This window comes from Adiantum capillus-veneris, chromosome 4 (genome assembly GCF_014529385.1).
Source record: "Adiantum capillus-veneris isolate H3 chromosome 4, ASM1452938v2, whole genome shotgun sequence".
Classification (NCBI taxonomy): Eukaryota; Viridiplantae; Streptophyta; class Polypodiopsida; order Polypodiales; family Pteridaceae; genus Adiantum; species Adiantum capillus-veneris.
In genome coordinates, this window is record NC_140934.1 from 37,009,456 (window position 1) to 37,153,634 (window position 144,179).

The following is a 144,179-nucleotide window of genomic DNA, read 5'->3' on the forward strand; positions in this document are numbered from 1 at the left end:
CCCAACATCAATAGCATCAAGTACCCATTAGCATCACAGCATTTAGCATCATTGTATCATCATTTTTGTGCAAGAAAATGAATTAAGTACTTGCTCTGGCAACAGAGGAAGGGGGTGGTTGGGACCAGACATGTTGTATCCTCCCTCCCCCCCCCCCCCCTCTCTCTCTCTCTCTCTCTCTCTCTCTCTCTCTCTCTCATTCAATTCAGTCTTTCTTTCAAGTGAAGTATAGTAACCTTGTGTCGACAAGCAACCCTTGGAAATAACTCCGAGCACCCTTACCTTTCAGCTTCACCCACAATGTTTTTACGAAAATACTATTCAAGTGGTCAGTACTTGCTTGCAAGGTAGAGTCAGCATCAACGCCGGTATTCTGCGACAGTAGTAAGGCTAACTAGTAGCTCGTATGGTCGGTGTTTACATCGCAACAGTACCTACATCTGCAGTATCCACAAGTTTTGAGGAGTTTTCATCGGCTTATGCATCTACAAGCATCAAAAGCAGTCAGCATCATAAGTCCATAAAGCATCCACAGGTAGAAGTTCGGTAGTTGTGTCTCACCTTTAACAGGGGGGATGTCACGTGCACACTTCACTTGCGGCACGTGAACAAGCTATCGATACAGTCTAGCGTCAGTCTTAGTTAGCTTAGGATCTAGCCTAGAATTTTGTGATCCTCTAGAAGGATGCGCATGATCAGGCAGATCAGAGTTGCATACCCTCACTTGCACATTTAACTCACTTAAGCATGTAGGCATATGAACAGTCACTTCAGTCATTTATTAATAAGTGACTTTGACATGACATTTATTAAAAGTAGGTAGGGCAAACGGCTACAAGACCTATAAAAGAAGCCCTTTGGGCGCTAGTCTCTAGAGAAGGTAGAAGAGACAAAAAGAAGAAGCAAGACACGCAGCAACGCCTCCTCTAAGCAGTCCCAATGTTCTTTATCTCAACCCATCAGCCTTTTGGCATCCAGAGCCTCAACGTTTTGAGCATACAGCCCTAGCCTCATCGAAGTCGCGGTCTTCGCCGCAACTCCATCAGCATTTTCAGTTTTCCGCCATTAGCATCACCAACGATTCCAGGTTTCAGCCCATTGTCGTCCCCAACGGTAGCAAATCAGCCCACAGCCTCCTCCTCGTCGCAATACCAAGTCTCTACAGCAATACCCATTAGCACCTCAGCATCACCGCAGTACAAATACTGTCACGGGGACGTGGCAACTGTTAACTATGTCACGAGGACGTGGCAACTGCTAACTTTAGTTGTTGGTTTCTTTCCAAGGGGTTTTGTTTTATTTTTGAGACCCTCTTCTTGAAGTAGCAAACGGTCGGACATTGCATGGCCAATGTGAACGGTAATTTCACCCGCAAATGGGTAGTGGTCGGCACTGGAATTCGTATGGTAAGAGGATGTCTAGGCTCAGAGCAAGATCATATAGGTCCCCCCGTCGCACTTAGCAAGTTGGTGGATACTAGGAAGTGAACTCAATAAAGGCCTAAAGTCAAGGTGTGACTACCAACTGAAAGTATCCGATAGTTGGGCCACATTGCATTTTTGCATGCGGTCCCAATGAGGATAGATGGTCAGAAGACCAGTGGGAGCCCAACGGAAGCATCTCCTAAAATTTAGGGAACTGCTATTTTGGGCCGAGAAATGTGTTCGCGTCATTACCTCTAGTATGACTAGGGGAACATTTTACAACTCTGCCGCGAAGTCAACTGGGCAACCGGTCAGGATATTTTTAAGCGGCGAACCCGAAACGAGAAAATGCTTGTAAATGCGCCAAGTGGCACATTTCTGTGCACTTGCCTCACAAGGAAAAGGTGGCACTGAAATTTAAGTTGGGAGGAGGCTCTTTTTGCAAACTGTCACACAGGTTAAGAGCTATGGAGTGCTTCTTTTCCCTCTTATGTACAATGCGGTGCCAGGAGTGAACGCACTGGTCTCTCTCTCCCCTACGAGCAGTATGTAATGCCCCACTAGTGGGCTTTTCATTTGACCAATGTACAGTTATGTGGGTTCATGCGCGATTGCCGAGGCAAGAGCCTCTTGCACAAGTACTGTATTAGCTAGCGGCTAATCCCCCGCAGGTACAGGTGAATTCGGAGAGGTTTCACGCCAGAAATCTCATCCGATTCAAAGGGCAAGTAGCCCTACACGTGCGGGAGCTCGAGGTCTTGCTACAAATGCGACCGGCATGCAAAATGGAGCCCAAAACAGGGAATTACAGCCTGCTGTGTATTTTTGCAGGTTAGGGTTTCGGCCCTAAACGGACCCTAATACCCCAGGACGTTCGGGGACGCAAGGGGACTGCTGTACAGGTGAACTGGCGCATTTTCGGGGCAGAAAACAGAGAATTCAGCGTGGTGCAGATTCTCGCCAGGTTTTGCAAAGTGTCCATATGCGTCGGGAAAGTCACCTATTGCGTGGGGATACTGACTGTGAAGCGTCCTAGTACAGGTATGCTGCCGAAATCGGGCCAGAACAGGTGTTTCTTAGCCTAGATCTTGCGGGGCAGCTTGTAGGAGATCACAGGTTTTATTCCCTCTGTTAATGAATAAAGAAATAGGGGCGTCAATTTTGGGGCCTACAGGTTGTCAGTGTCTGCTCGGAGCATTCTAGCTTCCGAGCCGTGTGTGTACTTAGGTGTTAATCCTCGTTACAGGTTACCTTTGCAAAGTGCTCTATGTGTGTGTCTAAAGTAAAGAATTTCGGGTGAAAGCCAACGTCTACCGCCCTATGGGCCGGTTTCAAATACCCCTCGTCGTCGACGCAGTACCCCAGCATCTAGCACCCCTTGCGTTTTGGCTTGGTTCCTACCTAGTTCACCGTAGGGATCATCAAGGTTTCCGTGTCCTTAGCAACCAAGTACCTTCAATACCCAACAGTACCCGCAATACCAAGCACCAAGTACCCACAGTATCCAATCCTTAGCCTCACAGTACCCATTGGAACCAAAGTATCCGCAATACCCAACATCAGTAGCATCAAGTACCCATTAGCATCTCAACATTTAGCATCATTGTACCAACATTTCTATGCAAGAAATGAAGCAAGTACTTGCTCTGGCAACAAAGCAAGGGGGCCCTTGAGGGTGGTTGGGATCCGACATGCCGTGTCGTCTCTCTCTCTCTCTCTCTCTCTCTCACACACACACAATTCGGTTTTTCTTTCAAGTGAAGTAAAGTAACCTTGTGTTTGTGCGGAGTACTAGATCCGAGCTAAATCCTTAAACACTTCCGTTGCACCTGACACCTAAAACTTGAAAAACACACCCAGCAACCATGTGACCGGCACTAGCATCAACCTCCACACACAAGAAACCATGCGCAAATCACAAAAAGGAAGACTAACCATAGATTGTCACCATCAACTTGCTTGTACGCCCCTTGCTCCCTTGTCTTGCTAGTAGTGATCCCATACCACCCAATGCAAGAGGGTAGAGAGCTTGTCAGGCTAGGCCATCATGGCATCATGAGCTCTAATGGTTTTTTACACCTTGACATGATGTATGTGTGAGCACGAAGAAGCTTTGTTACCAATGTTAGCCCCTTGCCGGATCCATCCTGCACACGACCTTACACAAGCCATACGCACGCATAAGTGCGCACAGAAAGCGGAAATCAGACTCCCCTCCCAACCATAGAGCCGATACGGGCTCACCCCCAAGCTTGGGAACCTGCAGCCAACAAGCTAGCCTCTACCACAAGGGCTGGTGTCCCATACCACGAAGCTCACACCAAGCGGGTGTGGGTAGAGCTACCAAGGGCCTAGAGTCCAAGTGTGGTGATCACACAAGATGTCTCACAAATGAGACCTCAGTCCTATTTATAGGACTTCTTAACCTCCCTTCAACTAAGGGTGCGTTCAAATGCATGGTCGGTTCGCACTGGTCGGACATATTGCAAGCGTCCATCCTGATGTCTGGGGGATGTAACACTTCCTCCTCCCTCGCGCTACCTTTTCTAGTCCCCTCTTGCCCTCCACTCTCTCCCGCTGCCTCTCTCAACCCGACTAGCCCCCCAACTCGCGTTGCCTCAGCTCACAGGCAATTGTTTTCTCAGCTTTTTGAGAGTTTTGCGTCACCTCCGCTCCTCTCGATTCAGCAGCAGACACAGAATGGCGGCTTCTGCTCCACCTCAGAGGGACTCTACAGAAGTCCCCTCGCCTGACACCGCGGAGCCGACCCTTCAACTTGCTCTTGCGCCAGAAGAGCAAGCGAGCCTGATGGCTGAAGTGGAATGTTTGCAAGCCACTTCGGTTATCTACAAGATCATAGACACACAACCCAGTCGGGGCGAGGTTCGGGATCTGCTTCAGGCCCGCCTTCTCTCCGACGTGGACAAGATCACCGATGTCCAGATCCTTGGGAGAGGGTACTACCAGATAGAGTTCGAGTCTTCAGAGTTGACCGCCAAGGTGATTTTGATGAGCCCGATCGGCACCCGAGTAGCTCGAGCCTACTTCAGACGATGACATCATGGTTTTGACCCCTCTATAGATGTGCTTGAGGAGGAGGCACACTTGCCGAACTCAGTCTGTTTCCCAGGCTTGAGGCGAGAGTACCTCCCTCTTCTCCCAAGGATTGGTTCCATGTTCGGGACAATTCTGGAGTCTCCGCGCACTGGAGCTTCAATTGTGGCCAGGGCCACAGGTTTACCTACTGTGCGGGATCTTGTTCGGGACACATATTCCCTCTTCAAGGTGGTATTGCTGCCTTGGGTGAGTGGGGGATGGATCAGACAGTGTGGAGTATTTGGGTCTCCTGAATCAGTGTTTCATTTGCGGACAAATGGGCCATTTGGCAAAGGCTTGTCCTCGTAGGAGATCTCGACCCACAACGCATGCGCAGCCTCCCAAGGCTGAGTCTACCCAACAACCAGATACACAGAACGCACAGGCTGGTACCTCAACTAAGACCAGCGGATCAGACAGCTGACGGTTGGCAGCAGTTGACTAGCCGCCACCGACAGGGGCGGGTCGCCCCACTGCTCCCCTGGTGGCCGACCTTCTGCAACTCGGTAGCACTGGGTTCCGACTAGAAACCGTTTTGACCCCCTTTGCAGGACCCACCTACGGAGGCCCCTCCTTCATCCGACGCTGCCGCTCCGCCTCCGCCGCCTCCTCCCCCTTCCCCACCTCCACCCCCGCCTCCCGTCTCTCCTCTCTTCCCGGTGGGGCCCACAACCTCATCTCCCAACCCCTCCTCCACTCCTCCTCAGAAGCAGGGGACTCGACACGCGTATGCCGCGAGGCTATCTCTTGGTAGTGCTTTCACTACGAGCCGTGTGGCTCGAGAGGGACAGTCCCACTTGAGGGCCGCCTTTTTTGGTCCAAACTTCTCCTTTTGCAAAAATCCCTAGAGGTTTGACTAGCTTTGACATCGTAGACGTTGGGACTTCTTCAACTACAGCTTCACACGGTTCCTGGGTGACTCTTCTCCTGACCTGGAGGAGGCTTGCTTTCGAGTCCACGTCCTCTTTCTTGCAGCTAGAGGCATTGAGGCTTTCGACACAGCAATGGGTTTCTCCTTTCCACTGTGCGGTAGGGATCCCACAGAGTGGACCCCGCACACAGTTCTTGACTGGCTCCAGATTCAGGCTACTGAGTTCTCACACCACACAGGGGACTTAGGGGTGACAGATTTGATGCAGACACTTTGGCCTCTTGCCAAGTTCAGCGTGACACCTCCGGATGCAGCTGGTTGCAGGCACATTGTGATGCATTTCTTTGCTGACACTCAGAGCCCTCCTTGTTATGTATTTGTACATGAAGATTCTTGGACAGAGGGTGTAGCCCTTCGGGCTGCACGCTCGGCTTGGGCCTGGGCAGGACAGTCACTCCTTTCACGCTTGTCTACAGGTCGTTCGGATGCGGATTATTCCCCATCCAAACCGGCCTCAAAGATAGCGAGATTGGTTGCTGCTGCAGCATTTGTTTTCTCTCACTGACTCCATGAGGATCATGTCATGGAATGTGCACGGATTAGGAGGGCCCCAGTTTCAGTGTTAGAGGGGTCGACTGCTTTAGGAGCTTCAGAGATGCCTTGTGAGTGGTGAGATTGACATTCTTACGCTTCAAGAGCATCATCTTTGTGAGAGCCGCATTAGACGATGTGGTCACATTTTGTGTGGTCGCTATGAGACGTTTTGGTTAGCAGCATTTAGACTTGGAGGCATGCAGGGAGGGGTATGTATGACTATTGCGGATTCTTTGCAGCAGGGCTCAGTGGATTACTATGCAGGTTCAGATCGCCTCATGGGCTTCCTGAACATCTATGCGCCCAATGTGGCAAGTGCACGTGCAAAGTTTTGGTCTCATATTGTAGAGTCTCTACCGCAAGCAGAGCAATGGTGCGTTGGGGGTGACTTCAACATGTTGGAGGACCCCTCTGACAGGATTGGAGGTAGCCATACTACTGTGCATGGAGTTGAGTTGGCAGCTTGGGAGAGGTTATGTAAGACTGTGGGTTTCAGATGTGTGGTAGCATTCTAGCTTTGTGAGGCCCCCAGACTGCCTGGCCTTCTTCGTTCGAGGACCGCACAATGGGAGGAGTTAATCTATCTCAGATAGATCGCTTCTACACTAGTGACCACTTCTGTGACTTGGGTGGGATAGATTGCATTCTGGCTGGGACTTCTTTTTCGGACCATGCACCAGTGATCCTCACAGGACTGATAGACAGCGGAGGGGGAGCACGATGCTACGCATCCTTGAGAGGGTTTTGCTGGACTCTACGTTCAGAGAGCGAGTGGTGGCTCTTTGGACAAAGGGCTTAGACATGCAGGACTCTCCTGCTGATAGAGTGGCCTCTAGACTTGCTCAGCTTAGTTTGCTATTTTTTCAGGAGTCCATGGCCCGCCTGGCTGCAGCAAGAGAGGAGGAGCAGCGTCTCCGACAGATTGCTTCCTTGAAGAGGATGCAGGTGCAGCATCCAGACAGTCCTTGGTTGGAGAAGCAGTTGCAGCAAGCTTGCCAGGAGCTTGCCAGCATAGAGGAGAGGCACCATGAGTTTACTTCCATCGACAAGCATCTCAATGGACCCAGGTGGGCGACAGAGTGATAGGGGCTTTCTTTGAGACAGTAAGACCCCGACATACGCATGCCAGGGGCAGCCAGTTGAGGAGGCCTGACGGCTCAGTTGCTTCAGAGCCAGAGGACATGCATGCAGTTGCTACTGACTTTAACCGTGACCTGCTGTCAGCAGAGCCTCAGTCAGAGCGTCAGGATGCATGTAGAGAGCAGGTTTGGGCACAAATGCCTTGTCTTGTGGCTGAGGAGATGCGCCAGAGGCTTGAGCTACCTCTTCAGCTAGAGAAGCTCCACGCGGCCCTCAGAGCACTTCCCCATGGTAGCTGTCCAGGTGAGGATGGTTTGACTTCCAATTTTTTCTTAGAGTACTGGGACTTGCTTGGCTCAGATCTCTGCAGCGTTTTTCAGTAAATCCTACACACAAGAGAGATGCCTGACAACATGAGTGAGGGTCTGATCTACCTTATTCCCAAGGAGAGTGGCTCCTTGGATGAGATTCGACAGTAGCGGCCCATCATCATTTTCAACTCAACCTACAAAATTCTTGCCAAGGCTCTGAGTTTGAGAATTCAGCCACTTCTAAAGAGTACTATACATGGGACACAAACAGGTTTTGTCAAGGAGCATAGTATCCTTGACAACATCTTTACGTTTTGGGAGGCTTCTCCCCTCGCGCGCCTCCATGGTGAGGATTTGGTGATACTTCTTCTCGATTTTGAGAAGGCCTACGATAAAGTTGACTGGGAATTTTTGGAGGGCACTCTACGCAGGATGGGCTTCTCAGATGACTGGATCAGAGAGGTGTCAGCTCTTTACAGACGGGCACACAGTCAGGTACTTTTGGGAGGTGGTAGAGGAGATTGCTTCATGCTCACACGTTCGGTCAGACAGGGCTGCCCTCTTGCCCCCTTCCTCTTTCTGTTCTATATTGAGGCGATGAGCAGATTTTTGGTTTCACAACAGGTTGGTCTACTAGCTTAGCGCTCCCTATTCGGGGCGACGAGCTACTGGATGCTGAGTTTGCAAGACGACTCAGCTTTGTACTTGGAGGGTTAGGAGGCCAACCTTCACAGAGGTGAGCAGGCTCTTGAGACCTTTTGTTGTGCATCAGGTGCAGTGATCAACTGGAGAAAGACAGTGGCTTTCTCGGTTGGTAGTGCTCCTACGCCTGATTGGCTGCCAAGTGAGGGTTTTAGATGAATTCCCCCAGGGACTGTAGTTCGTTACTTGGGCTGTCAGGTTTGTTTGGACTTGTCTCCTGAGTAGCAGATTGCTCCCCTCCTCCTGTCCATCGAGAGGAGGCTGTTACTTTGCAGCTCCGCACGACTTTCTCTAGCATGCAGAGTTGTAGTGGCCAACCAGGTGTTGTTGGCTACTATATGGTATATCACATCTTGTTGGATCTTTTCGAGTTCCTGCATCAGCCAAGTAGAGAGGCTGATCAAGAATTTCCTTTGGTCAGGGCGCGACACTCAGATAGCCCGGGCCAAAGTGGCCTGGCAAGTCATCACTCTTCCTTGTTCTCAGGGGGGTTTGGAGATCATAGACCCAGCACAGCAGAGCAGAGCCCTTCTTGAGAAGTTTGTTGTCAAAGGATTACTTCCAGGAGAGGAGCCTTGGAAGGAATTTTTGCTTCAGCGGCTTAGTGCTAGAGTGCCTCAGGCTGGAAGCCCTTGGAGACCTTCGACCAAATGGATTTTCACAGAGATGCGTAGAGTTGGCCCTAGCAAGAGACTGGAGGACCGTTTTGTTGTGAGTCTGCTCCGCTCCTTGGAGCAGTTGAGGAGAGGCTTGGAGTAGCACCACCCTACTTGCACGGAAGAGCGTCTGCGAAAGCCCCTTGTTTGAAACCCCATGGTTAGCACTCAGAGAGGCCACTTGGTTGGTAGTAGGCCTCATGTTTCTTGGGGTCCCATGGTAAAGGGTCCAGCACGCACCTTAGGTGACTGGCTACAGTTCTCAGGCTTGTCAGAGGAGCTTCAGAGCATCCAGCTACAGGGCATGAGAGGGGTGCACAGCATGTGTCAAGACATCACAGAGGCAGTACCAGCTGAGTGGCTCACACCTCTCGAGTCAGCAGCACCCAGATGGATGGGGCCTTCACGCAACTGGAGGTCCTCATCGCAGTTCGGGCTTGCTCAGAGACTGTACCCTCCCTATTTTTCGAGCAACAGGGTGAGGGTCTTTTACACCGAGTTTCAGTTAAGGCCCCACAGGTTGCAAAGTGTTGTTTTCAAAGGATCCGAGTTGTGGGCATCTATGGGAAAACTTGTCATAGATCTTGACCCAACATTTCTTGAGACTAGCCATTGGAGGCTGTGGGCTTGGGAGAGCTGTCCACTGGCACGAGTGCAGTGGGATCCTGGAAGCGGTTTTGGCGAGACCCTTTCGCCTCAGCCGACCATCCAGGCGTCCCTTTCTTTCAGTACACTGTTCGACTAGGACGTCACATACTAGTAGCACGGAGAGAGGCTCGTCCCGTTGCAGCACCTCATTGGCAGGAGGAGGGTCTCACAACTGAGTTCTTGTCAGCTTTTTGTGCGAGGTTGTGGGACGCCAGACAGCCACGGCGAGTCATTTTGTTCCAGTGGTTGGTTGTACATAGAGCTACAGCAGTGGGGGAGCTGGCTTGTACATAGTGGTCTCTCGGTAGCATGCGCAGCTTGTGGCCATCCTGTGGAGAGTTAGCGTCATTGTCTTTGGAACTGTCCTATGGCACAGCAGGTTTGGCTTCGTGTTCTTCGGCTGATAGCTTTTTCCACAGCACGACGGTACACTTGGGGGGCAACTGCTTGGTCCACTCTCACGGGCCCGGCACTACATTTTGAGCTATACTCCACCAGCAAGATGATAGTGATCCAGGGAGTCGACCTACACTCCAGCCTGCTACATAGCTTACTCCACAGGAGTGGTGCAGTGAGAGAGAGGAGTGTTGGGAGCTCATCTGCGGCCTGACACTCTGGATCATTTGGCGGGCCAGCTGCTTTCGCATCTTTGAGACTTGCCTTGTACCACCAGCGGAGACAATTTGAGATCTTTGGCTAGAGTTGATCCATACTCTCAGGGGACACTTTGAGAGACTCTAGGGCAGCTCTGACCGCATGCAAGAGCGTAGAGAGGCTTTCCTTGGACTCTCGCGCCCTAGGCCTTTCTTCACCATGGTCCAGGGTAGGGTGGGCTCAGATGGCACTACCGTCCACTTGTGTGGCTTTTCCCTCCTCCCATCTCCCGATTTAGCCTCATTATACATATGTTGTTTTTCATTGGGAGAGTCTCCCCTTATGATTGTTGTAGCCCTCTCTAGTAGAGGTGGTTGTAGCCCTATGGGCAGTTTCATTAACTAATAGAAAGATCTTTTTCTCAAAAAAAAAAAAAAAAAACATGCAAGAGGAAAATGCTCTCTTGCATGGAGGAACATTGCACCCAGTGCCTATGTCTATTCTTCTCTCCTCTCCTCTCCTTTCTCTCACCGTGCCGGTGTAGCACTCCGCTCTAGGAGGTGCATCTGCACGTGCTCTCTTACTCTCTCCCTCGCTCTATCTCTCTCTTTCTCTGTTCACGTACAACTTCGATTATATGCTCACAAGATTTTCCAGGTATGCAGATATGTTAGTTTATGGCTTGCAGTATGTTGTTTTTGCTATTTTGCAGTGCCTTCCCACTTCCGGCTGTAGCAATGGTATCAGAGAGAATTTAAAGGTTCTGTAGATTGTCACAATCCTGGTTATGGAGATAACCACAATCATAGATAAGTTGCACCTTTAACAGCAAATTCGGTAAGATTTCCTGTAAGGTGCAGCGGAAGTGAATGTTGAAATTTGCTCAAGATGAGTGCTCCAAATTGTGCTCAAGGGTTCCTTTTACTTACAGAAGGGAGAGCCTTCCGTTCCTATAGTGAGAGAGTGCAAATGATCACAAACAAAGCGGATAAACACTGTGAATGAAGGTGCTGAGACTGAGAGAAAGAGAGAGAAGAATACGACACCAAAATGTTGTCAAACCCTCCTCCGAAGGCCCTACTCTCTATGGCGAGAGTGGTCTACTATTGATTGCACAAATCTCTACAATGCAATGGACTTGCCGACGATGTCGATGATGATGAGGACGACGACGAGATGGGCTGAAATCTGAAAACGCTAATGACTGAAATCTGCAAATCTTGTATCTACTGAATTCTGACTCTATGTCGGTGATGACGGCGATGACGACGATGCGACGATGGAGCGCTGAAAACGCAGATGCTGAAATCTGCGTTTTCCGGGCTGAATCTGCAAACTTTGACTGAACTGATCGTGCAGCGAGGATCTGCTGCGGGAAGGTGAGATCTGCGAGGTTTGGGAGCTATTCAACAGTGTCTCTATGCTGAAAACTGAAAACGCTGGTCTATCTGCTGGTCCTGTCGCGGAGAAACTGCAAAACGCTAGGTTGCTTGCTGCTCCAAAAACGCTAGGGCTGAATCTGTGCTTGATGCAAAAATGCTAGTGATCTGATGTGGAAATCTGCTATCGCCAAGGCTGATCTGCAATTGCAAAAAGACAGGGCTGACTCTTGAAGCAAAAACGCTATGGTATCTGCTTTGGGGGGGGGGGGGGGGGGGGGTCTTGTTGAGAAGGTGCATTGTTGGATGTCAGGTCCCTACTGCCTCTTCTGCCAAAAAGTGCTAGCGCTAGGTGTCTTATATACTTGCTGAGTCAAACTGCCCTCCCAGTTTCCCAACAAAAGTCACTTAATAATAATAAGTGAAAAATGGCTAAAATAGGGAAAATACGTTTTCTGCACTGTAAAATGCTCCTGATGGAAATCTAATGATCATGCTGTGTGCAACCAAAGGATACGCATCTACTCTAAGTGCTTGAACATGTACGGTCTACGAACAGACTCACCAAAGTACCAGAATGCTTCCTAAGCTAACTGAACTGAACTGAACCCTAGTCATGAAGTAGCTTGTCCACGTACACATAGGGTTAGATGAGCACGTTGGTGCAACCAAAGTTGGTCCGTGCCAGGCAGGTGCGCGGCGGCGAGCTAAAGCAGGTGGGAAAGTCCTCGGCAGACCAGTGGAAGCGGAAATGTATGTCCAATGCGGTTTTTTGGGCCAAGAAGGCTCCAGACGGTGGCTAACAGGGCTGGCAGTCAAAAGGTATCCAGAAGGCGGCCATCATGTGCCAAAGTGTGGTCCTCAGTGTGCTCTCTAGGCCGGTCCAGACGGCTTGTCAAACGTAGCCCCCGTGCTCTAGATATTGCAATTTAAAGAAAGGGTATGTAGCAGATCCCCGACGGACAGGGCAGCAAGGGACAGGTGGCCCAGGCCGCTGTCAGTGCATACACGTGTAGAGCTTGAGTTATGGAGCATGCCTGTCTTCTCGGATTGCGAATCGGAGCTCTGGATAGCAAGTTATGGCCATTAGAAGATTTTCCGGGGGCCAGGTCTAAGCCCACTTGACCGCATTGGAAGACGTGCCATCTAGCGTCTTTTAAACCTCGCCAAAGTTTTCGGTGGAAGTATGCACCATGTGGGGTTAGCACAAATTGACGGCACGTGAATCGGGTACCTCGTCAGCAAGTTATAGCAAGTTGAAAGTGGCAGGAGGTACTAAGGAGGATGATGCACGTACTTTTTTTTTGTTTTTTGGCAGCCTCGAACGGCGGGCTCAATGAAGTCAAAAGCCGGTGGAAATGGTGTAGGACGGAGCCGAGCATACAGTCTCGGAACACGGCTTTACAGTTCTGGAGTGAGACTTGTCAACAAGGAATGGAAGGGAGGGGCAATTTGGCACCCAAGAGGGAATCCCTCACAAGTGAAATTCTTTTTTAAAGGGGCCTTGGAAGACTGGGGGCCGCCACGTGGCGCCCCATTGCTCCATATGCGCAGGATGGAGGCAAGGGCACATGCTATAAGGGCTGGATCGTGGGCACTCCATTGGCATGAGAAGGAGAGAGTGGAGCTCCTTGAGCTCGTGGGCTATGCCGGAAGGCGCCACCGGCGCTGCACAGGCGGCGGGTGGCAGTTTGCGGCGGTTTTGGGCGGCAACCGGCGAGGCGGGGCGGCTCTACCTGCGCGGGAGAGATGATGACGTGGAGCCCATGAGGGTTGGGTCCGTCCCCCCTACCCAGGGATTTTTGAAGGCAAGCTCGCCTTTAGGAGCAACGACGGCGCCGTCGTTGCTTCCTAAAGGGCTCCTACATGTGGGTGTGCAAGTGAGGCCTCGGGATGTGTTCAAATTGGTCAAAGCAAGGTCAATCCTCCCAAGGGGAGTGCCACATGTCGGCCTACCATGAAAAATGCCTAAAAACTCAAAAAACGAGCCCAATAAAGGGGCAAAACTTTTTGTAACGAGGGGCTTTTTTAGTTTTTCCTTGCATTGTACATGAAAGGAGAAGAGAGAGAAGCTCGGAGAAGGATTGTAATGGAGCTTGAAAGCCATTAATGCACAACCCTTTTGGTCTATGGTGCCGTGTCGCATCCCCCTTCCCCCTTTCTCTTTGTCGTCTCGTCTGTTGCCAGCCGCGGTGCCGGTGAAGCGTGTGTACGCCCGGATCGTTGGTGCTTTGCAAAAAGAGAGAGACAGAGGGTGAGTGTATGCGTGGAGGGAGGCAGAGAAGGTGCAGTGAGGTGTCGGCTCCTGTTGCGGTCCTAGATAGCGCGTGTGCGCTTGGGAACTGGGCAGGTGAAGCGGATTAGGTGTAGATTGTCATTTCGAAGGTGTTTTCGAGTGGATTGGGGTGCTGTGTTGACCGTGAGCTATAGATAGGCGTTTCTGGTTGTGCCGGGTGTCGTCCCCCATTTCCCCTCTCCATCTTCTAGTGCCCCCACGGAGGAGCGTTCTGATGCTCCTAGTTGATGTCGAAGCGGTGATTTTGGTAATGCCAAAGGTGCGACCTTTGAAGAGCAGGTGCTGCTAGAGAAGAGATGGCGTGGTCCGGATTTCCCATTTTCACTGGGGTCGAAGATGCGGAAACTTGGCTTCAAGACTATGGACTGTTCGTGTTGGAAAGCAGTTTGTGGATGGAAGATGGTGCAGTACAGGTATTCCCGCTCCTAGTTGGTGGTAAAGCGAGGCTATGGTTCAATGGCCTCCGTGATGAAGAAAAGGCAGATTGTGAAGCCCTAGAGGCGGCTTTTCGAAGCAGATATGTAGTGGATGCGCAGCTGAATGAATTAAAGAGAAGACTGGACAATTTGAAGCGAAGCTTGGAAGCAGATTTTCAAGCGTTCCTATGGGAGTTTGAAGTCCTTTTGGGAAAGCTAATCAAGGTAACGGCTGCTGAGAATGTTGGGTTTTTAAAATTGAACAAGTTTCTGGGTTGCCTGCATGAAGAAGTAAGAGACAAGGTGGAGATTGATGACCCGGTGTCATATGAAGAGGCGGGGGCTCTGGCAAGAGGGCGGACCAAGAAGATTCTCAAGAAGCACGAAGCCAGGCAAGATTTGCCAAGTGTTGTGATGCCAAAGCGGGTTGATGCAGTAGTAGCCGATCCAATAATGGTGCAAAGGGAAGTGCAAGTGCGAGAAGAACCAAGGGTTCTTTGGCTACAGAGAGACAAGGTGGTTCCTATGCCGAGGATGTCGGCTACAGAGGCTCCAATTGTGGAGGATGTGCAGGTGGGTCCAGAGTGGACAAAGGAGGTGCTGCCGAGTCAAGGTGTGGTCGTAGAAGCTCCGTTGAAATGTGGTAAAGGCCAAAGAGTGCGGTTTGTAGACGAAGTCGAAGCGGTGAAGCTAGAGGAGATTCCTGAGCTAGAAATAGAGGAGGAGATTGAGTCGAGTGACAGTAGCTCTATGGATGCAGACACGAGTTGGGAGACCGAGTCGTCTCAATCCACGTATGATGAGTTCAATCTCTTGCATGTGAGTAGGGAAGCAGCAAGTGTGTGCGAGGAGCAACATGAAGTGCAAGCTACGGTGCCGGTGAAGCGTGTGTACGCCCGGATCGTTGGTGCTTTGCAAAAAGAGAGAGACAGAGGGTGAGTGTATGCGCGGAGGGAGGCAGAGCAGGTGCAGTGAGGTGTCGGCTCCTTTTGCGGTCCTAGATAGCGTGTGTGCGCTTGGGAACTGGGCAGGTGAAGCGGATTAGGTGTAGATTGTCATTTCGAAGGTGTTTTCGAGTGGATTGGGGTGTTGTGTTGACCGTGAGCTGTAGATAGGCGTTTTTGGTTGTGTCGGGTGTCGTCCCCCATTCCCCCTGTCCATCTTCTGGTGCCCCCACTGAGGATCAAACTCAAGACCATGTGGAGCGGCCCAGGCCTACAAATGATGATGTGCAAGTGAAACTGACGTGTGGTGCCATGCTAATGGCCATGTTGGTGAAAGTGGTTGTGGAGTGTGCCATGGATGTGCAACAGGTGCAAAGTCTTGCCAAAAGAGATAGGGAAGTCTTGCCTATGGTGGCGGAGCGTGATGCAGCGATAGGAGAGCAAGTGATGGAAGCTGACAAGCAAGTGGTGCTTATTGACCTTGAAGGGCCAGTTGACAAAGAGGAGCTCGACGATGCTGGAATTGAGTGCATGGCAGGTGGGAAGGGCAATGCAGAGTCAAAGATAGAGGTGCTTCCTATGCAATCAGTGCACTCTATGACAGGTGATGCGGATTCGAAGGTGGTGTCTATGCTTTCCAAGGGGATTTGTGAATGCTGGTTGAAAGGGATGCTGATAAAAGTGGCTGTGCAATGGGCTGTTGAGCAGGTACAGGATCTGCTAGATGAGGATCTAGCTTTACATGCTTGGGAGGGTGCGTCAAGTATGTCAGGATTGTTGGTTGAGCAGGATGGTGAGCACGATGGTGCTCTATTTGGTGTTCGTGGAGGTGCTTTGTTGCAAATGGGAAGTATGCCATTGGCTGCATGGAGTAGTAGAAGTATGTTGTTGGCGGTTTCGGTATGCACTTGGTTATGTGCTTTGGTGTGGCACTATGCAAGGGTGCTACAAGTGGCTGCAGATGATCAATGGCAGGTGTTTCACCCAGGTGGTGTCAATGCGGTATAACAGGGGGCTGGGCAACCCGCTTGAGAAGGTGTGCCAGGTGACAAAAGATAGCTTTTGTACATATGGTTGTGGTTTTGCAGTGCTTTTGGTTGCCAGTTTGGTGTTGCAGTTTTTTTTAATGGAATAAACGTGTGTGTGGTTGAGCATAAATGCTCAACTAGGGGGTGGGCAATGATGGTGCAACCAAAGTTGGTCCGTGCCAGGAAGGGTGACAAGCAGTGCTATGGATGGTAGCAGGTGCGTGGCGGCGAGCTAAAGCAAGTGGAAAAGTCCTCGGTAGACCAGTGGAAGCGGAAATGTATGTCCAATGCAGTTTTTTGGGCCAAGAAGGCTCCAGACGGTGGCTAACAGGGCTGGCAGTCAAAAGGTATCCAGAAGGCGGGCATCATGTGTCAAAGTGTGGTCCTCAGTGTGCTCTCTAGGCCGGTCCACACGGCTCGTCAAACGGAGCCCCGGTGCTCTAGATATTGCAATTTAAAGAAAGGGTATGTAGCAAATCCCCGACGGACAGGGCAGATGGGGAAAGGTGGCCCGGGCCAGTGTCAGTGCATACACGTGTAGAGCTTGAGTTATGGAGCATGCCTGTCATCTCGGATTGCGAATCGGAGCTCTGGATAGCAAGTTATGGCCATTAGAAGATTTTTCGGGGGTCGGGTCTAAGCCCACTTGACCGCATTGGAAGACGTGCCATCTGGCGTCTTTTGAACCTCGCCAAAGTTTTCGATGGAAGTATGCACCATGTGGGGTTAGCACAAATTGACGGCACGTCAATCGGGTACCTGGTCAACAAGTTATAGCAAGTTGAAAGTGGCAGCAGGTACTAAGGAGAATGATGCACATACTTTTTTTTGGTTTTTTGGCGGCCTCGAACGGCGGGCTCAATGAAGTCAAAAGCCGGTGGAAATGGTGTAGGACGGAGCCGAGCATACAGTCTCGGAACACGGCTTTACAGTTCTGGAGTGAGACTTGTCAACAAGGAATGGAAGGGAGGGGCAATTTGGCACCCAAGAGGGAATCCCTCACAAGTGATTCTTTTTTAAAGGGGCCTTGGAAGACTAGGGGCCGCCACGTGGCGCCCCATTGCTCCATATGCGCAGGATGGAGGCAAGGGCACATTCTATAAGGGCTGGATCGTGGGCACTCCATTGGCATGAGAAGAAGAGAGTGGAGCTCCTTGAGCTCGTGGGCTATGCCGGAAGGCGCCACCGGCGCTGCGCAGGCGGCGGGTGGCAGTTTGCAGCGGTTTTGGGCGGCAACTGGCGAGGCGGGGCGGCTCTACCCGCGCGGGAGAGATGATGACGTGGAGCCCGTGAGGGTTGGATCCGTCCCCCCTGCCCAAGGATTTTTGAAGGCAAGCTCGCCTTTAGGAGCAACAACGGCGCCGTCGTTGCTTCCTAAAGGGCTCCTACATATGGGTGTGCAAGTGAGGCCTAGGGATGTATTCAAATTGGTCAAAGCAAGGTCAATCCTCCCAAGGGGAGTGCCACATGTCGGCCTACCATGAAAAATGTCTAAAAATTCAAAAAACGAGCCCAATAAAGGGGCAAAACTTTTTGTAACGAGGGGCTTTTTTAGCTTTTCCTTGCACTGTACATGAAAGGAGAAGAGAGAGAAGCTTGGAGAAGGATTGTAATGGAGCTTGGAAGCCATTAATGCACAACCCTTTTGGTCTATGGTGCCGTGTCGCATCCCCCTTCCCCCTTTCTCTTTATCGTCTCGTCTGTTGCCAGCCGCGGTGCCGGTGAAGCGTGTGTACACCCGGATCGTTGGTGCTTTGCAAAAAGAGAGAGACAAAGGGTGAGTGTATGCGCGGAGGGAGGCAAAGCAAGTGCAGTGAGGTGTCGGCTCCTTTTGCGGTCCTAGATAGCGTGTGTGCGCTTGGGAACTGGGCAGGTGAAGCGGATTAGGTGTAGATTGTCATTTCGAAGGTGTTTTCGAGTGGATTGGGGTGTTGTGTTGACCGTGAGCTATAGATAGGCGTTTCTGGTTGTGGCGGGTGTCGTCCCCCATTCCCCCTCTCCAACGTGACATTTCCGGCAATAGGATAACGGGCAAGGTGGTATGGATGGGAGCTGCTTTCCGGCCGGTTATTGGCACCCCATCACCCTCAGTCCCAAAGAACCCCATTGCCTTGGTGATTCAGCCAATTGCTGTCGCATCCTCAACGCATCAGCCGCATCATTTTCAACCTGCGAACATTGTTGGAGCTGCTACATTTTTGCATCTCAGGTCTGCATTTTTGCAGCCAGCGTTCAGCCCTTGAATCCTGTCACGTTGGGCGTGCAAATCAGCCCCAGATCTGCCTCGCCGTTGCCATCCGCAACCCACATCAATCCTGATCTCATTGATGCATCAAATCAGGCCCCGAGGTGCTTCATCTTAGAGAGTGGCCATAGCGGTAATCATCTTAGAGTCGAGTTGAGTCGTGCATTCAGGTATTGCATCTTTGTACATTCAATTAATTGCAATCTAGAGCAAATTCCACATTGGTAATGGTGTGAGGGACCCTTCAAAGGGTTGCTTGGGACCACTTGATCATACCAAATGCTTCCAACAATTCTATGAATGGCCTTCTAGATGATGTCCTCCACATCAACTTTTGAGAGAGGATCCCTAGGGTGATGTTGTCACAAACGGGAGCGCATAACAATATAAAATACATTCGGATAAATAGGATTTATCACTTATTACTGAAGCCAGAGGATATAGAGAGAAATAAATAGAGAGAGAGAGATAGAGTGATAAGATCGACACAGTATTGAGGACCAGAAGATGGGCTGCCCCCCCCCACCCCCCCCCCCCGTAATAGTATCTTTATTACTGAGGAGAAGTATATACAAGCACTTGAACCGAACGTATTACCACGTTCATTCTAGAATAAGACTTGATGATTCCCGGAAGCCTTAGCTTCCGATTCCTAGGGCAAAACCCTATTCCAAGGAACTTCCGTTCCTTATTCCAATTCCTCGAGAATCAAGGTTCTCGCGTCTAGATCTCACCTTCCAGACTCAGGGCATGGCATCCCTGCAACTCTCTTTCCAGAGTCCTCTTCCCGCAGAACAACTCTGCTTTCCCGGACACGAAGTCCTTACTTGGGAATCCCAACTGCCGGATCACAACTTGAGAGACTACCTCTCTCCAATCCGTGGATCTACTTCCCAAACTCGGGTACAAAACCCTTGGGCTGATCTAGCTCTAGTTCCTCAGAGCGCTTTTCTCCTGCAAAGGCTCATACCTTCCTCTGCTCCTACTCCCTCACTAAGAGGAAGTACACCTGCAAACAAATACTCAGAGTTCATAACATGAAAATCGTTACCTTCAAAGTCTCGACGCTCGAAACGCAACTCTGTTCTCAAAAAACAATTCCCCAGAAGAGATCTCTACATAGAAAATCCTCTCTTCCAATCCTACACACAAAAGGGGTGTGTTCTCGGGTTCCTTCTCGTAAAACAGCCCCGTCTACGACGTTTATGGGCTGAAAACAGAGAAAAACAGCAACTTGTCGCGATGGAAACACGCTTCGTAGGCACTTCTTCGTGAGGGAACTCGCACACTGGGTCTTGGCGACATCTGGTACACTTGGGGCAGCCATGGGCATCACCGGCAACGTTTCTTTACGGTTGAAATCTGCAGCAGCATCTCCTCCTTGCAAAGATTGGTCCTCCCTCTGAGTGAGGGCATGTGATGCTTTTATAGTTCCTAGCCACGGGCACGAATAGCTGCTCGCGTAGAGATCGCAGCCGTTTTTTTTTTTTTTTTTTCAATCTCTCTTTTTCTGCTGCTCTGCCAGAAAAAGAGAGAGAGAAAACGTTGGCTGATCTGTGGCCTTATTTATCAGATGGCTGCCCACTTATTAAATGGGCGGCCGGCATATTTTAAAAATAGTCTGAATCTGTCCAAAAACTCAATAAAAGCTTATAAGTTAAAAACAATGCTTTCACAACACTTCCCAGGCGTCCCTGGATGCAATCACACGCACATTTGCAATGCAGACATTGACTTCCTCGCGGGAAAGCATCTGCTTTCTCGAAAAGCAATCCCGCTTTCTCAGAAAGCATCTTTTTTTCCTCAAAGTTCCCTCTGAACCCATCTTCATTCAAGTGCTTGCTTTTTCCTTGTGCACAATTCTAACACAGTTCGGAATTTCCTCCCGACTATGGATATTCCCTTTCCGATGCACCCGTCACCCACCTTGTGACGCATCAGGAAGACCCACCTAGTCCTTTCCTACCGAACTTAGGGTACAATCTCCTTCACGATGCTCTATGTCACCCATCCTATGACGCATCAGAGATGTCCGTTCCCGAATGGTCGGATACTTCTTTCTGATGCTCCCTGTCACCCATCCGATGTGACGCATCAGAAGTACCCGTTCCTGGTGGCCTTACAGATATTCCCGTTCTCAATGTTCCCATCATTACTTTAAATGACGCACTAGGAATACTCTGTACTCGGATGTCTCCAGTGAGAAAACCCCTCTCACTTAAAATTCCAATAATTCATTTAGAATTATTTTTCTGTTAGATAAAGCCAATTTAGCAACATCCCTCTCACTTATAAACAGTTGTCCTCAACTGTAGAGATCCAACTGAACTGCCAGAGAGAAACCGGAAAATTTCAAATCTTGCTCAATGGTGTGTTGAGCCAGTCCTTTCTCAAAAGAGAACTTAGAAATTAAATTAAACAAAAATTCAATAATTCAATACTTACCTTACCAGTTCATGTCCTTCCTCTAGTACCTCGAGGATATCCTTCACCATTCATTAAACTTACGAGCCATGTAAGAACTCGTCATTCGCGTCTTTCCGAGAATCTGTTAACTCAATTCCACCTTCTCAATCCGAGAAGAATAATCCTCCTAGAAATCAATCTAGGTATCTGTCCTTGCGCATAATCCTACGCTGTTAGTCTAGAGGGTATTAAACCTCTTGTGTCCTCCCACATAGGGAATGCTCAAGTCATAGAGCATTAAGCTCGATGTCTTTCTTTCACAAACAAAGTTTGCGATCACCTTAAAGAAGGTTCTTGTTTCGGGCCGTCGCTCAACGTAGGCGGATGGTTTCAATCCGAAGATTCCTTGTGCACGGTGGCACTTCCTTCCAATCTTATTCTCCTGCGAGTTATTACCACTAGCAGTGTTTTCCCGACGCCCATTAGCGTCTCTTTCTTGCAAAATCATAAAAAATGATTCACCTTGCAAGCATCAATGACAACTTGCAAATTCTCAGGCAGATAGGATTCTAGCCATAGCATTTTCTGAACGTACATTTAAACCCGGTTCACAATAGAGCGAACCCTCTTTGAATCTCAGGGATGTTCTCCCATATGTAATTCTTACCATTTTGAAACGGTTGGCGAACTATATTCTTACGAACATAATAGTTCGAATTTATTCCAGCAGCGTGTAAATGCTACTTGACCTTCTCATGGAGAAACATATACCGCAACCAAAAGTTGCTACTGTAATGGTAAAGGCACATAGCGTACTCAATGATCAACGACCATCGGAAAACCTCTTCTCCGTAGAGAAACTCAAATTCCTTCTACCAAACACATCTCAAATAGAGATTCTCGTGTCGGAATATTCTTGCGCGCAAAAAGGCGCTCAAGAGAGTATAACAAACTCTCGTCCAGTTCCTTGGCATAGGTCTGCATCTTCGTGTGTTATCCATGTACTCAAAAGTGTACATAATTCTTAAGCTGTGTTAAAGTTTCGGTGAACCTGGGAAATTACCTTCCCTTCGTAAGATCCTTAGAGCGAAGACGCTCAACTTGACGATCACTTGGCTTGATCTTAGAGCAAAACCCGCTCATCAAATAATCTAGGATTTTAATCCTTGGATTCCTCAAGCACAGGCCGTAGTCGTCGCTTGTTCCTTCCCTCGTAAAGAGAGTGTTCATTCACTTGTGCAAAAAGCACTACCATATCTTCCCTTACCGGGTAGGGAGTGTGGGCTTAAAGAGTACTCAAGCTTAATAAAAGCTTTTCTTTGCTTGAAAACTCAGAATGGTTCCTTCATAATTTCCTACCCGCAATAGCAGGTAATTTGTTGGAGAACTACCGGATACCAGATCAATCATGGACCTTCCGGATGGTTAAGCAAAGCTATTCATCGTATAAACAATGTTCTGACTCAACCTAACTCTCATAAACACTCGAGAGTGATTGTCCTGGTTAGACACAACCATACCTCGTGCAAAAGAGCAAACAAGCATAATGCACTTTATGATTTCCTCAAAGATGTAACTTTGATTAAAAACCTGCCCTCTCACTTAAAGTTCAAGGGTCTTCTATTCAAGAACTCTCTTTCCAGAGTCCTCTTCCCGCAGAACAACTCTGCTTTCCCGGACACGAAGTCCTTGCTTGGGAATCCCAACTTCCGGATCACAACTTGAGAGACTACCTCTCTCCAATCCGTGGATCTACTTCCCAAACTCGGGTACAAAACCCTTGGGCTGATCTGGCTCTAGTTCCTCAGAGCGCTTTTCTCCTGCAGAGGCTCATACCTTCCTCTGCTCCTACTCCCTCACTAAGAGGAAGTACACCTGCAAACAAATACTCAGAGTTCATAACAAGAAAATCGTTTCCTTCAAAGTCTCAACGCTCGAAACGCAACTCCGTTCTCGAAAAACAATTCCCCAGAAGAGATCTCTACATAGAAAATTCTCTCTTCCAATCCTACACACAGAAGAGGTGTGTTCTCGGGTTCCTTCTCGTAAATCAGCCCCGTCTACGACGTTTATGGGCTGAAAACAGAGAAAAACAGCAACTTGTTGCGATGGAAACACGCTTCGTAGGCACTTCTTCGCGAGGGAACTCGCGCGCTGGGTCTTGGCGACATCTGGTACACTTGGGGCAGCCATGGGCATCACCGGCAACGTTTCTTTACGACTAAAATTTGCAGCAGCATCTCCTCCTTGCAAAGATTGGTCCTCCCTCTGAGTGAGGGCATGTGATGCTTTTATAGTTCCTAGCCACGGGCACGAATAGCTGCTCGCGTAGAGATCGCATCCGTTTTTTTTTTTTTTTTCAATCTCTGTTTTTCTGCTGCTCTGCCAGAAAAAGAGAGAGAGAAAACGTTGGCTGATCTGTGGCCTTATTTATCATATGGCTGCCCACTTATTAAATGGGCGGCTGGCATATTTTAAAAATAGTCTGAATCTGTCCAAAAACTCAATAAAAGCTTATAAGTTAAAAATAATGCTTTCACAACACTTCCCAGGCGTCCCTGGATGCAATCACACGCACATTTGCAATGCAGACATCGACTTCCTCGCGGGAAAGCGTCTGCTTTCTCGAAAAGCAATCCCGCTTTCTCAAAAAGCATCTGTTTTTCCTCAAAGTTTCCTCCGAACCCATCTTCATTCAAGTGCTTGCTTTTTCCTTGTGCACAATTCTAACACAATTCGGAATTTCCTCCCGACTATGGATATTCCCTTTCCGATGCACCCGTCACCCACCTTGTGATGCATCAGGAATACCCATCACCTAGTCCTTTACTACCGAACTTACGGTACAATCTCCTTCACGATGCTCTATGTCACCCATCCTATGACGCATCAGAGATGTCCGTTCCCGGATGGTCGGATACTTCTTTCCGATGCTCCCTTTCACCCATCCGATGTGACGCATCAGAAGTACCCGTTCCTAGTGGCCTTACAGATATTCCCGTTCTCAGTGTTCCCGTCATTACTTTAAATGACGCACTAGGAATACTCTGTACTCGGATGTCTCCAGTGAGAAAACCCCTCTCACTTAAAATTCCAATAATTCATTTAGAATTATTTTTCTGTTAGATAAAGCCAATTTAGCAACAGATGTGGAAATGTCCAAAAGACAAGGATGGTGATGATACATCTACTCGCAAACACTGGACTCCCTCGTGGATCAACGATTTCATTGTTGGTTACCGACCTGCCTTTGCTGCCCCAACTTACATGGTGTGAACCAAATTACAATTTGGATGGATGCTCGTAGAACGAATGACTGGATATGCAAACAATGATGCCCACAAAGGTTACCGGCCAACCTATGCTGCCTCTACGCAGGAAGATTGGCGAGAGCAACACCGAATGGGAGATGAAGATGGATATGTCCTTTGGAATGCCCACGGACCATGGCAAGTACTCTGTATGATGTCTCATGAAATCGCCAAGTAACTCCTCAAAGATAGAGGCTCTTCTTGGGGCCTTGACTAGATTGCCATATAATGGAAGCTCTGTCTCTGCAATGGATGTGGCTGCGAATGTAGGCTCATGATGTCTACGAACTCCCACGATGGTTGCCTCGGATTGGAACCCTTTATCTCCAGCTTGATGGCCACTGATTGCTAAGAAGATGCAACTAGTATGGACCAGATGTGCTACCAAAGACGTGTACACATTGATGGCGATGCAATGCCTTTTCTGAAATGATGGAATTCTCCAAGCAGATGGGAGAGATGGTTGTGCAAACAAAGTCAAGACTCCAAACCTAATAGGCTAATCTGAATAGCCTTCCTTTATCGTCATAAGCCACTAACTAATCCTAATACTCGCAATCAACATCTTCAAGTTTCCACTGCATGCAATCTGTCAGACTTGGTGGTCAAGCACGCACACCAATTCAACTACCCTCTCGCAGGCGCACCACATTTGAAACCCCCGGTATGGTGTTTGCATTTCCTACGCTCAAGGGGTACGGTCCTACGCACAATGACAGTACCTGCAATTCCCCAAGTGAGAGAAGTGTCCTTGGGTGAAATGCTACAACACACACGCAAACACTAGAGAGAAAAAAAAAATCAAAGATTCGCGGATTAGTGTAAAATCACAAAGCTCTCATACCAATGTCAAGTGCAACGGAATTGAAATGGTGACTTTTACACTTCTACAAATCTTTACTTCTTTCCTTGCTTAAATCTGCGCTACTAAGCACAAATGATGGTTCCTTTATTCCCTTGTAGAGAGAGAATGAGAGATTTGTAGAGAGAGAGAAGGAGAATGACACCCAATGGGGTCCCATCCAACCCTCTCAACGGCACCCACACCGTTGTTGGTGTGGTATTTGCTTTTGATTGCGTAAATCACATGCAATACCTCAATGCAAACTCTATTGACTCGAATGGGGAATGTCACCGTGATAACTCTTCTAAGTGAAGCACCTCCGGGGCTGATTTGATACACCTTTGGATCTGTCTCAATGAGGGGTTGTTGATGGCCACCAAGGGGTAGATCTTAGGCTTATTTGTGCTCCTGACGTGAGAGGAATGAAGGGCTGAAAACGCAGATGACGATGGAGCCGATGATGGGAGCACTCGATGCGGCGAGGGAATGGCCAAGAAGATGCTCAATGGCCAGCCGAAGTACCAAGCTACAGCACGAAAGATAGCGTTGACAGATCCAAGCACTCTCCGGTGAGGATAAGGGCTAAAAACAGAAAATACTGGGCTGATGTGCTGCTGAAGAAAACGTTGAGCCAAAAATGCAAGGGTGTGCACATGCAAAACGTTGGGCTGATCTCTGATAGCGCTCCAAATTGTGAGAGAAAACACTAGGTTGAGGGTATCCTTTATATCAACTTTTTAGGCCAAGTTGGGAAAATGTGAAAATGTGCGCACATGGGAATTTTCTGATGGTAACTCACAATTTCGTGACCCATTTTACGAATGGATTGGACCAACAAGTTCGTTTAACCTAGACCTACATGCACGTCATCTCAGATGCACACCAAAGTGTAATAACATCTGTCAAAATGCTTGTACAAACCATTTATGCAAGAGGGTTCCAAAACTAGAAACCTAATCTACTGGACTCGTATGGACATGCAGGTTTTGCGAACGGGCTCACAAAAGTGCCGATACTTTGAAGCATGTCCACGTGACACACAGAGCCATGTGCACGTGACGCATCAAGTTTGTACCTTACCACATACTCTATAGCAGATCTCTCTCTCTCCACATAGGTCTGCCTCTATACTTGAGAGAACTCTCTCTCCATACATCTCTCTCTCTCTCTCTCTCTCTCTCTCTCTCTCTCTCTCAATTCAATAAAAGGAACCCTCAATAACACAAGGTCAACACGAGGGATTGTGATTGCTCAATTCTACCTTCTCTCTCAATAACGCTGCACCTGACAGATTTGTACAAGGTGTAGTCTGATCATCTGATGTCCAAGCAGTTTTGTTGGCATCAGACAGCGTTGTTAGGTAGCCTAAGACTAGTATGATACGTGGTTATGGCCCCATACCGTCGATTTCTCGGAGCACAATGTGTGCGAGCACATGCATGCCTGACCTAAGTGTGTTTTGCAGGTATTTACTCTAGAGAACCAACTGATGGACACTTGGCATATTTCTAGAAAGGATTTTCATTAGAGCTGAAAACAGTCTTTTTATAGCTTTTGATAGACGTCCACTTAAACTTCTATGTAAGAGACCCTGGGGGGATCATCTCCCAGATCACGAAGTGGGTGCCCTGACAGCCCAGCCACCTGGCGTTTACATCAATCCACTCTCCCAACATCTTTGCATCAAAGTCAGCCAAGGTGACCCTTACTTGGCAACCTCTACAATAACGATGTCTTCTGTCCTTTTCAAATTACCGCCAACCCTTAAAGCAGTCACCTTTGAGGGTATTGCTGCTGTGTTCCGAAACCATAGCAACATGCATTTAACATGTCTTCTTCTCTCTTTCCCCAAGATCAGAAAAACCTGAACCTGATGTGGTAACAGGCAATTTAGTACCCAATCTGCACTGTTGGCTAATCCAAAACCGGCGTGGCGTTTCTAAACACCAGAACAACCATACATGCAACCGTGCCCCCGGTAAGGTGCGAATTTCACAAATCAACTATTCACCATTTGAGAACAAGAAATATAGCTTCAAATAATAAGTACATCTTCTATGGAAAACTTCAATAGTAAATTGTAGAGGAAACACAAAACTTCACAACTTGCATCATTCATGCCCCGCTAAGCATCATAGAGAGAGAGAGAGAGAGAGAGAGAGAGAGAGAGAGAGAGGGGGAGCATAAAATGCAAGAAAGGATAGAGATAGTTATGTAAACTCGATAGCTGTCATGAGTGATTTTCGATAAACGAATCAAAGAATGAGAGAATCTGTCTGCAAATTCTTTCAAAAGAAAACTGTACCATAAAAGCTTTTATATACTATTCCGTCCAACAGAACTGCCAGTTTCAACATTGCCCTTGAGCAACTCTTATCTTAACGGCAAGTGCCCTTTGAAAGAATTGTTCCCTGGAAAGCGTCCTTACAAGTCTCAAGTAAGAATCCACTGGTACAATACCCTTTTGGGCAGCTTGATCTAGACAATATAATTCATCTTCTATAGCCAGGTCTAAAGATGTACATTCAAGAAGTTGGTATGAGAGAACATCACAAGGTTTGAAACTATCATCTATATCTATTTCCACATTACTCTTGTCATTAGCCAAGAGCCATGTCTCCAAAAAGTCGGTATTTATAAGAATATTCTGTAGCTGCACTTCAAGATTCTCTTTTTGCAATTCGAGCTCTTCAACACCCTTTTTGCACAACCCTTGCCGGTGCTTCAACAGGCCCTCCATGTCCATTAAGTTGAGCATATCTTTCTCTTTGACCATTCTATACTCGCCTAGGTCCCGTTGCAGGCATCCAATAAGTGTATTCATCAGATCCTGCCTTTTGTCAGGAGTATGACCTGTTGTACCAAGTAGAGGATTTGTAAATGTTGACGGTGACTGGACACTTTGTTGTGCTGAGGTGGAGACCGGGTTCATGAAGCTTGACACAGAAAGGGGGTGGTTACCTCTTGCACGTTGAACATGACTCTCAAATGAGCCTGCTGTATTCAAAAACTCCCCTTCACTAACAACAAAATGTTGTTGTGACTGCACTCTAGAGACAGCTGACGATGAAGTTATGGGTCCTGGCACTGATGTTGGTAATGCTTGAGCCATAGGGACTCCCATATGCGCATGCGAAAGGTGAAACTGAGATAAGGGGCCATTACCAAGCAATGAGGGTGAAGATGATGATGCCGCTGTTGGCAAGTGCGACATTACATGGCCATATTGCGATGCTGGTAATGGTGAGGGTAGATAAATTTGCGAGTTTCTTGAATCATATGAAGGAAACAGCTTACAAGACTTTCCTGGGCCGAGCAGGGATGTTGCGCTTGACATGGAATGCAGCGATGACCCCTCATGTGCCAAAGAGCCTTTTGCAAGCCATTGGCCTTCTGCCAATTTGCTGGGGCGTTTTGATAATACTGACGATTGCGGGGCTGCTTGCGGATGAACTGTGTGTCTTCCCTCGTGGGCAGACCATTGAGATATTTTTCCAGGTCCAAGTAATGATGCTGTTGTTGATGTGGAAGGTAATGACTGGGCAACATGAGCTCCAGCATCATGATGATTCGCAGGATACTGATGTGCTGATGGAAGAATAGGAAGTGACCCAGCCAAAGCTGATGATGGACGTGCTAATGGTTGGTGGTAAGCCACAGAGTCACCATGAGCATCTGAAAGATTCTGCTGTAATAATGGCCTTGTTTCTGCCGATAGTGTCTGCATCATGGGAGGTACAGCATGTCCATGTGAAGACCCACGTTGTGATAGTGAGCCTGGGCCTAGTACTGATGTCGATGATAAAGGTGGTGATGCTGAATGAGCTCTGGGCACTCTCATGCTGTTAACCAAAGGTGGAGGTGGTTGCAACAAGGAACCCGGGCCAAGCACTGATGAAGCAGATGTAGACAATACTGGCGTCGAATTTGCTGACAAAGATGACGAAGGTGCTGGAGAAGCCATGGAGGTGTAATTTCCATCGGCAGCATGAGGAGGACGATTGAGAGAATAAAGAGGAGGGTCCTGCCCAAATGCAGAACAAAGGCTACGAACAAGGTCTACAAGGTTTGAAGTAGGGTAAACCCAAGAGCGAAGGTGGGTGGAAGAGACCAAACCGGATCCATCAACAAGAGGATGGGCAGTTTTGATGATCATGAAAGGCGAAGGAATGACAAAGACAAGGGGGGCACAAAATGGGTACTGCTCAGCAAGCCAGATAACAATAGGAATATTGTAAAATACCTGGAGGAAGAGAATGGGGATGGTGCCGCTGACTTGGAGGAGGAGGGAAGAGGGCCTGCCATCGCTGCGTTGAAAAGCCTCTAACTGGACACGCAGGCAAGGGAATTCCTGCACCAAGCTTGAGAGATGTGATCTGATGGTAGGCTTCGCGGGTTCTTGATAGGGGAGGCCCTTCTGTGAGATGACGTAGTCAATGTACTGCACAAGGGGCAATGCTTGCAAACCTCCGCGACTAGGAGCGCTCATCGCTCAACAAGCTCATTCTTAGTTTGCCCTTCACTTATACGTCGACACAGAAGAGAGAGAGCACAAGCAAGGTCGGAAGAAGCCTGGTTACCCAGCATCGGAGAGTGTTCCACGTGGTAAGATCCCAATTGCAAAGCATTTTAGCGGTTGGAGTCCGGAGAATCTATTATACACCTCTATGAGAATCTATTATACACCTCTATAAAGCAAAAACAAATACGCCTCAGAGTTTGAAGGTTCCCCGTAGCCCGCTAACGTGGCTTGAGCATGGAGGACCAGTGGTAATCTTTTTGCGGCATTGAGGCCTACTACCGAATTGGTGTTTTGTGATGACTATGCATCGAAAGCCTCCCACCTAGCCTTCGTACATAGCATGCACTACAATCACCTAGCTTCACAGTCTAGAGCTTTTGTTCAGCCACGTTGTCGCTTACCCAGCTTTATGTTTCAGTACCACAACCTCCCTTGTTGTTTGCTCGCGACACCCTATGCGCTTGCTCAGCCTAGAGATTGCATGCACCCTACCATAAGCCGCCTCTTCTCTGCACTGTTGATGGAATGCTCTCAGTTTTTATTGAAGGGGCTAATGCCTCGTCGCGTGCGTGCAAGAAAAAGGAAAGGAGAAGAAGAGGAGAAGCACGATTGGAGGAAACACACAACCACAGTGGACACCAGCTTGTGTCTCTTTATTTGTATGTAAATGAGATATAGAAAGGTTAGTGGAGTTAGTGTGTGTAGAGAGGGTTGACGCGGGTCACGGTCATGGCGGCTTTTACCCAACAATCTCCCACTTAAAGACCAATGCGGTCGTAAGTGACGGCTAAAGCTAATATGTACAGCTGTGAAGCTCAACATCTTCACCCTTGTACAAAACTTCTCAACCTACACCCATTAACTCAATGCAATGTGCAAACTACTCCGTATCTAAGCTATTTGCAAGAGCATCTGCTGGATTGTCATCAGTGTGGACCTTGACAAGCTCCAAGCACTTATCCGTCAATGCATCCCGAATGAGACAATACATCAACTCAATGTGTTTCAACTTGGGATGAAACACGGGATTCCTTGTCAAAGCAATGACACTCTGACTATCACAATGCAAAACTAGAACCTACTAAATGTTTAGATCTCCCACTAAATGTGCCAACCATATAACTTCCTTGCTGGCATTTGACGTTGCAACATACTCAGCTTCTGTAGTGGAAGAAGACGTACAATCTTGGAGAGATAATCTCCAAGAAATGGCTTCTCCTGCAAATATGAAAATGTAGCCAGACGTAGATCTCCTACTATCTCTGCAACCCGCATAATCTTCATCCGTGTAACCAACAATAGATGCATCACTATTGTCGAAGCGTAAACACTTGTTTATTGTACCCTTCAAGTATCTGAGGATATGTTTCAAGGCTATCCAATGCTGCTAGCTAGGATTAGCCATATACCTACAAACTACTCCCACCACAAATGCAATGTCTGGCCTCGTAGCCATCATAGCATACATAAGATTGCCTACAGCTGAAGAGTATGGCACATTCGCCATTTCTCCTCTCTCAGCATCTGACTTGGGAGAATCTTCCTTGCTAAGTTTCAAATATGACGGTAGTGGGGTACTCACTGCCTTTCCCCCTACATATTAAAATGTTGCAAGACTTTGTGGATATAGGATCCCTATGATAACTCAAGAATGCCTTTTTTCCTGTCTCTCTTGATACGCATACCAAGAAAATGATTTTCTTCACCCAAATCTTTCATAGCAAAGTTTTTGCTCAACATTTTCTTCAATTTAGCAATCTCCTCAATACTTTCTTGCAATGAACATATCATCTACATATAAAATGAGAATGATCAGAGAACCACTGAGTTTCTTTGTATACAAGCAGTGATCCTATTGACTCCTTCTAAAACCCTAGGACCGCATAAAAGCGTCAATTTTTTTTATACCACTACCTAGAACCCTACTTTAAGCCATAAAGTGTGTGCACTTTGCCGCACATGTCGGAGGTTGGGAACTTGCCAAAACACCGTGTGCGAGCCACGAATGGCTGCAAGCACACAACTAGAAGATCCTATCAAGCTCAAAGGGGCAGGGATATGTCACTCACCGCTCAATGCTTCCGTCGTGAAGGATCTTGTGCTGCAAAGAAGAAGGAGCCGCCGCCACGAATGCCACCGCAATGCTCTCTCGCTCTCTCTCTCTCTCTCTCTCTCTCAAACACACACGCACATACACACGTGAGAACACCAAGGAGGAGAAGACAAAGGTAGTGCAAGAGCACTTCTTAGCTTGCACCTCAAAGAATGAGGATTTTAGGTCAAAATAGACCTTTTATAAGAGTTTGACCCATTCACACATGGGCGTCCACAGTGGCCGGTCATTGCAAAAATAATGTAAAATAAAATAAGTGGTGTGCCTCTCATCTGCGATCACCTACACATCTATTGGACCGACAAGTTCGGTCCATGACTCAATCAAATAAATAATAAGGTGTTCGTCGAAGGTGATAGGGTGTCCGTGAGGGTTAGCATGTCCCCCTTCTTGATGTAGATTCCGTCCTCAGAAGCTATTGAGATGAAGCTCGTTCGTCAAGGCGAAAGAGTATCTGAGGTCGAACGTCTTTAGCTTTCGTCAAACCCTACAAAATCAACCAAAAATGGCACAATAATTGTATTCTTATATACAATTAAATAGGATATGCAGTGAATAGGCACACAGATTGATTGGTAACAGAATATTAAACAATTTGTCAGTAGTAAACATTAAATTGTAATATAATCCAACGCGTAAGCAGTTGTAAAGGTCAAAATATAAACAAGTTTGGGGTCGCTGATTTAACGGTCGAGAGGCACTAGAGGTCAACTATTAATACCATGGGCAAGCTTCTCAATTCTCTTTGGTCAATTAAGTTGTTTAATCGTGAGAGCAAAGTATTTCATGTGCGAGGGCTAACTAGGGCTAAACCTAAAAGACTTTCTAGTTAAGCTACGATAAAAGGAATTGCTTATGAAATCATCGCTTGAATTATTCCCTTTCTTTGACCCCCCAATGTTTTTCACACTGATTCAATTTTTGATGTGTGTGCTTATTTTGTATGCCTTGGGATTTTTGCTTTCAAAGAAAAGCGCCCACACTGGGAACCTCTAGGGCTTTAGTACCATAGGCAATACATGTGAGCGAAGTGCCAAATTAAGATTTTACATTGTTGGCACTTTTGTTTTTTGCTTGTTTGTTTTTCATTGCCTTTTAATTTTGTAACTTTGGGGGGTCATATTGCACTGTTACCCTCCCCAGGCTCATCACAATAGTAAACTCTCTTTATAATAGTTAAACTAAAGATCAATAGGGATTAAGCCCACTAGAAAGCACTAATACATTGCACACAATGCTGCCTAAATCGGATTAAGAACCTAAACTAGCTTAGTCAGACTGCTTGATTCTTAAACCTATACAAGGGATATGATAGAAAATTATATTGAATCTAATGTTTAATACTAAGCAAAGGTGCAATATTATGCTACTAGTCACAATTAAAGCAGACAAACATGGATGCTAAAAAAAAACAAGAGACAATGCTAATGGTCAAGAAACACATGTTCGTGTTGATGATCGCGCTCGATTTGAAGAGTGAACGAGACAAAGATTCCATGAAGTTCAAAATCCTAACGACGGCAACGCGTTCCTGTACACACTAGAAAACACAAGGAATACCTCTAGGAGGCACATCAGTGGGAAAAGGCACCAGCCTTTATTGAACACAATCAAAACACATCAAGAACCCTAACCGAATTATTTGCACCCCCCTAAAAAGTCAAGGGAACAGGATATTGAATAGATGGGCGGGTAACCCTAGGTCTAAACCCCTATCCTCATCATCTTCTAGAAAAACAAGTCATCATCCATGAGACCATACGTGCCATCCGTGTAATCATGTAACTCTTCTTCATCAGTAGAGGCACAAATGTTCACTAAGAACGTCACTAGGCGTCTATAGTCATCTTGGTCAAAAGGGTAAGCCTGTGAAATTGGAGAGACGTCCTCTACTAAGTCTGGATCAATTGTGGTCAAGAGACGTATCAGCCATTCTTATTCCTCGAAATTCTTCTCACACACTAGCTTATCTACCAAATTCCATTCACTGACAAGCACCGGGTAGACTATGTGAAACACTTGTGAAAAGTAAAGAGGGTACCTCTCACCTAAGGTAGGAGTGGATGACTCTAGCGCACTAGCCATATCTGTTCACATAGATAGATGAGGGTTAGTGCGCAAATATTATAATGGTCATATCAAAAGGTCATATCCTTGTGCATAACGTGTTTTTATGGTTTTGGGTCATGTATTAGAACTTGTAAGTTTCCAGATTTTTGTTTCGTGACTCTTGCTCTTTTACTTTTTTTTTTTTTTTTTTTGTGAGTATAAGGCTATATATATACATTCCCTAAGATTGGGAGATTGAGAGATCAGGGAGGAAGGCTAAGAGGGGAGCAAGTGAATGATGGATGTCAGCAAACACTCCCCCCTTCCTTGGGTAGATCATACCTTTTGGAACAATGTCGTCACCTTTTGAAACCAATTGTTCCAAGTTGTTATGGGTGAAGACTTTGACCAATAGTTTTCGACCGCCCTGGGCGTTTCATCTAGTTGCAAGGGTGGTAAGGTAATCTCCCATGATTTTACTTGCAACGTTGTTGTAGGTGGTGAACTTACAACGGGAGGTGCAAATTCTTTCTTGTTTGTATGGATATTTGCAATGGTAGGTGGAGGTTGTGTAGAAGCTTGTGTTTTTGTTGAACAACTACATGAAGAGCAAGAAGCTTCAATTGTTTTTTCTAGAGCCGAGCGAAACAAGTCGTCCCGCTTAGGTGTCCAAACTAGCTCCGGATGAGGTGTCTAGTATTCTATGATCTTTCCCTTCCCACGATCTTCATCTGCTTTATCATTACAGGATTTGACTCACATGGTCTATAAGTGATAGGTAAGAACACAATTTACGTTTTACCCAGATTTGATCATTCCCTTCATAGTAGCCTTGGGCTTCCAATAGTTGTTTAGGAATCCAACGCAACGTCTTCTTACATTTTTTGGAGCGAGTGGGGCATTTCTTACAAGGCTTTTTCTTTTTAGCATAAAAAATTGTCGCTAAAGAAGCTTTATGGACCCATTTGTATGTTTTCTTAGCTATATTGCGATTGGCTATAGGGATGTATGGTTCAACCTCCTGGACATGCAATGTTTTGGGTTTTATTTCCTCATGAGGTAATATCTCAGGGACTATGGCTTGAGTGGCAGGGCTAAGAGTTGGTTTCTGTGTTATGACACTCCCAGTCTCCCAAGCAATAGTGCATTTGGTCGCTATCATCCATGTGCATTTGGTCGCTATCATCCACGTGCGTCCTAGGTTTATATTGCCTTCCATAGTTCCAGCAGGCATGACCAAAAAGTTTTGAGCTACAACCCCGTTGTCATAATTGACTGAAGTGTGCCAGATCCCAAAAACCGTATTTTTTTGCTTGTTGACACCCTTGACTTGGATAGTACTCTCAGATAGAGATGGCTTTCCTAATTGACATCAACTCCATATGACAACATATTATATTTAGCACCCGTGTACAATAAGACATTATATAACACTTTTCCATATGTGCTATTTAACTCAATAGGATATCGTAGAGGTGTGTCAGAATCCAACCAATCATCCTTTGTTTCAACGTGAAATGCATGTGTAGCTCCTAGGTTGGCCTCTTGTTGGCGTCTTATACGTTGTTGTTGCTCCTTAGCCTCAGCTTGAGCTTGTACCTTCTTCAATTCTGCTTGTGCCTTGGCTACCTTTTCTTATGAATGGCACCTAGCTCTTCTTGGCTTAAAGAATCATAATATCTTTTAAATTTTCTCCCATTGAGGAATCCAATGGTTTCAACTCCATCAAGAGTTTCCACACGAATGGTACCTTGTGGGGTGATTTCGCATAATCTATATGGTCCATTTTCAACATATTTCAACTTTTTCTTCTCGTTACGCACTCCATACGTAAGGACTTTATTCCCAACCTTGATATCTTTGTTCATTAGATGACAGTCAAACCATTTCTTCACCTATCTTTCTCCACAAGTGCATTTTGCACAGCCAATTGCCTTTCTTCATCTAACCTCTCAAGGATATATAAGCGCTCAACTAAAGGGTTACCATCCCAACCTTCTTGTGAAGCTACCCGCAGACTAGGAATTACAAACTCCCATGGCATAACTGCTTCTTGGCCATATACCAATTTGAATGGTGTACAATTAATAGCCACTTTGTAAATAGTACGATAAGCCCATAGAGCTGATGTTAGCTTCAAATCCCAATCTGTGGGATGAGCTTCCACTGTTTTTGTCAAGATAGAAATTAAGGTCTTGCTAGTGCTCTCAGCTTGGCCATTTGCTTGTGGATAATAAGGCTTGGACTTATGGTGAGCTATCATGAAGTTTGTCGTGAGTTCCTTTATCACCCCATTTTATAAAATGAGTACCATTGTCACTCACAATCTCAAAGGGACAACCAAATCACGTAATAATGCTCTCAAAGAGAAACTTGGCAGTTGACCTTGCATCAGCCTCACGTGTCATTTTGGCTTCCGCCCACTTTGTCACATAGACAGTGGCAACGATAATATAACAAGATTGAGTATTACGAGTTGTCGGGCTAATTGGGCCTACAAAGTCTAAACCCCATTTTTCAAATGGTTGGTCACTTTAAATAGGATGTAAGGGCATCTTATCCTTTTGTTGTGTGATCTTGTAATGCTGGCATTCATAACACCCTTTTGCAAACAGTGGTGCATCTTTGAATAAGGTAGGCCACCAATAGCCTGATTGCAACATCTTCCTAGCAGTTAGTTCGAGAAATTTCCTCTGGCTATACCCATGTGGGCTTCTTGCAGTATGTATAATACTCAACCTCACGAGCACAATGTCTAAGAATGTTGTCCTTCACTAACTTGTAGAGAGTTCTTGCAATTAGAGAATAAAGTTTATATTCTTTACAAAGTTTTCGAGTTGTATCCTTACGAAGCTCCTTGGGTGGAAAATCGTTAATTAAAAAGTTCACAATCTTCTCACTCCATTCAGACATGGTCTCTACTAGGAACATGGAAGTATCTGGTAATTGATCATCGATTCCTATAGGGGCTTCACCATTGGGTATGCAAGACAAATGATTCGCTCTGACATGTCTTTTATCGGGTCTCACCACAACGATAAAATCAAACTCAAGAAAAATTAACAACCATCGTGTAATTCTTCCCGTGGAACAAGGTTTATTTACTAGATGTAACAATGCTTGATGATCCACATAGAAAACAAACTTGCTGGCAAGAAGGTAGTAGCGGAATTTCTTCACTGCATCAATCATAGTTAAACCTTCCCTCTCTGTAGTAGTGTAGTTTCTCTCAGCATCATTTAATTGACGACTTGCAAAGCTAATGGGGTAGTCCAATTTATGTTCTCTTGGTTGAGTTAGAACACACCCAATAGCAAAGTTTGATGCATTAATATGCACATGGAAAAATACATTCCAATCGAGCACTCGTAGAATGGGAGCATTGGTTAAAGTCTTTTTTAATAACTCATAAGCATGGTCACACTCCGCAGTCTAGTCGAACTCAATAAGAACTTTGTACAGTGGACGAGCTATCTCGGCAAAGTTTAAAATAAATCATCGGTAATAACCAACATGGCCCATGAATCTTTAAACTCCTTTATAGTTTGTCGGTGGTGGCAAATTGGAATGGCTTTAATAGTGCTCTCATCTGTGAAAATCCCATTTTTGGACACTATATGCCTTAAAATGACTCCATGTTTAACCCAAAATTGGCATTTAAAAGGGTTGAGTGAGATGCGATACAATATGCACTTTACAAACACTTTTTGTAAACGTGATAGATGCTCTTTCCAAGAAGAATAAACACAAAGGTCATGTAAGAAAGCTTTGCAAAACTCCCTCAAATATTCTCTAAAAATAGTGTTTATTAATCTTTGGAAGGTAGCAGGGGCATTGGTTAAGACAAAAGCCATAACTCGAAATGCGAACACTCCAAATTTAGTTATGAAAGCAGTATTAGGTTGGTCTTCTTGTGCAATTGTAATTTGATTGTATCCAGAGTACCCATCTAAAAAGCTATAAGCTTCCTTTCCTACAACTCTTTACAGTACATGTTCCGAATATAACAAGGGGTAATGGTGTCTCCTAGTGGCGGCATTGACCTTCTTGAGCTCCGCGCACACTCTGAGCTTCCCAAACTTTTTTGACACAATAACTATTGGAGACACCCATTCTGAGTGCTCAATAGGGTATATGAATCCGCATTTGACAAGGTTTTCAATCTCTTCTTGAAGAATCTTTGCATACTTAGGATTCATTGGGTAGGGTAGTTGTTGGACCGTTTTAGCCATGCTATTCATGGGGATTGTGTGTTGCACACGGAAGGTGGAACACCTTTGTATCATGATATGTCCAAGCACATATGTCCTTGAATTCATTGAGAAGCTTCTTAAGTACATATTCCTCAGTCTCTGTCAGATCTTGTACAATGAAAACAAGTTTGGACTCCTCATTTGCTTTTGCTAACTCTATTTCCTTAATTATCACTAGACCATCATAGACTCCATTGCCTCCATTGATAGGTGTTCTCTGGGATTTGTATACACAACCTTACACTCCTTTGTGGTGTAGGATTTGAAATGATCAGGTGCAGGGTGTAAGTCTGTGGGGTCTTGTTGCTCTGTGGATTGTGATTTCTCTTCCGCTTCCTTTTGTTGTTGAGCTAACTCTTGATTTTGTCGTCTCCTTACGGTACGACAATGTCAATGGGTTATGGACTACACCACATAATGCTTTGAAGGTATTCACCCTAGTTATCTACCAACTTCCGATGAGCACCACATGCCCCTATATAATTAAGCCATTCTGCGATAGATTTCTTTTCATTTATTCTAACACGAACATTTGCTCGATATCATCACCTCTTATATCTCTTACTCTTCTTGTCTAATTTTTTATTATGGGCGATCTCTAGTGAAGATTCACTAGATGAATCGCTACTCGTGTCTTCTCCTCTCCCGGATAGATTGTCATCTTGGGTACCATTGGGTCTTGAATGGTTTGTTTTCACATTTGCACCAAGATTTAACTCGGATTCTTCATCATCATAGTCAATTTCAAGTGATGATTTTGATTCTGAATCGTGTGGGCCATAGTCTTTTGAGACGCTATTGGTTCCAATGTTAGTCAAACCTTCATCTGGTAGGTCATTAGAAGCTATATGAATTACTCATATCATATTTAAAGGTATGAGTGGTGGCATTTCATCTCCCTCAGGTGTTACCCAGGTCGTTCCCCTATTTCCCTAAGTCTCTATGGTTGCTGCTAGGTGGACCCACTCCACATTGTCAGACTCAGTCATCCCAGGTACAACATTCATATAAGGAGAATCTTCCTCAACATCAGTGTCCATTTGACAAATGTAACAATACTGTCATGGGGCCGAGTGAATCGTGGTGTCAGATCTATGATCAATTATAAATCTGTTTCCTAGAGGATGTGTTCGATCAGGTCCAAGATCAAATCGAATGATAGAATCTTAAAACTGCAAGTAGACATGGCTTTTAGACCAATCATGCACCATTTTTGCTTCCCTCGTGAAAAAAAGTCCTAAGGTCATCTCAGATGACATAGTGTGCTTGGAAAAATCCATAACAATGAAGGTATGCCTTATTTTGTGTCCAAAGACCTTGATCTTGAGATCTTCTAGCATCTCAATAGGTTTAACAATAGTCCCATTGGCCATCTTTACCATTATGTTTGTAGTCCCAAGGTGAGGTCTTCCCATAGTTTCCCATCAATTTTTAGTCACAATACTAACCCCAGCGCCACCATCAAGGATTCCGTTCACAGTTAATCCCTTGGTAGTGATTGGTATGGTCGCATTGGATTCATCGCCTTCAAAGTATTGTCCCAACTTGTTAACATGTATTTCAACAACAGAGTTCTCATCTAGGTTGGGTTGTGGATCTAAGCGTTCCTCCTCTATTGGCATCTCCCTAGATCCATCCCATCTGTGCAAATTGTGGTAGACCCACCATCAGCTCCCCATTAAGGAAAGCTCGAAGAGCTAAGAATATCTTGGGGTCTCCATATAGTTTGGACATGATGGTAGCTCTAACTTTTGAAGCCATGAAATCCATCAATTTGGCAATATTTAACGACACCTTTTGGGTTCCAGTCCCTTGACATGGGGAAGATGGGATCTCCATTTCTTCGATAGGGTTAGGTAGTCCCTCTCTAAACATTCTCTCCAACAAGAAGGGAGTACGCCCACTTTCCCATGACTTGAGGTCACTTTCCTCTTGGATGACACTTGGTATGGCTAGTGGTCTATGGACTTTGTGAGGTTGCTTTTGCGTAGGGAACACTGCGTCTGTAATCTGGATCTCCCTAGGTGCTGGCTCTATATCCCTTTGGGTCTCTTCTATCAAACCCATCAATTGCTTGACTCGCTTGATCTCCTTTGTAAGGTTTGGGTAAGTTCCTATCCTTTTTTTGGGGTCATGGCCATTGTGGCTCATGACGATCTTCCTTGTTTTTTTCTTTTCTAGTGGTTGTTTTAATCTCCATGGTCTCACCTGAATCAAAATTCTCTTCAGCGTCGTTCATATATACGGGGTCATTACCAGTCCCTATGTTGGTCTTTGAACTAGGGTCTGACTTTGCTGCTTTTTGTGATCTCTTCCATCGTGTTTTCTTCTTCTTCTGAGATTGGGCAATTGATACCGTGTCTCTTTCTTCAAGAATATAGCTTTGGTTTTGGAGCATCGATCATGTGAGTACATTTACTTGTACCTCAATTAAATTCAATGGCGTTGACGAGGGCAAAGCGAACCCCGAACCCCGACGGCCTCTAAAACACCGGGGGTCGAATGGCGCGCCTCGAGCCTGTCACACAGTAAAGCGAACAAGGGGCACCACCTAGCTTTGAGCGGCTATGACACAGACCACGATGATATGAACACCGCAAACTTACTCACAGTGAGAGAGAGAGAGAGAGAGAGAGAGAGAGAGAGAGAGAGAGAGAGAGAGAGAGAGATTGACAAATGATGAAAACCCTCGGGGGTGTGAGGGAGAATTCTTTCTGCAGTATTTACAATGACCTTCCTTCCAGCGAGGCGGCACACCGTGGTGATAGAGAGGTAGGGAGAAAGAATGGTGAAAACTACTTGGTGCGTTCTCTAAGACGACTCAATGATTGTGAAGCTTGCTACCAAGAGCGTGTATACGTGTGTGCATCGACCATTGGAGTTGAGAGGTGGACATGGCTCCCTTCACATGGTGCAATTCCCAAGGCAAACCAACACACAAGCCCCCTCCCCGTGATGCCAATAGTGTCAACTCTTCCCACTACACTCTACCAAGAGCTGACCTCTCATGAACTGCCACCCCCCGATAGTGACCTCTCAGTGCCAATTTATAGGTGTTGGCTGCTTGGATTATGGTAATCCCGGTGTGATTAGGGTAAGCTAATCGGGGAGACAAAGCAAGTGGTGGGCCTGGTGTGGGTGACCCTTGCTTTGTTTTGGGAGGTTATTAAAAGATGAGAATCTTTAGGTGGGCATTTGTGACCATCACCTAGAGAGAGGGAATTTACAAATTGGGGAATTTTACAAGGCTTGGGTGAAAACTGAAGAAATGATGAACATAACCTACAAATTACTGAAAATGGCGTCGTGGTTGTGTGATGCCGGCAAATGGTGTGTTGCCGATGCGTCGGTGTGGCACGTACGTCTTTTTGGGGTCGGCCGGAGCATGCCTTCGGCGCATTTCTCCTTTTTGTTGTCGGTGGCGCGTACCTTGAGTTCTTCCTTCTTTTTGTCGATGTCGTAGTCGTAGACCTCCTTCGGGTGTTTTTTTGTATTTATGTGTGGTGCGTATATGCGTGTGTGTGTGTGTGTACGTATGGGTGCATGAGTGAGTATGTGTGTGTATATATAGATGTGGGTGCGCATGCGTGTGTGTATGTGTATTTGTATATGTATGTGTGTGCACTAGCGTGCGTGGGAACGGGGCTTTATTATTATGTATATATTTATTTATTTATTTTTATTTTTTTTTTTCTATTGGTTGGCGGCCTGCCTGCAGGCTACGTGATGCAGATGGGGGGGGGAGAGATGGGGTCAGAGAGAGGGTGTGAGTGTGTGTGGTGTGTGTGTACTGTGTGTGTAGAGAGAGAGAAGTTTCTGCGCCTTCACAGGCCGAGAGAGAGAGAGAGAGAGAGAGAGAGAGAGAGAGAGAGAGAGAGAGAGAGAGAGAGAGAGAGAGAGAGAGAGAGAGAGAGAGGGGCCTGTGGGCGGGCACTGTGTGCAGAGCGCCAGAGAGTGAGAGAGATGGGGTGAGGGAGAGGGAGAGGGAGAGAGTATCCCAAATTTTGCACGCCTTCACAGGCTGGCACGAGAGCGAGATGGATAGAGAGACAGGCCAGCTGGGGCTGTGCGCAGAACGCGCGTGAGAGAGAGAGAGGGATGGGGTGAGGTGGAGAGGTGGTGAGAGAGGGAGTGGATGAGGCGGGTGTGTGTGTGTGGATAATAGAGAGAGAGAGTGGTTTTTTTTGCGCTTGCACAGGTCCGAGCCATAAACGGCTGAGAGAGAGAGAGAGAGAGAGAGAGAGAGAGAGAGAGAGAGAGAGAGAGAGAGGGATAGGGTGAGGTCCGTGCCTTGTGGGCCGCCGACAAGAGAGCGAGGGAAGGGGGGGGGGGGGGGGGGGGGGATTTTGGCAATGGAGTGGGGTAGGGGGAATGTGTGGGTGAGAGAGAGAGGGAATATTATCTACTGTTTTGCATGGTGGCTCAAGGACGAGATGAGGGGAGGGATTCAATGGGGTGGGGGAGAGGTAGAATATTTAGCGGGCCAAGGGAGGGAGAATGAGGCCGAGGGAAGGGTGAGGCGAGCGGGTGGGACTAGCTGTGGAATATTTTCGGGCTATTGGCTTGCCTAGAGAGCGAGGGAGGGAGTGTGATAGGGGGTGGTGGTAAGAGTGTGGATAAGAGTACGGGAGAGAGAGTTCGCATGCGGCTCGACATAGAGGGAGTGCGAGAGAGAAAGCGAGAGAAGGGGTGGGTGCTCGAGGCCGTTCCTGGTTGAGGGTGGCCAGTAAAGGGGGGGAATCATTGGGGTCAACGAGGTGTCAGTAAGAGAGAGAGGATATTAGAGAGAGACGATATGAGAGAGAGAGAGAGAGTGATTGGCCATTGGTAGGCAACGAGGGAGATAGAGAGAGAGGATTAGCCAAACCACCTGCGGGCAGGTGGTGAACAACGCCGGGCCATCTGTGGCCTATGACCATCACCTTGGCTGTGAGCGTGAGAGAGAGAGAGAGAGAGAGAGAGAGAGAGAGAGAGAGAGAGAGAGAGAGAGAGAGAGAGAGAGAGAGAGAGAGAGAGAGAGAGAGAGGAAAAAACGGAATGGATGAGGGGAAGAGAGAGATGGAGGCTTGCGAGGCTGGGGTATGGTCAAGTTTTGGGCCGTGAGGTTGGCCAGGGCATTGTTTAAGCCTTTTGATGGTGTCTCTAAGGCTTCGGCAAGGATAAAATAAGTTTTTTTTTTCTTTGATTTTCAAAAATCGGCCATTATTAGCCCTCCCCTTTTGGCTAGAGGCATTCATGTCTCTAGCCCTGACTCTGATTCTTCTTCAGCTGAGCTGTAGGAGCCGATATCGAGTTGCCTTCTGAACTAGCCATTTCATTTGGCCATTGGTGAGATTTCTGGGATATTCATGAATCTGCAACAGCTCCAGGTGATAGCCTGCTCCTTGGAATAGTGTCAGTTGATTAACCGGTAAGCCCATGGCTTCCAGAACTCTGTGCCAGTGTCCTCGTGGATCCCAAGTGAAAAATAGGATCATTGTCTGCAGTGTCCGAACAATAAAATTTGCATGCCAGATAGGACCAAATTTGTAACCACCAGTATAGTGAGAGGGGAAATGAGCATCTTGGCTCCTACAAAGACAGAACTGAAAATTATGATTCCCAAGAGTGTGCCAAGAATCCACCATATATGACCGCCTTGTTGGTGTGGTGAGCTCAAGTCGTCTTCAAAATCTTGCTTATTGTCACGACTGAAAAGAACTGCAAGCATATCATGCTTCTTTTGGGTGTGCTCAAACATGTCAGCTTCCTTTTCTGATGCTAATAGTAAGCCACCTACCTTGCGACTTAAATGCACGCGTAACCCACTTATCTCTCTCCAAAGAGAGGATGCACTATTTGTAAAAAATTGTACCAAATTGGGAATATTGAGGCCTTCATTCTTGCATTTTATCAGCCTTTTGTCTATCCATGGCTCCTTAACTCTTATCTCCATGCTGATCTTATCTCTATATGTTATAGCGGCTAGCCATAGCCATAGGTCTGATGCATCCCATGCAAACACAATACTGTGTTGTGGAGGAGTCTGGAACATCCTTAAAAGGTTGGCAACATATTGATCATCAAACTTACTCAGAACGCCCTCACATAAACTGGAGGCATTACCCATCTCCAAGTTTATAACACCTTTCAGTCGACTAGAGGCATTACCCATCTCTAAGTATATAACACTACACAATAAAGTCTTGCTCGGCTGCCAAGCCTCTAGAGCAATATCCAACTCCAAACCTTCACTCATACTTACCTCTTCGTTATGGTCCTCTAGTGAAACTTCCTTGATGCAAGACTCCTTTAGCTTGCTACACTGTCCTTGATCCATGCTGGTGCACAGGCTTCTGTTTCAAAGCCCTCCCCTTTGCTTGATATGTTGTCCATCTTCTGCAAAGCCTTGCTAGCAGGTCAGTCTTCCTCTTCTCTTGTTTCTTCCATGCTCTTTGCATTCCTCTTACTCCGACGAGGCCTGAACAACACCTTATACTATTCTTACCCTCACTGCCCAATGTTGCCGATTGATCGCTTTGGTGCCTATTTCATCCAAAGTTAAAGATGTACTCACATTTGTAACACAATTTTCTTAACTTACCTCCCCCGGTGGGGTAGCATCTTTTGATTCTTTAACCTTTTGTTCCGCTACTTCAGTCCTTTGAACAAACTTCTCGCTTGATCCTTCTTCTGTTACCTTCATCTTGACCTCTTTTGCAAGACCATTGATACTTGGTGTGCTGGTACCAACTGGTGGTGGGCGTAAGATGAGTGTAAGTGGTGATTGTGGCGGTGGTTGCATTGGTGAACTGGCATTGAACTGGTGGGGCTAGCTGTGGTTGCACTGCTGGTGGTGGGATTTGAACAGGTGAGATTGGTTGCTGGGTGGCGGTGGTCTCTCTCTTGGCAGAGAGATCTGATTCTGTCTCCCCCCTCTATTGAAATTCTGCCTCCTTGGGTGTGGGCAGTAGTACATTCCATGGCCATCTTCTCTGCAATTGTAATAGTGGTACTCTTGGTTCTGCCTTCATTGTCCTCTTCCTTGTTCTGGATTCCTGACAGGTGCATGCCCTTGCTACACCAAATGCACGGATAAACTCTCTAGTTGGGTGGTGATGCGACCTAGCAGGTCTTGTTGTTCTTTTGATGCCTCTTGTTGTTGGGCTCTATGACTGGCTGTTGCAGTCACTGGGGTTGGTCGGGCCGAGCTTGTTTCCTCTGACTCGTTTACTCTTGCTTGCATGCACAGCTTCTTGTCTTTAAGGCGGGCTACTTCGACTGCCAACTCATATGTTACAGGAAACCTTTCCTTCACCTTCTCTCTAAGCGGCGACCATAGACCAGCAATGAAACGGTCCTTCTTTAGGAAATTAGGCGCTCCTTCGCCTTCCTCCAGTGAGGCAACCCATCTCTCCCATAAGTCCACAAATTTGGACTCGTAGGTGGCATACTCTAGCAGACCTCCCTGCTTCAATTCCGTCAGTACTGCCATAGCTTCTCCGAGGTTGTGCCTCCACCAAACCTCTTTACAAAAGCAGCCCTTAACACTTCCCATGCATTCTTGGTAGCCTGGGGCAATGCATTATACCAAGACTTGGCCTCTACTTTCATCAATAGAGGAAAAATTCAAAGTCGTGAAGCGTCGTCATCTTTGTTGGAGACGACACAAGCAATGTCGAAATCATCCAAAAAGTCGGTGGTGAGATCTTCTCCCTTCTTTCCACTGAACATGGGGAAAGAAACACTTGCCATGGTAGTGACCCAGGAAATTACAAACCTTTTTTTTTTAATACTAACAACAGTAGCGGCTCATAGCGGCTTTTTACAGAGTTGAATGGATAGATCAAAACAGGATAGAGAATGGATCACAAATCTAGAACATAATAAAGATTCTTACATCAAAAGAGTGGTAGTAATCTAGGAGGGGCAAGATGATGGGGCGTGGAGATCTCAGGATTTCGTCAAGCATCTCGGCTTCAAATAAGGAAACAATCTTTTGCTGGTAGAATATCTTCCTATCAATATACACGTTTATATGCATGTGTTGCAAGAAATGGAAAGGAAATACTTCTGGCCTATTGTTATTATCCATGTCCGGTGTAGGGTAAGGATCTTGACCACTAGGGTTGCGTACCTCAGGTGTTGACGAAGTGACACCTTCACCTCATGCTCCTACCTCTTGTAGTAGTCCGCACAATCCTCCACATTAGGCTCAAAACAGACTAGGCGAGAAGAGTCTACCTCAATCGGCTTTCCATTCTACATGCAGCGACGGCACTTGGATGGTTGAACTTCATTTGAACTCTCCAGGCCTAGAGAGTGTGGGCCACTTGTGTCCACAAAATGCTTTAGGCCTCCGGACGTAGACTTCGTGGTTGATGTAGTTTCCTCTTGAAGCATTAGAGAGAAAACACTTGGTGCCACAGAAAATCTGACTGTCGTGAGAGTGCCGCAGTTTTCAAAAGCAAAACTCACCATTTTTTCTTCACTTTCTTTGTCGACACTCATTGACAGAATGCTGTGGTTGACAGCAGTGATGGCACTTCACAAACCTCCCACCTGATGCTCTCAATTGTGGTAAGAACGAGCAACGCGAGATGGAGATTTTACCTCTTGAATACTGACGACACTGCAGCCTGGCAATAGTACTTCAATGAAGGCGGCTAGTGCCTCCTTAGTCTCCTCTTCTTCCGTCCTCCAGTTAGAAAATTCCTTCAGCCATTCGTCCATGATTGATGGCGTGCGTCACTTTCAACATTCTATATTGAAGGGTCTTAGAAGCCCTCCTCCGTGGGGGCACCAAATGATGGGGGCAAAGTGAACCCCGAACCCCGATGGCCTCTAAAACACCGGGGGCCGAATGGCGCACCTCAAGCCTGTAAAGTGAACAAGGGGCACCACCTAGCTTTGAGCGGCTAGGATGCAGACCACGATGATATGAACACCGCAAACTTACACACACACACACACACACACACACACACACACACACACACACACACACACAGAGAGAGAGAGAGAGAGAGAGAGAGAGAGAGATTGACAAATGATGAAAACCCTCGAGGGTGTGAGGGAGAATTCTTTCTGCAGTATTTACAATGACCTTCCTTCCAGCCAGGCGGCACATTGTGGTGATAGAGAGGTAGGGAGAAAGAATGGTGAAAACTACTTGGTGCGTTCACTAAGACGACTCAATGATTGTGAAGCTTGCTACCAAGAGCGTGTATATGTGTGTGCATCGACCATTGGAGTCGAGAGGTGGACGTGGCTCCCTTCGCATGGTGCAATTCCCAAGGCAAACCAACACACAAGCCCCCTCCCCGTGATGCCAATAGTGTCAACTCTTCCCACTACACTCTACCAAGTGCTAACCTCTCATGAACTGCCCCCCCCCCGATAGTGACCTCGTAGTGCAAATTTATAGGTGTTGGCTGCTTGGATTATGGTAATCTTGGTGTGATTAGGGTAAGCTAATCAGGGAGACAAAGCAAGTGGTGGGCCCGGTGTGGTTGACCCTTGCTTTGTTTTGGGAGGTTATTAAAAGATGAGAATCTCTAGGTGGCCTTTGTGACCATCACGTAGAGAGAGGGAATTTACAAATTGGGAAATTTTACAAGGCTTGGGTGAAAACTGAAGAAATGATGAACATAACCTACAAATTACTGAAAAGGGCGTCGTGGTTGTGTGATGTCGGCGAATGGTGTGTTGCCAGTGCGTCGGTGTAGCGCGTTGTCTTTTCGGGGTCAGCCGGGGCATGCCTTCGGTGCATTTCTCCTTTTTGTTGTCGACGGCGCGTGCCTTGGGTTCTTCCTTCTTTTTTTCGATTTCGTAGTTGTAGACCTCCTTAGGGTTTTTTTTTGTTTTTATGTGTGGTGCGTATATGCGTGTGTGTGTACGTATGAGTGAGTATGTGTGTATATATATAAATGTGGGTGCGCATGCGTGAGTGTGTGTGTGTATTGGTATATGTATGTGTGTGCGTGAGCGTGCGTGGGAACGGGGCCTTATTATTATGTATATATTATATACATAATTTTTTATTTTTTTTTTCCTTTGGTTGGCGGCCTGCCTTCTGCCTGCAGGCTACGCCATGTGGATGAGGGGGGGAGAGATGGGGTTAGAGAGAGGGTGTGAGTGTGTGCGGTGTGTGTCTGTGTGTAGTGTGTATGTAGGGAGAGAGAAGCTTCTGCGCATTCACAGGCCGAGAGAAGGAGAGAGAGAGAGAGAGGGGCCTGCGGGCGGGCACTGTGTGCAGAGCGCCAGAGAGTGAGAGAGATGGGGTGAGGGAGAGGATGAGGCGGGTGTGTGAGGGAAGAGGATGAGGGTGTGTGTGTGTATGGATGAGAGAGAGAGAGAGAGTATCCCATCTTTTGCACGCCTTCACAGGCTGGGACGAGAGTGAGATGGATAGAGAGATAGGCCGGCTGGGGCTCTGCGCAGAACGCGCGTGAGAGAGAGAGGGATGGGGTGAGGTGGTGAGGGAGGGAGTGGATCAGGCGGGTGTGTGTGTGTGTGTGGATAATAGAGAGAGAGAGTGGTTTTTTCTGTGCCTGCACAGGCTCGAGCCATAAACGGCTGAGAGAGAGAGAGAGAGAGAGAGAGAGAGAGAGAGAGAGAGAGAGAGAGAGAGAGAGAGAGAGAGAGAGAGAGAGAGAGAGAGAGAGAGAGAGAGAGAGAGAGAGGGATAGGATGAGGTCCGCGCCTTGTGGGCCGCCGACAAGAAAGCGAGGGAAGGGGGGGGATTTGGGCAATGGAGTGGGGTAGGGGGAATGTGTGGGTGAGAGAGAGAGGGAATGTTATCTAATGTTTTGCATAGTGGCTCAAGGACGAGAGGAGGCGAGGGAGTCAATGGGGTGGGGGAGAGGTAGAATATTTAGCGGGTCAAAGGAGGGAGAATGAGGCCGAGGGAAGGGTGAGGCGAGCGGGTGGGGCTAGCTGTGAAATATTTTCGGGCTATTGGCTTGCCTAAAGAGCGAGGGAGGGAGTGTGAGAGGGGCCGGCGGTAAGAGTGTGGATAAGAGTACGGGAGAGAGAGTTCGCATGCGGCTCGACACAGGGGGAGCGCGAGAGAAGGGGTGGGTGCTCGAGGCCGTTCCTAGCCGAGGGTGGCCAGTAAAGGGGGGGAATCATTGGGGTCAACGAGGTGTCGGTAAGAGAGAGAGAGAGGATATTAGAGAGAGAGAGGATATGAGAGAGAGAGAGAGAGAGAGAGTGTGATCAGCCATTGGTAGGCAACGAGGGAGATAGATAGAGAGGATTAGCTGGACCACCTGCGGGCAGGTGGTGAACAACGCCGGGCCATCTGCGGCCTGTGACCATCACCTTGGCTGTGAGAGAGAGAGAGAGAGAGAGAGAGAGAGAGAGAGAGAGAGAGAGAGAGAGAGAGAGAGAGAGAGAGAGAGAGAGAGAGAGAGAGAGAGGAAAAAACGGAATGGATGAGGGGAAGAGAGAGATGGAGGCCTGCGAGGCTGGGGTATGGTCGAGTTTTGGGCCGTGAGGTTGGCCAGGGCATTGCTTAAGCCTTCTGATGGTGTCGTTAAGGGTTCGGCAAGGGAAAAATAAGTTTTTTTTCTTTTTTTTTCTTTGATTTTCAAAAATCGGCCATCAGTGTTATCTCTGGCGCATTTGGATTATTCAAACATTGGGCAATCAAATGATCTATGCCACATTGATTACACATGAGTATCGGTATTGTAGATGTGCTTGCGTGATTGGTTTGCATTGGTGTGTATTTCTTTTGTAGTCTAGTGGGAGATTCGGCTACACAATATGGACCTTCACACTCATAGCATTGAAGGTGGGCTCTTGGCAGTAGTGAAATTAATATTTTGGCCTCTTACTGCAAGAGCAACTACTTGATCGACAGGTTTGACTTGTCCCCAATAGTCCTCCATGTAGTATTGTGGACTTTCTTCAAGTGCATCAATCCCATAGGCAATGTTAGGGTCTATATCTTCCTCAGAGCCTTCCAAACCAACAATAGATGACTCACAACCCACTTGATTCACAGAAGTGATTCTCGGATGTGGGGGTTGCGGTCGTAGCATTGGAGGTGGTAAGGGTGTTGTTTGAACAACATTTTGGGCCCTAGGGATCATGTGTTGTGATGGTTGTTCAAGAGGTGGGGCCGGGATCAATGCAGGCACTCGCGGTGTGTCCGTCCATGCTAAGGTTGGTCTATTGGCCATGGCGCGTTTAAATACTATGAAATCCTTGGCTTGATGACCATATATTCCACATGCATTGCAATTCCCATTAAATTTTACTCAACCGTAGGGAATTCACTGGTACTATGCGGACCATAGCAAACTAAGCACCATTGTTGCTCCCTTCTTGGATACATATGATTGTTTTGTGGAGTACAATTGTCTCTAAGACTGTCTTGAATGGTCTTGGTGAGATATGCTAAAGTGATCTTAGATATCTTTGGCTCTTTAGCAATAGCTTTAGGGTCATTGGCTCATGCCCCGATGCTTGCGAGCTAGTAGATTTAGGCTCAACAGACACTCTTTCTCCTTGAATCATTAAATTGTCCTCCAATTGAATTGCATTGGTGGAGACTGCTTCCCAAGTGGTGATTCCTCTAATGACTAGGCCATTGTAGATATCCTCATGTCGTAGTCCCCTAATGAATATATCGAGCAATTTTTTATTATTGAAGCGCTCATTTGGACTACAACAAGAATTCAAATTCTTCGAGCAAGTAATAAAGTCTCTCATTGACTCCCCTTCCTCTCGTTGGGCTTTCTGGAGCTGAGATGCTACACCCCAAAGTACTCCCTCTCGTATGTACTCTTTCAAGAACAGTCTCCTAAGAGTAGGGTAAATTGTTTTCTCTTCCATCCTTAGGGTTCTATACCAATCCTCAACCTTTCCACTTAAGGTCACACTTAAAGCATTACTCTTATGCAGGTCATTCCTACGGAATCTCATATTTGTTCAAACACTTCATTATGCTTTCTCACATCCCCGTCTCCACCAAATCTTTGTGTGAGCTTGGATATTTGTAATGTCTTACTTCTAGGCTCTCTATCAGGCGTTTCACGCATATTTTTCGCAAAGGATCAACCAATAGCTTAAGAAAATGTTGCCAAGTCGCCCAAGTGAGCAGGTATAGTGGGGACATGCGCTCTCGGGATTGCATGTGGAATTGGGGTTTGCATTGGGTTTGGCGTATATGCAGTCCTTGGGGTTCCAAGTTGGGTACGATGTTGTGCCATGTGGTGGCCCAAAGTTCACATGTGTGGCCCTAGGCATAGCAAACGTCAGATGTGACATGCTAGCGCTAGCCGGTATGGTCCCATTGAAATAAGGGCTTGGGTGTTGTGGTCATGGAGCATAAGTTGTTGAAACAATGGGAGGGGCAAGAGCTATATGAGTGTTGGGTATGCAAGCCCAGTGTGTCAAGTGTCAAACCCATGGGAACAAGCCCTTACGACATGCAAGAAAGCATGGATGATCTCTTATATATGTAAAGTTTGCACACAAACAATAACCAACAATAGCGTGTCTTTTCTCCCTTGTAGTGTCAAGTCTCTCTCTCCTCTCTCGCTCATCACCATCCTTGCCTTGCACCTGCATGCTATGGCTACATCAAGGTGGCATCCACCATAGCCTCCCATCAACTGGTATCAGAGCCCCCAGGTCAGCGGCTAGGGTGTTGGCAGGCAAAGGCGCAGCATATCAAGACATTGACAATTTTTGGCAGGCATCAATTTTACGTGCATCTCAAGATGCTGTGTGGATCCTAGGCGGGCAAGAGAGTACCGTCATCATCTAAAAATGCTTGGTGCAGAAAGCTAAGCCCGCGAAGTGTTCTTTGTGCATAGCTTCTCAAAACGCTGTTGTTGCAGAGGGCTGAGGCAGTGTCCTCAATAGCATCTCAAAAAGCTGCTAGTGAGGCAATTTTTACAGCATATCAAAATGCTGTATGTAGTACCCACTTGGGAATTTTGCATGCATTTCAAAAAGCTGTGTAGAGTAGAGGATTTCCAAGCTTCTCAAAAGGCACACTACAAAGAAGCTTACAAACTTGTCAACGGTTGACATCGACAATACTTGGCAACGGCATAGACGAAGCAGCCACAAGAAGAAATACACATATGCAAATCGATTTGAGGTATTTTTGACAATTGAAGTGGCTTTTCTTGTTAATCGAATACAGCTTAGCAATAAAGCTAGTGAAGATTCCTTCAACTATTTGCTTCAAGCATTCGGCATATCAGCAGATGCAACACATGAAGGTCTACTTCGAGATTGCAGTTACCAGTTTAATGGCATAGTTTTGTTTTGTCATATACTTTCCATTCAAAGCCTCCTTTTACATTATCTGTTGTCAGTTATTTCCATCTAGTCAAAATTTTGTGCAGGGTTCTAGACACTACCACAAATACAAGTGGTAAGACCACCCTTTTGTTGTTTGGTTGAGTTCTAATATGTCGCACACTGATAGTGAGGGAACTGCAGTACACACACACTTATGTTATTTTCAAGGGGGGGATTTCTACTCATAGTTTCAGGTGATTGAACTCTGCCATGGTCTATCTCAAGTCCATAGTCAGTGGTTTGGGCTTGAGGGGGGGTTGTTGGGTATGCAAGCCCAGTGTATCAAGTGTCAAACCCATGGGAATAGGCCCTTACGGCATGCAAGAAAGCTTCAGTTATTTTAGCAGATTGCATGGATAATCTCTTTTATATGTAAAGTTGCACACAAACAATAACCAACAATAGCGTGTTTTTTTTCCCTTGCAGTGTCGAATCTCTCTCTCCTCTCTTCTTCATCACCCTCCTTGCCTTGCACCTGCACGCTATGGCTACATCAAGGTGGCATCCACCATAGCGTCCCATCAATGAGTACGAGGACCCATAGGTGCATATGATTGATACACACTTGTAGGTACTATTGCAGGCATGGGCCACCATGTAGCGATGCTTTACTAATACATGAGGTCCATGGAGTGTTTTTTGTCATACCCATCGCTGGGGTAGGCATGGTAGCCGTGGTGTCATCAAGAGAAAGATGAGCTAAACTTGGAAAGGTAAAGCTTTCACTTGTGGACTCAGATTGGGCTCAGATTGTACCGAGACCCCTGGCGAAACAACATATGGAGGATCCATCGGGCTTACCGAGGGAGTCTCCATTTGCGATAAAGTTGGTTGCTTAGCCTTCCCTGTATCCAAGAATCTCGTGAGACCCGTTGAAGGCATGTGGATCCCCTTGTTCTGCCTCTCCACCTCAATAACCCTATGGATGACATCACAAACTCTTTGTTGTTGCTCCTCTATGCTAGTAGCTCCCGTTGTGGATTGAAGGACATCTAACCAACCCACATGATAGATGTGACCTCTGCATAGGGCGGTTAAAATCTCCATTTGTAGTTCACACTCCCAGTTTTCATTTAGAAACACTCCATCTAGGATTAAGGTGCTAGGGGTGTCCTTTAAACTAGATGCAATGTGTCTCTCTATGGGTTGTCCCTTAGTGGTTGCTAATTCAGGAGCACTTGATTGCTCGCCACCTAGCATGGATGTTGACATAGGGGCCTTCACTTTTAATTCTCTCGTTTGCTCTGTTTTGCGTAGGCTCTCGATTTCCTTTTTCCTAGCCGCAATGATATATCGCTCAACCTCTTACGCTTTGGCAAGGCTTCTACCATCAGGTAATATAACCTTGGAGGGGAATAGCTCTAAAGAGTTAGGGGGTGCAGTGAATGGAGTATTCACATGCACACTCTCGAGGAGCATGGGGTCTATGTTAGTCATGAATGGTGAATTTACTTCCCCACCCCCTTCATTCACATCGTTAGCTCCATGTTCAGAGCAAGTGGCTCTACTCAAAGTCTCTTTCAAGCGGCTAAGCACGCTCGGCTCGGACCGTGGACCCATGGCATGCATGTCTTGGCTTGAACTATCGGGATTAGGCATCGGGTAACCTTTGAGGACGTCGTAGTCAGAGGAAGAGTCACTAGACACAATATGTGGGTCCTGAGTGGTACTACCTTGGGTTTCCGTTGAGGGCCTAGAGCCTAAGGTGGAGGAATAATGAGTGCCCACATAAACGGAGACACTCTCTATGTGATCGTCCTCTAGCACCCGACCATAGCGTAGATGTTTACAATCCAATTTTTTTGGTTATTTCTGGTCCTTTTTTCTAAACAAGCCATGGAATATGGTGTGTGATAGCTCAAAACGAGCCTCTTGGCTAGAGGGACGTGCAACCCATGATTTGTTTACGTAAAGCTCTCGGAATCCTAAAAATAGTTTTTTCCTAGTCGGAGAAAAGGCTAAAATTAGTAAGTCCAAAGGGTAAGTTTGAAGGGAAAGGTGGAGAACTTGAGGAACTTGTCCCACATGCCCTCCCTTCACTTGAGGTCCTAGTCTTTATATATATAGTAGTATCTATACTATATCATAAGATTCAGGACCGAGACCCGGGTCTGGGCTTAGATCCGGATCCCTTCCTTTTAAAATAAGATTTTTTAAATTTTCTTTTTTGTTTTTGAATTTTCCGAGTGTTAAATTTAAATAAAACTTTTTGGATTTTCTTTTTGTGTGGATAATGCTGCGTGTGGGGGTCGAGCTCACGCGCTCACACAACTACCTCTTGCAGCTCTATCTAACCTGCCTACAACTAACAAATCTAATTAACATTAATTATCTTTGCTAACACAGTGACATAACAATCAACCTTCACACTGTCTACACTAACTACTCCACACTGTCTACACTTCCTAACACAACAAACTTCACATTATAGATATACACTAAGTAATAGATCTACTAACACTTGCACATTGAAACACTTAGCAAATCTTACAAAAACCTGCACATTTCAACACTAACAGATTCTAACAAATCCTGCTAAACTTGCACATTACAGCCGCTAACAGATCTAACACAACTCAGACAAAAACTAAAAGCAGATGAAAAAATGGCTTCAAGAGGTAGCACTTAGTGCAACCTCTCAAAGCTTAGTGTAAGGCAGTCCTTGACAACGGCACCAAAAATGTGCGCTTTGCTGCACATGTCGGAGGTTGGGAACTTGCCAAAACATTGTGTGCAAGCCACGAATGGCTGCAAGCACACAAATAGAAGATCCTAGCAAGCTCAAAGGGGCAGGGGTGTGTCACTCACCGCTCAATACTTACATCATGAAGGATCCTGTGCCGCCAAGAAGAAGGAGCCGCCGCTGTTGCCGCACTCAATCGCCTCGCCGATGCCGATGCCGATGCCGATGCTGCCGCAATGCTCAATCACTCTCTCTCTCTCTCTCTCTCTCTCTCTCTCTCTCTCTCTCTCAAGCATAGACACACACACACACACACACACACATACACACACGTGAGCACACGAAGGAGGAGAAGATAGAGGTAGAGCAAGAGCACTTCTTAGCTTGCACCTCAAAGAATGAGGATTTTAGGTCAAAATAGACATTTTATAAGAGTTTGACCCATTCACACATGGACGCCAACAGTGGCGATCACTGCCAAAATATTGTAAAATAAGATAAGTGGTGCACCTCTCATCGACTATCACCTACACACCTATTGGACAGACAAGCCCGGTCCATGACTCAATCAAATAAATAATCCGGCCGTTGAAGGTGATAGGGTGTCTGTGAGGGTTGCTTTCTTGAGTTGCATACAAGCTCCTCCCCAATAGGCTGTTCAATCCCCTAGTATAGTCACCAGTATTGCATCACCCCCTACACACTTTCTTAGATTTGGGTGAACTTTGGTGATAGTGAAAAAGTCGATAAGTACTTTGATCCATCTCATAAAGCTTGGTGTGCTCAAAATTTTGGTTCGGGTCATTGTGGCCTTGGCTTCTACTACAATTATTGCACATGTAAATTGTCCTTTGGTATAGATTTTTGTCCACTGCAAATTTATGCATAGCAAGTTCGATGGTCTATTGTGGGTTGTGCTATAAATCACGGATAGTTTCCTTCAGGTTCTACTCAATTTGGGCATTTTCTATATCAACTTCAACCTTTCATAATGGCTAAGAGCAACGACGTTTTCGAGATGTCGTCTGCTAATAACAAATTGGATGGAGACAACTATCCATTCTAGGCTGATGCAACACGTAATTGTTTTCAAGGGTGTATGGAGCATTGTTAAAGATTTGATGTACGCCCACGTTATGTGGATTTAGATTCTATGGAGGTTATTGTAAGTTCTAGCAATTCTACTTCTACTAGTCGGGTTGTTTTACCTACAATTACACAGGCTCTTTAAGATAGTGGAGATGCATAGGCGCATGCATTGATTGTGTTGGCTGTCAAGCACACCATTACTCCTCACATTTGTTCAACAAAAAAGCACAAAACAAGCTCAGGACATTCTAATTGTATTGTATGCAAGTCGCATGAGGAAAAACGAGCGTATCTACACAAACAACTAGAATCAAAGATCATGCATGAGATAAATGAAATTGACATTTATCTCGCTAGATTTGTATCAGATTTTTGCTTCAGCTCTGAGGCTTGTTGCACATGGCAATGATAACGTTGTTATGTTTGATGGGTTGGTCAATTTGTTAACACAAGAGGCCATGTCAAGGAAAAAGAGGGCTAAGCAATGTGTTGTTGATCAGGTTTAATAATAACAATGATGATGCTTCTAATTTTCCTTCTTTAAGTAGCAAACCATCCACTCCCATAATAGATACGCATCTGTAAATTTGCTGAGAGAGAAAATAAAAAGTTGTGTTGTAGATATTGCAGAGCTGCTAATCATTTGATAAAGTAATGTTCTAAGCTAAAGGCTAAACATGCACGTAAGAAAGAAAGTGATATTTCTTTAAATGCAACCATTACAAAATTTGCAGATTTTGTTGTTGATGCAAAATGGGTTTTTAGTGCACAGTGTCAATATGACCCTTCTATCCATGATGCATGCATGATTGAGGCTGCAAATTTGCATGCGTGGTATTTTGACAATGGTGCTACAAAGCACATCAAATCTCAACTTGACTTGTTTACTTCTCTTAATACTTTTTCCGATGGGAATACTATCACTTGTGCCAACAATGCCTCTTATCCAATTCAAGGAGTCAAAAAAATTATACTCACTGCAGTTAATGGTAGTTCCTTCACACTTTCGGGATGTACTTTTTGTGCATGGGATCAAGAAGAATCAATTGTCTGTTTTTTGCAGTACCAAGACTTGGTCTTGTCGTAAAGGTTGTGCATGACAGATGCATTGTTCATTATCTTACTTCAGGTGATACTATTGTGGCATCGGGCAGCTTGTCTCATGGGTTGTACAAGCTCAATTTTTTTAACACGTGTGTGAGAAAATTTGCAAACGCAATTGTAGGTTCTAAAGCTGTTTCAAATACTAAACTATGGCATGCACATTTTGGACATCTCAATTTTTCTAGTTTGACGCGTTTGTAGAAATCTGATATGGTTGCCTCATTGTCCCCCACCATTTAAGTATGTTTTTGAAGTCTGTATTTTGAGGAAAATGCAACGTTCTAATTTTTGAAAGAAGGTTCAGTACCAGCTACTCGTAAATTGCAACTTGTTCATAGTGATACTTATAGCCCGATACACACTCCTTATTTTAGTAACAATTTGTACTTTGTGACTCTCATTGATTGATTAATCTCGGCCTACATATGTATATCTCCTTAAGATTAAATAAAGTGTTTATGTGCTTCAAACAGTTTTGGTTGTTGAATGAAAATGTAATCGGTTGTATTGTGGGTGCCCTTTGTTTTGATCAAGGAGGGGAGTATATATTAAAATAATTTGATACATATCTACCTTGTCATGCAAAAAAACACCAATGTACGTTGCCTTTTACACCTCAACAATGGTGTTGTTGAAAGGAAAAACAAGTCACTTATGCAGACGGCACGATGTATGGTCAAAAGCCAAGCCTTGCCACATGCTTTTTGACTAGAGGCTATTATGTGATAATAGGTGGTCCCACCAAAGCTTTGTAGTCTATGACTCCATATGAGTCTTGGCATGATAAGAAGCCATTTATTGGTTATTTGTGGGTTTTTGGTTGCTTGGCTTATGCTCTAATGCCACAATAACAACGCAAGAAATTGGATGATAAAGCTATCAAATGTATATTTGCTCGTTACAACGGTGAAAGCAAGGGTTACAGGATATATCATCTGTAGTTGAAGCGTATCTTGACTTCTCAAAATATTGTTTGTGAAAGATGTAGTTCAACCCTTGTTATTATGTACTAAAGAGACATACATTAGCTCACAAGACATTTTTGATACCTTGTTGACTCTTTTCAATGGTGGGAATACAAATGTAAGTCCAAATGATGCAAATATTTAGCCTACACAAGTTTCAAGTGATGTCATAGAGCATAGGGGGTTAGGGGTAGGGTTGTGGGAAAAAGGAGGGAGGGGGGTGGGAGTTGGAGTGCGAAAGGGGGCTAGGGGGAGGGTGAGGGATGGGAAAAGGAAGGGGGCGGGGGGGGAGGGGAGAGGGAGTGAGAGACTGATAGAGAGGCAGGGATTTCATTGATGTAATCACGATCGTGTGATTACGTTAATAGGGATTTAATGTTTACGTAATTACCACAAATATTGTGTGATCACAAGGTCTTATTGACATATTTACATGATTACATTTAACATGATCACAAAGAATTTGGTTTAGGGCGACCTGGAAACCCATTAAAATCCCAACAGGGTTTTAAGTTTTCCCTGCGGGCTCGTTGGGGAAACTGAAAAGCCAGGCAGGGCTGTAGAATTATATATATAGGGCCCCGATCAGGCCCGCTAGGTGTTATTCTTTGAGTCATCTTGAGAGAGAGAGAGAGAGAGAGAGAGAGAGAGAGAGAGAGAGAGAGAGAGAGAGAGAGAGAGCTCTTGACGGTCGCCTTTGCAGGTACGTCGAGAGGAGAGAGGGGGTCGTGTGGGAGCGTGCTCTACGTGGCAGTGCACGGCATTAGCGGAGTACTTGATTACATGACTCTGGTATGTGTCGTGTGTGTATATGCGTTGTGTGGTAGTGTGCCTTTTTTTGTATTGGACAGCAGTCATAAGGTACCTTACCACACAATGGGAGTGTGTGCGTAAGCTGTTCTACAAAATAGTGCTTACCACGGGGGCATCACCTCGGTGACGCGGGGAAGATGGTGTCCTTGTGGTAAGTATTGGATTACTGTCTGGGTACTACATCGGTAACGGGGCGAATCTAGTATCCTTATGGTAAGTCAACTTTCCTTCCCTTTCCCAAAAAACATATGGGCATCGATCGATAACACAGCTATATGATGCTCGTATGCAAGCCATTATTTCTCCTTAGATTCGGGCGGCACTCAATTGGTAACGCAACTAATTGAGTATTGTTTGTTAGAAGCATCTATTTTTGCATAAATGTGGCGTTCAGGTCGTTAACCCGGCCATACAAACGTTAGATAATATGTATGTGCATATGCAATTAATTTTTTTTAAGTATTAAGTATATGAAATACTTGGTCGGTAACGCGGTTGTGAAGAATATTCATTTACAAATGTTTGAATTTTTTGATTTTGTTATTTTTAAATGTTCTTATGAAATTATATAATAGCTAATCATATTTAAAAGAATGCTTTATTCATCAATCATCGCTATTTTAAATGCTACATTTATATAAATTATATATGCAAAAAAGTATTTGCACACAATTTTCATGTTAAATATTCATTTTTATCTTTTTAAAGGACCTCAAGCATCATCGCTATTTTAAATGCTACATTTATATAAATTCTCTAAAAGAAAGAATTTGCACACAATTTGCATGTTAAATATTCTTTTGTATCTTTTTAAAGAGCATCAATCATCATCGCTATTTTAAATGCTAAATCTACATAAATTCTATGTAAAAAAGTGTGAGAACACGATTTGGATGTTAAATATTTATTTCTATCTTTTTAAAGAGCAAGACATTCTTTGCATTTTCCTAGCCCGATTTGTATATTTCCAATGTTTTAAATGAGCTAAAATAAAAATGACAATATATACATAATGATATATGTATCTTCCAAGAGGCTTTGAATTGTTTTATATTTTTAACATGTTCTATTAGATCTGGACAATTTTATTAGGAATGACATATTTATTGTATTTTACACGAGAAAACATAACATTTCAATTCAAAATGATTATCAACCTGAATAAATATAATCTTGCACAATTTTTTGAAGTCTTTAAGTCTGTGTGTGATTTGTTTGAACTAGTGTGAGCGCACAGTGAAAAATATAAGTTAAAAATTCACTATATACTAAAATGTTCCAGATTGTTAACATGTATAATTGTTTGATCTGGATAAAGTTATTATAAACCACTTGTTTGCTCTGCATTTACACGTGTAACACATTGCAGTTTAAAGTGAATATTGTTTTCAATGTTTATCAATATTTCCATGCACATTTCTTAAAGTCTTGAAGTCATGGTTGATGGTTTGCCTGAAATAGTGTGAGAGTGTTAGTACAGTGTGCAATCATGAATTGTATTTGATATGCTCTTTTTTATTGTCCAGTGCTAAAATGACGCCAGATCAAAAGAAAAGTATTATGTGTGCCATTCGAAAGTAATGTATTTTGGCAATATCATCATGTGCACATGGTCGCATACAACAGATTAGTGAAAGAGACGTCTTCATCAAAGACATCACTAGCACCATATGGGAGAATGCAGAGCGCAGGCTGCAAGGTAAAGGCCAATTTACGAGTTACTGATTCTAGCAAGGATTCGAGAATTTGACCCCCACCACAAGGTTAGGACAGTGTTGGGCAATATGAAAGTATGTTGTAGAGAATTAAAGGAAGATATCCTCCTGCCTACGACATGTCAAAATTAGAGCTCTGGGATAAATTGTGGGAGGAACAAAAGATAAAGATGAAGCGTGTGAAAGCGCAGGACCAAGCAGCCTTACCCAAGAAATTAAAGATGGCCTAAGATGCGTAAGCAGCCTTGGGAGGTCGATCAGATGCCAACGGCACGGCACGACACAATCATGCGTACAAATTTGAATGCCAAGTGCACTCATCTTGTTTGCATCCCTCATGAGGCCTTGGTAGAAGGTACGAGGGTTGGAGCAGGCTCCTTTGATGTGTGCACATTGTACATCATCAAAGGCATCTCTTTCTTTCCAGGCCACATTACATATGTAGGAAAATGTTACAAGGGAGGGAGTGAGGTGAAACTTGACAGCTTTCAGACATAGCAAGGAATGAAAACGCTTCACCCCTCCATTGTAAGGTACATTGGCTTTACCACCAAAGCTCCTTGGATCACAATATTCCCATACTACAATGGGGGGTACCGTGGGGGACATGATGTGCCGCATACCATTTGCCCACGGATTGTTCAGATGCCACATACACAGGCTACAACACGGTTGGAGGTCATTGCCTGTAGCAAATCTTCCTGTACAAGAGATAGACACGGCACAGATCAAAGCAGTGATTGAGTAGATACTAGCCATTTGTCACGCCTAAATCGGTGGCGTTGCGGCTGCCCACTCGGTCCGGGATAGTGCACAGTGACTTGCACCCGTTCAATAGAATGTTGGACTTTACTTGCGCAAATAAACCCCGTGTCAGCATCATTGATTGGGAAATGATGCTCAAAATGCCAGCTAAGCGCACGTCAATTAATTATATGTATCCAATCACGCAGTCGAACTCTGCAGTTTTGGAGGCACAAAGAGCAGGGGATGCATAAATGGCTAAGCGATCATGGATTGCTCCAGAACTATACGATCCACAGTGCACAGATGCATACACAAAATTGAGCAACGTTTATGCATATGGTTATCTATTCGACATGCTGATAGACTTTTGGAGTGCAGGTAGAAAAGTTTATTTTCTAGAAGAAGTTTTTCAAGAAGTTGCTACCTTCTTGTGCATCTATGGGACTGTTGAATTGTGAGAATATATATTTGCTAATGATATTGAATATTTATCTATTTGTTCATTGCAGCTCCAAGAGAAAATGGTCGATGAAGAATAAGTTTGTGGCACCCAATCAATGCATGATGATCAACAACAAGCAGCTGTTAATGCATTTCAATGCATGAAGTCTCTAGCACACGGTATGTCAGTACAGCAAGCGAGGTGCACTCCTCGACGACTCTCAAAATGGGCAAATCCAAACCACATGCAATGGAAAGAGATCAATAAAGAAGTGACCAAGGACATGGTGAAAACAATATGGCCATGTGAGGACGCAGAGATCAAGAAAGGAAGGTGGAAGGTATAGAAGTGCCTCCACGTGCGATCAAAGAAAACGCTGAGAGGATCTACTTGGAATTTTATGGCCATCCACTACACAATGCAGATTGTGTGTTATATTTTCCAAAAATGTTATATGTTCACTTTGTGCAACAGCGATCAGTAGATTTTTCGTCAAAGGAGACAACTGTTGCCACTCATGATATCAGGGAGAGTTGTGTCACTTTCACTCGAGATGAGCTGGTGTTGATAGTGGAAGGCTCCGACCTACAATTAAAGAGAGAGAAGGATATTTACACGTCACAGCTGACAGAGAAAGATGTAGAAATAACACGGCTTTCTATAGCCACCCAGACACCCCAACCCTCACAGGTCCGGATGGAGAAAAGCATTCACCGCATAATCTAAGACGTTCAGAATCTGACACAGCGAGTGACTCCTCCGCTTGTACAAGGGAAACACATCAGCCACCTTGTCCTGCATCCAGATTTGGTCCCCTCGTCTACTTCAGATGCATCCTCATCTTCCCATGCCAATGTCCAATTTGCTACAAGAATTTTGATGGATGGAGTGGATATTATACATTGACATGTGGTCATTATTATCACTTTATCTGTCTTATTTGTTTAATGCAAAATAGTAGCCGATGCGCAATCTGTTCACCAGATATTCCACAAGGAATATATATTATGTTTGACATGGCAAATGAGTATAAATTCAAGCAAGCCCGCCAAGATACCCCTAGCACAACTAGAAATCTATTTGGTGACCAAGATGCTGCTTCAGAGCAACACAATTGAGATCAACAAATTATGTATAATCGCGAATATGAAGCATTGTATATCAGAGAAAACGCGATGTAATCACAATCATATGATTACGTTAATAACTCTAGTATTTACACAAGAAAATCACGTGATCACGTTAATTGTTAACATGAGTTTGATTATGACTTGCAAAAACCCATAGAGCCGGTTAGCCCTCTGGATTTTTAATTTTTCCCTGAGGATCCCGTTGAGCCATTCATTTTCCTTGCGGGCCCGTCGGCTATATGCAAATACCCGGCGGGCCCACCGAGAAAATTAAAGATCCCGGAGGGAGTAATTATATATAGTAAACAGGGTGCTAACCGCGGTCCTTTAGCTAGGCAAATCCTTAGAGAGTGTAGAAAATTCGAAGGGCATTTTCAAAATTTATGACAAAATATTGAGGGTGTTTTGGGAACTTTTGAAATTTGAGGGATATTTTGGGGATTTCCCCTTAGTTTTATTCTCATTGAGTATTATTCCTTGCCTTGTGTCAAACTCTCTCTCTCTCTCTCTCTCTCTCTCTCTCTCTCTCTCTCTCTCCCCCCCCCCCTTCTTCCCCCTTAATTCCCAACACAGTATCAAAGCAGAATTCCTAGTTAAGATCCGTATTTTAGTTATCTAAAGCTTATTTTCATTTTCAAATTACGTATGCATTAAAACACCTAATCGATCGGCCATTTTTCAATCAGGTTCTGGCCACTGCCCCGCCATAAAATTTTGATGAGTGATTTTTCTTACGCACGATGGCTTCTCCTCGTGAGACAGGGGCCTTACCAATGTGCATTTTGAGAATAAAAAATTACAAGGGGTGAATCAGGCTCCATACTTAACATCGTGCAAGATAAGTTAGAAACTCTCTCTCTCTCTATGTGTGTGTGTCTGTGTGTCTGATACGCTCTCTTCTCTCATTAACTTCCCATTAATTAACCCCCCCTTTTAGGCTTACAAAAAATGCATTTTATACCATGCTGGGGTCTCAAATATAGAGTCTTACCGAGCACCGAGCAAACTTTAACGAGCGAGCACAAAAACTGAGTGAAATGCACACGAGAGAGAGAGAGAGAGAGAGAGAGAGAGAGAGAGAGAGAGAGAGAGAGAGAGAGAGAGAGAGAGAGAGAGAGAGAGAGAGAGAGAATCCAAGTCAAGAGGAACACTTTAGTGAACACTAACCAACATCATCTCTTAGCAACAAAGCATAACCTTGCATTATTGTAGCCATATCCAAGTCAAGAGGAACACTTTAATGAACACTAACCAACATCATCTCTTGACAACAAAGCATAACATTGCATTTAATTTCATCAACAGTAAAACATGATCTTTTACCATGAACCACAGTCATCATTGATGAAAACACTTGCAAAACACGAAGGAAGGAGAGAGAGAGAGAGAGAGAGAGAGAGAGAGAGAGAGAGAGAGAGAGAGAGAGAGAGAGGATACCACATTGTACCATGGATCTTGCATTATCCTTTTTGCCTCCGTCTGAGTGTACATAGGTAATACACTTCAATGAAGCAAAAATTAACACATCAAATTAAATCAACAGACATCAAATAATGCAAGCAAATTTTTTCCAAAATCATTCAAAATCACATCAATTGTTGGTTTAGGGTCTTAAATATTGCAATGAACATACATAGCTTGCAAAACCAAAATGTAAATAAGGTAAGACACTCAAAAAGTAACGTGCCATGACCAAAAGAAATGGAATGCTCACAAATGATCAAACAAGTTCCCAAAGGAAGGTCTACTCTCCTCATCCAACACATCTATAGAAGTAGAGGCCTCATGCTATCTTGCCCTCTTGATTGGGGATGAAGAAGAGGCAACACAGATGTCAAAATCAAAACCTCGTCACTATCCAATGCCAAAATCCAACCACTTGGTACTAACCTATGAAATCTATGGTCACTTCGAGACAAGCCGTATGTAGCTAGATTGTATTACTAGACTCCAGCAAAGATAACCATATGATCTTATTTTTCATTTTTGCATCATGAACGGAAATTATATTAAAGCTTCTCTAGTGTATCCAACTCTCTTGACCCCATTTCAAATTCATAACCCTATCAAACCACTCCTTTCCATGTCAAGGATCAACTATGTTCAAAATCTACTATAATATGCCTTATGGCTCAATCATGCTACCAACCTGAAGAATAAACACATTATTTTTCCTCAACCTTAAGCATGGCAATGGCACTGTCTCCTTGAGGTCCAATCATACCAACCTTATGGCTCAATCATGCTACCAACCTGGACATTTACCTTAATTGTCCCGCGCTGACGTAGAATAGGTTATGGCAGTGCCCTAGAAGACCTCGCAATAGGATTGATAATACGAAGGATAGGCCTTTGATGATGAATATACAATCAATTACTATATAGCAAAAATAGGATGATAACATTAATTCAAACTTTATCCATAACATAATTTGCACATCCTAGAGTAAGACGAAAGCCTTCAATGCAGTTACATGTCTGCACCTAGACATCACCCTTAAGCATCCAGTGTTGGCATGGAATCCTTTACGGAGATGTTTTGATCATTAAATCGATACATTAAGTCACTCAAAATGTCATCTATTCTAGTACTCATCATGAACAAAAACTCTAAGTGTTTCTCTAGAGCCTCTGCTAATGTTTTTGGTCTCGTCACAAGCCCTCAAATCAGCTACAAACAAAGTTCAAGTCGAGCGGCTAAAGAGCATAGTAAGAGAGTGGGGCAATGCACTAGCTACCTATACCGTGCCGATGCGGTACACTTTAGAACCATGTCCAAAAATATCAATGAAAAGTTTTTTTTTTCTTTCCAAGCTAAGCAGACAAGCTCTTTTTTTTATTTACCCTCCTGCGCCAAAGTGGTGCTGAATGGGTTGATGTCCCATGCAAGCATTGTTTGCTTTGGAGGCTTCGATGACAATGTGTTTTCTTCTCTTTGCCGACATGGTACTGGTTAGCGCAATGTCCCATTTGAAGCATAATTTGTTTAATTAGCTACACAAAAAGGATATTTTCTGCTTACAGTTCATATAACAAAGCAAAAAGAGGGGAAAAACAACACTTTATTAGCTATGTCTGCTTGAATCTTCCCATTAGAAACATGCCCCGGTTTCTTCTATTAATTATGCTGCGCCAAGTCGGCACCAGCTTGGGCAATGTCCCACTTTAGGATAATTTCTTCCATTAATCATCCCGCGCCGACGCGGTAGTATCTATGGCAATGTCCCATGTGACGTTAGGCTTGCTTCATTTGCTACAATTGGCAATAGCCATATGGCGTCTCGAGCACCTGTTCTCCACTCGGACCTACGCACTCACAAATTACTCTAATTTAGCAACAATTTGTCCAGCAATTTTGGGTTTGCAAGGTTGCGCTCACTCTCACGAGGCTAAAACGTCTCTCGTGAGACTTGGTTGACGCTGTGGAAGCCCAAGAATAGCCAGATATTGTATGCTTAGTGAAGAAGACGTTCAAGAGCTGGGAGAATGCAAGGACGAACAACAAACAAATGCACAGGGCACCCCTCGAGTGCAAGGGATTTGCAACAGCAACAAATACGGTCCTTCCCGCTCGGTAGACGCTCCAAGCTGCCCACATACAGTACGTCTCTTCTTCATTTATCCCACTTTCCTCCCTACCAACTGAACAATTGACAAGCTTCTCTCTAAGCACTAGGACCATCAATAATGTTCCATCTCCTATAGCTGCAAAGCTGGAAGAGCTAGCGCCATCTACCAAACGAGGGAAATATGCAGGCCTCTCGCCACCATGGCAGGGCAAAAACATCACTTTATTTGCTATGTTTACTTGAATCTTCCCATTAGAAACATGCCGAGTTTTATGCCGCACCGCTGCGGTACCAACTCGGGCAATGTCCCATTTCAGGATATTGTTGCTTCGCAGACTTGCGTTCAGTGCAGGTTTCCCTTCCGCGCTGAGGCGGTAGTACCTATGGAAATGTCCCACTTGAAGTTAGGCATATGTCACACTGGGACAGACAAGAGCAAGCCAAACTTAGGTGGCGGCAGTTTATTGGCTGCGAAAAAAAGCTGCAGATGGCCTCACGCATTGTCAGAGGGGCGGCCTAGACTGCCCGGCCAAGTTTGCAAAGGCGTGGCCAACCCTCGTTGATAACTAACACGGGTCCAACTCATGGGATCAACGACGAGGGGAAGATCAGTCGTTGATCGCGTGGGTACTTTAATAAAAAAATGAGGTTCCCTCTTGCGCGTCCCGCCCTTCGACCCCACGACCTCCACCTCCGCAGCCCACAGCCTTATCCACCTGCCCTATCGCGTCGTGCTGAATGCAATGCGACTTTGCGCAATGAAAAGCCTGCCCCCCCCTGTTGCGTCGATCCGACGGCCCAAATCGCGCGCGATGCCATCCACTCGCCTCCGCCGTTGATCCCGCGAGTTGGGCCCCGTGTTATTTATAAACGAGGGTGGCCAACTGCAAAACGAGTGCGTGCGAACTCAGCTGAGAGGGTTTGAGCTCTAACGGGACAGCTGAGAAGCCGGACACCTTTACATTTGGCTACAAACCATTTGTTGGGAAGAAAAGCCTGATATTAAAGTATGGCCAAGTGTGACATGGAGCAGCCGCCCACACTTCTAAGGAGGAGGCGGACGCCCGCCCCAGTGTGACAGGGGCCTTATGCTTGGTTAACCCGCCACTACACAAAGTGGATGTTCGCTGGCCCAACTTAAATAATTTCGCTGCTAAAATAGTGGTCGTTTTGTGCCACAAGTCCTTCCGTGCCAACGTGGTACTGGTTAGGCCCACGACCTCACGTTTAGGACCAAGCACGATCTTCTCTGACGTACGAGCTGTATTAAAAACATCCCGCGCTGATGCGGTGTACTCTAGGGCAATGCCCCAGTTTTATTTACTTTGATGAAAATGAAAAGATATTACTTCGATGACAACAGAAAGATATTGTGGGGGCCCCGTGGGCCAGGATGCTTACCTTCTCGGCAGACGTCTCTTGGGTGGGTTTTACAATTAACTCACGATCTTCTCCAACGTGTGAGCTGTATGTAGCTTAAACATCCTGCATCGATGCGGTATATTCTAGGGCAATGTCCCAGTTTTATTTACTTCGATGACAACGAAAAGATATTGTGGCGGCCGCGAGGGCATGGATGCTTACCTTCTCGGCGGATGTCTCTTGGGTGGGTTTTACAGTTAACTCAGGAGTCAGAACTACATCCTAGTGAGGGACATGGAGGACTTGCAACGCTTCAAGAAAGTCCAACGCTACATGGATTCCCCGTGCAGTCCCACTATATCCTTGGCAAAAGCGCATCCGCTATATCCTTGGCAAAAGTGCATCAGCTTGCCTCTATTCACAACCACCTGTAAACCCATTGGCTAGCTCTACTAGCAACAAAAAACTTTATCTGGATTTTTTTTAAAAAAAGAAAGGGGGAACATGGTATTTTTTGAGTGTCCGGCCATATCAACACCCACATACACGCAAACTTCCATTTCTCTATCTCTTCTCTGTCATATCTTTCAGCCATGTGTGTATGTGTGTGTGTATGCACGCGCGCACAAGCTATTGCTCCTCACATGATGGATCGCAAAGCAGTCGTGTAGGTTGTTCGAGCAATCATCCCAACGATCCTTTCATCTGCAATTTAGCTACTCGAGCTCATCATCAAAGACGGCTTCTTGATGCGACTGCCGACAAACAATGTTGTGGATAATGGCATCTCGAATGAGCACATCCTCTAGATCATGTTGTTGCCATGAGCACCTGCTTCAATTTGCAAATGTACACGCTATGAGACATCAAGTGAAGAGCTAAGACCATGCTGGTATATGAAACCACATTGGTAGAATCACTTCGTTTTTCATGCATAGGTCGATGATGAGAGATGGATGGAGATGTTTAGAATGCCTTACACGCTCTTCACATACTTGGTTGCTCTTGTAGGAGATGGCATGAGGCAACACTTAATCCCTCCATAGCTATCTCACATTTTCAGAAGGGTATGGTTAGTAGAGAAGAAGGTAGCAATGGCCATTGTGTTGTTGGCAGCCAACACCACATTGCCAACACATTTGGATGTGGCTGACCCACAATGTCTAGATTTTTATACCAGTTTGTTTGTGCATTGATCAGGAATGGATCTACCAAAATTAGCTAGAGGATGAGATGCAAGAGATCAAATAAGGTTATCGGGTAAAAAACGGATGTAGAAGATGGATCTGCGGGCTCTAGTAGGTCAAGCGCTGGAAGTGATACAAAAACCAAGGGGAGTATGAATTTATCTAATGCTTAGAGCATAATTGTGAAGCACTACATGTTGGCCCTCTTGCTCTGCAATTGAGGACATGTGGAGCTTAGAGAACATGGAAGCACTAGATGTCCCCAGTCAGATACAACTCTCAAACCCCCTCTCACAAGTTTTGTTTCTCCCACCTTTGGTCATTGTTCACGTATAGAGATGTGGTACGCGTTTGTGAAACTTTGATATTCTTTCGTAACTATGTCAATTGTGATGGGGTTGAGGCACATGCAAAAGCAACTAAACTTAATTGGCGGGGGTTAACACATGCTCGTGTGAAGAGCCTCCCCGTCAATGTTACATAGATGCCCTCATCCTCCTCATAGACATTGGCGAGAAATGAGTTGAATAGTCTAAAACTTAGCTAAAGTTTTTTGAAGTACATAATATCTTTAGCTTTTGTTAGTGGCTTCTTTTAATAATAAAAATCACCAATCTGATGCAAAACTTACGGGGGGGAGGGGGGTTCACTTGATAATTATGTGACTATCACGTGAGTGTAGCAAAGGGTTATTACATTTAAATTTTTCTCACATTTTCACATACAAAAGGATACCGTAAAATAGAATTGGGGAAACAATTGCGGATTGAATAGGAAAAGGATTGCCCCAAAAAAATACACTGGTTGTGACCATTGCATACTTTCCTCATTGTACTTGTGAGGATCTCAAAAAAGGAGACAACTAGTGTCTCACGTACGTGTCTTGCAAACACATGTACTTTGTGTATTTTTGTGTCCTTGGGTTGGACTCTACAACTCACAGTGCGTCGGCTCTCCTTTACTTTCACTCAAATCTTGCGGTAGGATATTGCTAGATTCTCATTAATGGGATATTTTTCAAAGTCGAAATTAAGATGCAGGTGTTCTTTTTGCAAGCTCTAGGACCCTCGCCGCTAATTGACACACCCCTAGGAAGGTGGGATCAATGGTCCACATTAGGCGTCGCGAGGCAGGTGTAATCCGAACCATCCAATCGTTTTTTGAACTAGGTGTGAACTAAGAGTGAACTCTGGATGTATGTGTACCACAACAAATTTGGTGTGAACTGGGTGTGAACTTGGGAGGGTATACACACCACACCAAATTTGGTGTGAGTTCAATGTGAAGTAAGTGTGAACTAGGTGTAAACTTATCTGCGACCACGTGATGTATAAACTTAACACTCATGCACCTTTTAATGAGCATGCGATAGCTTAGCAGTTAGAGTCGATCCCAAAGGGGTCAGAGGGAACGGGTTCAAGCCCCGGATCTGAGAACATGGGAATCTTTTGCATTCCCTAGCAATTGGCGATCGTGAGCCGTTGGTCCCACCTCCCAAAAGGAGGTCTCAATAAGTGACGAGGCTCTGGGACCGTGTTAGATAGTGACATGGCAAAGCACCCGCGCAGGCCGACATGAGATTCCAACATCCGAGTAGTAAATATCGGCTGAGCTCCGGCTAGTTAGTTGTTTTTATGGACATGGTAGACTCGAGGCTCTGGGACCCGTGTTAGATAGTGACGTGGCCAAGCACCCGCGCAGGCCATGAGATTCCAATTTCCAACGATCCGAGAGTAAAGAGTAAATATCGGCTGAGCCCCGGCTAGATAGTTCTTTTCGCAAACATGGGCATGGTAGACCCGTCGAAGGAGACCGACAACAACACTCCGATTCTAGCATCTGCAGCAGGAACGCCACAACCCTCGCCATCGCCACCTGTAGAGCTTCTTCCTAGCGACCGGCCTCCCCTTCTTCCCTTAACAGCCGAATTGATTCAAGACAAAGAGACCGAGGAGAAGGACAGACGAGCTCGTGAAAGTGAGGATAGAGACCGCAAAAACAGAGAGATCAAGGCCGGCCTTCATCCTTTACAGGTCACATAACCTCCCCAGTTTTTATATCTTCTGCTTTCCGTTGGCAGCCGCTTTTGCATTGGGGTTGCCTTTGGGATTGGCTAAGCTTTAAAGGCCTCTCTCTTGACTACACGATTTCTGTTAAATAAGGATGCCTAGCTCTCAAAAGGATTAGTAAATGGTTTTAGCCAAACCCTCTCAAAGCATTATTTTTAGCTTAGAAACTGTGCTTATGTGCATGTGCGATGTTCGTTACAGTGGAGTATTGGTTTGATTCATTTTGATTTCGTTTTTGGGCAATGTCTTGAGCATTTTAGTTGCTAAAGATGCTACAGAGCTCTTGATTGTAGGATCTCAAGTGTTTGGGTGTTTCTATATAATAAATAATTGCATCTGTGCAAAGTGCAAAACAAAGCTTTACTGAGGATAGAGTTGATCGTAAGTAAGACCCATGGGCCCTGTAGAAGTAAGACCTTGAAGGAGAGAGGAGCTCATATTTACACATAGAAAGGTTTGGGAATTGTATAACTTTATTTATGTCTGGGGAAGGCCATGTTGGCCCATGAGACAAAACAATGTGCGGCGGGTGATCACCACACTTGGACCCTAGGCCCTTGGCAGCTCTACCCACACCCCCGTATTGGTGTGGGCATGGTGGTATGGGACACCAGCCCTTGTGGTAGAGGCTAGCTTGTTTGGCTAGGCTCGCTGTATTGGCTCTATGACTGGGAGGTAAGCATGATGTCCGCTCACTATGTGTGGGTGTTGAGTTTGGCTTGCGTCATGTCATGTGTGCAGGATGGATTGGCGAGGGACTAACAGGTGGGGAACGAAGGGCACGACAGGGACAGCAGAGGATGGCTTTTTACTGGCCAGTCACAAGGTTGGCCTTCAGAACGGTGTTCCGGAACGACACCCGGTTAGGAACGGGAAGGGGAATGGCCAACAACCTCAAAAGAAAAAATAATCATAGAAAATGACCAGTTTTTGGGCGCTTTAGGACACCTTGTTTAAGGGCTCTTTTAAGAGATGTTTCGGAGGCCTTTAAAAGGAGGCCTCCTCAATGCAATGCTCAAAGCTTCAAGCCTCGGCCCTCAACCCCTTGAGTCTTACTTATCATTATGCTTTAGCTCAAGCCTCACTTGCAAGCTCACTTGGACCTTGGCGGCAAGCTCTCAAGCTCCCTCTAATCTGTTAAGCAACAAGCTCTCAAGGTTCAAGGCTCAAGCCTCCTCTACTCTCTCTGAAGCTCCCTCTAGAGTCTAGAGTCTATCTACTCTAGTCTCTTGAGTCTTGACTCTATTAATAATCCAATCTGTCCGATCTCGAGGAAGGAACGACAAGATTTTCTGCAAGCTCAAGCCGATCGTGTCTCTTAGGGCTTGCCGGGAGAGTTACCTCGTTAGCGACCTGAAGATCACACGATTGATTTGATTCCCGGTAGCACACCACCGAACCGGCCACCTTACTGAGTTAGCAGAGCCCAGAACGAGGAAATCATGAACCAAGTGAAAGAGCTTCTAGAAAAGGTCTAATTCAGCCCAGTGCATCACCTTACTGTTTGCTAGCGTTGGTGGTCTTGAAGAAGGATGAATCTTGGAGAATGTGCATTGACTACAGAGCTCTCAACAAAATCACCATCAAGAACACGTTTCCATTACCCAGGAGAGTTGACTGGGATTTTCTTGAGGGCACTATGCGCAGGATGGGTTTTCGAGATGCATGGATTAGAGGGGTATATGCTCACTACATGTGTGCTCATAGTCAGGTGTTTCATGCTTCACGCTCAGTATGGCAAGGCTGCCTTCTTACCCCCTTTCTATTTCTTTTCTACGCAGAGGCGATGAACAAATTTCTGGCCTCACAGGAGGTTGGTTTGCATGGCCTACAGTTACCCATTCGGGAAGAGAAGCTTTTGGACACTGGTTTGCTGATGCCTCAGGCATGTTTTTGGAGGGCTCTGAGGCCAATTTGCAGGTGTGAGAAACATAGTCACAAGGGATGCATTTGGGGAGGGGGCACGGGGCTCAAATGGATTTTTAGTGTAAAAAAGAGGGTGGGACGGCAAGTGGGGACGGGAAGCCCAAAAATGGGCGTCCCCTGTGACTATGGTGAGCAGGTCCTGGATGTGTTTTGTTTTGGTCGGGAGCATTGATCAACTGGCGAAACACTGGCTTTTTGGGTTGGTGATGCTCCCACTCCTGACTGGATGTATGTAGAGGGCTTCCGATGGATTTCTCCAGGGACGCCCGTTCGCTACTTGGGCTGTTAGGTTTGCTTGGACTTGTCACCAAAGCAGGAGACTACTCTCCTTCTCCTAACCATCAAGAGGAAACTGTTGCATTGGAGCTCGACGCGGCTATCTCTTGCTGGTAGGGGAGATATGGACACTGTTTATGAGCAAGTCAAGAGAGCAATATTACGCTCCCAAGAAAAACATAAGAAAGCTGCGGACAAGCACAAAAGGAATTTAGATTTGACAGCCGGTCAATTGGTCTTACTAAGTTTGAGAAGGCTAAAGAAAGAAGTGACTCATAAGGGGAAGGTGGTAAAACTTTCCAACCATTATTATGGCCGCTGAAGATAATTGACCAAGTGAACGATGCTACATTCTGATTAGGGCTACCACCTAATTGGAGGATCCTTAATGCTTTCTATGTTAGTTCACTTTGGCCATATGTAGGACTGCTTCCAAGTCAGCCTATTTCTAAGGAACCCCGAGAGGTCGAGGAAACAGAAGAGAGATTGCAAAGGGAGCAGATCATTCATCAATAGGAGTGGCCATTAAAGTTTGAAAAGATCACACAAAAGTATTTGGTAAAGCTCAAAAGCTATTCTACTTGGGTGGATGCTCAATGGATGACCGAGCACGAATTAGCCTTATTCCAAGGTTCCAGAAGGATATGTTCAAGCACTACAATTGAGGACTATTGTTTAGAAGCCAGAAAGATGTTGCAAAATTGACTATTTTCTTATTTCTAAGAAATTTCTCTTGATGAAATCAGGATATTTAAATGTGTGCACTTGAATTGGTACTGTAGATGTACAAGAACTATTAAAACCATCAAGAACGGACATCTCTGATGTGTCATATGATCAGTGACATCAAGCATGGCGAAGGAGTTGTCCTGTCACAAACTGTTGACATGTCAAACCACTGAAGAACGGAGCCACTCTACAGATCCCGGCCGAGGGGCCTAAACCCTAAGATAAGCAGCAAAAGAAGTTTCACCAACCTGCAAAGATTGGAGAGTGGCCTATTTTTAAAGAAGAGTTCTCACCAACTTATGGGACCCCATCCGATGGGGCCCAAGTGACAAAGGCTTAAAAAATAAAGCAAGCCCACACACACACAGGGAGGGCTGTGAAGACGTGGCAGCAATACAGATTTCTGGATTTCGCATTGACATAATGACGTGGCTGACTGTACGGACAATCCTGAATTTTGCGTTGATAGGCTGTATGGATTACCGGATTTCGCGTTGGCAGATAATGAGTGGCAGATATACGGATTTTCCTGCTTTTGGGCTGACAGCTTTTGGACCAGTTGCTTTTGAGTTTGATTGCTTTTCAAGGCCAAGGGCCTTTAAATTTGTGCAGAGGGCTCATTTTCTGGCATGCTTCAGTGTGAAGGTGCAGGGATTGGAGTATCGGCATTGTACTCAATTGAAGCAATATAAAGAAATACCGAAAGGGGTGCCAACATTTGGGGCCAGTACTCTCCGGGGTGGAATTCCGCCACTCCGTGTCGCGCGTGCTCTCTCTTTCAGTTCAGTTGTTATTGAAGTGCTTAAAGTTGTTCAATCTGTTCTTTCTCGTTGGCACGTGGTGCCCCTCTCGTGATAGTGGTATCAGAGCTTCAGGCAAGTGCTTTTCTGAAAGCATACCTGTTTTACCAAAGAACAGACAGAGCAACGTGGTGCTTCCAAAGTTTACTGGAACTTTATTTGAAGTATCTTCATGCCTCGACCCCCGACTTCCCACCCTTACTTCATCGCGCATTGGGTGCGCTCCCGTCTTCATCGCACATAAGCCATAAAGATCACTTGCAAAGAAGGATCAAGGATCCTTTTCAAGCCGCTGTTTTTCTCAGAGGCAGTGCCATGCAGTGGTGGATGTTTATAGCTACCAAGCCGTATACTCCAAGGACTTGGCAAGCTTTCAATGTGTTCAGACATCTTCCTTTGGATTGCAGCTTCTGGCAGAGTGGGGTATCCTGAAATGCCTGCCATAGAAACCCTAGCAGATTATAACTTGAAATTCCTCGATATCTCTCAGTGGGTCTCTTCTCTAATTGATAACCTTGGAGGTCCGGTGTGATTGCTATGTCTTGGGACTACCATCGCCATTAGAGGAACACTGTCTGTCCAAGAGCTGATGGACCATGCTGTGGTCGGCTATGACCTTATGGAAGGAACCTAACCCTAATTTTTGGTGATGGTTTCAGGATGGAACGTTAGTCGACTTTTCGAGCTCGACTAATGTCGAGATTGCTTTTTAAGCTTGAGTTCTGTTTGAGAACTTGTTTGGTGATCCTGTTTGAAATGAATGGTATCTGTTTAAACCCGTCTTGGTGCAGGTTTGAATTGTTTGACTTTGGTTTTAATATTGGTTCTAAAGCTCGGTGATTTACTCCCGCATGGAGTAGCGACAAATGATGTTTGAGAATGCTTGCTCATTCATACTAATGGCCCGGACCGTCGTGGTTATTTGGGGGGGGGAGTATTGAATGTTTGAAAAGTGTTGTTTTTACTCATGGCCCGGACCCTTGTGGCTATTTACGGGGGGAGTATTGTTGTTGTTACTCATGGCACGGACCCTTGTGGTTATTTACGGGGGGGGGGGGGCATTGTTGTTGTCACTCATGGCTTGGACCCTTGTGGTTATTTACGGGGGGGGGGGAGCATTGTTGTTGTCACTCATGGCTTGGACCCTTGTGGTTATTTACGGGGGGAGTATTAAGAAGTCTGAGCAGTGGTTATTCTGAGCACCTCCACACGACGTAGGCTGCGGTCTGGGAGGTGTTTGGTTGTAAAAGGCGTCTATATCTCATGGCCCAAACCTTTTTAGGTTATTTGCGGGAGGAGTGATGAGGGAGTCGTTGAACAGCTCATGGCCTGGACCTAGATGGTTATTTGCGGAGGGAGCGGCGACTTTATATTTCTATGTCTTATAACATGCATATGTAAGCATTTGTGTTGCATTGTGATGTGCCAACCTCCTTATTGGATGAGATACTTCTGAGAAGTCAACGACGAAGGATATCAAGAGTGCCGATATGGAATGAGACTCCTTATTGGATGAGATTATTCTAGGAAGCCAACGACCCAAGACATCAAGAGCTCCGATTTGGAATGACAAAACTGATTGTCCCTTGGAATGTCCCTCTGAATGACCCTCGGAAATTTTTGAGCTAACTTGAAGATATGCTGTAATCGCGGACGATTACTTTCGTGGATGATTGCTTTCTTTCAAGAAGGGGGGATGTCACAAACTGCTGGTGTGTCAAGCCATTGAAGAACGGAGCCAACCTATAGATCTTGACCGAGGGGCCTAAATCCTAAGAGAAGCATCAAAAGAAGTTTCACCAACCTGCAAAGATTGGCCGAGTCGCCTATTTTTAAAGAAGAGTTCCCACCAACTTATTCGACCCTGTCTGATGGGGCCCAAGTGACATAAAGGCATTAAAAATAAAGCAAGCCCTTGCTGACAGGCTGTATTGATTTAATTTTGCGATGGCAGATGATGATGTGGCAGCTGTATAGATTTTCTTGCTTTTGCGCTGGCAGCTTTTGGACCAATTGCTTTTGAGTTTGATTGCTTTTCATGTAATTGCTTTTCAAGGCCAAGGGCCTTTAAATTTGTGCAGAGGGCTCATTCTCTGGCATGCTTCAGTGTGAAGGTGCAGGGATTGGAGTACTGACATTGTACTCAGTTGAAGCAACATAAAGAAATATGAAAAGGGCGCCAACGTTTGGGGCGAGTACTCTCTGGGGTGGAATTCTGCCACTCCGTGTCGCATGCTCTCTCTCTCTCTCTCTCTCTCTCTCTCTCTCTCTCTCTCTCTCTTTCAATTTAGTTGTTATTGAAGTGCTTAAAGTTGTTCAGTCTATTCTTTCCCGTTGGCACGTGGTGCCTGTCTGTTGCTAATTGGACTATTTTCTTATTTAATGATTAATCTCTTTTTTAAGATATTTTATTGTGCGCACTAAGAACTGTTAAAAGATTGTAGCTACTGGAACTGCCATCAAGAACGGACAACTCTGATGTGTCATTTGATGGGTGATGGTAAACATCGCGAAGGAGTTTCCGTAAGTTCGGTGGAAAGGGCTGGGTTACGAGTGCCCCTGATGCGTCACATGATGGGTGACGAGTGCATCAGTAAGGGGGCATCGCGTAGGCTAAAGGAGGAAATCCGAACTGAGTAAGAAAATACGCGTAAGAATGCAAGCACAAGAATAAAGATGGGTTCAATGAAGCTTTTTACCAAAAGCAGGAACAGTCGCGGGAGGGCAGATGTTTTCCCGCGAGGAGTCTGTGTCTGCATTGCATCTGTGTCGTGTCCTGCACCCGGGGACGCCTGGAATGTGTTCGTATAGCATTGTTTTCACTAACTAAGTGAGTTTTTAAAGTTTGAACAGGTTCACACTTTATTTTATAAAGTGGCCGGTCACTTTTAAGTGACTAGCCCTTTATTAATAAAATAAAGCAAGTCTCTAAAAAGCCAGCGCTAATAGCTACGTAGGGGGTTGAAATCTGCGATCTCTCTCTCTCCTCTCTCTAAAAAGCGCCAACTGCAGCGATCCTTCTCTCCTCTCTCTAGGGCGCTAGGGCCCTGCTTTTTCGGCTCTATTCCGGCTGGGTGCCAGACCCTATAAAAGGGTAAGCCAGCGTTCCAGTTTACACAAGGCTGGAAGCAGCCGAGAGTGCTAGCGCTGGGATTCTGGAGCACGTGTTGGCGACAGAATCGGCAAGTGTTCGTGTGACGAGTGAGTACGGAGGTCGCTTTTTCGAGCAAGGAGCGAGAGGTATAAGGTGTTGATACGCATTGAGAACTGTTGCTTTGTGTGGTTTGTTTTGCAGGAATCTCCCGTCTTACGGGAAGGCCCTTTACGGGAAGAACGGCTTTACGCCTAAGTCCCTTACGGGAAAGAACGGCTTCACGCCTAAGTCCCTTACGGGAAAGTATGGCTTCGTGCCTAAGTCCCTTACGGGAAGGAACGGCTTTGTGCCCAAGCCCCTTTACGGGAGAGTACGACCTTCAGGTCTAAGATTACAGAACGGAGGGGTTTCCTCGGGTTCTCGTGCTTGTATAAGAATTCTCCCTGAATAAAGAATACTCTTAACGGGGGGGGGGGGGGGACCAGCCCATCTTCTGGTCCCCAATATTGTGTCGATCTTCTCCCTTCTCTCCCTTTTGCAAAGTATATTATTTTTCAGATTTCTAAGTGCTCGTGCACGCTCCTGTTTTGTGACAGTGGTATCAGAGCTCGGACTCCTCTCTTTCTCTGCAAAGAAGCACGATTTCAGGAAGAACGGGAAGAAGCATGTCGGGCCAAGGGAGAAGCGTTGAAGAGGAGCTTCAACAAGTGCAAGCTCAACTTGCGGATTTGCAACAAATCTTACTGTTGCCAGACGTCCAAAAGCTCTTGGGCGGAATGAAGAAAACGAATGGAACTGATGCAGCCAAGCATCCAGACAACACTGTTGGCGTGAGACCACAGGAGGAAAGAGAAGAAGAACGTAGGAGCTTCAACAAGTGCAAGCTCAACTTGCGGATTTGCAACAAATCTTACTGTTGCCAGACGTCCAAAAGCTCTTGGGCGGAATGAAGAAAACGAATGGAACTGATGCAGCCAAGCATCCAGACAACACTGTTGGCGTGAGACCACAGGAGGAAAGAGAAGAAGAACGTGCCGAGGTGCACAAAGGATCTTCGGATCTGAATGAACGGCCTACTTCAAGGAAAGGCCAGGAAAAAGCGCTCTCTGCTAGACGAGAGCAAGGACATCTCTATCTCATCTCCATCTTATTCTCCTGATTATACTTCTACTTCTCGATCATCTCGTCAGAAGAAGAAAGCCGCTACTACTACTACCCTACATCAACCCAAAGATAAGCCTCGATTCAAGAAGCATGGTCGCAAGTCTCAACATCGCATGAGAGTCTTCAAATCGGGCGACAAGGACATCAAGTTCGAAACCTACAACGGACGGAGAGACATCTCCAAAGCATTGTCCTTCATCAGACAGTTTGAAGTCGCCTTTACCAATGGGCACTTCACAGAAAGATCCAAATTACGCCATGTGGGGATGCACCTCAAGGAAACGGCAAGTAATTGGTGGTTAGCCAAGATTCTGGAAGGTTCTCAGGCCAGAACTTGGGAGAGCTTCAAATCTGAATTTTATGAACAATTTCTTCCACCTGACTTCGAGCAGGACATACGGAAGGAATGGGACTGGCTTGCCCAGAAGGAACATGAAAGAGTAACGACTTATGTGGACAAGTATTGGTCGGTTCTTCTGAAGGTCACTCCCTTCATGAAGATTGCCGACGAGGAAAAGAAACGAAAGTTCGAAGCGGGTCTCCAACCGCAGCTTTGAAAGAGTATGAAGGTGTATCCGCATGATACTCTTCAGAGGATGATGGAGTCAGCAATCATTGCTGAGGATTTGCACTCAACTGGGACGCCCAGAAAAATGGAGCATAGCACTTACTGTGCAAGACAAAGAGGGGTCTACGAAGACCAAGGGAGCCAAGGAAGAAAACGTCCTCCATCTAGGGACGATGATCATTCTAAGAAGTCAGAGGGCACTGGCAAGCGAACTAAGTATCTTTCTCCTACTCAACTTCAAACTTTCAGAGAGGAAGGAAGATGCTTCTACTGTGGCGAGAAAGGACATATGAAACCGGATTGCCCGCTAAAGCAGCAACGGCAAGAACAAGCCTCTACGAGGCAAGAGAAAGCAAGGAAGGAACCCGCACCGCCAAGCTCGAACTCAATTCCAGATGTTCAAGGAAACACAGAAGCGGAGAAAGGGAAGCGTCAACTTCTGAAGGGCTGGGGGTCTTTAAACAACCAGCGAGTACTGATTCTTTATGATCCAGGATCCACGGATAACTTCATCTCCCTGGATACTGCGGAACGTTTGTGCCTCACACCGGCTCAGCTTGGCACACCGGTTACATCCGGATCAGCATTCGAGGGGTTGACAACCAATGCAACTCCCGTGCAAGGACAACTCAATCTTCGGATTGGCGAGTACAAGGACCGCGAATCATTTTTGATGGCACCCATGGAGGGATGTGATATCATCTTGGGTATGCCATGGCACTTCCACATGACACCTATTCTCGATTATGTGGAAAAGACCCTCACTTTTGATCATGGGGGTAAGAAAATAAAGATTCATGCTGATGCAAGAGATTGGCAGTTCCCAATTGTAAGCCATATCTCCATCAAGAAAGAAATGAAGAAGTGTGTTTTTGCTTACTTGATTTTTGCACGTGAGAAGGATAAAACTAGTAGGGACTCTCTCTCTAGTCTGGAAATTAAGTGTCTTCAATTTATTGAAAAGTACAAAGATTGTTTCACGGAAACTCTTCCTGATGAACTCCCTCCGGTACGCCCGGAAGATCACCGCATAGATCTTATACCGGGTAGCTCGCCTCCCAATCAACCCCCTTATCGGGTGAGTCTTGCTCAGCAAGAGGAAATTCTGAAGCAAGTCAACGAGCTTCTAGAGAAAGGGTTAGTACGGCCAAGTGCTTCACCCTACTGCTCTCCAGTTCTACTGGTGCAGAAGAAAGATGGCACGTTTTGAATGTGCATAGACTATAGGTCTTTAAACAAGATCACAATCAAGAATCGCTTTCCGATCCCTCGGATTGATGATATACTTGATAAGTTGCAGGGTGCAAGTGTCTTTAGTCGCATAGACTTAAAGAGTGGGTATCATCAGATACGGATCGCCTCTGAGGATGTCCATAAGACTGCTTTCCGCACAACCTTTGGACTATATGAATTTTTGGTAATGCCTTTCGGCTTGACCAATGCTCTTGCGACGTTCAATCGCATGATGGACCGCATTTTCAGCCCGTATCGATCTTTTACGGGAGTATTCTTTGACGACATACTCATCTTCTCTAAGTCAGAAGAGGAACATCGGAAGCACTTGGACTTAGTGTTTCAAGAATTGCGAAAGCATGAGTTGCAGGTGAATGCAAAGAAGAGCGAGTTCTTTCTCTCAGAGATACACTATCTTGGCCATATAGTCTCTCACAATCAAGTGAGTATGGATCCTGCCAAGATCCGAGTGGTAGAAGATTGGCCTATTCCCACTACGGTACATGATGTACGTAGCTTTCTGGGATTATGTTCATATTATCGAAGGTTTGTCCGAGGATTTGCTCATGTAGCAGGACCACTTCATGATTTGACAAAGAAGAAGATTCCTTTCAGATGGGGATCGAGACAACAAGGAGCTTTTGATCGGCTCAAGTACTTGCTAAGCCATGGACCTATTTTGATAGTGCTTGACTTAAGGAAACCATTTGAGGTTCACTGCGATGCTTCAGGCGATTGCATCGGAGCAGTGTTAAACCAAGAAGGCCATGCAGTGGCCTACGAAAGCAGACGGCTTAAGGATGCAGAGTTGCATGCATCAATCTACGAAAAGGAACTCACGGTGGTGATTCACGCCTTATCCAACTGGAAGCACTATCTTCTAGGAGCGGATTTTGTGATCAAGACTGATCACCAGAGTTTGCGGTATTTTCTTACGCAAAGGAAACTATATGAGAAGCAGATGAGATGGGCAAACTTTTTGTCTATGTTTCACTTCCAGATCCTTCACACGGCTGGGAGTAAGAATGTGGTCGCGAACACATTGTCTAGACGGCCAAGGGTGAACGCTATCACTTCGGTGTATCACCAAGAATTAGAAGCACTACCGGATTTGTATCCGAATGATCCAGATTTCTCCACCATTTGGGGAAAGCTACATCGTGGAGAGAATGAGTTTCCCTATTCCATTCGGGACGGTTATCTCTACCACCATCAGGCTATATGTGTGGCGGAACCATTAAGAAAGAAGATCATGGATGAAGCACATGCTTCGCCTTATGCGGGTCATCGGGGTATTCTCCCTACAACCTTAGCAATGGAAAGATATTTCTTTTGGCCTAGCCTTAAAACAGACATTGATAAGTATGTTAGGGAATGCTTGGTTTGCCAAAAAGTGAAGTATGATCGGCATAAGACGCCTGGGTTGCTACAACCTTTGCCTGTTCCTAATGAACCTTGGGAAAGTATTGCCATGGACTTTATCATGGACCTCCCTAGAACTCAGACTGGAAATGACGCGATCTGGACCATTGTGGACAGGTTTAGCAAGCAAGCACACTTTATACCAGTCAAGAAAACGATCAAAGCAGATCATATGGCTAGGGTCTTTCTAGCACAGATCTATAAGCATCATGGAATGCCTAAGTCTATTGTGAGTGATCGAGATCCTCGCATGACAGGAAATTTTTGGCGTGCCTTGATGGATAATCTTGGTACAAAGCTGAAATTTTCATCTGCCTACCATCCTCAAACGGACGGGCAAAGTGAGATAGCCAATTCCACAGTATTGGATATGTTAAAAGCTTATGTGTCAGACCGGCAATCTGACTGGGAGAAATATTTGCCTCTTGTCGAGTATGTGTATAACAATACCATACACTCATCGACGGGGAAAGCACCTTTTGAGATTCTCTATGGTAAGCCTTTGCTTCCACCCATCCTTTTAACTAAGGATAAGATCTTTGCAGCAGATGAATTTGTCCGGGACTTGGACACAACCTACGGGCAAGTTAGGAGAGGTATTCTACGCTCTCAGGAAAAGCATAAAAAAGCTGCAGACAAGCACAGAAGGAATCTCGACTTAATAGTCGGACAGTTAGTCTTACTCAAGTTTGAGAAGGCAAGACTTAAGAAACAAGCGTCTCATAAGGGGAAGGTGGTAAAACTTTCTACCCGTTACTATGGGCCGTTTAAGATCACTGAGCGAGTGAATGATGTCACTTTCCGATTAGAGCTACCGCCTAATTGGAAGATCCATAATGCTTTCCATGTCAGTTTACTCCGGCCGTATGTGGGACCGCTTCTGAGCCAGCCTAGTGCTGAGGAACCTCCTGAGGTTGAGGAAACAGAAGAAATACTCCAACCGGAGCATATAGTAAGTCATCAGGAGCGGCCCCTCAAGTCCGGAAAAATAACATGGAAGTATTTGGTCAAGTTTAAGAACTATTCGAATCTAGATTCTAGATGCTCAGTGGATGACGCAGGAGGAATTAACAGCTTATCCCGAGATACTGGAGGTATATGTCCAAGCACTACAGTTGAGGTCAACTGTTTAGAAGCCAGAGGGATGTTGCTAATTGGACTATTTTCTTATTTAATGATTAATCTCTTTTTTAAGATATTTTATTGTGTGCACTAAGAATTGTTAAAAGATTGTAGCTACAGGAACTGCCATCAAGAACGGACAACTCTGATGTGTCATTTGATGGGTGATGGTAAACATCGCGAAGGAGTTTCCGTAAGTTCGGTGGAAAGGGCCGGGTTACGAGTGCCCTTGATGCGTCACATGATGGGTGACGGGTGCATCAGTAAGGGGGCATCCCGTAGGCTAGAGGAGGAAATCCGAATTGAGTAAGAAAATACGCGTAAGAACGCAAGCACAAGAATAAAGATGGGTTCAATGAAGCTTTTTACGAAAAGCAAGAACAGTCGCGGGAGGGCAGATGTTTTCCCGCGAGGAGTCTGTGTACGCATTGCATCTGTGTCGTGTCCTGCACCCGGGGACACCGTGAATGTGTTCGTATAGCATTGTTTTCACTAACTGAGTGAGTTTTTAAAGTTTGAACCGGTTCACACTTTATTTTATAAAGTGGCCGATCACTTTTAAGTGACCAGCCCTTTATCAATAAAATAAAGCAAGTCTCTAAAAAGCTAGCGCTAATAGCTACGCAGGGGGCTGAAATCTACGATCTCTCTCTCTCCTCTCTCTAAAAAGCGCCAGTTGCAACGATCCTTCTCTCTCCTCCCTCTAGGGCGCCAGGGCCCTGCTTTTTCAGCTCTATTCCCGTCGGGTGCCAGACCCTATAAAAGGGTAAGTCAGCGTTCCAGTTTACACAAGGCCGGAAGCAGCAGAGAGTGCTAGCGTTGGGATTCTGGAGCACGTGTTGGCGACAGAATCGGCAAGTGTTCGTGTGACGACTGAGTACGGAGGTCGCTTTTCCGAGCAAGGAGCGACAGGTATAAGGTGTTGATACGCATTGAGAACTGTTGCTTTGTGTGGTTTGTTTTGCAGGAATCTCCCGTCTTACGGGAAGGCCCTTTACGGGAAGAACGGCTTTACGCCTAAGTCCCTTACGAGAAAGAACGGCTTCACGCCTAAGCCCCTTACGGGAAAGTACGGCTTTGCGCCTAAGTCCCTTACGGGAAGGAACGGCTTTGTGCCCAAGCCTCTTTACGGGAGAGTACGACCTTCGGGTCTAAGATTACAGAACGGAGGGGTTTCCTCGGGTTCTCGTGCTTGTATAAGAATTATCCCTGAATAAAGAATACTCTTAACGGGGGGGGGACCGGCCCATCTTCTGGTCCCCAATATTGTGTCGATCTTCTCCTTCTCTCCCTTTTGCAAAGTATATTATTTTTCAGATTTCTAAGTGCTCGTGTACGCTCCCGTTTTGTGACACCGTCTCGTGATAGTAGTATCAAAGCTTCAGGCGTGTGCTTTTCTGAAAACATAGCGGTCCTACCAAAGAGCAGATAGAGCAAGGTGGCGCTTCGAAAGTTTACTGGAACTTTATTTGAAGTATCTACGTGCCCTGACCCCAGACTTATCAACCACTCCCACCCTTACTTCATCGCGCATCGAGCGCGCTCCCGTCTTCATCGCTTTGTCGTACAGGGCATAAGCCATAAAGATCACTTGCAAAGAAGGATCAAGGATTCTTTTCAAGTCTTCGTTTTTCTCAGAGGTAGTGCTAGCAATGTGTTATAGCTACCAAGCCGTACACTCCAAGGACTCGGCAAGCTGTCAATAAAATTTTTGCCCGAAGCTACATGTCTTCAGACATCTTCCTTCGGATTGCAGCTTCTGGTAGAGTGGGGTATCCTGAAATGCTTGCCATGGAAACCCTAGTAGATAACTTGAAATTTCTCGACATCTCTTAGTAGGTGTCTCTTCTCGAGCTGATAACCTTGGAGATCCGATGTGATTGCTATGTCTTGGGACTGCCATTGTTGCCATGTCCGTCCAAGAGCTGATGGACCATGCTGCGGTCGGCTATGAACTTATGGAGGGAACCTAACCCTAATTTTGGGTGCGGGTTTCATGATGGAAAGTTAGTCGACTTTTCGAGCTCGATTGATGTCGAGATTTCTTTTTAAGTTTGAGTTCTGTTTGAGAACTTGTTTGGTGATCCTGTTTGAAATTTGTTTCAAATGAATGGTATTTGTTTTAAACTTGTCTTGGTGCCGATTTGAACCGTTTTGACTTTGGTTTTAATATTGGTTTCAAAGCTTCGTGATTTTACTTCTGGGTGTATTAGTGACAAATGATGTTTGAGAATGCTTGCTCATTCATACTTATGGCCCAAACCCTTGTGGTTATTTGCGGGGGGGGGGGGGGGGGGGGAGTATTTGTGAGAGCGCGTGTGTGCGGAAGCGTGAGAGAGGAGAGGAGAGAGAGAGACAGTAGACACAAATGCCAAAGACGGTGAAGAGGGGGCGATCAGCCCCCCATGACTACCATGAGTAGAAGACTCAATACAATCAGATGTGTGATCTCTGTGAGATGAGAGAGATGAAAGTGGGTACCTCCTTGGCCCTATAAATAGGTGCCCAAGGGGAGGTAGGGCAAGGTCTGATAAAAATCCCCATGACCCAACAGAAAAATTATATATGGAAATATGTGTGTGCCCGGACAAAGTGGGCGGCGGGCCCCCAAACTCGTGTGGCCGGACTAGGTACAATCTAGACTATGGGTGGCCAGGCCGGAGACATACTAGCCGAACAAGTATGCCCTAGACCTGTGAAGCAGCGTAGATCCAAGCAATGAACTTGTCCAAGAAGAGATCCAAGATCCTCTCCCTAAGTCCATGTAGATGCTCCTTTGTAAGCAAGTAAACTGAAATGTCGAGGTCAAGTGGTAAGTGTCTGTCCACCCAAGATGGTGGTGTCTTTTCTGGGAATGTCAGAATCCCATGTGCCATGAGCATGGCCATATCTCGTGTAAACTCCTCTGATGAGTGCATAGGTGTGTCCATAGCAAACCACAAGTCACCACCCCCTCTAGAGTGTGCAACCGCCGAATGATGGCTGGAATGAATGGTTCTCTTCACAAAGTGATGACGTGTCTGCCAGAGAGCATGCGGGAAACCCTAGCCCTGACTGCTGTTGAAAACCCTAATTCTACAAACCCTCACCCTAAAACCTCCAAACCCTAAAATCTGCCAGAAATCCTAACCTTAACCCTAAAACTTGTCCTAAACCCTAACCCTAACCCTAACCCTAACCCTAACCTAAAAGCAGCAGATGATTTCTGGATAATGCGCTGGCATGTTGACGTGGCACCGTACGAAAAAAGCAACCCGGATATTGCCGTGATTTTCAGTTTGAGCGACGCAATTTTGATTGCTTTATTTGCTCTACGCAAGTTGAGCATGAGATAGAGAGAGAATTGCATTGCTTTAATTTATTAAAAGCCTACAGAAAGAGAGAGAGAGAGCTTGTGAGAGAAACTGAAATAGCTTTTGATTTGAAGCTTTTGGGGCTCTGCTTTTGGCAACCCTTGTAAACAAATAAATAAGTGGAGAGGGTTCTCACTGGGAAGAGCATCTGGACGCAAAGTCTGAGAGTGAAACCCTAACCGCTCTCTTGTACTTTGACATTGATTAATACATAAAGAAATATCGAAAGGGGCGCCAGTCTTTGGGGCCAATATCTCTAGGCACGGAACTCTGCCGGGCCAATGCAAGTCTATTGTGATCTGTGAATTGTTTTGAAGTGGTTATTTGGTGCTGTCGTGATTGATTCTTGACTTGGGAGTGTCCAAGTTTGTTACAGTGGTATCAGAGCACGGCCGATTTCTCTTCTCCGGGAAATCCGATTCCCAATTTTTTTTTTCCACGGCACCTATGGCTTCACGCAAGGATCAGTCGACTCCCTCTGCATCTGGAGATGTGGGCAGGGATCACAACAAAGATTCCGGCAGAGAGTATGGCCCGCCTCGGCCTACTCAAGCGGAGCAAAGAGAGATGAAGCGTCGTCAATTGATTGGCGATGCAACAAAGATGATGCTCAGTTTTGCAAAGGATCCGAAGTTGGCAAAATATATGAGCGAGACTTCTTTTCAGGAAGTGCATGCGCAGTGGCAGAAAACCACACCACCGGCTTCACGCAAGGATCAGTCGACTCCCTCTGCATGTGGAGATGTGGGCAGGGATCACAACAAAGATTCCGGCAGAGAGTATGGCCCGCCTCGGCCTACTCAGGCGGAGCAAAGAGAGATGAAGCGTCGTCAATTGATCGGCGATGCAACAAAGATGATGCTCAGTTTTGCAAAGGATCCGAAGTTGGCAAAATATATGAGCGAGACTTCTTTTCAAGAAGTGCATGCGCAGTGGTAGAAAACCACACCACCACCCCCGAAACCCGCTCTCAAGAAACCTTCAGATCACAAGCAATATTCAGAGAAGGAATTAGAAGAGGTGGTTGATGCACAGATTGCTCAGCTTTTTGACGCGCAAGAGAAAGCCAAAAAGCATGGCAAAAAGCAGAAGAAAGGCACTGACTTTCTGGGATATTTGGGTCGTTAGTCGACCTTTGACAAAGCAAAGAAACAGAAGAAGCGTGTTCACTTGAAGGAGTACCCAGTTCTTCTTCTTCTTCTTCATCTGACAGTTCTTCTAGCTCTTCAAATTCGAGCGAAGAAGACAGAAAAGGCAAAAAGCGAAGCAAGAAACAACGCTTCGGAAAGGGCAAGAAAAAGAAGTCTAAATCTCGCCCAGTGATTGACTGACAGTTCTACTCTACAGACAATTCAAACTCCGATGACGGAAAATTTTATGTGAACAAGAAGAATTTTTATACAGCCAACCAGTATGACTTTCTAGAAGATAAAAGCAAGAAAGTCCGAGAGTTTAAGGAAGGGGGACAGTCGATCAAATTTGACAGTTTTTCAGGATACCAAGACGCTTCGAAAGCTTTGTCTTTTATACAACAGTTTGACATCGCTTTCGCGGGAGGACGCTACTCAGAGCACTCCAAGATTTGGAGAGCTGCCTCTTACTTTAAGGGGAATGCTCGAACTTGATGGTCCATGCTTCTTTTAAACAAGACTGCGCCAATTAAATGGCTGAAATTTAAGAAGCTTTTTATTTCTTCTTGGTTGACGCAAGAGTATGAATGCGATATACGAGCTGCTTGGAACCATCTTCGGATGACCAAAAGAGATACAATAAATGCTTATTGTGAGAGATTCTAGAGCTCTTTTCTACCCGCCTCTTCATTCAAGAAGATCTTGTTCAGAGAATAGATTGAGCGTTCACCTTGGGTCTACCTACAAAGATCTGAGATCACTGCTTGGAACAGAAGTAAGCTTCTATTCTGGAGTTGATGAGTCATGCGAAGCGTGGCTTTGCCATTCACTCTGGCAGTTTGACCTACCCCACTGATGAGGCCATGACACAACGAGTCGAACAGACTTCTGGGAATGAAAGTAGAAAGAGAAAGAGCAACCCAGAGAAGAAGGATGCACTACCCAAGCCTACTCCTCAGGACCGAGCTCGCTTCATCAGGGAGGGGAAGTGCTTTGGATGCGGGGAACATGGACATATCTCCGTGAAGTGCCCTAAAAAGGCACAGAAAGAACCGAATGATAAGGACGACGACAGGCTTGAGAGTTCGAGAGCAACTGAGGAACGTGGACGAAAAGGCAAGATGAAAACAAGAATGGTTCCAGATTGTGTGGGTACCGATCCCAACACCATGGACGAGAGTACAGAACTTTGCCGAGCTTGGGCCAAAGTGAAAGATCAAGAGGCCTTGATCTTCTTTGATGGAGGAGCCAAGGCCAACTTCATTTCACCTGAATTGGCGGCGCGTCTCGAGATCACTCCCGATCGGATGGGACCACTTGCGGAGGCAATTCTAGCGGCACGCGGCAGGGACGTAGCCATCATACCTGTCATTGGCAAACTTCGATTGCATTGTCAGGGATATTTGGGGCATGAGGACTTTTTCATAATGCCTTTGGAGGGTTGTGATGTTCTCTTAGGGATTCCTTGGTACTACAAGAACAATGCCGTGGTCAATTATCTGGCGAGGAAAGCGACATTGACTACAGAGAAGGGTAGAACCATTGTGCTTGATATTAAACTGAAGGACAAGTCTGTCCCTATTGTATCGGCTTTGGCCATTTCTAAATTAATGAAATCCAGTCTATTTGTTTACTTGATCTTTATGAAAGAATTGAGCGATAAGGATAGGACAAATATGTCTAAGCTTGATAAAGAGCGCCAAGATTTTCTCCACTCTCACGTCCATTGCTTCTCAGAGGGCCTACCAGGCGAGTTACCACCTGCTCGTCCTGAAGATCATACCATTGATCTGATACCTGGAAGCACACCACCGAACCGGCCACCTTACCGTGTGAGCCGAGCACAGAATGAAGAGATTATGAACCAAGTGAAAGACCTCTTGGAAAAGGGTCTTGTCCAGCCTAGTACTTCACCGTATTGCTCTCCAGTGTTGTTGGTTTTGAAGAAAGACGGATCTTGGAGAATGTGCATCGATTATAGAGCTCTCAACAAAATCACCATCAAGAACAGATTTTCGATTCCTAGGATCGATGATATACTCGACAGATTACAGGGATCCTCGTGCTTCAACAGGATTGATCTGAAGAGTGGATATCATCAGATCAGGATCGCGCCGGGAGACATCTGCAAGGCAGCTTTTCGGACGACTTTTGGGTTCTTTGAGTTTTTGGTGATGCCTTTTGGCTTAACCAATGCTCCTGCGACATTTAACCGGATGATGGACAGGATTTTTTGAGAGTACAGGCTATTTGTTGGCACTTTCTTTGACGATATCATTGTTTTCTCCAAGAATGAGGCAGAACACAGAGATCATTTGCTTCAGGTCTTTCAGCCATTACGAGATCACACGTTAGTGATTAATGCAAAGAAAAGTGAATTTTTCCTACCAGAGATACACTCTTTGGGTCACATTGTCTTAGCAGCAGGAGTGCAAATGGATTTGGCCAAGATAGAGACTATCCGTGATTGGCCCGACTTGAAGAATGTCCATGAAGTTAGAAGCTTCTTGGGACTGTGTTCGTATTACAGGCGGTTCATTCGAAAGTTTGCAGAGGTTGCTTCCCCTTTGCATATCTTGACACAGAAAGGAGTCCCTTTCTCGTGGGGATCCACAAAGATTGCCTTTAAGACATTGAAAGAGTAATTGACTACAGGACCAATTTTGACTTTGAGGGACTTGCAGAAGTCATTTGAAGTATATTGTGATGCTTGTGGTCGTAGTCTGGGTGCGGTCTTAATGCAAGAAGGCCATATCATTGCTTACGAGAGCCGATTGTTCTCAAGGCCGGAGATGACAGCACAGATTTATGAGAGAGCTTTTGGCGGTATCCATGCTCTTACTCAGTGGCGGCATTACCTACTTGGAGCGGATTTTACTGTCTTTACAGACCATTAGAGTTTGCGCTACTTCTTGTCATAGAAGCAGCTTTCGGAAAAGCAGATGCGGTTGGCGAACATCTGGTCACAGTTTCACTTCCAGATTGTCCATGTTTAGGAACAGAAGAATGTGGTGGTAGATGAATGTGGTGGTAGATGCTTTGTCTCGGAAGCCGTTGGTTCTGGCTATTTCCGCCATACATCGTAGGAGCTTTGAGAATATGGTCGACCAGTATGCCATAGATACAGATTTTGCAGACGTTTTCACACGGATACGGGATGGGGAGACAGTAGCGGGATACTCCATTTGGGAAGGCTACTTGATGAGAAAGACCATGCTGTGCGTTACAAAGCCGTTGAGGGAAAAGGTTATGACTGAATGCCACTGTCCACCTTTTACGGTCACCGCGGCATTGCTACCACCATGAAAGGGGTAGAGAGATATGTCTTTTGGCCGAGACTCAAAAAGGATGTGGAAGAGTTTGTGCGCAGTTGCTTAGTATGCCAGAAGGTCAAGTTTGGCAGGCATAAGGCACAGGGATTGTTACAGCCTTTACCCATACCCACCCGCCCCTGGGAAAGTATTGCAATGGATTTCATTTTTGATCTCCCGAGAACAGAGAGTGGTCACGATGTATCTGGACTGTTATTGATAGATTTAGCAAGCAGGCTCATTTCATTCAAGTGAAGAAAACAATCAAGCCGAATCACTTAGCGAGACTGTTTGTGGCCCAAATCTTCAGATTACATGGTATGCCTGAGACGATTGTCTCCGACATGGAACCCCAGATTTACGAGATTGTTTTGGAAGGCAATTTGGGAGAACATTGGCACGCGGTTGCAGTTCTCGTCATCGTTCCACCCGCAGACTGATGGGCAATCTGAGATTGCAAATTCAGTGGTTCTAGATTTATTGAAGTCTTATATCTCAAATCAGAAGACTCAAATGGGAAAAGTACCTACCTTTGGTGGAATTTGCCTACAATAACACTCTTCGACGGGGAAGGCGCCATTTGAGATTGTTGAAGGTGCTGCGAAGGTTCCACGCTTCCTAAGCACAAAAGATAAGATTTTTGAAGATACGCGAGACTTAGATATGGCTTTTGCCAAGATTCGCGAGACTTTGCAGAAGTCTCAAGAACGACAGAAAAAGGCAGTGAATCGCCATCGTCGCGACTTGAAATTGAAGGAGGATGATTGGGTGCTCTTATGTTTTGAGAAGGCACGCTTGAGAAAGAAAAAGGGAAAGGAGAGGCTTTTTCTAAAGCTTAGTATGCGATACTACGGACCTTTCTAGATCACTGAAAAGATAAATGATATCTCCTTCCGACTGATACTGCCAGATTCTTGGAGGATTCACAATGCATTTTACGTGAGTCTCTTGAAACCTTTTAAAGGTGATGTGTCTGATGATGGGAAGCCTGATGAGCAACCCGAAGTGGAAGAAAACGAGGAGATCCTTGTTCTTGAATAGATTTTGGCACATAAGGATACGAAGAATAAAGGTAAAGTCCGAAGGCGGTTCTTGGTTTAGTTCAAGAACTATCCTGCATTGGATGCGAAGTGGATGGAGGAGGAGGACCTAGCAGATACTCCTCAGATTGTGAAACTTTACCTCGATACTTTTGGTTTAGCATAGTCTACTCCAAATGGAACCCAGAATTCAACTTGATCGGAGATCTGGTGCTGTGGGATGCACAAGAGGGGAGTCTCTTCGCTCCTTTGTCAACAGATGCCTTGATTTAGATACTAGAGTCACTGATGTCTCTTTGAGCTTTAGGGATACTGAAAGCTGACAGTATTCTGTTGTATGACTTTATGAAATGGAATTCTTGATTATGATACTGATTTGTTCTTGACTTCTTTTAATTGCAGGAACTGATAGACGAAATGACTGCAGCATTTTCGTTTGATTGATCTCGAATAGACATGGTTGCAATAGGGGCTAGTCAATCGGACATCGATGAGGTCCCGATTGGATCTAGATGCGATTGCTAGCTACATTGCCGATAAACCATGGTCTAAGATCCGAATGAATGTTGAATGTCATGTGATGTCGTGTGATGTGACTGTTGATTGGTACATGTGCTAGATGTGTCTTCCTAGTACGTAGGTACTAACAGTCAGTGTCTGGTAAGACGGTTTATGGCTTTTGTCTGTTTTGCAGGCGTGGTCGAGTTCATCATCAATTTGTGACAGCTATGGTTGCAGGGGATGAGTTGTGGAAAAGGAGAGTGCTCTAGAATCTTCAAGAGCTGAGGGGCTGGCAGGGGATGTGCTGCTTTGTAGGCCTTAGGTGACCCCAAAGTAGGGCCTTAAAAGGGGGACCAGATTTACTAGAGGAGTGAGGGATAGAGGTGAGAAAGAAATCGGTTGTAGAGAGAGAAACCATAGGCTCCAATTTTGGGGTTGTTTGAAAAGGGAAAGTGAAAAACAAAATAATAAGGGTGGAGGGCTAGAGTACTGTGATAGGGGATCTCTGCTAGGCTAGAGGTTTGGGTCTTTGCTAGGTTAGAGGTTTGTCATTGTTTCTATGATGCTCTAGTCGTCCTTCTGATGATGGGTCCCTCTCTTGTGGATCCACCTGTCACCAGTGTGTGACTACTATCTATCCTTTTTGTTGATTTCTTTCTTATTATCTATTTACTTTCACTTTTTGGAAACACCCCTCGGGAAATCTAACTGCCCTGCATTGCATAGCTAGTGTGGAACTGTTCAGAGGGAGTCCAGGCCTGAGGGCAAGAGAGCACTAAGGTTGGACAAGGACTATGGTTAGCCAAGTGGGGTCATTGACTAGCCAAAGTGGAATCCTTTGCTACAGAGGCTACATTTCAGTTCTGGATGTGGCCGCAGTGTACAAAGAGGGTCGGATGACCTAGAAAGATACAATGGCAGCATCTCCTAAAATTTAGGGAACTGCTATTTTGGGACCTGAAAATGTGTTGACGTCATTACCTCCGGAATGACAAAGGGAACATTTTCTTACTCTGTCGTGAAGTCAACTGGGCAGCCGGTTGGGAGATTTTTAGGCGGCAACCCCGAAACGGGAAAATGCTTGTAAATGTGCCAAGTGGCACCTTCTGGTGCACTTGCCTCATGCAACAAGAAGTGGCGCTGAATTTAGGAGGGGGAGAGCCTCATTTTCAGTTTTTGTCACAGGTTAAGAGCTATGGAGTGCTTGCTTTCCCTCTTATGCACAGTGCGGTGCCAGGAGTGATGCCCTGCACGCTACGCACTGCCCTCTCTCTCCCCTTTGGTAGTATGTTATGCCCCTCTAGTGGGCTCTTCATTTGACCAATGTACAGTTGTGTGGGTTCATGCGCGATTGCCGAGGCAAGAGCCTCTTGCACAGGTATTGGATTAGCTAGCGGCTAATCCCCCCGTAGGTACAGGTGAATTCGGAGAGGTTTCACGCCAGAAATCTCGTCCGATCCAAAAGGGCAAGTAGCCCTACAGGTGCGGGAGCTCGAGGACTTGCTATGCGACCGGCACGCGAAACGGAGCCCGAAACAGTAAATTACAGCCTGCTGTGTATTTTTGCAGGTTTAGGGCTTTGGCCCTAAACGGACCCTAATACCCCCAAGAGGTTCGGGGACGCAAGGGGACCGCTGTACAGGTGATCTGGCGCATTTTCAGGGCTGAAAACAGAGAATTCAGCGTGCTGCAGATTCTCGCCAGGTTTTGCAAAGTGCCTGTATGCGTCGGGAAAGTCGGCCAATGCGTGGGAATACTGACCGTGAAGGGCTCTAGTACAGTTATGTTGCCGAAATCGGGCTGGAACAGTGGAAATTCAGCCGAGTTTGTGCGGGGCAGCTTGTAGGGAACCTCAGCGTTTATTCCCTCTTTTTAACAATAAAGAAATACCGAAAGGGGCGCCTAAGTTAGGGGCCAATCTGGTGTCCGTCTTTTCGTACAGGTGCATTCTAGCATCTGTATCCCATTCCCCTCTCTTGTGTCTTGAAAGTACAGGTAAAATAGACGACTAATAATGGGTGAAAGCTAAATCAAGGTTTAAAGCAAAGTCTACCGCCCTTTTTGGATTGAACAGGCCGGTTTCACCACCTATCAAATAAAAAATTCAATTAATTCATGATAAAAGAACGATCTCTCTCAAGTCATAGCTAATTATGCAACAGTGATTTTTCTGAAGTGATTACATATTTGTACAAATTACATTTCCTTTTTCATGTGACATGTTTTTAAGGCGGAAGTATCTAGAAGTCCAGTCAATGAATTTGAACAACTAGCTTTGCATAACCATCTTCATAAAAGCAGGACAAGCCCCAAGAGAAAAAACAGCAAGTACATGCATACACGCATGCGTGCACACGTACCCTACCACACAAGGAGCCCTATGCACCCACAAGCAAACACAGGCACTCAATTCAACACATAAGGCAAACCTACAAGACAAAAAAATTCACACACAAACCAACAGGCATACGCTCACAAAACGTGCCGATGCAAAATAAAGGCCTGCGGAACAAACAGGACAAAGAAATACAAAGAAAGACAGCAGGAGATACCGATTGCAGGCAAAAAAAAAGCAAAGGGGTGGGGGGGTACTCTTCCACACTCATCCTCTTGGTGCCAGCATGTGCATCATTGTAATATCGAAAGGTGTAAGACCTACTTTTTGGTGAGAATCTGGGCAACTAGGATTGCTAAATACTGCTGCAAGCGGTAGGATCAACTATGTTAGCTCAGAAATCTTTCTTAGAAATCACGTAACAATGCTGAATCAAGTTGGTACCTGTTTGGGATGCTTGAAATAGGGAAGTGTCAACAGTCTGGGAAGGATGTTCTCAACAGAAAAACAACATGACGGATGCTCTCAAACAATGATGCTCTCAAACAATGATTGAATGAAAAATGCTTTTCTCATCATAAAATCTAGCGATTGAGGCAGGAGGGCTTAGATGAAATGCTTCAAGATAGCATGATTTTTTGAATCTGGTTCTTCTTCCATTGAGCCTCTATGGGCTGATAATCGTGAAATTGGCAAGAAATTCTCGTTATGAGGTTGGGAAATTCTAGTATTTGTTGGAACGATCCACTACAGTCAAGGTTTATTGATGGGATTAAGAGGTAATAAATAGTTTATCTGAATGCTTACCAATGGCAAGTGATTACTAGCTACCCTCTTTTGCATATCTTGATATTTTTTGTAAGTTTCTTTGAATCTTTGAGTGACCTTTAAGGCATGATTAACTTCATTGAGGTGTTTTACCTCTTTAATGTTTCAAACTATAGCTTTCAACTTTTTGCATTCTTATGATATTTTATTTTTTTGAGCTATATATTCGACACTTGAGAGGCTTGCCTTTCTGTACTGGTCTTTGTTGTAGCATCCGGGGCCGTTTATCACGTCGTGGCTGCACTCTTGATTATTATCTAATGGTAAGTGTTTCTTATGTTGTGCGCAGCATCGGTTTGTCCTATGGTACACTAGGCGCTCTCCCGGGGCACGGACACAGACTGCTTATGAAGAAAGCATCAAGAAAATAGCCGATTTCAGCACGGTAGGCCTCTTTCTTACTGGGTGCTGCTTTTGTCACTCAAGATGTTCTAATCATGAATTAATTGCTGTGCATAGGTTGAGGGTTTTTGGGGCTGTTATTGTCACCTTGCACGTGTATCCTCTTTGCCCACTTCGACTGACTTTCATCTTTTCAAGGAGGGAATTCGACCCCTGTGGGAGGTAGACATCTCTCTCTTGTATCGGTGGTGACACATACACCACACAGTTCCAGCTAGTAGCACTTCTAGATTTATTTTAGTATCTCCTTTTTTAACCCAAACATGGTATCAGATTCACTAGTTTGTAACGGATTGGTCTCATAGCTCATTTTGGAATTTTGAAGACGCTAATATACCATTTCATTTCATTTTCCTCTCTCTCTCTCTCTCTCTCTCTCTCTCTCTCAAGAAAGCTGGACTCCGTATCCAATTCATATTTTTGGGCTAAGGCCAAATTACGAGGTACCAAACCATAGGGGGAAAACTCTGGTGATGCAGAATTAGAAAGGTCACAACCATGGAACTAACGGTGTAATTAAGAGGGCAAAATATTGTGCTGTGGAGCTACTACAAAGGCAGCCAGAGCACTCCAACCAATGCAGCAGAGTCAAAGAACATCGGCCTCCATCTTTTCTTAAAGCTTTTAATATGGAATGGCAAGTTTTGCAATGAAATAGCCACCCCTGGTGGCATGTTACTACCAACTAGCAAAGAGGTGTACTGATGGACAAGCTGGAATGAGGGGGGGAGAGTTTTAGAACAGGTTTCAGTCCATATCTGTAACACTGTCCTAGAGGTTTTCTAAAAACATGTAGAGATACATGTCGACACATATACATGCACTAAATAATCATGCATAGTGCACAACATGTCAAAACTAGGAAAAAAATTAGTTGTATTATGTGCTAGAGAACTTGTGGCTGACTTGAAACTTTAAATTTCAAATAGAATAAATGAAAACGTTACAAGTGAAAATTTTGATCTGCAACAATGTTGTCATTGTACGGCCATATGTAAGGTTCCATACAATGTATCAGAATCAATATTGTACAATTTAGATTTGTACGGTTTGTTTTATCTAAAACTCTTAAGATGCATTTAATATCATATGGTGTGTTGTATCATACTGTCATACAATATGGTCATAGAGTAGGTCGTATTTGTACGATATGAGCATTCATAATGGCACAAAGTGATGACGTGGAAGAGAAATGGTCGAGTGGACAAGAGAAACTGAAGAAAGGAACCTAAAAGAACTTCAAAGCACCGACCGTGGAGCCTAAAACCCTTTTTAAAATAAAGCTGACCATAAAAATTGCGTAGGACTAATGACGTGGCAGCTGTACGGATGCTTGCAAATCGTGCCGATGACGTGGTAGGCTATATGGATGCCCACCTTCTATGTTGATGACGTGGCAGCGGTACGGATTCCTGCAAAACGCGTTGGCAACTTTAGCGCTAGCTTTTGAGGTGTAATGCTTTGAGGAAAGTGCTTTTGGGGCTGTGCTTTTAGGCATCCCTTGTACTGTTTAGAAGTGCCCCTGAGGCCTCACTCTGCAGAGCATCTGGACGCAGAGGACCTCGGGAGTTGTACTTTGCTGTGAGCAATAATCAAGAAATACCGAAAGGGGCGCTAGTCTTTAAGGCCAGTGCTTGTGGGTGCGAAACTTCGCCTCTCTCTCTCTCTCTCTCTCTCTCTCTCTCTCTCTCTCTCTTAAAGTTCAGTGATTTTGAAGTCTCTGTTCGTGTGTTGCTATTGGTTTCTCGCTTGGGGTCCAAGCTTGTAACTGTGGTATCAGAGCTCAAAAAGATTCTTCTTCTATGGAGGACCCGATTCCTTTTGTAGCACACATGATTTCCGATTCCTAGGATCGATGATATTCTTCACCGACTACAGGGATCCTTGTGTTTTAGCAGGATCGATTTGAAGAGTGGATATCATCAAATCCGAATCGCGTCGGGAGATGTCTACAAGACAGCTTTTCAAACGACTTTTGGATTATTTGAGTTTTTGGTGATGCCTTTTGGCCTAACCAATGCTCCTGCGACATTTAACCGGATGATGGACAGGAGTTTTCGAGAGTACAGACTATTTGTTGGCATTTTCTTTGACGACATCATTGTTTTCTCCAAGGATCAGGCAAAACGTAGAGAACATCTTGTCACGTGACACATCCAACCCTGTGTGTCCGTGGACAAGCTACAGCATGACCAGGGTCCAGTTCAGTCAAGTCAGTCTAGAATAGGAAGTGATCTGGCACTTTTGTGAGTCTGTTCGCAGACCGTGCATGTCCAGACACTTAGATTAGATGCATATCCTCCGGTTGCACACAGCATGATCATCAGCATACCCATCAAAATCCATCAGGGGAATTTTCCAATGCATTTCCCTATTTTTGACATTTTTCACTTATTTATTAAGGGACTTTTGTTGGAAACTAGGTAGGGCAATTTTGCTAAGATAATATATAAGCAAACCAAAGTTAGCACTTTCTGGCAGAAGAGGCAGCAGGAACTTCGCGTTCAACAGGCAGCTTCTCAACAAGACCCCCCACCGGCGGTAAACCCTTGCGTTTTCAGCCACAAACCCAAGATCAGCCCAACGTTTTTTATCAAGAGCAACCTGGTGACAACAGGATCAAGCAAGACATCTAGCGTTTTGCATCAGCACAGCAAGACACCTGGCGTTTTTGCAGATTGACCCAGATCAGCCTAGCGTTTTTGGGAGCAACATATCAACCTAGCGTTTTGTAGTTCCTCCGTGGCAGATCAATAAAGAGGACCAGCGTTTTCAGTTTTCAGCAGTCAAATCCTGCAATACGACCCCCAAACCTCGCAGATTCCTTCCCGCAACAGATCCTCGCCGCACGGTCAAATCTAGCGAAGTTTACAGTTTCAGCCCAGAAAGCGCAGATTTCAGCATCTGCGTTTTCAGCGCATCGTCGTCGCATCGTCGCCATCGACATCGTCACCGACATAGAGTCAGAATTCAGCAGATAGAAAATTGCAGATTTCAGCCATTAACAGTTTCAGATTTCAGCCTGTCTCGTCGTCATCCTCATCGTCGTCGACATTGTTGGCAAGTCCAAGCATTGTAGAGATTTGTGCAATCATAAGTAGACCGCTCTCGCCATACAGGGTAGGGCCTTCGGAGGAGGGTTTGACAACTTTCTGGTGTCGTATTCTTCTCTCTTTGTCTATGAGTCTCATGCACTTCCGGAAATACACAGTGTCCATTCACTTTGTTTGTGTCCATTGCACTCTCTCACTAAAGGAACGGAAGGCTCTCCCTTCCGTAAGTAAAAAGGCACAGTTGGGAGCACTCATCTTGAGCAAAGTTCAACATTCACTTCCGCTGCACCTTACATTGGTATCATAGCTTTGGCAGTGTTCTGTATCACTCAAGGAAAGAACCACATAATTTTTTTTGCTTGCTGCTGTCGCACGTAACCCAAGACTTCTTGGGCGTGTCGATTCCTAATTGTGTTTTTGAAGAGTGACAAGAATCCCAAGAAAGAAGGGCTTGTCTAGCCTCCCCTTGTGCCTCTTTTCACTCATTGAGAGCGGACCGTGCACTTAGCGGCCGGCCAATCAACGTGAGGTGGGAAAAAGTAACCTTGGTGTGAGCGCAAGGCTGCCAAGGGGTGCGCCTGCGGAAAAGAGCAGAACTCGGGTGAAGAGAAGATTCTTCTCTAACATAGATTGCAAGCAAACGAAGAACCTCAAGACTTGCAAGAACCTCAAGAATCAAGATTCACAAGAACCCAAGTTCCTCGTGAACTTAAGAACCCAAGGCCACAAGAACCCCCAAGAACCCAAGACTTCAGTGGATGGTCATCACTCGAAGTGGAATGGATACTTCGCTTGGAGGTGATGAGCATGAGAGGCGAAGAAGAATTTTCTCCACCAGGAGGTTTTTCCGACCCTCCCCCTTCCCCATCTACGCAAAGGATTGCACTAACTCATATGGAGGCTTTCGACATGATGATGATGGACAGGAAGTTAGAACGCGAAGCAAGAAGAGAAGAAAGAATGACAGAATTTGATCGTGAATGCGCAGAAAAGCAGAAATGGATCGCGAGAACAAAGCGAGAAAAGCCATGAACTACCGACACATGAAAGAGATGTTGCGACTCTTTTCTCAAGTGCAGGCACAAATGCAAGAGATTTGGGAAAAGGAGACTCTCGCAGTCTCTTCGTCTCCAAAGCATGACACACAAGATTTGCATGATGATAAGCATGATGAATTGAATGATAATGATGAGCATGACGATTTGGATGATAATGACAAGCATGATGATTTGCATGATAAAGATGTGATTTCTCACAAGCATGATGATTTGCATGAAGATGATGTGATTGTTCACAAGGATTCTGTGTTAGTTGATACTTTCTCTAGTGAAGCTAACCTCATTGCAGAGACGATCAATCACGAAGAACCGATCTTGGCTCGAGTTGAGGTCCACAGAAACCCCACAGGAAGATTCGATCAAACAGGAAGAACCGATCTTGGCTCTCGAGCCTAGGTCCAAAGAACCCTCACATGAAGTACTATGTGTTTGTATGATTGGTCAGCACGCATCGTACGAGTGTTTCATTCGTGATCGTTTCCTGTATTTTAGTCAGCGTCTTTATGTGATCTTTTTTTCTAGGCATGGCATATTGTACGTTGAGCACGTTTCACTGATGAATGAGCACAGATGTATGCGGATTTTTCATGAAAAGCTGAAGTATGCATTCAAGGAAGTCACATTCCATGTCTCTTCCTTGGTATGACACAGTTGTAGAAAGAGCACATGAAAGTATGAACACCAAGCATGGGCAATTCTGTTGTGAATTGCCATAGTTGATTGATTTAGATAAGAAAGAAAAGATTCGATCTCATTGTTTGCATGTCTTGGATGAATGGGTTGGCACTCCGTCTATTTGTTCATCCACATTGCATGTACAATCTTTTGCGAAGACAAGATTTTTTCCAGTTACTTTACATGAAATAGGTATGTTCTTGTTTTTGTGTTAGAAGTGGTTTCAGGAATTTTCAGACATGGAGATTCTTGAAGAAGGAAGAAGCATGACTCTAGACGAAGTTGAAGCATTGAAGGAGCCACATATGACTTTGTGTCGCTTTCGGCGCGGTCCAAAGAAGCAAGTGTTGCAGACGTTTATGAAGTTCAAGTATCGCATGGCCCACGCATCAGAGTGGGCCGGCGAAGAGTCCCTTCCAGCATTCCAGATATTATTGGCGATCTCCCTCGACGCCATACAGTTCGGTACCAGTACCTCACTTTGAAAAGGAGGGGATGTCACGTGACACATCCAACCCTATGTGTCCATGGACAAGCTACAGCATGACCAGGGTTCAGTTCAATCAAGTCAGTCTAGAATAGGAAGTGATCTGGCACTTTTGTGAGTTTGTTCGCAGACCGTGCATGTCCAGACACTTAGATTAGATGCATATCCTCCGGTTGCACACAGCATGATCATCAGCATTCCCATCAAAATCCATCAGGGAAATTTTCCAGTGCATTAAACCTATTTTTCCTATTTTTGACATTTTCACTTATTTATTAAGTGACTTTCGTTGGAAACTAGATAGGGCAATTTTGCTAAGATAATATATAAGCAAACCAGAGTTAGCACTTTTTGGCAGAAGAGGCAGCAGGAACTTTGTGTTCAACAGGTACCTTCTCAACAAGACTCCCACCGACGGTAAACCCTTGCGTTTTCAGCCACAGACCCAAGATCAGCCCAACGTTTTTCATCAAGAGAAACCTGGCGACATCAGGACTAAGTAAGACATCTAGCGTTTTGCATCAACACAGCAAGACACCTGTCGTTTTTGCAGATTGACCCCAGATCAGCCTAGCGTTTTTGGGAACAGCATATCAACCTAGCGTTTTGCAGTTCCTTCGCGGCAGATCAATAAAGAGGACCAACGTTTTCAGCTTTCAACAGTCAAATCCCGCAATACGATGCCGGAGACATCTCGGGCGGCGCTAGCGACGCAGTGATTGTGTCAATCCCCAAGAAGGGCGATCTGACCAACATCGATAACTATCGCGGGATCGCGTTAATCTCCGGTGCCATAAAAGTCCTCACTACGGTTGTGATTAGGCAGATCACTAAGATACTTGAAAAGAGGAACTTCTTCAATCCCGGCCAAGCAGGATTCCGTACTAACGAGGAATGCGTAGGGTTGTGTAGAGGTAGCTTGGAAGCAATCGTACTTGCTGAGTGTCTTTAGGATTATAGGATTGTAAAAATAGATTAGGATTTTGAGAATGATTGGTAGACGAGACAAGTCTTAAGATCAGTGCTCAGAAAACCATAAAAGACAAGAAAACGAGTGTTTTTGGACACTTCCCACAACCCCATTGCAAGAGGAGAATCTAGGAGTAGGGTAAGTAGGATTCGAGGTGGATTTCAGAACATTATCCTCTCTAAAAGAATCAAGTGTAAGTTGTTATTGGAAGTTGCAGAATTTCAGGTCCACGGCTAGAAATAGCACGAAAAGACTCGAAACCACTTAATCCGACTGGAGAGTAAGCTTAAAAGTTGTCTGAACCAGTTGGTAAGCTCAAAGACACATCGAGGAAAAAATTTCAAGAGTTGGCCAAAACTCAGATTATTTACTTTTTCTTGATATTTCAGGCTAAATTAAGTTTTTACTTGATTCATAGGCTTAAAATAGCTCATGTAAAGACTGTCTTTGAAAAAATTGCAAAAAAGTGTTCATTTCAAGCCTGAAGTTCATAATCGCGATTATTAACTTTCTACTCTAAATTGACCAAGGTTCATACCATTGACTCATTGCATGTGTACAAACAACTTTTGTAAAGGCCCAAAAGATTCGGATCATCAAACTGGCAAAAAACTAGGTAAAAACTAAAGTTTGTATTGACTTTTTGAATCTTGAGTGTAAATTGGAAAAAATTTGTCCAAACGTGTTGAAATTTGATTCATAGGCTTATATTGATGTGATAAACATGTGTACATGCTCAGTTGACCAGAAAGATGCAAAAAGTTATGTGTTGTAAATAATTGCGATTATTCACATCTGTCCCATTTTTCAACTTTTTTGACCAAGTTAGCATACCACTAGCTTTACCATGTTGTAATAAGCCCACAAACCAAATTGGGCAAGATTTGGATCATTGGATTTGAAATTGTGACCAAATTTGCAAAGTTAGTCTATGGACAGAAAACTGATGACCATCTGACCAAAAATTGTCCAAACTTGATGAAACTTGGCTAGTGACCTTAACTTGAGGTGCTTAACAGATTTGTGTCAAAGTTGGGGCAAAAAGTTGCAAAAATATAGCTAGAGTAAATAATCGCGTAGAGTAAATAATCGCGATTATTTACATCTGCTTCAAAACTTGATAAATTTGCACATTTGAGTATACCACAAGGTCAAGCATATCAAGTAGACCCTACAAATCAATTTTGGTGAAATTTGGATCACAAAAGTGAGACTTAAGCTAGATTCTTGGAATCAGAGTCAAGGAGGAGAGAATGCTGGCTCTCACGAGAGTAGGTGGGCTTAAACTTGCGGATAGTTACATGCGCGGACATAGCATTTGCACGTTGTGCTCCAGAGGGTCGTTCGCTTTCGCATTTGTTGATGAACTGTTCGGCGGTTGATGAAGCCAGGGGGAGGTGGCTAAACCGATTCAACTCCACCTTCAACGTAGTTGACCATTCGTTGGACCCTGAAAGGACCGTTATCTTCCTTGGTAGGGAGGCTCGCGGGAAGCGGATGCCCTTCTGGGTACGCCGTGATCCGCACTCGAGGGACGGAACCCCACGGCACGTGCCTGTGGCGAAGTTCCTCGTAGAAGTTGTACCCCGATATTTGGGTGCTCTGCATAGGTGGATGGGGAGATAATGCTCCCCTTCCTATGCTGTTATTTTGAATCCGATCCCTTTCGGGTGAAATGACGTAATTCTCCCCAAGCGAAGCCAGATGAGCTACAAGAGCATCCAAGTGCCATTCCCCCCCGGGGGGGTCAACTTCACCTAAAAGGGGTTGAGAGGTGCAAACGGGAGACACCACCAACCTCAGCGGATGCCACCTGTGAGCTGACGCCCTTCCAAGCGGGTATGGCATTTCCTAGGGGAAAACCGTTGGGTTTCAAAGGCAGTTTAGTGAGGTGAGCGATAAGTTACCTTGAGGAGGAGGCAACTCCAAAGGGAAGACTGAAGCAAAGTCCTGCAGTACCTCGGCCTTTGAACAGAGGTACTTGGTCGTTGTCTACGCCCAAATCAAGTTGGCGAAATGGGTCTCTCAAGGGATTAGTCATGGCCCTAAGAGTGTAGATAATTATGGACTCTCGTAGTCCAGAGAAAACTAGTGACAAAAGTGTCTGCCTTCGGTTTCTGGGTGCATAGTCCTGGTCGTTCTTCTTGTATACTTTTTTTGGTGTATGAGGGGAGCGGCCGGGCGTGCTCTACCCGACTTCGGAAAAAAAAAAACGACGACCCCCAAAACTCGCAGATCTCACCTTCCCGTAGCAGATCCTCGCTGCACGGTCAGATCAAGCGAAGTTTACAGTTTCAGCCCGGAAAGCGTAGATTTCAGCATCTGCGTTTTCAGCGCGTCGTCGTCGCATCGTCGCCATCGACATCGTCACTGACACAGAGTCAAAATTCAGCAGATTGAAGATTGCAGATTTCAGCCATTAGCAGTTTTAGATTTCAGCCCGTCTCGTCGTTGTCCTCATTGTCGTCGACATCGTTGGCAAGTCCAAGCATTGTAGAGATTTGTGCAATCATAAGTAGACCGCTCTCGCCATAGAGAGTGGGGCCTTCGGAGGAGGGTTTGACAACTTTCTGGTGTCGTATTCTTCTCTCTTTGTCTCTCAGTCTCATGCACTTCCATACACAGTGTCCATTCACTTTGTTTGTGTCCATTGCACTCTCTCACTAAAGGAACGAAAGGCTCTCCCTTTCGTAAGTAAAAAGGAACCTTGAGCACAGTTTGGAGCACTCATCTTGAGCAAAGTCCAACATTCACTTCCGCTGCACCTTAAACATCTGCTACAGGTCTTTCAGGCATTACGAGATCACAAGTTGGTGATTAATGTGAAGAAAAGTGAAATTTTCCTACCCAAGATACACTTTTTAGGACACATTGTCTCAGCAGCAGAAGTGCAGATGGACCCGGCAAAGATAGAGACTATCCGTGATTGGCCCGATTTGAAGATTGTCCATGAAGTTAGAAGCTTCTTGGGCTTGTGTTCGTACTACATGCGGTTCATTTATTGTGATGCTTGTGGTCGTAGTCTGGGTGCTTCTTCATGCAAGAAGGCCATGTCATCGTCTACGAGAGCCGACTGTTCTCAAGGCCGGAATTGACAGCACAGATTTATGAGAGAGCTTTTGGCGGTTATCCATGCTCTTACTCAGTGGCGACATTACCTACTCGGAGCAGATTTTATTGTCTTCACAGACCATCAGAGTTTACGCTACTTCTTGTTACAGAAGCAGCTATCAAAAAGCAGATGAGGTCGGCGAACATCTTGTCATAGTTTCACTGCCAGATTGTCCATGTGTCACGTGGATGTGGCAACTGTTAACTATGTCACGAGGACGTGGCAATTGCTAACTTTAGTTGTTGGTTTCTTTCCAAGGGGTTTTGTTTTATTTTTGAGACCCTCTTCTTGAAGTAGCAAACGGTCGGACAGTGCATGGCCAATGTGAACGGTAGTTTCACCCGCAGATGGGTAGTGGTTGGCATTGGAATTCGTATGGTAAGAGGATGTCTAGGCTCAGAGCAAGATCATATAGGTCCCCCCGTCGCACTTAGCAAGTTGGTGGATACTAGGAAGTGAACTCAATAAAGGCACAAAGTCAAGGTGGGACTACCAACAGAAAGTATCCAACAGCTGGGCCACATTGCACTTTTGGATGCGGTGCCAATGAGGATAGATGGTCAGATGACCACAGGGAGCCCAACGGAATCATTTCCTAAAATTTAGGGAACTGCTATTTTGGGCCGTGAAATGTGTTCGCGTCATTACCTCCGGTATGACTAGGGGAACATTTTACAACTTTGCCGTGAAGTCAACTGACGCGTCGGTTGAGATATTTTTAAGCGGCAAACCCGAAACGGGCAAATGCTTGTAAATGCGCCAAGTGTCAGTTTTTCATGGACTTGCCTCCTACAGGAAAAAATGCGCCGAATTTTAAGCTGGGAGAGGGCTTCATTTGCATTTTGTCACAGGTTAAGAGCTATGAAGTGCTTCCTTTCCCTCTTATGTACAGTGTGGTGCTAGGAGTGATGCCCTGCACGCTACACACTGCTCTCTCTTTCCCCTACATGCAGTTATGTGATGCCCCACAAGAGGGCTCCTCATTTGACTGATGTACAGCTGTGTGGGTTCATGCTTTTGTGCTGAGGCAAGAGCCTCCTTGAGCAGGAACAGGGGTAGCTGACTGCTACTCCAAAGCAGGCACCGGTGAGGGTCATAACCTCACCGTACAGGTGCAAATCAGCTCTGTGTATGCGCTGTAAATTGACTGTTTTTCAGCCATACGGACGTCAGGACCATTGGGAATCGTGCTCCACTGTAGAGGACAGCTAGGGGACTGTTTGGGGCTGAAAACAGGGCAAAAACCAGTAAATACAGCATGCTGAATTTACTGTTTTTGGGTAGGAATCAGAGGGTATACGCCAGTAGAAGCGAGTTCTAGCAGGGGAATTGATTTCGTGCAAGTTTTGGGGTTGTTATTCTGCCGAAATTTGGCCAAATCAGGTAGTATCTTGCGGGATACAGGTGAAAGATTCCCGGGACTCTTCTTTGTAATTTACCCTCCTAAAGAATAAAGAAATACCGAAAGGGGTGCCAATTTTGGGGCCTACAGGTTGTCGGCGTCTGCTCGGAGCATTCTAGCTTTCGAGCTGTGTGTGTATTTAAGTGTTAATTCCCGTAGCAAGTTTCCTTTGCACGTTCTCTCTGTGTGTGTCTAAAATAAAGAATTTCGGGTGAAAGCCAATGCTTACCACCCCACGGGTTCCATTGCCGGGACATCAATCACTTTTTCCTTAAAGAGTGAGCCTCGGTTGTTTTGGGTATAGACACAGACTACAGGAACGCGGGATTACACTATGGCCGACAAGGGGAAGGGCATTATGGAAGAGGGTTCCTCTTCAAAGGATAGGCAAGAGATCCCTATGGTTTTCGAGATTGGCGAGAGCTCATGGCCACGTCAGTCTGTACCTCTTATCAATGTGAATGTCCCTCCAGTAGTACAGGGCTTTATGACTGGGCAGCCATGTCAGAGTCACAAAATCCCTTCAACTCCATTGGTCCTTTACCATAGCAGAGGCATTTGTTTTTAGTCCCTTTCAAGTACCTCATAATGGACTTCACTGCATCCCAATGCAACCTGCCTGGGTTAGCCATAAACCGGCTCACAACTCCCACTGCATGGGCTATGTCAGGCCTAGTAGCAACCATAGCATACATAAGTGAACCACAAGCTGAAGCATAAGGCACACTTTGCATGTCATTGGTTTCTTCCTTTGACTTGGGACAATCATCCTTGGAGATTTTAACATATGGCTGTAATGGCACACCAAGAGGCTTTGCTTCAGCCATGTTAAATCTGTCCAGCACCTTTTCAATGTACTTTTCTTGCGACAAATACAATAGGCGCTTGTCTCTTTGCCGTGTAACACGCATTCCAAGTATATGTTCAGCTGTCCCAAGGTCTTTCATTGAAAACGCAGATTTCAGCTGCCCTTTAAGAGCATCTACAATGCTTCTTTTCTTTGCAGCTATCAACATATCGTCTACATAGAGCACAAGAATGATCGGGCTGCCATCCTCATCACGTTTGGGATACAAACAATGGTCTGCATGGCTTCTTTTGTAACCATGTTTAAGCATGAAGCGATCAAACTTCTTGTACCACTGTTTACATGATTGTTTCAGCCCATACAAGCTTCTATTGAGCATACATACCAAATGTTCCTTGCGAGGGATGACAAAACCCTCGGGTTGCTTCATGTAAAGCTCTTCTTCCACATCACCATGCAAGAAAGTGGTATGTACATCCATTTGGTTTATTTCCAAATCAAGAGCAGCAAACAATACACGCAAAGCGGTCATCTTCACAACAGGAGAGAACACTTCCTGAAAGTCTATGCCCTTGGTTTGAACATATCCCTTTGCCACAAGCCTTGCCTTATACTGGGGTTTTGCATTAACAGTTTTGATTTTATACACCCATTTGTTAGGAATAGCGTTCCTTCCTTTGGGCAATTCAACCAAATCCCAAGTATGATTAGCATGCAAAGCTTTAATCTCTTCCTGCTGGCCTTCGCCTCCCCTCTCTGCACACACATTGCACTTCCTCGCGTGCTCTTTCACTTGCACACACCACCGCGCGCTCATCAACTGGTTAGCAAGCTCCTACTTGTCGTTGTGCTCACATGTCTTTGCCTCTTTATACGTAAGAGGCTCTCCCTCATCTGTCAACATAATGTAATGCAAAGAGGGGTCATATCGACTCACATGCCGTCTTTGACGAGTAGATCGCCTCACTCAATGATCCACATTATCCGGCAATGGGTTTACATCAGGTAGCACTACAAAATCATCAACGATGGGTTGTTGTACATCATTTTCAGCACCATTTTCAGGATTGTTTCTTGGCTGCAAATGCCCTTCAGGAGCCTCAATTTGCTGTCCAACATCATCTGGCTCAAACACAACTTGATCATCTACATTTTCAGCCATTTGTGGTGCATCCTGAGGGTCAAAAATAGGCCTAACAAGTGGTTGGTCATGCTGAAATTTCACCCTTTTATGGTCATGCTTTGAGGCACAATTGTTCTGAAGCAGCCTTGCCTCATTAAAAACAACATCCCGGCTGCGTACAACCCTTTTGAGCTGAGGTAACCAAATTCTGTAACCCATTTCACCTTCTTCACCATATCCCATGAAGAGGCCTTTAATGGACTTCGCATCTAGTTTACTCCTCAACTTAGGTCTAACATGCACAAAAGCTTCGCAACCAAAAATGCGTAAGTGATCATATGAAGCAGGCTTGCCAGACCAAACCTCTTCAGGGATGTCACCTTTCAAAGACATGTGAGGGGATCGATTGCATATATGCACTGCAGTTTTCAAAGCTTCTCCCCAAAATCCATGAGAGAGATTAGCTGTGTGACCCTTCCTGCCACATTGATAGCAAGTTACATCACCCTTGCCTTTGCTTGCATTTCCCCTTTCTTTACTCTTACTCTTACTCCTTTGTGCATAAGCATTCTTCTTTTCTGTCCTGCCTCTAACTGTGTTGGCAGAGCTGCCTCCCTCTCCACTTGCTCTCCTCCTGATTTCTTCATTCAAGATAGAACCCCTAACACCATCAAAGATCAAATTGGTGTTATTGGACAACGAAACCACCAAAGTTTCCCATGACTCAGGTAAGGTCATAAGCAAGAAGATAGCTTTTAATTTATCATCAAAAGGGGGCAAGCCAGAATCTTGTAACTGCGACAAAGTACCTGCGAACAATGACAAGTGCTCTGTTGCACTCTTGGACTCATCGAGTTGCATGCCAACAAGTTTTCGCATCAAGTGTACCTGGTTGACAGGCGTTGTATTTTCATACATTCCCTTTAACTTCTCCCACATATCAAAAGCAATCGTGAGACCTTTCACATCAATGACGGTCTCATCGGTCATGGCCATTTTAATGTATGTAACATCCTTCCTGTTCATGCTAACCCATGCTTTATCCGTCATATTCTGTGGCTTCACCTGTTCAAGTGCCCCTTCGCAATCCTTAAGAAATAGGATTCCTTGAATCCTGTCTTTCCAAATATCAAAACCTGTACCATCGAACCTCCTAATCTCGAAGAGGTTCTTCACATCCGAAGAAGATGAGGCCATAGTTGCATGAAATAAGAGGGATAATACGCTGAATTTTTGGGCAAAATGCGCAAAAATCGGAGTATAGCCTCGCAGAGATGTGCACTACAGCTCCAAATGGTCACAGGAGCAATTTGGGGCAAAATAGGTTGATTTGGGCACAAAATTCAATTTCTGAAATTTATGCGCAGGAAATTTCAGCGAGCGAATTTGTGCTCGAAAACAACAAATTAGTTTTTTTTAGTCTCAGAAGACATACATAAGGCTAATACACAGCCTTTAGAAGCATGTAAGCGCAATAGCCCCAATTTGTAGCATCAAAATTGCATGAAATTGAGCCACAAATGGTCATACATCGACAAAATTTGTCAAATGTGCGTAGATTGCATCAATTTGCACTTTCCCCAATGTAATTGCACCATAAAAACACTTGCAAAAACCTGCGCAAATATGAAATTTTCTTAAAACACCTGTTTTAGGGCTTGTTTTTCGGCAATTTCAGTGTTTTCGGGTAGCGGGGACTTAGCAAAAGCATTCCCACACCTTAATACATCATTTGCAAAACCTGTATTTTGCTGTCATAACCTGTAATTTCCTGTTTTTGACCTAATTTCAGCTTGTTTTGGGTCAATTTGGGTTGCCGGTAGCTCTCGAGTGTCCGGGGACGAGTCCATTGGCGACGAAATTGCAAAATCTTGCGTGAAAGTTGACCTTCTTGGCTGAAATTCAGCGTTTGCAGGTTTGGGGGCAAACCCTAATCGAGGCTTTGATACCAGTTGATGAGCGCGCGGCGGTGTGTGCAAGTGAAAGAGCACGCGAGGAAGTGCAGTGTGTGTGCAGAGAGGGGAGGCAAAGGCTAGCAAGAGAGGAAGCGCTAGCAGAAGAGAGAGGGCTCACACTTTTTGGGGAAAACTCAATAAGTGAGTTTTGGGTTTTCCCACTTTTATTATAAGTGACCTTTAAAAAATGTGTCCAGGTTCAATATGAACCTGGACAAAGTATAAAAATGTACAAAAAGGGGTTATTTAGGCCTTTAACCCAACAAAGAAGCCCTTTGTGAAAACAGCTCCTGATGCATCACAGGGGTCAGAAAAGGCCACCAAAGATAAGGATTCAGCCGGGACTTCTGGAGCGCAGGTGAAGAAACAGAAAAGGAAGCCTTTTGTGCGCAAGTCACTCGAGGAAAAGAAGGTCCTAATGGCTGAGAACAAATGCTTTATATGCGAGCAGCCTCGTCACTTTTCTATCAATTGTCCACAAAGGAAAAGACCAGTTGACTTAGAGGATAAAGAAGACCAGAAAGGCAAGAAGCCTAAACCCACGGCAGGTTTAGTGCCAGACATGGTGGGTGACAGTCCCAGCACAGATTACCAGTGAGTTATGCAGGGCATGGGGTGAAGTTAGGGATCAGACGGCACTCATCTTCTTTGATCCAAGTGGCAAAGCCAACTTTATCTCACCAGAGTTAGCTATGAAGCTGGGCATCAAAGCTGAAGAGATGGGGTACACAACAGAGGTAGGGTTGGCATGTCCAGGCCACTTAGAGTGTGTACTCTCATCATTGGAAAGCTGCGTCTGCATATTCAGTCGTATGTGGACATAGAAGAGTTTTATATCATGCGGTTGGAAGGTTGTGACGCCTTGTTGGGGATCCGTGGATGTTCCGAGTGCATGGAGTCTTGGATGCCTACAACAAAAAGATCACTGTACAACATAGGGACAAAACTCACATCTTGGATGTAAAGCTTAAAGGAGAGTCAGTCCCTATTGTATCTGCTTCTGTTATCACTTCTGTAATAAAGAATCATCTTTCTGTGTACTTGATTTTTGCACGTGATGTCTCAGATAGTGATCAGTCAAATTTATCCGTGTTAGATAAAGAAATGTCTGCATTTTTGCAAAAGTTTAGTGATTGTTTTCCTGATTCATTACCGTCGCAATTGCCGCCAGAGAGACCTGAGGACCATCGGATACATTTGGTGCCAGGGTGTAGCCCACCAAATAGACCTTCCTACAAGGTTAGTGCGGTGCAACAGAAAGAGATTATGGGCTAGGTTGAGGAGTTATTAGACAAGGGACTGATTCAGCCTAGTTCTTCACCCTTTTGCTCCCCAGTGCTCCTAGTGCAGAAGAAGGATGGCTCATGGCGCATGTGTATTGATTACCGTGCGTTGAATAAGAATACCATCAAGAATAGGTTCCCTATTCCCAGAATTGATGATATTCTTGATCGTTTAGAGGGTGCTGTAATTTTCAACAGGATAAACCTTAAGAGTGGGTACCATCAGATTCGTTTAAGGCCAGAGGATGTGCACAAGACTGCGTTTAGAACGACATTTGGTCTTTATGAGTTTCTAGTGATGCCGTTTGGGCTAACAAATGCTCCTGCCACGTTCAACAGAATGATGGACCGGATTTTTCGCTCGCATCAACAGTTTGTTGGGACGTTCTTCGATGACATGATAGTGTATTCGAAGAATGAAGAGGAGCATAGGCGTCACTTGACCATTGTGTACGAAGAGCTGCGTAGTCGTCACAGGTTACTTGTCAATCCTAAGAAAAGTGAATTCTTCCTCGAAGAGATTCACTTTCTGGGCCACATAGTCTCAAAGGATGGTGTTAGAATGGATCCTGCAAAGGTCGAAGCTATCAAGACATGGCCAGACTTGAAGACTGTGCACGATGTCAGAAGCTTCTTGGGATTGTGTTCCTACTATAGAAGGTTTATCAGAAATTTTGCAGAGATAGCATCGCCTCTACACGCTTTGCAAAAGAAAGAGGTCACTTTCAGATGGACCCAAAAAGAGATTTCAGCTTTTAGTCTCTTAAAGGAAAGGTTGACTTCAGATCCAGTTATTGTTTTGCTAGATCTCAGGAAGTCATTTGTGGTCCAGTGTGACGCGTGTGGCAGTAGCATCGGAGCAGTGCTAATGCAAGATGGACGGGTAATAGCTTATGAAAGCCGAATTTTGCAAGGGCCAGAGAGGACTATGCAAGTCTATGAGAAAGAGCTCTTGGCCGTGATTCATGCGCTTTCTAGCTGGAAGCACTACCTCTTAGGTGCTGATTTTGTTGTCCAAACAGATCATCAGACCTTGCAATACTTCTTGACACAGTCAAAGTTATCCGAAAAGCATATGCGATGGGCAAACATTCTTTCCATGTTCCACTTCCAGATTATGCATGTGGAAGGCAAGAAGAATGTTGTGGCTGATGCGTTATCAAGAAAGCCACAAATTTCAGCCGTGTCAATTCCTTATCATCATGAGTTAGATGACATGAAGGAACTGTATACTGCTGATGAAGATTTTGCAAGGATCTTTGAACAGTTACAAGAGGGGCAACATCACGAGCACTATCTCCTCAGAGATGGTTTTATGATGATGCATGGCAGACTTTGTGTCACTAGACCACTGTGACATAAGGTCATGGAAGAGAGTCATGTCCCACTGTATGCAGGGCATCGTGGCATTGATGCAACAGTTAAAGCGGTAGAGACATTCTTCTATTGGCCTACCTTGAGGAGAGACGTGGATGCCTTTGTGCGAGCATGCATAGTTTGCCAAAAGGTTAAGTTTGACAGGCAAAAGGTAGAGTAGATGGGCAGAGCGCGAGGGTGTACGAGCCGTAGGGCAGGCAAGGTTCAGGATCGGTTTTTCTACTCTTGATCACATTCTGACACTCAGAGCCATCATTGAGGAGGGCAAGGCACATGTGAGACAGATTTATTGCAGCTTTGTGGACTTTCACAAAGCATTTGACACGGTACCCAGAGCTAGGTTGATGTGCAGGATGCAGGAGATGGGAGTGCCCATAGAGCTGATTTGGGGGATCATGGCACTATGGAGGTCAGTAGTGGGACATGTACGCACGGCAGAGGGGCTATCTACTTTAGTTCACCCCAATATCGGGGTGAAACAGGGATGCCCACTCTCTCTTACACTATTTGGTATGTATGTGGATGAGGTTTCAGACTACATTGAGAGAGATGGTGATAGAGGTGCCTAGTTGGCAGGGACATGGATTCCACTATGTTATATGCTGATGATATTGTGTTGATTTTTGACTCTCTAGTGGGGATGCAGCGTCATTTGGATGCATTGCACAGGTTTGCTCATGATAGTGGTTTGTCTGTCAACCTTGGCAAAACCAAGGCCACAGTGGATTAGGAGATCAGCACTGACATTCGCATATGGTCGTGAGACAGTGGAGTATACAGATGCTTACGCTTATTTGGGGCTGATCTTTACTGGGCCTATATTTTCATTGAGGAGAGCAGTAGAGACTAGATTGACCAGATCCTATGCAACATTGGGTCGATTGGAGAGGATGTGTTCACAGATCCAATTTCAGGAGCCTCGAACGAAGCTCTGGCTTTTTGACACTCTAGTTGCTTGTGCATTGTTATACGGAGTTCAAATATGGGGGCCTTCCGTGGACCACCACGGGAGGAAAAGTCGCAATGATGGATGGGGAGGTATGGAGAAGCCTCTGGTCTCTATGATTGCACGGCTTATTAGAGCCAAGGCTTCAGTACCACATGACATTATTTGAGCATAGCTAGCTGCTGCCCCCTTCCCCCCCCCCCCCCCCCCCCCCCGGCGGTTGAGGCGCTTACCAGATTAGTCTCCTTTATACACCGTTTGTCGGACCTTCCCAGAGACAGACATGCCCGCTTAGCACTTGAGTCCTCTCGACAGCTAGCTTTGCAGGGAGATGCGACATTCTGGTATGGAGAGATGACATCATGGTTTGAGAATCGAGATACATGGATTCAACATGGACAGACTACCCCCTTCCCCAGTACTCATTGGATGCCCCCTCTTTGACTCTCACACAGTTCGAGATCACCAAGCTCATTCGTAGCCGACATAGGAGTTGGGCACGAAGATGGCTTTCTATAGGAAGCATCTTCCCCAACTCACTGAGGATGGTCTTGTGGTGAGGCCCAGATACATGGACACCCACGTATCTCACGGGATACACCCACGTATCTCACGGGATACGGTGTGCTATTGGCCAGATATGCACATCTTCACACCACCATCGGGTGGAGACTGGCCAGAACATGTCCCCTATGTCATAGGGAGGCTGAGACAGAGTAGCAGTATATATGCCATTGCCCAGTTTACTTTGAGATACGCGGTCGTTTCCATTGCTTGTTCGGAGCATAGTTACACGGAACGGGAACGGGGGGCCCTCGGGGTGGCGGAAGGGGAACGGTAGCCTTGAGGGAAAGGCAGAGGGAGAGGGAGAGAGAGCCTTGAGGGAGAAGGTGAGGTAGAGAGCTTGAGAGAGAGAGAGGGTTTAAAGCCCTTCTTTATATAGGAGAGGACGGAAATAATACCCCCCCAAAAGTTCAAAAACCTGCCCCAAACTGTCATTTTTTAAAACTTTTGTGTTCTGGATTTTCTGTTCCGTGTTCCGGATGCCTTCCAATTATGCCTGGGAAGGGAATGACGTTCCGTTCCCGTTCCTGTTTCGAGGAGGCGTCGGGCTTGGGAACGCGTTCCGGGAACGGGAGGGCCCCGTTCCGTACTATGGTTCGGAGAGGGTTTTGGACTGCTTTCTAGAGTCATGGGTTATGAGGACCAGAGTTTGGATTGTTCTTGCTGGAGCTATGAAGACACACAGAGAGCTTGTTGAGAGGAGAGGCTAGCCAGTGTCAGAGAACGGATCACAGACTGTCACGTGCACATCTAACCCTATGTGTACGTGGACAAGTTACTTCATGACGTGGGTTTCAGTTCAGTTAGATTAGGAAGTGATCTGGCACTTTTGTGAGTCTGTTCGACCATGCATGTCCAGGCACTTAGATTAGATGCATATCCTCTGGTTGCACACAGCATGTTCATCAGATTTCCATCAAAACTCATCAGGAACATTTTTACAGTGCATAGACCTATTTTCCCTATTTTTCACATTTTTCACTTATTATTTTTAAGTGACTTTTGTTGGGAACTGGGTAGGGCAATTCTAGTAAGAATAAGAATATATATAAGAAAACCCTAGCGCTAGCATTTCTGGTAGTAGAGGCAGCAGGAGCACCTTTGCTCAACAGGCACCTTCTCAACAGGACCCCCACCAAGACCCTAGCGTTTTGCACCATCTGCAACAAGCTAGGGTTTTTGGACAAGATCAGCCCCTGGCGTTTTTGCATTGCAGATCAGCCGGCAGCAGCAGAAGACAGATCAGCCCTAGCGTTAGTAGTTTGCACCAGCATATTCATAGCGTTTCCACAGTAGAGCCCAAATCAGCTCTAGTGTTTTTGCATCAGCCTGGCACCTCAACGTTTTTGCAAATCTTCGCGACGGAACCTCAGTAAGCACCAGCGTTTGCAGTTTTCAGCAGTTAGACATCGCAGTAGAAGTCCCAAACCTTGCAGATCTCACCATCCCGTAGCAGATCCTCGCCGCACGTTCAGATCCACCGAAGTTTGCAGATTCAGCCCGGAATACGTAGATTTCGGCATCTGCCTTTTCAGTGCGTCGTTGTCGCATTGTCGTCACCGACATAGAGTCAGAATTCAGTAGATAAAGATTTGCAGATTTCAGCCATTAGCGTTTTCAGATTTAAGCCCGTCTCGTTGTCGTCCTCATCGTTGTTGACATCGTCGGCAAGTCCAAGCATTGTAGAGATTTGTGCAATCATAAGTAGACCGCTCTCGCCATAGAGAGTGGGGCCTTCGGAGGAGGGTTTGACAACATTCTGGTGTCGTATTCTTCTCTCTCTATCTTGAGCACAGCTCGGAGCACTTATCTTGAGCAAAGTTCAACTTTCACTTCCGCTGCACCTTACACAGACCTCTTCTATAGAGCGGATATTGTGCAGCCGGAGGTACAGTGACCACAATAGAGCTCATGCTCTCCTCACAACATAGGCACGCTGATCGACCGAGCGACTGAGCTCGGGAGATCCAAGCGCCCACGGCTGAGGAGGACTACACAGCATCGGCAGAGACTACATCAGCGGATTCCGATCACCCTAGCTCGATATGCACTACGCCCGGTCAGACTACTGACCATGGAGGAGATTGATGAGATATGCCAGCAACCGATGATGGACTTCCTGTGATCTTGATGAGGATAGTATATCATGCTCACTCTTGTATCTGCCCTTGTATCACTTCTGTCTCAGCCCTGTATAAGCCTTTGTATCAGGTTTTGTATGAGCCTCCCCCCACTTACCATCTAGTAGGTAGGGATTTTGTAGCAGCCATAGTACTACACCCCTAGATGCACTTATAGACATAGGCAACCTCGCACGTGAATCATACAGCTCCAAAAACGAGAAAACATGGAAAACCCCTAGTCAGAAAGAAGAAGACAAAAGCAAGAAAATAAGAACAGACTCCAGAGACTTGGGGGGAAGGCTAGCAGGTTGGACATGGCTCCAAAAGCGGAAAAACATGGAAGAACCCTAGTAAAAAAGAAGAAGACAAAAGCAAGAAAAGAACAGAGACTTGGGGGGCAGGCTAGCAGGTTGTGTGCGAGGGGTGTGAGGAGAGGAAGGCGGGGTAGTTCCCTTGTGCATCGAAGGAGAGGTTTATGGGCTGTTGACCCAGCATAAGATAGGGCTCGAATGGTCGATCCCCCCCCCCCCCCCCCCCTTCTCTCTCTCTCTCTCTCTCTCTCTCTCTCTCTCCCTCCCCAAGAAATGATTGTATTTCTATTACTTGAAAAATCTAAAACGCCCAAATGGTGCAAATTCTGAGGGCGAGTACAAATTGAAATACATGTAAGGCCTAAAGGCAACTAATGGGCTAGCCTCTACCACAAGGGTTGGTGTCCCATACCGCCGGCAATATGTCTGGGGATGTAACAGTAGGACCCCTATTCCTAGGGTTATCTGGGGTCAGAGTCTCAAGTGTTCTGCATTTTCATTGCTAAATGTGGACAGTATGCATTGTTACTTAGTAGTAACTTTACACATTTATCAGATTTAGGCCAGTATTTTTCGAGTCGAGGAGTTTTATTCAGGTAGGTAGGGCATTTTGAGTAAGCACCTATATGCAGGCCCTTGGTGGTTGTATTTGGCATATCAATGATGAGCAGAGCTTCCAGCGTTTTCGGCACACTCTCTCTCTAGCGTTTTCTCTCTCTAGTTCGTGTGCTGCACTCTCTCTAGTGTTTTCTCTTGCATCAGCGTTTTCCTCTAGCATTTTAGCCAACGATCTCTCTCTCTAGCCCTAGCACTCCCTCTCTCCATTGCTCCCCTTGCTTTGTTTGCAAGTTTTGTAGTAGGTCTTTCGTACGGGGGGCTGTATACAATAGGAAATCATTTCTGAGGAGATCTCTTGTGATAGATACGATTGGCTGCTTTGTCCTGAGAGGACGTTCGCTCGCAGTTACAGACGAGATCATCATTCAAGTTCACCCTTTTCTGTTGCACCTTTGACATATGGGGCATATCCTAAACAGTTCCAGCTAGTTGTCTAGTTCACATCTAGCAGTTTAGGATTCTATAGTACCCCTTTTTATTTTTGGTACTCAGACATTGTATTGGATTCACTGCGTTGTAACTTTTTGGTCTCATAGGTCATTTTGGCCATTTGAAGACGTTAATATAGCATTACAGTTCATTTTCATCTCTCTCTCTCTCTCTCTCTCTCTCTCTCTCTCTCTCTCTCTCTCTCTCTCTCTCTCTCTCTCTCTCTATGCATGTGAGAATTTTGTTTTCTGCTGCTGTATCACATATTTTTGGATGGGCAGGATGCCGCAAATCGCAATGGTGGAAAATGGATTATTCGCTTCAAAAAAATTGTCTCGGGACGGTTTTGGGAGGACTTGGTATGCTGTTCATTGGCATTTTATTTCAGGCTTTCGAAGATTTTAATGATGTAAGGTTTTCCGATTAATATTGAGTGATTTTTAAAGAAGTCTTATTTCTAGCTCAGGTATTAGCCATTGTTGGAGACCAGCTGGAGGCGGGTGATAGTGTGTGTGGTGCTGTGCTAAGTGTTCGTTATAACGAGGATATTTTGAGCGTTTGGAACCGCAGTGCCTCAGATAATCAGGTTGAAACCCTTCTAAATATTTTCTATACATGCATAGTGGTCAGGCTTTGTGATCAATGCTTTGTTGTTGCAAATATTATTCACATGTGTGCATAAAAAAAGTTTTCCAATCTGGAATCATGGCTAGCAACTGTATGGTAAACGTTTGACATGCAAATCATAGTAAAATATCGAACATGTAAAGCGAGAAATTGGCAAAGAAGGTGAGGGTAGGTGTCCGAGTTTTATCTAGCATCACATTTGTAGGAACAACTATCTATTGATAGTTGTCATAGAGGAACTCCAATGCAATCAACAAGCCACTTTTATCACAAAGGTGCTGTCCTAGGGATAGCAAAGTGTGAGACCTAATGCAGTGAAGGCAGCAAGCAATAGCGCGTAGTAGTCAGAGTGATATAAGATATTGACCGAAAGAAATCAGACTTATGAATCGAGGGGATCCACCTTGAAATATGTAAATGTAGCATGGGAGTTCACCTAGAGAGGCTTTTTATATTTCAAAGAGTTACAGGATTACATGTACAGGAGGGTTTAAAAAATGAGGGTTTTTAAAAAAGTTACACGTTTATGAAGAAAAGGGGTCTTTTAGTTCATAGTTAAGTGTGTGTAGAGGGGTTTTATAAATACATCTTGAACGCACGTGCTATAGTTATTTTTGCCCGCGGGCTCATGAAAGCAAGCAATATCGGATAGCAATCTTACTCAGTTGTTAGCATTTAGGGTTTAGAGTTTAGTTATTCCTCTAGCATTGAGAGCTCCATGTTCACATATGTCACATAAGAGTAACTGGCTTTGTTACCTCTTCTGAGGGTAGTGCATGACTGGTTTTGCAATTTGCCTGCATGGTTTTGGCTTGTTAAAAAATTTTAATTGTGTCCTAGGTTGGTCTATTATTTTCCTGTGCTTGAGCTCGGGAGTCATTTCTGTTATGGCTGTTCTCAGGCTGTTATGTCATTAAGAGATTCCTTGAAGAGGCACTTGCACTTACCTCAGAGCTATGTCATGGAGTACAAGCCTCATGACGCCTCTTTGCGGGACAATTCCTCATTCAGAAACACATGGTTGAGAGGTTGATGCTTTGTCTAGAAGCTTTCCTTTCAGAACCTGTGTAAATTTCTGGCAGCATAGCTGGATTTGTGGGCTGTATTTTATGCAAGTCCTCTTGAAATCTCTCTGGTTCCCATGTTCGCAAATAGTGGAACCAAAGTGGAAATATCGCTGTTGACAAACAAGGAAGTTGGTTTTATGTCCTGAGCTCTGGGGGATTGGTTGCTAAGTTGAGGTTTATGTAACTGATAAAAGCTCAAAGGTTTATACCAAGCAAATTATTGAGGTCACGTTTTTTGGTTCTTCATAAGAATAAATAAATTGTCTTATTAGTGCGCCCCCCCCCCCCCCCCCCCCCCCCCCCCCCCCCCCCGGCAAAAACACACACACACACGTGCGCGCATCCTGACTCTCTCTCTCTCTCTCTTTCTGAAGCTTGTGTGCAAGGTTGTTATTGTTCTCAACCCTGCAAGATTGGGGTCTGTCGACAGTGTCCAAATTGAAGAACCTCCCCTTGCGGGCTATTTCAATACACCAAATCCAACTGCTTATCTTCACTACATATTGCTCTTTTGCAATCATCCCTTCACTTCCTCTATCTGCTTGCACTGGCTCCTCGCTTGATTGCTTGCACACGACCAACCGTTCCCAAGGCATCTTTGAGTGATCCATAGTTATGCTCTTCTTACATTTTAACTGGTATATCTACTTGCTTAATTCATGTGCAGGATTAATCTTCTGAACATGACGCTTCAGTAGCAGGGTATTTGACTTAAAAAAGCTTTATATTGTGTTATAGAGCATTCTCACATTAATTATAAATAGTACTTGATGAACTTATATTTGGTTGATTTTCTATATAAACTCATGGATTTGGGTACTCGATTTCTTGTAAAATGTTAAGCTTATGTTAAAGTCTCACTTTGTATACACTAGTAATCATCATGTGTAAATTGTACTCACTTTATCAAATGATGCTATGTAATTGCACAAACTCGTGCTTGTCTGATAGTATACATGGGGACACACATTTATAAGGAAGTGAATGTGCACCTTCTTAGCATTTGGCCGCTTGCAACCTACAAGTGGCTATACTTTGACTAAACTATGCGCAATGTGTCATTAAATGCATGATGCTGAGCTAGACCTAGGTCTTTGTGGTCTAGCAGGTGTGTTGTCATTAACTCTATCTACCCAATGGTTCTTCACCTGTGCTTAAATGTTGTAGTTTTGGTTGCTGTGTATTCTAATGTAAATTTGGAATTTTGAGGAAGTGTTGTAAGCACTTAAAGCACTATGTCTCGGTTGTCATGGCGATCGGCTTGTAAGTGTGAATTGGTAACAATCATTTTACTAAAGTGGAAGGATCCGAATAAGTCTAGAATTTCTTGAAGAACGAGAAAGTTGACACCAGCAACATTCTTTGAATAAGGTTCACAAAATATTTTGTAAGTTTTTTGATATTGTCCTCTAAAATATGTTTGGAAGCTTCAATCAGGAGTTAAATTGAACTTTTAGCTTGCAATAACACAATGTTCTACTTGATTAAAATACAAGTTAGACACTAGGGCTTCTCCCTCTCCCTTTTGGTTGTATTGTACATATCAGACTCACCAAACTATGCTAATAGTTCATGATTATATCCATTGAATTCACAGGACTTTGACAATTTGTTTAGTTCAGCTTTGTCCTGTTCTTGAAGCCCTTTATAAAAGTTAACTTCTTCATTGTCCTTGTTAGTTTGACTCCTTGCTTTGTCCATTGGGCTTTCAGGAGGTAACACTGGGTAGGTTTGCAAGGGGGATTGATCAGAGACTTGTTGAGTTGGACCATTTTGTCTTTCAATATCTTGTGTTTGAGAAGAGGTTGTCTTGTCTTCAGGATCCCCCTCTTCATCAAAGATAGAGGCATCAAAGACCTCATCAAGGAGACCCCCAACCTTGTTTACATATCTATTGGGATTGTTCCTTGTGAAGTTCTTATTCCTTCCACTTCCCCTTTTGTCGACTGGTTGAAATCCTTGATGAGGGTCTTTAGTTTTCTTGGATTTTTTTAATTCCTTTTGATTTTTTTTGAAAAGATTTGGATAATCTTCAATCAGGTGCCCTTGCTTAAGGCAGTGAAAGCATGCATTAGGAAGGGTTTTGTAGATAACCATCTAAAGATGAAGCATATGCCCTTCTTGATCCTATAACTATATATGTTCCTTTAGTGGGGCATATATGTCCACCTCTATAAGCAATTGAGGATCTCACTTTGGATTGATACCATTGGTGGGTTTTTGACCTAGTATTTTCCCTAACTGTGCTCCCATTTGTTTGAACTTGGAGTAGTCTACCCAAACAGGCACCTTGGAGGATTTTCTACCTTTAGGGTCAAATCCCCTATGCCATTTGAATATAGGCATACGAGTGTTCCTAAGTAGCTGTTGATCTCTACTAATGAACTGTAGAGCACTACGAGCATCTCCAAAGAAAAACTGATAATAGTTATTAGGGAGATATTGCACCTGAGTTGGAAAGATATTGCACCCATTCTTGAGCGATCCATTGCTTCAAGACTTCAATAGGATGTTTAATTCCATGACAAAGCTATATTACCACTCTTTTCAATAAATGCATAGACCATTGGTTAAGTTCAAAAGAACTGACAATGGCTTCCCCCTCTGAGTCTTCTTGTTTGGAAGTGTTGGGGTCCTCAGTCTGTGTGTTGGACGGCGTATTGATGTCTTGTTTATCCTTATTCTCTAGTTCTGTGTAAAGAGAAATTCCTTGAACATTGCTAGGAGAATTGGCATTACTAGGGTTCTCTTCCAATGGGGAGGGTCGATCATCCACATTTTGCCAGTCATTTGAAATGAGGGAAAAGTGACCGTTTAAAGGCAAGGGATTAGGACTCACCTAATAGGGGTTTAAAAGGTGGTAGGAATTAGTAATTTCATTTTGAGCTTGCAATGCCCCAATAGTCTTGAGAGAGGGGAAAACTCCGTGCTATCTGTGTTGTTGCATGAAGGACATGGGGTTAAAACCGGGGCGCGATTGAATTGCTTGAGCATTTGATAGATGACTTCGACCTCCTGCTCGAAGATTTGGGGATAGCTCGCCCGATGTCTGCAATTGGGGAGGCATCAGGAGGAGACCAGCTTTTGGGGTTGCTGCAGATGTGAGGACATTCATTGGGTTAGGAGTACCTTCTCCTCTAGTGAAACCATTCACTAAAGCATCGTGGAGTGCCATGAAGTTACCCTCCCCCAAAAGGGAAGGGCGGAAATCTCTCTCAAGAAACCTTTCCATGTTTTTTACTCCTGCACAAAAAACAGACGAGTTTTTCCTGTTACTAGACGACAAGAATTCATCAGACTATATGGCTTTGAATATCTACTTTGTTGCCATCTTGCCAACCATCCTTTGTATATTGAGCACTCCCAATCCTCCACTTGTTTTTGGTTGGTAGCATATTTTCTAGGAGACCTTTAATATCTTGTTATGGAGGTTGTCTCCTCCCCATAGGAATCTTCTTGACAAAGATATGACTTTATTCAATTGACTTGTAGAGGGGTTCCAACAAGACAAAAAATACACCAATGATGATAGAATATAATTATTGAGACCAAAAATCTTGGAGAACAATTAGGTTTCACAGATTGCCAAGAAAACACTTTCATCCTAAACTTGTCATTTAGTCCCAACTTTGCTTCTTATTGCTTTTTCTTATCATAAATGGCTAGGTAAATGATGTTGGAGTGTGCCTTGGGCGCACACTACTTCAAAGACAGAGCTCAAAGGACCCAACTATACAAGAACTCCAATCTGCAGCCTTGGCCTTGGATCTTTGAGAGCTCTCTCAAGCACCATTCTTGTGAGTCCAAGCTCTCTATGGGATCATCCCATCATAGTGGCTCTAATACTACTTGCTAGAGTGTGCTTGTGGGAGCATGTTTGTGAGTGTGCATGGATGTGTGTGTGTGTGTGTGTGTGTGTGTGAGAGAGAGAGAGAGAGAGAGAGAGAGAGAGAGAGAGAGAGAGAGAGAGAGAGAGAGAGAGAGAGAGAGAGTGAGTGTGTTATGGGTGGGCACTTGGCCCTTTACCCCAAAAAACATGCATAGCCCATGAACTAAGCGAGAAGTTAAGTAAATCTTACATCACTTGAGAGGCTTGTGCACCTTGGATTCTTTTTGGGCAAAAAAAACCCATTGCCATCGCATTCACGTTTGAATTTTAACTTGATTGGTCACTATAACACTTGTGTCCACACATGGTTTTTATTTGGTACTTAGTGACTCATGCACACTTGGTTGAGCATGGAAGGCCAACCAACTATGACCACTTTTATGTACAAGGTACAACTTTCACAACTACAGTCGGTCATGTTTAGCTTGGACAATGTTAGCAGGTAACTGCGATGGACCATGCAACACAATTCAAGATGCTAATATATCAAAACTCGTGGGAGGGATACTATGAGTTGGCCCAAGCATCAAAAGTGGAGTAGGAATCTCCACTAGCTAAGCTACAACCTAAAGCTTGCATAACAAGAAACAAATAGTTGCAAATTGCACTAAACTTGAAATGAGAACTCTCACAAGTTGACTCCTCACAAACATGCAATCGAATCACCCTTTTGGCAGTTTTGGTTTGGACCCAAAATGTGGGTTTCCTTTCCCAAATTTGGAATTTGACTACACCCACAATAAGAGTTTAATGAGATGAGCCCTCTCTATCCATTTTGTGCGTAAATTTCCCTCTAGATCATTTGGAATCCCTTCATTGTTTTTCTTGATCCCCTTTTCTAAGGAGGAATCAATCAAACAAAACTGGAATGAAATTGAGGGATTAAGACAAGAAACTCATTACCATACTCGAGATCAATAGAGGTTGGCATTAGATTGAACAAATTAGCTTGGAATACAAGTAGATGAGAGCTTGGATTAGTTGCCAGAACCAGAACATAACAGATTGCAGAACAAACTACAATGCAAAACTAACACAACAAAAACTGAATCGAGCTTAACAAAATAGAGCTTGACTAAACAAAATAGCGCAGAGCTTAATAGAACAGAAGTGCTATTCCTAATAGACTTGTACCAGAAGCACACACACACACACCTTCCTCTACCTTTCCTACATGCACTGAGTGACATCACGAGGCAGGTGCAGGGAAACTCCCTGGCAATGGCACCAAAAATGTGCACGTCTGTCGCACGTATCGGAGCTACGTACTTGCCGATCATCGTGTGCGAGCCACAGATGGCGGCAAGCACTCAAGTAGGCTCTACGCTTGCCGCTTTATGCTCGCCGCCGTGAAGATTCCTTGCCACGAAGAAGAGGGAGCCATAGTCGCCGCGATCAACCGCCAATGTCGTTGCAATGCTCAATTGTGCGCATGCACTCTCTCTCTCTCTCTCTCTCTCTCTCTCTCTCTCTCTCTCTCTCTCTCTCGTGCGCACACACACATGTGAGCACACAATGGAGAAGGAGATGGAGATATGGCAAGAGCAGTTTCCTTTAGCATGCACCCTTCAAAATGAGGGATTTAGGTCACAATGACCCTTTTATATGGGTTTGTCCCATTCACACATGGACGCCCACACTGATCGGTCAAGGTAAAAATGTTGTCAAATGAGATATGTGGTGTGCCTCTAATCCAAGCACCTATCCAAACCTCTAGGACTGACAAGCCCGGCCCATGACTCAAAACAATGTGATAGACGTTCGTCATTGGTTAACATTGGATTCACACATGACAACACACCTACTTGGGCATTCCATACCAAAAGCTCCATAGGTTGTACCGATTCCCGTGAGTCCCTCTTCTCCAAAGGTTTGACCTTATGAAAGGTTGGCTCACACAACCCGCAAGCGCACCCCTATGGAAATGAGTGCCATGACAAAATGTATGCAATACTATTGCACAAAAGCACAATGAGCACGGGACTAGAAACTGTCAGATATGGTATGTAATGGAAATGGCCTATGAAATTTGAGAATAGCAGAATGAAGAGAATTAGAGTGAGCATTTTTGTGAGATTCCTTGAGAACATAGAGGGTGAACATAGTACTTAATTAACTTGTCATGAATAATACTTTTGCAAAAGAGAGAGAGAGAGAGAGAGTATTAGAGAACATGACAATAGTTAGGGACCGGATTTACTTGGAACCAGTCCCCCCTCCAAAAGGCAGTTGTATTATAGATTCTCCCATCAAGGGAGACTTGATACAATACAATCTTTGTGTTCCTTGTGACCTAGGTGATGCAATGAAGATGGAAAGCTTCATGCATCACAAGCATACAATAAAATTTGCAAAAAGCATTAACTATCCCAAGGCTTCAAACACCTTCGAAGGTGGAGGGAGCTAGCGGGGAATGAGGGTAGGGAAGAGGAAGAAGAATCATCCATAGGAGAAAGAAATAGTTCCTCACTTATCATCACTCTTCTTGCTTAGCATAGCATAATAGCATAGCACTGAAGATGAAGAAGATGACAAGCTTAAGCATTGAAGCATGGCTCTTGGTTGGATTTACATTCCATAGCCAAGAGTGTGGTGTAGGCTCTCTACTTCTCAACAAGCTTGGAGAAGGAGATGGAGCTCTTGCACTTTGCACTCCACACAATGAGAGAATGTGTGTGTGTGTGGATGAGTATACCCCCCCTCTCATGCTTGGTCCCACCTCCCTCTCTCTCTCTCTCTCTCTCTTATTTAATTATTTCATTTGGACATGTGTCCTCTTTTTTCTCTTTGAGAGAAAGAACTTAATTATTTATTTTTATGCATATAATTCTCATTGGATCCCTAATCCTATCCAATAGGACTCAAGCATATCATGAGGGCCACATGTGGAGGATTTTGACATGTGTCTTTTATGCTTCTTAAGTCATTTCGATTGAATTGAACACATTTCAAGCACTTAGTCAATTAAGCATGGAAACCGTTTATACCTCTTGAGAGTTTATCTTTGAATTGAACACTTCAAGAACCTTAGTCATTTAAGCATGAGAATCACCTCAAGCTTGAGCAAGGTTCCCACAAACACTTTAAGCACTTTAGTTAGCAAGTCGATAAGCACCTCATGCTTGGGTAGGATTCCCACCTCAAGGTTAGCCTTAGCTTGCCTAAGGTCAAAGGAATTTTTTAACACTAACGTTTGGAGGTCTTTAATGAAGCTAACTGTAAGGTCTTTAAGCTCCATTAGGTAGCATTGCTCTTTAACATACCATTTCTTATTTGGACCCCTTTAACCTTGGCCCCGTGTTGAGACATATCCATAAGCACATGTCTATATTCTAACCCTTGTTCTTGTTTATTCTCCCACATTAAACGATTAGTTTAATATGAGAAAATCAATTGGGTTGGTTAGATATTAGATTTAATGACATTACCTCTCTCTTGAAATCATATTCATCCTCGACTATGAGGTAGAAGAAATAAAGTTTTAGTCATTAGTCTACGTTTCTTAGCGGGTAGAGGATCCCTTTTCACACTGGGACATCATTTTCAGAATGGATGACTAGTCCATTTGGTGCAGAGACGTAGCTGCCGCAAGCATGTCTGCTCTTTAGTCCATATCATACTCCCAAAATAGAGTGAAAAACTCTATTGGTATTTGGGTGACGTCGTCATCACGAACATGATTCTAAGCATGCATACTATTTAAATTTGTGCACAAAAGAGGATTAGTCTTATAAAACCAAAACATTGTTCATTTAGAAAGAATTTACATTTGCTTACTCTAGTGTAGCATTGTAAGAATTGACAAGGTTCATACTATCCTTAATTGTATTCCTTGTATCTATCTAGCATCTTCAAAATGATAGTTTTTGAACTTAATAAGATACCGTCAGATAATCTTACCATGCCGCCGTACCTTGTCTTCATGCCAAAGGATAGCTTCGGGTTGTAACACCTCTTCTTGGTCTTCGATTTCTGGAGGGTCTTCAATAATTGGTTCTCTTGGTGGCTCTCCTTTGTAGGGCTTAAGTAGGCTCACATGAAAAGCATTGTGTATGAGCCAATGATTGGGAAACTTGAGTTGATAAGCCATGTCATTGATTGGCTTCAAGATTTGAAAAGGACCATAGTATCTTTTTACTAATTTAGCATAATACTTTTGATGGCCCGTAGGATTTTTGCCGGTCGTTTGCCTCAGTTGAGCCTTTGAAAACTTAAGTAAGACCCAATCATTTTCTTTGAACGTTAAGGCCCTTTTGTGCTTGTCAACAACAGCTTTTTGCCTTTGTTGAGAGATGGATATAGCCTCCTTAACCTTTTGAAAAGATTCTTGTAGGTCACGGCTATACTCATCAGCAGTGAAGATCTTCCCATGTACTTTAAGTTAAGTAGCAAGGGACTTTTAGGTCTTCCCTCTATGATCTCAAAAGGTGCTTTTTTTTGTAGTAGTATGGATAGTATTATTGTACGCATACTCTACAAGGGGTAAGTACTTCTCCCATTGTGAGTGTTGATCTACTTATGTAACATAAGTCTTTAGTAGATAGAGTATTGTACTATTGGCTATCTCACTTTGGCCATTCGTTTGTGGGTGATAGGCTGAAGAGAAATTCAATCTTGTACCTAGATTTTCAAAGAGACCTTTCCAGAAATGATTGGTCATTCTAGGATCTCTACCTGACACACTGGATGTTGATAATCCATGGTGTTTGAAAATCTGAGATATGAAGATGGTTTCCATTTGCTGTGCCTTAATTTTCTTTTTGACAGGAATAAAGTGTGCTTGCTTGCTACACATGTCGACTATTGTCCATATTTCTGTATTCCCATGGATAGACTTGGGTAATCCAAAGATAAAATCCATGGATATACTCTCCCATGGTGAATTAGGAATTGGCAATGGCTGGAGTAATCCATGTTTTTTCCCTCTATTATACTAAGTCTTTTGGTATACCACACATTTTGAAACATGCTCTTGTATGTCCAGTTTCATGGTAGGCCAATAGAAGTACGCCTCTACTCCTCAAAGAGTAGGTTGAATGCCTCTATGTCCCGCATAGGGAGGAGCATGGGATTCATACATGACTTTCTCACGAAGGGAGTGGGTAACACATAGCCTATTGCCACGGAGAAGATAACCATCCTGCAAGGTGAATGGTTCCTCTTTCTTCCCCAAAGCAAGGACTGACATTACATCTTTAAAGCCCGGATTAGTAGCATACTCATCTATCATAGAAGATAGATCATTGTGAGTTGCTATAGACACTGCATTGACTTTTAATCATTGTGAAAGTGCGTCGACCACTTGATTGTGCTTACCAGCAATGTGAGCAATATGTATATAAAATTACGAAAGAAAATTTTCCCACCTCATTTGTTTGTCGGAGAGCTTGGTTTGCGTCATAGAGTACTTGAGACTTTGCTGGTCTCTTCATAAAATGAAAAGAGTCCCCTAATAAATAGTACTTCCATGTGTCTAGGACATGTAGAACAACTAAAAGCTCTTTTTTATAAATGCCCAAGACCCGTTCATCCATATTGAGCCTTCGGTTCTCATATGCTTTGGCATGCCCTTCTTGAAGCAAGAGTGCTCCAAGGCAATCACCACAAGCATCAGATTGGATCTCAAATGGCTTTGAGAGATCTGGAAGCATAAGGACTCGTTGAGAGATAAGCTTCTCTTTGAGCTTGTCAAAAGCATTTTGCTCCTTAGCAGTCCATGAATACTTAACGTTCTTCTTTGTTGTGATGGTCCTGCTATTTGAGAAAATTTTGCTATGAAGTGTCTATAGTATGCACACATACCAATAAAGCTTGTTAGGTCATGTAGATTCCTTGGATTAGGCCATGCTTTTATTACCTCTAACTTCGATGGATCCATACGGATACCATTGTGAGAGATAATATGACCTAAGTATTGAATCTCTTGAAGGAAAAAATCACTTTTCTTTTGGTTGAGAAAAAGCTTGTTCTCCCTCAATGCTTGAAAAATCACTTGGAGATGTTGCTTGTGTTCCTCCAAGGACTTGGAGTAGATGATGATATCATCAAAGAACACTCTAGTGAACTTGCGGTAGGGTCTAAATATTTTCTCCATCAAACGATTGAATGTGGTTGGTGCATTGGTCAAGCCAAAAGGCATGACTAGATATTCATAAAGACCGAATGTTATACGAAATGCAGTCTTTAGGATATCTTCATCCACTATCCTTATTTGATGATAGCCACTTTTAAGGTCAATCCTACTGAAGTAGGTAGAGCCTTGTAGCTTATCAAACAGATCTTCTACCCAAGGCACATGATTTTTTTTTTTGATAGTGATATAGTTTAGTGCTCAAGAGTCCACACACATACGATATGTACCATTTTTCTTTTGCACTAAAAGAACTCGAGAACAAAAGGGAGAGGAGCTAGGCCTCACCATCCCTTTGTCTACCAGTTCTTGTACTTGCCTCATGATCTCCTCTTGTTGAGCTTGGGAAACTCAATAAGGAGGCTTGTTAGGCGGTGAGATTCCTGGTAGGAGCTCAATTCGATGGTCATCATCCCCTCGTTTCGGAGGTAATCCATAGGGATATCATCAATGAAAACATCTTGAATCCATTTAGAAAAGTAGACAATTCTAACTCTTCTTGATTCCTACCATTTTCATTTGATAAACCATTAGCATCATTAGTGGATTCTTTGACAAAAATTATGTACGCAAAAATCGAGCTTTTCATTGACTTATCAAAAACTGGTGAATTTACAAGTGGTATAGTACGACCATACTCATTAGCATCTATATACATGCTCTTTCCCCTTTAGTTAAAGTACATTCTCCTTTCTGAGAACTTCACGTTGGCAGCCATGTGGTTGAACCATGGTGTCCCTAGGATAGCATCCTCATGTTGGAGAGGGGAGATGAAAAAGTCTTCTTTGTCGACATAGCTTTGGACATGAAGTCTCAACTTCCCAATCAAGGGAGTAATGGAAGCTTGCTATCCCTTGAAAACCGTGTCAGCAGTTACAGTATCTCCCATCTCAAAAGCTTGAATGCCCAACTTGGTGGCCAACTCCATTGATATAAAGTTGTTAGTAGAGCCAGGGTTAAACAAGATAAAGGCATCATGTCACCCAAGCATAGGAGAGAGGTGATCCTTTACAATGAGCATCCTCTTTTGGATCTTCAATGGTGGAAGCTCTAGGAGTCTCACTACGGGCATTTCCCTTGGGGCAAGAATGATAGCCATGTCCTTGCTCCCCACACTTAATAACACTTATGGTCCTTGCGAAAAGCTTTAAGCTCTTCATGAGAGAGTTTTTTTTAACCTTTGTAAACTCCTTTTTCCTTGGACCGATTTTTCTTGTTGTTATTGTTATTGGAATTGCCTTGGGAAGAATTTTGCACATTGGTTTTCCCCTTTGCATTAGTTTTGTCTTTGTTTTCCATGGGCTTGACATTCCGTCTAGCCCCTTGTTGGTTGATGCGGGAAGCAACCATGGTGTGGTGGAGTACTTTGGTGATAGAACCAAGTCGTTGGGAGTTGACATACTCGGCCATTTATTCAGGTAATCCCGCACAAAATTGTTGCTTTTGCTCGGTGAAGTCTATCTTTTGGAAGACAATAGCCTTGAGATGTAAATCCCAAAACTTGTCCACATATTTGTGAATAGACTCATGTGAGAGAAGCTTCAAACTGTGCCATTCAGTAAGTACTTCGTCCTTTGCATCGCTTGCAAGGAATTGCTTCATGATGAAAACTCGTAGAGTTTTCCACGTCTTTGGAGCTTCACCGTTGCCACGAAGGCTAGCCCACCATTGACGAGCCAATTTTTGGAAGTGCATAGCTACATGGCGTAGCTTGGAGGACTCCGTGAAGCCCTTGTCTCCAAAGGTCGCATCAAATTGCTGGATGAAGGCTAATACTTTGTCGGTGGCACCAAAGGTACCATCATAGGTGAGAAAAGGGATACTCTTTTCTCCCTCTTTGAACTTCTTGAGCTTTTGTAATCTTTGCCATGTAGGGTATGATTTATGATTTCCTCCCCTCTTGTATTCTCTGAGAGAATAGCCATAGCTTTGGTCGAGAGAGGAGGAAGTTGAAGAAGAAGAAGAAGAAGAGGGTGACCTCTTTCTTGACCTTTTCTTCCTTTGTTTCCTCTCTTCCCTTTCGGAGTGACGAGGAGAAGGACTATGTGTTGACTTTTTCATCATGGGAGGAGTTGGCGATCGTTTAGACCGCCGTCTTCGTGGAGCCACATCTTCAGAGGAACTTAGGGATTCATTATGTTCTTGTACTTTGGATTCCTCCTCTCGTATGGAAAAGAGTCTTCGTTTGGGGGTCTCATCAAGAGGCCTCCTAAGCTCTCTCTCCTCTTGGAGAGGAAGGAAAATCCCATAGCACGAAGTTGTTGAGTAACTTCGTCTTGCAAAGTAGGGTTGCGCATAGCTTGATGCAACCTAGTAACAAGATAATTAATAAACATGGGGGCATCATCATTAGCAGATTCATGTGCAAAATCATAGTTGTCAATGTTCATTCTACTCTCTTAGTTATTGTCAGCCATGCTAATTATATTTATGTCTTTACTTAGTGTATTCTTTGGCAATTCAAAATCTTAGTTGCTACTCCTCTTAGCCTTTGAAAATAAGCACTAAAGTATCTACACCCACGGCTCGAATTGGTTAATTATAGAGACTAGTGGCGTGTGTCTAACATAGCAGAATTACCAAAGGATAGTTCCATTTGGACTTCTTATGGCTCAATAATGGTAAAGCTATCTAAAAAGACCCCATTATTAAGATCAAAGCTCCTGAGGTGTGCACCTTATCCCCCATAGTGGTCTCAACAAAACCGGTAATAGATCCCACTCCCACTTACCCTAATATAATTAACACAATCAACCATTAATAGGCTACTTAAGGACAAAGTATAAGAGGTAGCATTTGGGTTAGCAAGCTGACAAGCACCTCATACTTGGGTAGGATTCCCACATCAAGGTCATCCCTAGCTTGCCTAAGGTCCTTGCCTAAGGTCCAAGGACTTTTTTAACACTAACTTTTGGAGGTCTTTAATGAAGCTAACCCTAAGGTCTTTAAGCTCCATTAGGTAGCATTGCTCTTTGACATACCATCTCTCATTTGGACCCCTTTAACCTTGGCCCCGTGTTGAGACATATCCATAACCACATGTCTATATTCTAACCCTTGTTCCCATTTATTCTCCCACATTAAATGATCAGTTTATGCTAATTAAGTACTATGTTTATGTTGCTCTCAAAGTAACCTCACAAAAATGCTCACTCTAATTCTCTTAATTCTGCTATTTCAAAGTTCATAGGCCATTTTCATTACATTGGTATAAGAGAATTTGGTTTCTCTTTTCTTGCTCCATTAGGTAGAATTGCTCTTTAATATACCATCTCTCATTTGGACCCCTTTAACCTTGGCCCCATGTTGAGACAGATCCATAAGCACATGTCTATATTCTAACCCTTGTTCCCATTTATTCTCCCACATTAAATGATCAGTTTAATATGAGAAAATCATTTGGGTTGGTTAGATAATTAGATTTTATGACATGGTAAAACCTTCCCAACATGCACACAAAATGTAATGTATGCGTGCTCTACACCATTAGCCAAGAAGGGATCATCCTTGAAATTTTGGACCAATGAAGATAAAAAACGAGACGACATCGACATGACAAATGATGACAACGAAGACGACAACATCAACAACGACAAAGACATGAAGATGCTTTTGGAGAGGATACACATGACAACCTCTTCACACATAAATGAATGGATGTAATTCTTTGTACTGCCTTGGTCACTAGTGAACCTACTAAGTCCACTATGAACCATAGCGATAAATCCAGTAGAGAACTGCTTTGATGTATCATGGGACATTGAACCATGGTTGTTGAATCTGCTGAGAATTTCCATGATATATCCATTTGAGAAACATGATGTGTTAAATCCAGTGAGAGCCGCTATGATGTATCGGATAGATGAATCAACTTAGCCTAGGAGTACACCATACCAAAAAACATATGAAGTCTGTGTAAAACCCCACGTTTGCCTTAAAGGAGCGATTGTTAGGGTAAACCCAACTTGTGGCACCATTGTGGGAAAGCTCTCTAGCCACATAGAAAGAGATATATGATGACATAGACCAATAGCAAGAGGGTGCAACCTCTAGCCAATTTTTGTAAAGCACTAAGTCTACTAAAGAGGCTATCCTCTAATCAGTGACACTGCACTTTGAGTTCTATTAATTGTGTCTATACTCTACCCTAATTCTTTTGCTCTTGGCATAGCCTAACCCTAATATCCATCTCTCTAACCCTAACCCTAACCATAACACCATGGTCAAGCTAAGTCTCCATCCTCCATAGCCTAATGCTACGCCATTGGTGATTAGGGAGCAGCTTTCGCACTTCTCAACATTGAGCCTAGTGTTGATGAAGGTGAAATCCCACCTAAACTTTGCAATGGAAGCACAAAAAAAAAAAAAAAGATTAGGGTAGGATTTTTTGTGTGTTTTTAGTATGTTTTCATGTGCTAAAGAGAGAGAAAAAAAGTATAAATCTTGAATTGGTTCCACTCATTTTCTCGTTGATGTACTTAGAATCAATGGAAGTAATCTCAATTGTGGGGGGTTTTCAAAGTTTTTGAGAACTTGGAATATCTTTTATTAATCATGTTAAAAACACATAAAATCCCAATCTAAAACTGCAAGTTTTGCAACCAACAAATTAATCTAATGGCTAATAACTACACATACACACACTCAAGAGAGCACAAATAAACAAGCAGCACATGTATGCACATAGTGTCACAAGCACAAGTCTTGCAATGTTAGAAAGAAAGAGCACATACACTCAATACATAATAGAAGAGAGTAGACAAGGGAAGAAGCTCTTCGTTTCCTTCACATAGAGGAAAAACCAAGCTTGCAAGCTATGGAAGCTTGAGCTTGTTTAGAAGGAGAGGAGAGCTTTTCCTTAGAGATTAGATCAAAAGACCTTTCACATTCTACATAGTAACTTGTTTACATAGAGCTTCAAACTAGTTGTATGGACGGACAATAATTAAAGAGCATAGATTAAGACCTTAGGAAATACATATTGGGACTCATATGAGCTTGAGCTATCATAAGAACACTACATCACAGTTGGCATTGCCATTTGATATCTTAGAAAAATTTATATTTAATGTCCGAGATGCCCATAATACCTTTTTATCTCCTTATCGAAAATTGGTAGCTTCGATTATGAGGGCACAAAGTTGCAACAAAAGGATACTCACTCTACTCTTGTCCTCATTCCATAAAAAATTATTATGGCCACTTTTGGAATCTTCATGATTGACTTTTGCCAACTCACCACTTTGGTTAGGTGTGTAACCTTCCAACAACACTCTCGCAACACTTTAAAAATAGGTTGAGTGGGGGCTCCAATGCAATTAGACTACATATCATCGTATTAGGATTTGGTGCTCCACTTTTATCATCTTTATCTTCATTTACCATGGTTAACCAAGCTTTGACCGCTTTGACCAAGGTCAACCAAACCCTAATTGGCATGTGTAGCCCTTGTGCGCACTTTTGGGTGCACACCATTTTGAGATCAATACACCCTGACAAGAAAGGTATGGAACATGAAGGTGGAGGTTTGGCTCAAAAGACAAATTTTCCATGCTCACATCCAACAAACAAAGACCTTCACTAGGGTGTCCAACGAAGGCCATCAAATAAGCTGTGTGGAGTGTGAGCTACTAGCACTCATCCTCATAAGACTTTGGATGATCAATTCTACTCATATTATAAAATTTTCATGGAGGATACGTTATTACTTTTTATTTATGTTGTCATTACTATATATTGGACCTTTTCAATTGTATCCAATGAGTGCCAATTTGATATTTTGGCATACCCCATGTATAAAGGTCAAATTGTATTGATGTGAAAGGAAATTTTTATAAAAACTAAAAAAGGGAACTGAACATTTGTGTCCATGCGCGCGACCGCTCAGTTATGTGTGCAACACGCATTCTGTGCGTGGCACACAATTCTATGCGCTATTGAATCTGCATGTGGCCAGTGAGCACGCAAAAAAACTTATCCTTAGATTTAAAAAAGGAAAAAAATAAAAAAGAATAAAACACTAGAAAAGAAAAGAAAAATATAAAAAAAGGGAGGAAAAGAAAGAAAGGCGTGTATTGAAAAGAATGATGGGGATCGGGATCATTCCCCAAGCCCAACCCTAGGCTGAATCCTCACTCCTCATTCTTATGATATAGTATAGACCCAATACTATATATATATATAGTCTACCCCCACAAAAGGGAATGTGGGACAAGTCCTCCACCCTCCCTTTCACACTTGCACCCTTGCACTTTCCATTTTACGCCTTGTTTCCAATTACAAATAGATATTTTGAGGATTTTGAGGGCATAAAGTAACCAAATCTTGGGTTGTAAAGCATGTCACGTCCCTCTGATCAAGATGCTCATTTTGAGCTATCACACACTATATTCCATAGCTTGGCTAAAAAAAGACTAAAAAATCAAAAATTTGAGAGTAAACCTGGGTTACAAAACACCCAAAAAACTAGATAAGCGGCCTTCACGGGCACTTACAAACACTTCTAGGATGTCAAGGTCACATGCACCTACGTTCTGTTTGTGTGCTAGAGCACGAGTATATAGAGAGTGTTTTTGTTTACACGGGCACCCATTATCCCTCCACAATAGGCCAAGACCCCCACCTAGCAGCCTGTGACTCTTCCTCTGACTCAGACGCGATGGAAGGTTATCCTATACAAAACCCTAAGGAAGAAGGACATGCGTCCATTGGGGCTCCACAACCTAGTGCTAGCAGGTTTAGCCATTTTATGGAGACATTTGGTAGAGCTACTCGCTCGGAACCTGAGGCAAATGAAGCGTATGAAGGGGGTGGAAAAGTAGATTCTTTATTCACATCTCACGTGGACCCCACACCCCCTAAGAGTGTCCATGTGGATATTCTGCCTATCTCCTTCAAAGCAGGCCCTATCAAGCTACCTCCCTTGGAAGTTTCCTCTAAAGTACTGACCACGAAAGACAAAAACACGGGGAGCAACATTGCTTCCATCTCACAAGTGACCTCTAACACTTTAAGTGTAGAAGGGGTATTTCTTAATGAAATTGGAAATATGACCTTCGTACTAAGATGTTGATGGATCTATACTCTGGTCACTCCTACCATGTAGGTTGGATAGAGATGTTTCAATCCACATCTAGCGCCATTAATATTGAGGAGCAACAAAGAATGATCTGTAATGTCATCCATGGCATCATCCACTTGGAGGGGCAAAATCGAGGCGTAAACATACTCTCAATTGGGCCCATGAGATTTTGGGATACGAGCAAGGCCAAACAGCCTACTCTATCACAAATGGACACTCCTATGATGAGTCCCATGGACCCCTCATATGTCGTTTCGCCTGGAGTCCCGATGCAGTTCGCGAACAACAAATTTAGTTTTCCTAGTTTGGCTCAACTTCCACTCAGAGAAACTGCGGTGCCTACTCTAGTGATGGACCTAACAAAGAATGCACCCCCTGACCTATGGGCTAGTGCAGTACAGCTACCTAGTGGCGTAGTACCTACCACTGGGCCTCTACCGTATGTGTCTATAGCCACTTATGCACATGTGGCTCCTACACCTCTGATTGTACCAATAACATATGCGCCACAAGTTCCATTCTCGAGCCCTTATCCAAGTGGGCCTATGCCAAGTCATATTCCATATCTTACGTCAGCTACATATATGCCAGGGCCAATAGCCACCCTTGTCCCACATATGATTCCAAGAGTGCCTGCACCGACCATACCTCCTCATATAGGTGAGTTGGCAATATTTTCTCAAATGATAGGTCGATATATTGCGGAGAATATGTGTCATGCACCTGAGAGAGAACCTAGGAGTAAAGCGGTACAAACTTCAAAGCTTACACAAAAATTCAATGGGGATGAAGATGCTCGAAAGCACATCAAAGTATTTGAACAAGTAAGTGATTCCCTAGGAGAACACAATGAACTACATAAGTGCAATTCTTTAAGCTTGACTTTGAGTGGGAAGGTTGGGGATTGGTATAGGATCTTAAGGATGGAAGAGAAAACGATTTACCCTACTCTTCGGAGATTGTTCCTGAAAGAGTACATACGAGAAGGCGTGATTTGGGGTGTAGCATCTCAGCCACAAAAGGCCAAACGTGAGGAAGGCAAGTTAGTGAGAGACTTTATCAGTCGTCCAAAGCACTTAAACTCTTGTTGTCCTATAAATGAGCGTTTCAACAATAACCAATTTCTCGATAGATTCCTCCAAGGATTGCAGCATGAAAATATCTATAAGGGCCTAGTCATTAGAGGTATTACTATCTGGGAGGCAGTCACTACCAATGCAATCCAATTGGAAGATAATATAATGATTGCACGTGAAAGAGTATCCTCTGAGACAAAGTCTAGTAGCTCGCAAGCATCGGGGCATGAGCCAATGACCATAAAGCCTATTGTTAAAGAGCGAAAGATATCTGAGATGACTTAGGTAGATCTCACCAAGGCCATTCAAGAAAGCCTTAGAGATAATCGTGCTCCACAAAACAATCATATGTATCCAAGAAGGGAACAACAATGGTGCTCAGTTTGATTTGATCCACAGAGCACTAGTAAATGGCCTACATTTAGAGTAAAATTCAGCGAGAATCGCAATGTATGTGGTAGGTATGGTCACCAGGCTAAGGACTACATAATGTTCAAGCGTATGATGGAGAATAGACCACCTTTGGCCTCGACGGATTCACCCAGAGTTCCTGCATTAATGCCTACCCCACTCGTTGAGCAACTATCGCAACTCATGGTTCTTAGAGCCCAAAATGTTGTTCAAGCTACACCGCTGCTACCTCCAGTGCTAGGATAGTAGCCCCCACATCCAAGACGGATTCACCCAGAGTTCCTGCATTAATGCCTACCCCACTCGTTGAGCAACTATCGCAACTCATGGTTCTTAGAGCCCAAAATGTTGTTCAAGCTACACCGCTGCTACCTCCAGTGCTAGGATAGCAGGCCCCACATCCAAGAGTCACCCTTGTGAATCATATGGGTTGTGAGCCATCTAGTGCTTGTCTGGATGGTTGTGAGGAACAAATAGACAGTAGTATTGCCTATGGGATGGATACTCTTGAAGAGTGTCCTATATATTACATGGAATCTTTTTGGGGGCAAGTCAAGCATGTTTATCAAGCAGTTGCTCTTGTAGCAAGAGGTCAAAACATCAACCTCATGGCTAGGAGACCACCTCTTCAATGCTACAAGTGTGGTGGACCACATTGGATAGTTGAATGTCCTATTAGGCTACAAAAGAATGCCACACAAGTGCAAACCAGTCAGGGGGCACGTCCGCAATACCAGTACTCACATGTAATTGTTGTGACATAGATCATTTGATTGCACAGTGCCCCCATAACCCAAATGCACCCAAGACTACACCCTTGAATTTGGTCAAAATTGCTAGTGGGGCATCAATGATACCACCTGTTGTACCCGCCAATGTGATAACATGATCAGTGCTCCAAAATTTAAACCATATCCTTGAAGAGAGAGATACTACATCGATTGCTCGAGCAAAGAAAAAGAAAACACGAAGGAAGAGATCGCTAAGTAATGAAAGTTCAAAACCGAGTTCCAAGACAAACATTGGGACAGGAACAAATCGAGTTCCAAGACAAACATAGGGACGGGAGATGATTGTGTGTATATGACAACCCCGAGGATGATTCGGATTTAATTGAAACAATGGAAACCAAAATCATGACCACAAAGGGAAAAGCCAACAAAGGACACCATGAGACAAAGCCAAACAGAAACCCAATTGGGAAGAGCCATAAAGAATCCTTGAAAACACAACAAGTGTTTCCAAATCCAATCGAGAACCCCGAAGATAAGCCACGAGGGCTAAAAGAGGAGAACTCCAAGAAGAAGATTGGGACCTACCCAAACCCAATAGAGGAGATTGAGAAAGTTCAGCACCTAAGAGGGTGGAGGAGACTCAAAGAAAGCTATAACTAGAACCTAAACATGTGAAGATTTTTGACAGTGTGTTTCCCACGCAAGTCCATCCTCACCACAAAAACCATAGACTGTTAGCCATACCTAGTATGATCCGAGAATAGAGTGAGGACAAGACATCAGAAAATGTGCATACACCTTTCTTGTATGAAAGGATGTTTAGTGAGGGAATGCCTGATCCCATTGAGGAAGGGGAGATTCCATCCTCACCAGTTCCTAGTCAAGGACCTACACCTCACAAAATGCCATTGAGTGTTGCCAAGCTAGTGGATTTCATGTCTTCAAAGGTTCGAGCCACTATCATAGCAAAGTTATACGAAGATCCTGAGCTTTTCTTTGCCCTTCGAGCATTCCTCAATGGGGAGCTACATGCTGGATTACCGCAGTTTGCACAAATGAATAGGCATGATTTGATTATGAGTGTTGAGGAGAATCAAGTGCAATTGCCTGACTTAGATGGACATGAGTCTGTTGTCGAGGTACCCATCAACAAAATAGGGAATTATTTTGAAGGTGGTGAGTCTAATACAACCCTACCTATCACTACAAAGAGATTGATTGTAAAGGGAATCCTTGATGGTGGTGTGAGAGTTAGCATTGTTACTAAACATGGTTGGGAATCCATGGGAAACCCCCACCTCAGCATTACAAACATTGTGGTAAAGATGGCCAATGGTACCATTGCAAAACCTAGTGGGATGCTCAAGGGATCTTAAGATCAAAGTTCTAGGACACAGGGTACGACATACTTTCACCATGATGGATTTCTCTAAGCACCCTATGTCATATGAAATGATCTTAGGATGACCTTTTATGAGGGAAGCACAAATGGTCCATGATTGGTCTAAAAACCACGCCTATCTGTAATTCTAGGCTCTATCAATGTTGGGGTATAAAGCCCAATGTGGTCGCCCAGGTAAGTGGGCAGGCCGCCAAGTATGTACACATATTCTTTTGTAAAAACCTAATAAGAACTCGCTATGCTCTACACATTACAGTAGAGCGAGTTCACCATATCGTCGTGCTCTTCTTCTCGCACTCTCTCTCGCGTCGCACTTCCGCTCGTACTCCTTCAACTGGTATCAGAGCTCAGATCGAGGCTCGGGGCAGCACTGCAGGAGGCTAGAGTCACCAACTCAGATTGGAGTGAAATTCGACAGGCGAAGACACGGCCCCAAATCTCGTGGGAAAGGCCGACGGGCTTGGTGTTGTCAGAATTTCATTCTGAGGTCATCTCGGCCACCGTTCGGCTTCGACAAAGGTCTGCGCAAGCCATTTTCGACTACGTGGTCTCGGCGGGTGCACCGACTCTGCAAATTTGGGGTTTTTCGGCCTACGACTGTAGGTGCTGAGGATATCGACACTCCCAGAGTGTTGATTTGTGGCTGTCTACACATCGAAGGACGGCTCACAGTTCTTGGAGGCGTGCCACATACGACACGGGCGCATCTACACACAGACTGTAGGCGACATCCACTAGTTCATTAGGTAGCTTGTGTTTGTTGCTTGATATTCCAAATTTCATCCTGACATTGCAGGTACTTCCACATGGGATGTATTGTCAGAGATGATGTATGTTTGTTGAGGGTTTGCTGGCTGTGAGTCACGCAGCAAACAACCGTCGCAGCGGTTACAACATATAGTGGGAAATTTGTGGATGTATGACTTTGTGGGAAGTCTATGTACTGTCAGATTTATTGCAGCCTTTGTTGAGGGTCGAGTGAGGTTTTATTGAGCTGGGGGATTCTCGAATGTTGAGATCCTTTTGGTGATACAGGTCTTGGAGCGATCCCTCGAGCACCCTTAGATAGGCAGCTAGGATGTATTGACTGTGAGTTAGACAGTTGGGATTGCATCTTTGCTTTACTGCCATTGAGGCATTGTCACAGTCTATGCTTACAGGACAGTGAGAGACAGTACAGGTGCAGGACAGGTTTACCCGCAGCTTACAATGTCAGAGAGACAATGTTTTTTGAGCTGTTTTTTGGTCTGTTTTTGAGTACACCAGAGCCATTTTACAAAGGAGACTCTGCCGAAATTTATGTAGAATCTGAAGCTTTCTTGGTTCATTTGATAGGTTGATATTGGTTCAGAGGTCAGTTTTCAGGGGAAACTCTGCCGAATTTTCCCCAGGAAAGTACTGTGAAGCGTAGCTATGGCTGGATCACAGGACACTGCTCTTTACAATATCAAGAAGCTGGATGGAACCAATTTCCTATTGTGGAAGCAGCAGATTTGGCACGTGTTGGTACAAAAGAAGCAGATAAAACCTATAAAGCTCAACGGGATAAAACTAGAAGATATGGACGAAGATGAATGGAGCGAAATGGATGAATTGGCACTTTCTACCATTATGCTGACTTTGGCAGAAAGCGTTTACTTCAATGTAGCAGATGAGATGTCGGCTTATCAAGCATGGTTAAAGCTGAGTGATCTTTATGAGAAGCAGAGTGCAGCTTCAGAGGTATACTGGCTTAAGAAGCTTGTTGACTTGAAGATGAAAGAAGGGACACCTATGTCCAATCATTTGAATGAATTCAACACAATCTATAGTCAGTTGTCAGCTCAAGGTGTCAAGTTTGATGAACCTGTTAGAGATATGTTCCTGTTGATCACATTGCCGGAAAGGTGGGACACTTTTCGCACAGCTTTGAGTAATTCTGCACCTCCAGATGGTTTGAACATAGCAGGTGTAGAAGGAAGTCTGCTTACTGAAGAAACCAATAGAAAGACAATGGAAAAAGGCAAAGGAACAACCTTAGTTGTCAGGGGAAGGACCAAAGAAAAGTACAAAGGTGGAAAGAGGAATCAGTCTCGTAGCAAGTCCCGCAGTGCTAAAGGCAAGAGTGACATAGAATGCTACCATTGTAGCAAGAAGGGTCACATGAAAAGAGACTGCAGAGAATGGAAAGCAGAAAAAGGCAAAGAGAAAGCTGAAGACCATGGTGAGAAGAACAAGTCCTCAGTGAAGATTCAAGAAATAAATGTGACAAACACTGTTGCAGAGGATGACAGTCTAGTGTCAGGAGACATCTACTTCTTGAAGAATACAATGGACTCAGCTCTTCTTACAGCATCTGATGGAAATGCAATGAGTGACTGGATTATAGACTCAGGGGCATCACTTCATGTGTCTCCAAACAAGGAGTGGTTTACCTCTTATGTGACCACTAAAGATCATGTTCGGCTAGGCAATGGGCAGACATGTGAGATCTTAGGTGTTGGAGATGTTCAATTGAAGTTTCAGAATGGATCTTCTTTCACGCTGAAGAATGTGAGACATGTTCCCGCAATTACAAAGAGCTTGATCAGCACAGGTTTACTTGATGATGCTGGCTACGTCACCACTTTTGGACAGAACATGTGGAAGATATCCAAGGGTTCTATGACAGTAGCACATGGAGTAAAGTCTGGAGGACTTTACATGATTTATGTATCAAATGTCTCTAAAAATGTAATCAATGTAACCGAGCAGCCGAACGTTTCTTTGTGGCATAGCCGGTTAGGACATATGTCCAAGAAGGGAATGGAAATCTTGTCTCGTTCTGGTTATTTTCCTGGCTTTTCATTTAATGATTTTGAATTCTGTGAATATTGTATGTATGGTAAGCAAACACAGCAGCCACATAAGCATAGAAGCAGTAGAAGAGATACACAGTCGGCACTTGTTCATAGTGATTTGTGTGGACCTATGCCTAACCTATCTCTAGGGGGAGCTTCTTACTTTATGACATTTATAGATGATTACTCGAGAAATGTATGGGTTTACTTTCTCAAGCACAAGGATGAAGCGTTTAGTGTTTTCAAAACGTTTGTGACACTTGTGGAGAATCAGAGTGGCAAGAAGCTTAAATGCTTACGCACTGACAATGGTGGAGAGTATGTTTCAAAGGCCTTTCAGGACTTTTGTGAGTCAAAAGGTATAAAACGTGAACTTATTGCTCCTTACAATCCTCCTCAAAATGGTGTTGCTGAGAGGATGAATAGGACCATACAAGAGAAGGTCAGAAGT

At 44.7% G+C, this 144,179-nt stretch overlaps 2 protein-coding genes and 1 pseudogene across 3 annotated transcripts; 2 read left to right on the forward strand and 1 right to left on the reverse strand.

Annotated features, from left to right (window-relative positions):
* Positions 1-27,108: 27,108 nt before the first annotated feature.
* Positions 27,109-29,445, reverse strand: LOC147458985 (protein ELC-like). 2 transcript variants are annotated; one of them, XM_086510381.1, is made up of 2 exons: positions 27,807-29,445; positions 27,109-27,698 (listed from the first exon to the last, which is right to left on the reverse strand). In XM_086510381.1, the coding sequence occupies exons 1-2, from the start codon at positions 29,332-29,334 to the stop codon at positions 27,196-27,198; spliced, it is 2,031 nt and encodes a 676-aa protein (XP_086366507.1). In that variant the 5' UTR covers positions 29,335-29,445; the 3' UTR covers positions 27,109-27,195. The 2 variants fall into 2 exon arrangements, with proteins under 2 accessions (XP_086366507.1, XP_086366506.1); XM_086510380.1 differs by having other exon boundaries at positions 27,109-29,444.
* Positions 29,446-70,655: 41,210 nt separating this feature from the next.
* Positions 70,656-120,454, forward strand: NCBP (Putative cap-binding protein). Its single transcript, XM_086510382.1, has 6 exons — positions 70,656-70,928; positions 96,086-96,181; positions 96,256-96,360; positions 118,774-118,851; positions 118,959-119,078; positions 120,021-120,454. Exons 1-6 carry the CDS (start codon positions 70,680-70,682, stop codon positions 120,150-120,152), a joined length of 780 nt encoding a protein of 259 aa, XP_086366508.1. The 5' UTR covers positions 70,656-70,679; the 3' UTR covers positions 120,153-120,454.
* Positions 120,455-137,369: 16,915 nt separating this feature from the next.
* Positions 137,370-139,537, forward strand: LOC147458987 (uncharacterized; annotated as a pseudogene).
* The last annotated feature ends 4,642 nt before the right edge of the window (positions 139,538-144,179 follow it).

Coding starts and splice junctions, on each gene's coding strand:
- LOC147458985 (XM_086510380.1), bottom strand. CDS start 29,334: ATGAGCGCTCCTAGTCGCGGAGGTTTGCAAGCATTGCCCCTTGTGCAG.
- NCBP (XM_086510382.1), top strand. CDS start 70,680: ATGGGCATGGTAGACCCGTCGAAGGAGACCGACAACAACACTCCGATT. Junction 96,182..96,255: donor AAATAGCCGATTTCAGCACG/GTAGGCCTCTTT, acceptor TGCTGTGCATAG/GTTGAGGGTTTTTGGGGCTG. Junction 96,361..118,773: donor GAATTCGACCCCTGTGGGAG/GTAGACATCTCT, acceptor TTGGATGGGCAG/GATGCCGCAAATCGCAATGG.